Raw genomic sequence first — 128,619 nt, 5'->3', positions numbered from 1 at the left:
ACTAGTAAGTATTCATCAATTATTTCCATTTCCAGGAAAATTGAATAAATATACTTTTTCTTATTTTTCCAATTAAACACAACTAATATTGAAAACAGAAAAGCAATATAGAAAGTTAATAAAATTAAAAGGTATCTGTGAAAAGATAAAACTGACAAATGTCTAGCAAGGCTAACAAAGAAAAAAAAGGATATAAATTATCAATATCAGGAATAAAACAGAAGTTAACAGTACAGACCCTGCAGACATCAAAAGATAATAAGGAGATATTATAAACAACTAAAAACAAATTTGGCAACATAGATGAAATGGACAAATTCCTTAAAAATCATAAACTATCACAACTTGTCCAATATCAAATAATTTGTATACCCTGTACTAAGGAAATAGAATTTGTTATTTAAAAATTCCCAAAAAAGATACTTCCAAGTCCAGATAGTTTCACTAAAGAAATCTACCAAACTTTTAAGAAATAATTAACCATGGTTCTACACAATCTTTTCCAGAAAATAGAAGAGCATATTTCCCAATTTGCTTATCTATTATCACTATAAATATAAATGGATTAAGTTGTCTAGTCTAGAGATAGAGTAGCTAGTGGGAAAAAATGGGATACAAATTTATATCTACAAGAGACTCACTTTGACTTTAAGGATATAGCTTTAGCTACATAGTTTGAAGTGAGGGATGAAGAAAGATATTCCCTGCAAATGGTAACCAAAAAAAAGCATGGGTAGATATATTTATATCAGACAAAATAGACTTTAAGTTAAAAATTGTCAAAGGAGACAAAGGTCAGTAGATAGTGATAAAGGGTCAATCCATCAAGAGGATATAAAAATTGTAAATATATATGCTTCCAAAATTGGTTTATAACAAAAGGCCATAAACTGGGAGGCTTGTAAACAACAGAAATTTCCCACAGTTCTGGAGGCTGAAAGAGCTCAGGGATTAAGCATGGTTCAGATGAGAGCTCTCTTCCCGGTAGCAGACTCCTAAATTCTTGTTTCATTATCACAGAGTGGAAAGAGAGTGAATTATCCCTCTGGATTCTTCTTAGAAGAGCACTAATGCCACTCATGAGGACTACCCATCTTCATGACTTAATTACCTCCCAAAGATGCCACCTCCTGGTTTCACCACATTGGGGATTAGATTTCAACACATCCTGAAGGGGTATCAACATTCAGTCCACAATAGTGATTGTATGTGGGACCCCATATATAGATTAGACATTCTGTGAGTCCTTAAGTGGTTCAATCTAATCAATTTGCCGACAACTTGCCAACAAGTACCTGCCTGATTTCCTCAAAGCATGGTACCTTCTTGGGATTCACCACTGGTTTTTGTTACTAGTAGGCTAGATATTCAGCAGGAAAAGTAGCTTTCAGCTTGATGACAAAATGCATGATCTGGGGCCTATGGTTAGCCTCCATCTCTGTCACCATGATTTCTCTGTTCATGAGCCCATTGCACAAGCCCTGGAGTCGTCAATGACAGAGGCTAGCTGACATCAATTAGCTGACTCATGCTGTCCACTTGGTTACTTAGTGCTTCTTCTGAAATGGATGCTTTTGATGGATATTAACATTTCTTGCAAAGATCAGATCTTCACAAATTATGCCCACTCTTATGGGTAGATTCTCCAGTCTCTCACCCAGACCCCCTTATCCTTGATGTTCATTGGGCCACTTCTCTCTCACACTCAAAGTGGATGACCTTGTGCATCACCTGAAACTTAGACTCCTGAGAAGTTTTCCACTCACCAGTGGCTTTTAGAGTCACCCATAAGTGAAGCTGTATGGCAGGAAGTCATTTCTGTCTTGAATTCACATATCAACTCAACCCAATAATGACCTATGTGCAGGCATTTTCCTCCTCTACCTGACAGAGAACCTCCCCTGTGAGGTTGTATGTGTGAACTGAATGAGGGGTAAGGATGCAATAGTGGGAAGGAGCTTAGGTGTCACTTGTTCATGGAATTTTCTACACTCTCTGGAGCTGCTTAAGCCCAGTCTTGGATCTGCCACTTCCATTTCACAATGAATTATTTCTACACCACTCTCACTTTCATCTATTCGTACCCATCTCTTAATGTTTGGTTCTGGCTGAAAACTTAATTGATATTCCATGGTTAGACACTCTACCATAGTTAGTATCTACCAGACCTAAATAGCATACCAGGCGCTCTTTTTTTAGTGACTCTTTCTCTGTTGTTAATGGCATGGGCTTGATCCAGTGACTCTCAAATTGGAGATCATCAGACTCCACTTTCTTTCTTTCTGTATTATATATATCTCTACTACCATGGAATCTGCTGAGTTCTTAAAAACTGGAACAGACCCACCAAGAATAATGCTTCTTACTTACTGGTAGAAGTGCAAGATACAGTAACTTGTCCTCTACTTTGAGTGAGCTGTCCTAGCTTTTCCTAGGCCATTGGACCCCTAAATCTTTCACATATTTGGCAGGCCCTGAATCTTTGTAGGGTTTATCTCTTGCTCTCTGGAGTTCTTGTGCCTAATAACAGCCTCCAATGCCCTTGCCACTTCTGGTTTTAAAAATTCCCAATATTTATTACATGATATTATCAATATAGTGGACCGATGTGATGTTCTGTTTAAATGATTCACTGTCAAATAAAGGAGGAAAATGCCTCAACTTCTGACTATTTTGTGACACAGCAGCAGAATTCATATAGATCTGGGGCAAGACCAGAAACGTGTATGGTCATCCATCACATGTAAACGTGAATTGCCTCTGATCCTCCTTCATGATGGATATTGAAAAGAATACATTTACCTAGCCAAAGCCCATGTACATGAGACTGTACTCTGCTCTAGTAAAGATACCACACCCAACATAGTATCTACAGTTGGGGTTATATTTTGGTTAAGTTCGCAATAATCCACTTTAATTTGTCATGATCCATCTCGTTTTGTCAGGAATCAGACTGGTAAATTGGTATGAGTTGGGACCACTACTCTTGTTATCTTAAGTCTTTTAGGATGACATTAATCTCTGCCATTCCCCTTGGGTGTGATACTTGTTTTTATTTACTATCTTTCCTAAAGGAGGTAGCTTCATGGACTTTTATTTGGCGTCTCTTAGTACAACAACTATTATTGGCCAAAGAACCAACATGAGCATTCTCCCAGCCACTAAGTATTGCCATTCCAATTATACATTCAGAAACCAAAGGATATGGGCCACTTGACTTGTATATGCTCCTACCCTACTCTAACACAATGCCATAATATTTGGTGGTGGTTCCTGTGAATCAGCAACAAGTTAGACCCTGTATCTAATTTCCCTTGAAAATATATGTGCTATCTATTGTTGGCTTCCCATATACCTGAAAACTATTTCCTATTAGCAATCTTTGAAGATGCTTATGGCCAGCACCAGTCCCAGGCCACCACTCTGACCTTGCTGCCTATTAGAGTAATTCTTACTGCTACCTTGCTGATAACTGTTAAGTGCTGCCATCTGGCCTTGACTAGTCACTTGTCATGGCCACCCTGGTTAGGGATGGGGAACAGAACCTCCTGGCCTCTCTCACTTAGCTGAAGGCAGTTTTTCTGGAAATGAGGGATGCTCTTGGCTACAAAACCTCATAGCAACTGGGGAATGAAAGCTCTGGCCAGGTAAAGGGCTCTGGGCTGGCATCCACAGTGTCCACAGTGATAGCCTTTGGCACTAGGATAACTAACTAAACATCCTGACACCCTGTTTGCCTGGGAATTCTGTCCCTTCTCTACACATCCTCCTCTGGACGGAACTGCCAAGACATACTGAGTATAGACTTCAGCTGGACAAGTGTTTATGACTTCCTAAAAAAATGTGACTAGAAAAACCAATCAGCATTATGGAGTTACCTATAGATACATTTGTTTGTTTGTTTGTTTGTTTGTTTGTTTAAGAGAAAAGATAAATATAATGTTCAGATTTACAAAAGCCAGGATGTCTGAAATTCTATACTTATCAGTACATTGGAACATCAACCTGCACCTACAAGAGTCTCTTTATCCTGTGACTTGGCCACACCCTTGGTCAGTCCCATAGGGCACAGGGCAGCTAGCTCACAAACCTAAGCATATGAAACCTAAATTATCCTTTGCTTTATGATACTTGATCCTTGAAAGTAACTTTGTAAGGCTTTGTCTTTAAATGCAGGTATTATTAAAACCTGATCTGATTATTATGATACTGTACCTGTTACACTTATGTACATGTGCTTCTAAAAGCTAAGACTTCATTTTCTCCAAAAGATGGAATTACCTTCTTACGGTGAACATATTTTGCTGAAAACAAATTAAAGTCACAAAGTAGAACAAAGAACTTTCATGCTTGTGGTTAAGACTTGGAAATCCTAGACTTCCTTGGAGAAATTGATGGTTCAAGGGAGACAACGCAGGATATTTGAAATGGAGGTTTGCGGCAGGCAGAACAATGCCCTGATCACTGGAAACTGTGTATAGGTCACAAAAGGGAATTAAGGGACAGGGGGAATTAAGGTTGCAAATTGAATTAAGGTTGCTAATCAGCTGACATAAAAACAGTGTCCTGGATTAATCAAATGGACCCAGTGTAATCACCAGGGTCCTTGAAAGAAGGTGTAGCTAGAAAGAAGGGTGCACAGAGGTACAATATTGTTGACTTTGAAGACAGAGGAAAGGAAATAAGAAGCAAAGAATATGGGTGCTCTGGAGAGGGAAGGAAATGTATTCTCCCATGGAGCCTCCAGGAGAAATGTATTCTCCTCCTGGAGCAATCTCAAATATCATATTTTATTAGACTGAAGAAAAGATTATATGTAAAACTAACAATCCTGCCAACACCTTGATTTTAGCCCAAGAAAGCCATTATCAGACTTCCGACCTCCAGAACTGTAAGAAAACACATTCTTTGAAGCTGCTAAATTTGCAGTAATTTGTTACAGCAGCAACAGAAAACTAATACAAGGTTGTTGTAGAAATCAGGAATACACTGTACCTATACCTTTTGCAGATCCGTTTGGTCTAGGATCATTTTTCCTGCTTCTGTGTGGGAGCCCAGACATAATGGGTAGTGGCTGGATGGAGGAAAAAAGAGGGTAGGGTTCAACATGTGAAGTGATAACTGAAAGAGAGAGAAAAAATTACTCCTTATTTGTTTGTGTAGACAGCAATCAAGGATTTGTGAATCAAGTTCAAATGTAGGCTAATTTCCTCCCATCAGTGATCCAAAATAAAAGCAATTTATTATGCTATTTCAATATTCTCTTTGTTCATTTTTCACAAAGAAACAGCTTATGCATTTTAAGTAACATATGCGCCACAGGTCTTAATTTTTGTGATCTGCAATTTTTTTTCAAATTCTCTAAACAAAATGTGGGTGCCTCGTAATGATAAGGGGAATGTAACGTGCAAGTCACATTTTGTGGACCAACAATTTTGAAAAATATACCTTTTCACTAACAAGCCTGTAAACTGAGGACCTCTGGAGAAGAGCAGATCAGTTATTACTGAAATAGGCTTCCCAACATAATTAAATGCTGCATTTAGAAATAAAAACATCGAGCCTAGATCCGTTATTCTTACAATGGCCACCAGAGGGCACCACAACCTTTGCCGAAGCTAAAAACCCAGCCGTCAAACCCTTCCTAGTCAAGTTTGTTCTTGGAGGAAGCAACACCGCAGGGCAGAAAACGAACACCAGTAGTAAATTTCCATTTTTTTCCATGTGATTTTACTACATATATTTTCTCTTGTTTTTATTTATATCTTACAAGTCAATCTCAAACACACAAAGCCGAAGCAACGAGCCATGCCTCTTTTTCCAGTTCGAAGAGGACAGGTGACCGAGAATGAAAGCACAATGAAATCGAAGAGATCGTGTCCACATTGTCGTCTTGCCCCGAACACCATGCAGTGCTAAAAATCACATCCCCATCATGCAAGGACATTGACGTCTGTGATGATTACAGATCCTGGTGTGTATTATGGGATGCTTAATGTCTCCACCGAGCATGCTTCCCCTTTGGACTCAACACAAAGAAATATCAATACAGAGCCGTTCTGTCTCACGAGAAGAGAGATGGAAGAACGTTTGCAAATGTAGAATCATTTTTTCATGTTTTCTGTGGTCTGTGGTAGTATGGGAAAGGGGAAAAATACGCAGAGGAAGCAAAGAAACTGCTTCCTGTCTCGCAACGAGGAAGAACATGGAGCTGTTTGATATCCTGCTCACAGAGAGGGGTGGCTTCCTTCGAAGGTTAGAATTATTCCTCCTCCCTCACCCATTTCATATGGGTTGTTAAAACCTAGTTTCAGGGGCTTTCCCTTTTAATTACACATTACAAAACCCTAGCAGGGCGGTCACCTGACATTTCTAGGACTCGATTTCTCTTGTGAGGTAAGCACACAAAAAAACTGGAAGGAAAATAAAATGGAAAATCTCAAATATCGTCTTTTATTAGACTGAAGAAGAGGCATATACTAAAACTAACCAAAAGTTACTGGTTAGTTTTATTATATTGGCTTGTTTTGGATAGGCATCCTCTGTACCTAAATTACACGCTTAAATCTACTGTGTGGCTCTATATCAAAATATTATCTTTCAAGGAGAGCATCTTGAAAGAGGTGTGTGTCCATGCATTTAAATATGGCTGGAATTTGTCTCGTACCTCTCCTCAAAAGACTTAAAGTGTATTTTTTTTTCCTATCTGTTTCAGCTTTGTGGTATTGTTTGTCATTTCAAGTCTATCTGAGGAAGCTACCATAATTGCAGGAGAAGAAATCGGGAGACGAAGGTGGAGAATCTTACTCCTCTCCCCGAGGCTCCATCTCTGAAGTCTCCTGACACGCTTTTAAAAGAAAATAGATGAACTCCATTTCTTTAACTACCTCTTTCATTCAAGGATCTCATAGTACCTAACAAGCAGTCTAATTTCCAGAAGGCAGGAAAGGAAGCACAGAGTGACTAGGTCACACCACAATCCAGTCAGCCCAGAAGCCAGTGGCTGCGGAAGGGACAGCTGCCCTTCAGCCCTGAGGAAGAGACTGGGCTCAAGGAAAAGAGGCCCCCTCGGGTTTCCCGTGGCTGACTTCACAAAAGCCCCCACAGGTGTGCCCGTTCCAGTGCACATACATAAACCCCCACGTCATGGGAGTGGGGTCCAACAATAACTGTGCGAGAGAAAGGGAGAGAAAGGGAGTTTAGGGAAGCTAATATCCTTCCCGGCAAAAGAGGAGGAACGATAATCCACCATCATCCCCACAAAGACCACTGGGGAGTGAACTGGGGGGGGGGAGCCTGAACACACAGATTGGCAAACTACAAAGTGCTACATAAATGTAAGGCTTGGGTTTCACATTGAAATCTGACTGCAAACACAATTGTTCTTAGGCTTCATAGAGTCTTTGCAGTAGTATACGTGATGATTCATCCTGGGTCTTTGATGCTACACTGAGAGTGTGTCAGAACTAAGAATTATTAAAAGCAGTATATGCCCACCAAGGGTGGGACCACTCAGTTCGGTGTGTGCTGCAATGTGCCAGCCATGGAGGTACCCTACCAGGCATAGTCTGGGTCTACAGGCTCACCGAAGAGAGGAGGGGTCGTCCCTGCAGCCCCAAAGAGGAGTCCCATCTGGATCCTAATCCACAGCAGGTGCCACAGGGCTGGACCTGATTTTGCTCAGATCCTCTGCTTCCGGAGCAGCCGTGGTTCTGGGTCATTCCACAGCCCTCAGACCTTATGTCTACAGGAGTGGTGGGGAAAGAGGTCACCCCTTAAGCCCCATGAAGCTACCCAAAATCCATTTCCGAGATGCCCCAATTCCCAGGAATAAACTGGAAGTAATCCAGTTTTCCCAATATCCTTTGCCCAGAAAAATGGCAGGGTTATTCCTAAACCGAGTGGAATGGAAGATCTCACCCACTCTGCCTGTCACTTCCTACTGCCTCCCACCCCACTTCCTCTCAGGGGCCACAGCTCATGCTGGCACCTCACAGAGGCAGCCCCCTACTTCCTAACACAGGGTAATGCAGAGTGGAAGCATTTACAGAGGGGGAAACACTGACAAGCAGGCAAGCGTGGTCTAGAAGAGGGGGTCCAAGACTAGGCAGTTTGGTCTGAGCCTCCGGGGAGATTCTGTGGAGTAAGTGCTTTCACAAAGCACTTACTCCACGGAAAACTCCACTCACAAAAAACTCACAGAAAACTCCACTCACAAAAAATGCTTCTGGACTGATGCCTTTTACAAAATACCTGAAAGGTTCAATTCAGTAATCTCATGGACCCATTTTGCCTTCAAGTTTGAGCGCTCCTAAAGGACTTTGCACTAACGGGTGAGTTATGTGTGTCTTACTGAGAAGCCAAAGCAGAGCACTGACGTGTACTGACAAGCCCTGGCCAATAACTTCTGAAACACTTCAATTTAAAGACGATTTTGAAGTTTCTAAGTTGGTCTCTCAAGCCGAGGGAAAGAAGGTAGAGAACTTTGCCCAACAATTATCTCCTCCATTAGCACTTCTTCCCTCAACGTTTCCTTGACATCGTGAATCCTAAACAATGAACCTTCTAATAGCTGCTACCTGTAGAAATAGTCAATGATAACTTCCAGAGTAACGAGATGAAAGCACCGACCTCTCAAAGCAGAAGTTTCGGGGTCCCATCTGAGGACCTACATGGTTCCTTCTCTCCAGCAGCAAAGCCAAGAGTAAATTCACTGGAAGCCAAGCCCCTGCTTCTGTGTAGCCTGTGTCCTTCCCCCAGCACATCCCACTAGGAGCAGGTTGGCTAGGCATCCCCTCTGATTTTACAGAAACACTGACAGTACTCTGACTCGTTTCCTGTTGTTTTTCTTTCTTAATACTAAGGTTGTTTTTGTTTACAAAGTATTAACACTTCTGAGTAAAGCTTGGGGAAACCTTCAAGGACTCTTTCCGTTTGGTCTGCAAGTAAAATTCAGTGGGTTATTTCCATTTGAATGTCAAGCCACACATTGACTCTCTAAAACACGCCCATGTTGGGCTGACAGTTAGCTAGGGATAAGGGCAAAATGGGTTTTTGGTGGGTTGTGGTTATTCGTAAGATGAAAAATATTCTTGGTGATTAATAAGGGAAGATTTTCATATTCTCTAATAAAATGACTTCTCTTTAACAGCAAACCCCAAAATTTCTATTAGACCTTAGGCAAAAGACTATATTAGTTGTGTTTCATTTGGTTTAGGGTTTGTGGGCATAAATGGCATAAAGCTTAAAAAGTCTATTTACTACAAGAAATAACCTAATGTAAAAGTCCTTTTCTGGCTAAGAGAGTGACAGAATTCTGAGCACTCTGGGTTGAGAAAGAGAGGCAGAGAGAGAGAGAGAGAGAGAGAAGCCAGAAAATGAATAATTATTAATACATGCCTCCACATTTATCCCACAAGATAGCCTGAGCATTCCTCATACATTATAGTGCAACATAATAATTCCAGTGATCAACAGTATTCCTATTTTCTCAAGCAAAAAAGTATATACTTGGAGAATATATATTGAGCAAAACATATAATTACTTTATCATCTTTTAAAACACTAGTAATTTGAACTTCTATAAATATACTTAAATAACAAACATATTATAGATAGCTATTCACATAGGACACCAGGTGACACAAACATACAAAAATAAAACAATCATATTTTAAGTCTTTTGTTGTTTTTGTTGGGTGTTTTTGGAGTAAAGAAATCAAACCCATCCAGACACCAGAATTATCTTGTCCATCTTGATCTGGGGAGGCAGGATATAAGTTGACACTGTGTCTAGACACCACTCTCCGAGACAAAACCAGCAAGCATTCCTTGGTGGACTTATTTCTATCTCCTGCAGTGGTTCAGAAAAGCTAGGAGGAAGTAGAGGTCTCTACACACAATGAGATAGATTTCTTTAGCTGTTTTATAGAAAGGAAACTTTAATCAGATCCCCCTTGCCCCACCCCTGAGTCAAGTGTAGAAACATCAAACTGTACTTTGAGAGGGTGTTCAGTAGAACATGCCTCCCCCTTGGGCTCTCCCACACACCAATCACCACGAAGTATTTCTCAGCTTGTAGAAAAGGCACCACTACTCCAGCGAGATTTGGGTTCCAAAAAACCACATTTGTCCCATTCCAGTTTCTGCTGTAAAATACATTCCTCCACTCCAAGAAATGATTTGAAGAATTAAACTACCCAAGCCAGGGGAATATGTACATTCTTCTTTTTTGGAAAACAGAACATTTCTATGAATAATTATCCCTGGTAAAATGTGATCTTTGTCCATGGAACACCGTAGTTCTCTTGAGAGCAAGGAACATACACTTCCCACTTCCCACTTAAAGCTTAGCATAACGGAAAGCTCCAAGCAGGAACACGAAGTTTGTTCAACTGGACTCCAATCCCTCCAGTCTCGATGAAAGTACTCCAACTGGAACGAGGAGTCCTGCTGCCGTCAGAGTGGGTCCTCACCTCACTTGCTTCTTTAGAGAAGGAGCCAATGCTTGAGGAACTGGTTTCAGTTTTCCTTTGATGGAAAGCTCTTGCAACCTCTTGAAGAGTCGCTTGGGGGTAAGATATCAGGGGAGAGAACGCTGGCTGGTTCTCAAATAGAATTTTCAACACAGGCAGAGGAAGGTGGTTCCTCAAGTCCCTCGGGGGTGCCTTCATGGGCAGACGTAGGGGCCCGCTGCTGCTGATAGATATCCTGGATCAGCAGGGTGTTCATCACCTTCCACTCCCTGTATTTCCTGGCTGTCAGCTTTGGATCATCCAGCAACTGGTTAATCATGGCCAGGTCATGTTCTTTACACTGCCCCAGTAGGTGAAAAAAAAAAAAAAAAAGTCAGAGGAGGGTGTGAGATATAGTGAGTATCTTAATTTCGATAAACCCTCTTTAGCCCTTTTACAAGTACACATATATATTCATCATAAAATTATCAAAGTGTTTTACACACTAATATTCTAATCCCTAACCAAGCCTAAGAGACATGGCAGGACAACCATTTGCATGTATATGCCAAAAAGAAGTTACGTGTCCTAAGCAAAGGCTGCTGGAAGAACTAGACGTATAGACAGGATTTTCCATGTGGCTCTTCCCTGACCAATCCTTATTCCACACCTCAGTAATATTTCTATCCCAGAATGAGCCTTATTCCTTCTGAAACTTATAATTGTATTGTATCATCATTTCATTGACCTACCCAAACTTCACTAAGTAAAATTGGGACATAGTACTATCCCTAAGACATCGGATAATATATTTTTATTTTTATTAAATTGTCCTCTTTTTTAATAACTCACACACATGTATTTAATTAATATATACCGAATAAATATATAGGCTTTTTATTCAAAGAAAAGACTACTAACCTTCCATCAAAACAGCATGTGTTCCAATTATGCTAATAGAGCAAAACAAATCTATTCACGTTATTTTACCCTGTGTCCTCCAAAATCAATAACACACATCTCTGAAACGCCTGCCTCAGGTGAGGGGAATGTTCTGTAGTCAAGGGATGGGTTAAAAATGAGGTATAACAGCTTCCACGTTCAAAAAAGATCATTCAATCCTGATAATTTAATCTCAAATCTATTCTTGTTTCCTCCATTGCTTTGACCATAATCCTAACTTGGGGTACAAAGTGCAGTTCCTCCCACTTGATGTGACCCTGCCTCCAATCCTCCCTTTAAATCCACCCTTCTCATGGCAGTGCAGGGACTCTACCTCAAATTCGGGGTCCTCGTAATGGCTCCCCTTCATGTCCAAGGTTCTGTGGACTTGAGCTCACCTGTTGATCCTTCTCACTTCCTGCTCCAACAGTGGTGGTATGCATTCTGCCACATAATGTCAGTTCACACTCCATGATGCTGCACCACAGGGCCTTCCTTACCTTTCTTCTGGAAAAGTCTACTTTCTAGAGTTGCTTTCACATGGAACACTTGCCAATCTTTCTTTACCAGATTTTACTATACCTCATAAATCTATACTCACTTCAGGCATCATGTTCTCCAGAAAATCTCTGAACTTCTAAATTGGACTGAGAAGCTTTTTTTATGCTCTCATGCCTTCCAATACTTAGAACTTGCCATGTTATACTTCGATGTGCATGGATCTGTCATGCCCCCCATTCTAAAGCATTTTAAGGAAGGTGACAGAAAGCATTTTATTCATCCCCGTATTCCTTGCACCTAACATAACACCGAGTGCCAGGGAGATATCCAATACATGTTTATTATTGAGCCAATCTTTTGGTCTATCCCCAGGCCAGCATGTGTGTAGCTAAAAATTCACAATTAGACTCACTGGTGGCAGTTCAAATTCATGACCACTGCCATTAAGTGGCTTTTACTACTATCCAGTAGTCATATTTTCCTACTCCTTTTCTCTCCCAATCTCCCAAATTACTATATCAAAACTTTTCATCTCTACTCAAACCTCCTCCTTCATTCTCCCTTAGAGCAGATGACTTTGCTCTCTATTTTTTTTTTTTTTTTTGAGGAAATGTAAACAATCAGAAGAACATTTCTCCCAAGTTTCCATTGCCTACTACCTACATCAATACAGGTACATCTCAGCCTTCCTTCCTGTTCTGTTGGATGAAATCTCTGTGCTCCTAGCAAAGGCCAATCTCTCCATTTGTGCATTATCACCCACTCTTGCATCCTCAAGAAATTCACTCCCACAATTATCCCTTCTTTCCTGTGACTCATTAATTTCCCAACTTCAGTTGATCATAATACATGCTGTTACCTCTCCCATCTTTGAAGCCCTCTTTCAACCCCACATCTCTGCTCGAGGGAATGCCCCACTCTTCTCTTTGTCTTCAATATTCCTCCCCCCACCACCGTGCCCATTCTCTCTCAGAGACCCACTCCCATCAGGATTCAACCAAAACTGCTCTTGTTGGGGTCTTCAGTGACCTCCATGTTGCTAAAACAATAACTATTTACCTCCAATTTATTTATCAACAACATCTAAAACTATTGACTACTCCTTCTTGAACACTTTCATCATGCCATTTCTGTGACACATTTTCTTGATTTTTCTCCTCCTAAAATGGCCACTTATTCTTACTCTCCATTGTTGATTCCTCCTTCTGGCCCAATCTCTGAGATTCTGAGAGCTCCAGAACCCAGACTTTAGCCTCTTCTTTCTTCTATGTGTAACTGCGTTCTTGCTAAGCCCATGTAATCTCAGGTTTCCCATTCTCCCTATATACTGAGGGTCACGAATTTATCTGGCAAAGCTAATCTCTCCTCTGAACTTCATGATTGTTTGTCTAAACTTCCTCTTCAGCAACTCCACCTGGACACATACCAGACATCTCAAATACAACATGTCCAAATCTAAGCTCCTATTGGGGTGCCTGTGTGGTTCCAGTCAGTGAAGTGATCGACTCTTGGTTTTGGCTCAGGTCATGATCTCAGGGTTGTGGGATCAAGCCCTGTGTGGGGCTCCCTGCTCAGTGCAGGGCCTGCTCCAGATTCTCTCTCCCTCTCTATCTGCCCCACCTCCCACATGTGCAAGCGTTCACTTTACCTCTCTTAAAAAAAAACAAAAAAAAATAAAATCTTTAAAACTAAGCTCCTATTATTCTCTATATGCCCCACCCATCCCAAGTTTCAATACACACTGAAACCTGTTTCTATCACGGCCTTTTGCAAAGCACCTAATGGCAACTCCACCTTTCCTGTAGCTCAGGCCAAATACTGCAGTCATCCTGCTCTCACTGCCAATCCACCAACAAATCCCAAGTTCTCCCTTCAAAATATGTCAAACTATGGCACCCTTCTCTTCCTAACCTTCCAAAGGCTTCCTATATCACTGGGTAGAAGCTAAAGTATTGGCAATGGCAATAAGGCACCATATGTTATAATCTTTCATCACCCTTCTGACCACCTCCCGATGCCCCATTCTCCTGCAACACTTCAGCCACGATCTCCTCGCTCTTCCTCAAACCTAGTAAGCATATTCCCATCCCAAAACACTTGCATTTTTGTTCTTTCTGCCTGTAGCCTTCTGCCTTGGATCTCATCAAGACTTACTCCTTTTCCTTTCTCAGATTTTACTCCAATTCTACTTTTCAAAGAGCCTTTTCATGCCTATCCTAATTAAAAATCAATCCATCAGCATTCCTCATCCTCCTTTTCTCTATCAAATCTATCATCACTTAGCATCCATAAAATTCATTTAGTTAGTTAATTTCTTCTAGTACCCAAATGTAAGCTTCTTAATGGCAGGCATTTTTGCCTGATATGCTCACTGCTTTACTAAACAAACCTTTGCTAAATATTTGTTGTAAAAAAATGAATATATGTTGGGTTGCCTGGGTGGCTCCATCATTAGGTGTCTGCCTTTAGCTCAGGTCATGATCCCAGGGTCCTGAGATGGAGCCCCGTTCCCTGCTCAGGGAGGAGTCCGCTTCCCTCTCTCTCTCTGCCTGTAGCTTCCCCTACTTGTGCTCTCTCTGTGTCAGACAAATAAATAAAATATTCTAAAAATGAATGTATTAAATAAAATGTGAGTGAATAATTGTCCATTTGTTTTTCAATCTTTTTTATATCACGAACCCTACTTAAAACCTTGAAGAAATCCTTTTTGTAAGCAAGCAAAAAAAGGTTATATGTATGTGTGTGTTTTATGCACATATTATTTATTATACATTTTATATTTAGATATATTTATATATCTATACATAGATAGATATTTATATCTATACATTTGCATATGGTTTGGGGATTCTAGAATTGGTAACATTTCTTCTACCCAAATGAAGGATTCGGTCTTAAACGATTGCAAACACTGGCATTAAAAAATGTATTATTTGTTCTTTACAATTACCTTTAACTTATGTTTTACTTGAGGCATTTTATTACATTTTCTTCTCTCTTTTTCTACTTATTTTTTTTACTACATATATATAGTAATCTGAGTGGTAAGATTTACAATTTTGAATCAAGAGAGCAAGAATGTGGTGATAGATGGAGGTTAAAATATATATTTGGATTTCAGGAAGGAAAGAAAAATTGCATAGGGGGAAAGTAACCAAAGAGTGACAATAAGCAGGCTGACCAAGAACAGGAAGCAGAGAGAAGGCAGGCTAAGTAAGTGGGTAACTAGAAAAGATTGCTTCTAGAAAATCAAGCAAGGCCAAGAGAATTTTCTTTCTTCCCTCTGAGTTCTCACATCTGCACTTCAAATTACCATCTTTTCCTCAAAAAATGAACTTTCATCCTTTAATACCACCATACTGTTATTTACAGGAAGTTGTTTAAGGAGTTTTACTTTGTTCTTGGAAACTTCGACATCTGGGATGAAATAGGTGATGGGGATAAAGAGGACAGTTATCATGATGAGCCCTGAGGAATGTATGGAATTGTTGAATCACTATATTATACATGCGAAAGTGATATAAGACCGTATGTTAACTATATTGGAATGAAAATCAAAAACTTAATCAAAATTATTAAAGGGGCACCTGGGTAGCTCAGTCAGTGAAGGATCTGCCTCCAACTTGGGTCATGATCTCAGGGTCCTGGGATCGAGCCCTGCTTCTCCCTCTTCTCCCCCTTTACCCTTCTCCTGACTTGTGCTTTCTGCTCTCTGTCTGTGTCTCTCTCTCTCAAATAAATAAATCTTTTCAAAAAATTATTAAAAATTACAATTTATTCCACACAAAAAAATTTTGACACCTGCTTCAGAGACAGATCCTAACATGTTGCTAAAAGAATTAAATAAGATATTTGCAGATAAACAAAATTTGAAGAACTAGTTTTCTTAAGGCAAAATGAATTCACCACCCCTCTAAATCTGATCAAAGGTTTTAAGAAACGGTCTCTTCAACTTTGGGCTAACACTTCTCATATGACTTTCAGCCCTAAACAATTCAAATTTCTTACCAGTTTGGCTCAAGTCTGTGTTAAGTTCTTTCACGGATGAAAGAAGTAACTGTAGACAAGACTAGAAAGGAAGGAAGTTAATGAAACAACAGCAGGCTCTATAATGCTAACCAGCAAAGCGTGCCAGTCAGCAGCATGGTGCACTGCCCCTGCCTCTCCCCTGCAGTACAGCAGGCTCACCAGACGCTTTGAACTACATTTACAACATCCTTCTTGCCTTTTGGTAGGCAAGGCTGGGCAGGGCCTCCAGGAAATACCGTGAGAGAGACAATGTTCTACTTTCCTTTTTCACTCCAAGTAGTCAGTACACACATGACCTGACATAGACCTAAGCATTGGAAATGGGTTCTACCACAGAAATTGGGGAAAGGAAGGTTGGTTCCTCTTTCGACACAGACTAGAGTAGCCCTGAAAGCAAGTTTCAGTTGGATCCATTAATTCTTCATTTTATCATTTTTTTAAAAGATTTTACCTATTTATTTGACAGAGAAAGAGAGAGAGGGTGACAGAGCAAGCCCAGGCAGGGGGAGAAGCAGGGGAGCTGAGCAACGAGCCCGATGTCGGGCTCTATCCCAGGACACCAGGACCATGACCTGAGCTGAAGGCAGACACTTAATCGACTGAGGCACCCGGCAACCCTAATTATTCACTAAAAAAAAAAAAGACATGCTTAGCCAAAAGTCAAAGGATGTTGAATTATCAGAAATTCCTAAAGATCTGCATTTAGGGTATGACATGATGGTTTGCTCAACTTCCTAGAATTTCCACAAAGAGACTTTGTTCCAATGTAATCCCAGTGAAAGGGTTTTCTTTATTTATGAAATGTGCCTATCATGAATATAAACACTATTGCTAAAACAGTTTCATTATTTCTGCATGAAACTGTTATCTTGCTCACACTGTAGTTTTGAAGTATTTTTTAAAATAGACATTTATATCACAATGTAATATACATAGACAAAAACACACATATAGAAATCTTTGTGCTTAATGAATTAAGACAAGATGGATACATCTGTGTAACCCCAGTGAGGCTAGAGGGGACCCTACCCAGCACCTCAGAAGCTGTTCTGTGGCCCTACTCCTAGGAATATCTTCCCTCCTCCTTAAAGGCAACGACTATCCTGACTGCTCTGAATTTTAAAGATAATTATGATCAAATTTGATTCAATTGCAGGTAGTTAAAATAATTCTTATAGCCTTCTGACATGAAGAAACAAACATGTACCAAATTATCTTTCTCCAGTGAATAGGTTGATGAGCTTTTTTTCTTTAATCGAAGAAGGTCAATTTCCACATCAGTGTGTCTTCCTATCTCCTGATGAGGTTCATGGGACCACATAACATTGATTATGTTTCACCAGCCCCAACATTACCATTTTGTGAGGTCTAAGGGATCTGTGGAAAGGGCTTCATTCCAGGAATGCACAGAGACAGCAGCAGATCTTCAGATAGGTGTGGTTGATAGCCCCCAAGATGGTCCCTGGTGCTTCCTGCTTCCCAGCATTCCCACCCTCATATAATTCTCCTCCTTGAACATGGGTTGACCCAGTGTCTTGCTCCTAATGCATAGAATACTGTAAATCTAATGTAGTGTCACTGCTGAGACAGACCAGAACCATCTTGCTCAGTCACTGTTGCTGTCTTACTCACTCTGAGGAAAGCCAACTTCCACTGGAGAAACTACCATATATCCACAGGGCAAGGAAATGGGTGAACAATTGCGACCTCAGTCCAGCAACCTGCAAGGAATTGAATCCTGCCAGTATGTGACGGAGCCTGGAAACACAACTCCCCAGTGGAGCGATGAATGTGGCTCCAGCTGATACCAGGATTGCAGGATTGTGGGAGACCACCCAGTCAAGCCACATTGAGAGATTCCTGCCCCGCAAAAATGGTGAACCAACAAGGGTTCATTGTTTGTAGTTGCTAATTTGGAGGGTATTTTTTTACCTCACAATAGATAACTAATACACAGGGAGAAAATTAAAAAGCTGCTGAATTCATAAATTCCATGGCCATAGTACATGAAGAGCAAGAGGTCACAGAGAACCAAATTCTTTGTACAAATCTGGCCTCGCAGTGGCCAGGGGAGGGCATGGTCCTGTGACAGTCTAGAGTTTTGTGTTGCTATTCTGTGGAAAGTTAAGCCATAGTCTTTCTTCTTCTAGAAATGGCCTGAACTGTCCAACCTTTCCTTAGCCTATTCCTTGTTTCTCCCAACATGGGCTGCAACCTCCCCTGATATACATTTCTCTAGGCCAGTTCCTCCTCCATGAAAGAACTTCCTTCTCACCCTGATATTCTTCGTCTCTTACTCATGGGCCAGTTGTCAGCATTTCCATGACTTTGTTCCTAGTGGCCTCAGATAGGCAGCCATATCCCTCCTCCAGGCTACCAAATCACCCAAGTTTGTATCAGCTATACCTATGAACACATTGCATTCTGTTCTCCTTTCTGTTTCCACCATCTGGTGGGGTGCATTCAATGCTCCCAGTGTCTAAGAATAGAATCTGGGACATAGTAAAATTCAGGAAATATTTGTCTAATGAAAAATGTATTCACTTACATCAGTTATCACAAATAAGATAGTAAAATCCCAACATACTATGGTATATTACATTGAATGACCAAACGTATTTATAAACTTCATACATATCATGGGATATAATATATTTGGACTTGAAAGGAATGCAACTGATGTCTTTCGTCATTAAGCATTGGAGAATTTCTCTGCACTTAGATTTTCTTTATATAATTAAAATACTCCTCTGCCTTTTCTCTTTCAGACTCATTTTTTGCAGCCTTTTTGGGTGCTTAGCTATTCCACCAACTAACAGCGGCATCTGACCAAGAATCACCCAGCCATTTCTTTGCAGCCTTGTCCTTTTGATTGCTGGTATTTCTTCCTAGAAATAAACTCAAATTCTTGATGCAAAAGGACATGTACAAATCAAATCAAACTGCAGAATCTATCAAAGCTATTCAGAATCTATAAATCTTCTGCCAATTTGGGACTATTTTACAAAGTATCCTGACCTCTTCCTCTTCATGCTATAGTCTACATGTGAAAGCAAGATGTTTTTGTTATGAAGAACCATTTTAGTTCAGGAGGCGCTGAAAATAACTTCAGTATGTTTTGTACCCTGTCCCCCATTCCCACTGTGAAAACATCTGTTGGCCTATTACAATCTACCATATATTTCCCATTGACCATCTTTCATGGCGTGTTTTGGCTCCAAAGCCTAAGGCTGAGAATCAAGAAGTCTTGGCTCGATCTGAAATCTAGAGATTTTCTTCTGGATGTAGTAGGAGAAGAAAGACACTCCTTAATGAATCAGGTGAAATTCCAAGATCTTATTTAATATTATTGTTTATTCTCACAAACTATTTTAAGCCCTCATTAACATTTATGGTGGTAGGTAAAGGGTCTAGGAGTTTAGCATTTGAACTTTTAGACCAAAGTGAATGCAAAAATCAAGGCCTAATGTAGGTAGAGCAATGGGTGCTACTATGTGAATGTTCTAGTGCTTTAAGGATGCCAAAGGTCATCTGACCCTACAGAGGATTGTATTTGCTTTTACTGCCCTCCCCTCTACTCATACAAATACTCTGGTGAACATGACTCTCTACAGAACCAGCCTTGCCCTATATCCACAGAGTTCATCCACAATCAGAATTTTTTTTTTTTTTTTTTACCTTCAATGTGCTATTCAAGGTTCGGATTTTGTGAAGTTTCTCATTTATGGATGGATTCTTACATCGCTTAACAAAGGACTTTCTCAACTCCTTTTTGGTTGAAGGTCGACGGTCCCCAAGGGGAGAGAGACTGGCTTGTTCTAACGATTTGTAGAGTTTCTCCATCTCATCATCTTCAGACAACTTTGTTTCTTCTATTAAAATAAAAAAAAATAAATAAATCCAGTTAAAATCAAGTTGAGAACATTAGATTCTGTGATCCTAACACAAGGCCCTGCTGACACCTTGATCTCACACTTCTGACTTCCAGAACTGTGAGACAATAATTTTTTGTTGTCAAAGCTACTCAGTTTATGGTACTTTGTTAGGACAGGGCCATATTCCCTTTGAAGGCACAATGGAAGGATCTTTTCCAGGACTCTCTTCTATATTTTGGTAGTTCCTTTCCTTGTGGCAGCAAAACTAATCTTCATGGAGTGTTTTCCTTGTGTGTATATCTCTGTGTCCAAATTTCCCTTTTTTATAAAGATACAAGTTGTATTGGATTAGGGGCTCACCCTCCTGACATCTCCTAACTAACTACATCTGCAACAACCTCATTTATAATAAGGTAACATTCTAAGGTACTTCAGAACTAGGATTTCATGAGAATTTTAGAAGGGCACAATTGAACCCATAATAGTCCACCATCTAGCTCCCTCCAAATTCATGTCCTTCTCATATGTAAAATGCATTCACCCCATCCCAACATCTCCAAGAATCCTAACCCACTGCAACATCAATTCCAAATCCAAAATCTAATCCAAATACTGTCTAAATGTGGTATTGGTGAGACTCAGAGAATGATTCATCGTATGGCAAAATTCCTCTCCATCTGTGAATCTGTGAAACAAGTTAGCTGCTTCTAAAACATAGTGGTGAGACAAGAAAACCCTAGCAAACTAACACATAACCTAAAGCTTGAGAACCATTGTCCCTGATGAGTTTTTAATGTCCTTCATAGAACTGCCCTTTGAAAGAAGGAATCTCCATCTGATCTTTGTGGCTTTGAGCAAATAATAATCACTCCTCATCCTGCCACATACTTCCACCCCCACTTCTTAACCACAACTTGCTAGCCTCAGCCCAAATGCTTCCAGTGAAGTGACACCACACAGGATCCAGAAGGGACCACATGAACGAGGCTAAGCTAATGGCAGTTCCACCATGCTGGCCATAGTCATTGACTCAGGGATGAGCATGTGTCTCAGGTCAGGCCAACTGGGGCCAGGAAGACTCAGTTCTGAGAATTTGTTTGGGGTTCCAGAGAACCAATCTCTTTTTTCTTCTGAACAGTGATGATATGAGCTAGAAACTTCCAGGGATCACCCCAAGAATCATAAGAATGGAGCCAATCAACAGGATACAGCTGAAACATGGAACTTGGTGATTCTGTCGGGGCCCTTGCAGTTAATGGGAGCAAAAATGTTGCCTTTGTTAAATTACTCTCAGTGTAGATCTCAGTCACATACAACTGAAAGGACCCCAAATGATATAGGTTACCTAAAGAAAAGCCTTCATCTCTTGATATCACTTTAATATCCCACTAAGAACTTCCGTCCTTTATTCCTTCATTCCCTGAAAATAAATTTAAGAAAGATACATAGCAAGATTTCTTTTCCACCATGTACTTTTTAGTGTCTATGTGCTTCACATCTTATCCTGAGAACAAGCTTGATAGAGAACCATCTAAAAAGTATGGCATTAAGAAGAACTGAAAAAAGGGGCCTCTTCAAAGAAGAGGGTAAAGCATACAATATTAACAGAAGGCTTCAAAATCAAGCAAACATGACTTACTTTACAGTTTACACTTCGAAGAATAGAAATCTTTAAGCAATAATTAAATTTTCCTCATCTACTGTCAGAAAGCTACCATAGGTGTTCCCAATATTTTTTCATAAAATAGAGGGCAAAGATATTGAACTAACTTTACAACTAACTTAAAATACTGGTCAGCAAACCTCTTTTCTCTCTACCAAAGCAGACTCCCAAAAGGGGGAGATGTTCAAAATTGCATTTGAATACAATTAGAACTTTTGGTTCACACTTACACACATCAAAAGTGAGTTTTTCCACAATAAGCACATGAAAAGATGCTTAACATCATTAGTCATTAGATAAATACAAATCAAAACCACAATGAGATACTACTTTGTACCCACCAGGATGGCTAAAATTATAAAGACAGACAATAATAAAAGTAGACAGAGATATGGAGAAATTGGAATGCTTGTGCATTGCTTGTAAGAATGTAAAGTGAAGCTGTTAAAAATATCAGAAATTATCTTTCTCCCCCATACACATTCCTTTCCCTGACTTAAATGGGAACATTAATCATAAGAATATGGGTGTGGGGGGGGGTATGTGTGTGTGGTTATCTATTTGTGTGTGGTGTCTCTGTGCGTAATGTATACGGTCTTATTTGTAATGCATCGTGTATGTAGTGCATGTGTGGTGTGTGCGTGTGTGGTATGGTGTATGCATGTGATATAGATGTGTGGTGTGTATGTGTGTATGTGGTGTGGTGTGTATGCATTGTGTGTGCATATGATACGCATGTGTGATGTGTGTGTGGTATGTATATGTGGTGCATGTGCATGTGTGTAACTGTGTGTATGCATGTGTGTGTGTGTGTTGCATGTGCAACTTGACTTTCCAGTCCCCCAAGAAATAGTGGAACTTTAAAATTAACACACAGATAAAGTGGACCTGTGGAATTACTGAAAGTTAATGCAGAATCCACCAAAAATATGACCAAATAATATTCAAAAAACACTCTCTATTTGAATTCATTTAGAAACTGGAGATAACGGAAAGGAGCACGTATGCTCAGATAAGTTTAAAACTATTGAGGAAATGGGGGAAACCTGAAAGGTAAACGTTCTTGCTGTGTTCTTTCCTCTAACTATCCACCCTTTCTCGGGGTAAACCTGAAACTGAAAGACTATACATAAATCTGACCTCTAATAATGGGATGCCAGAATTGCCCATAAACATAAGGACAATAAAATAATAAATGGTAATGTTGGGAGTCAAGAAAATATCCCTATCGGCTTTTTTGTGTCATAATCTGAGGGACGTACAATATATCGTTAAATACTCAGGAGACATGCCTCTGATCCAACCATGTCCATGACCCACCTAGGAGCTTTGTATTGTTTTTCCTGCTGCTAATGGCTGGTGCTTAGGTCTTCACAGAGCCATAAAATGAACATCCAATAATAATGGAAGAAGATGATAAACAGAATTCATAGGACAACAAAAGACCCAAAGGGTATAAGCACACAGCAACATTCAACTTACACCTGACCCCAGAGCACAGGTGAGAGTCTTCCCAATCCCTCCAGAGAGGGTAGTGCTGGTATGTTAACCACGTGCCTTTATGGAGCTTCTGCATAAAGTAATGTTTTAAAATCTCCCTTTGTGTTTTTATGTAAATATTTTTCTACATTATAATATCATATTAGGTTATTTATCGTATTTTACCAGATTGTAGAAGGAGCAGGAAGAAGATTGCCAACAAAGACCGCTGGTCTGTCTCATGCTAGAAAGTGTAGCCAAGTCCATCATTTCCACCTCCCTTGTCTTCTGCAGCACAAGAAATGAATTCTGTCCGACAATCAAGTGTTTCCCATGCATTAGCTGGTCTTCCTTTCAAGAGTCTATCTCAGTATTCTTGGATAAAATAACAGGACTTTCATTCCCTCTACCACATAAGGCACTTTACAAACTACCTCAACTAGCTGCCAAGGCTTTGCCAAGGAAGATGAAAACTATTTTTATTTCATAAAGGAGAAAAAAATGGAGATTCTTGAAAAACAGCAAGGGATCTTTCCAAAATGTAAATCAGTGATGGAATTAGGAACAGAAGTTCAATTCCACACTGTGCAGGCTTATGCGTTTCTAGACCAGTCTTCTCAAACTTTAATAGGCGAACGACTACCCAGGGCTCCTGTTACAATGCAGAATCCCAGACTGGCCGAGTCTGGGATTACTCCGAGCTTCTAAACTATTAACAAGCTCCTGGGTGATACCGAAACTGCTAGCCCACGGACTATGGTTTGCATAACAAGGCTAGACTATCCGATTTGTCATGCAATACCAGCTGCAACTCACTGGAAGAGAGAGGGACTGGAGTTAAAAAACATAGGGACTCATCCAGAAGGAAGCACCTATGTTCTCTGTGACCCTTTACACCTGTTAGGCTAGCTCAGAAGGTCTCAGGGGTCCAACTAGCAAACTTTCTCTAAACGTAGGTCAATGTAATACAGAGATTGACTCAAGAAAGAAACTGAATTTTTTTTAAATAGGATCTTTCTTGGTGACTTTAGCAAAAGAGGCAAAGCAACATTCTAACTAATGGTTAGAAGTTCACTCCTTTCCAAGATTATGCCAGATGAATGTGCTGCCCCCTTGCCGTCCTCCCACGTAACCCACCCTATTGTCTGCCTCTGACAGAGCAGGCATGCTCCTGTAGGCCCAGAATTTGGCTGTCGAGAACACTGTATGCAGATTCTCTCTTTAAACGCAGTATTTTCAACTTTGCCTCCCCCACTATCTTATTTTTGGTGTTTCCTTGTGCTTTCTAGAATGTGGTTTTTATTTTCTATTTAGAACATAAGTGCGGAAGGAAATTCGCATACCATATTTCATATCAGAATTTGAAAGGAACCCTTTTTGAGACTGAAAAAGTCTACATGTTATCCCAAGGAAGACAAGGTTAGCTCCCAGCCTTGAAATACTTGGAAAGGTTTATGTAGAAAAGAGTATTCCCTGCTTCATGTGGGATGTTCAAAGCTTTTGAGAAGGGAAAAGACCATGGAAGGCACTGATCACAATAGGATAACTACGTAGCCATTTCGACATTATGTGCAGCCATTAAAACTTTGCAAATATTATTTAATAGAAGACCTGATGCCAAGAGATTCAAAAACTTTTACAGGCTTCCTCTAGTTAGTGATTCTGACAACTCTCCAACATGGCAAAAGATAGAATCATACGGACAGACAAGTTTGAATTATGTAACTAAGATAAATCTGGATAAATCATTTTAACAGTAAGGATACTACTGATCAAGAACATTACCATGGTAGAATTTTGAGAGACTGTCGGGTTTTGCTGCTGGTGGAGACAACCATCAGGTATTGAGTTTTTAGTATGTAAAAGCTACCATATTGACTACTGTACCAACATGACTTCACTATCTTTCTAACAACCCTGTGAAAAAAGTGTTATTAGCCCTGATAGAAGGAAGAGACTGTTGAAACATTAAAAACTTGACCAAACCCACAAAGAGAGACATAAGCAATGACTCAAAACCCACAGTCTTAAACACTATGCTGTACCATAAATATATTTGATGAACTGTCTTTTGAATAAAGCCCAATGAAGAAAGATTTCAAATCAGGCAACAGACAGCCATTGAGATGATAGCCACTTGGACCAAACAGACCAAAGCTCAGATCCATGCTCCCACTATTCTGTCTTCCAAAGGAAAAATCCCCACCCAGAGCCTTTGTTTCTGAGGTGGCCAGGATTTACACAGCAAACTCTGTTCTCACAGGGCCATAGGGCACCTGAGCAGGAAATTTATAACCTGGTCAGCAACCTAGGAGTCAGGCTGGACAATCGGATTCTCTGCTTGGTGTTTGAACTGGGCACCTGGGGATAATCTAGTTCTAATCAGGAGTAGAAAATGAGTCGTGGTCATGGTAGACTGGGCTCTGTGTAAAACAAAGGCAGAAGAGCTTAGAAATGGAGAATAGAATGTTGGAAGAATACTAGTTAGGAAAGAGAGGGTTAAAACAACAAAACAAAACAAAAAGATGGCAGGTAAAATAAATTCTATTAGAGAGAAATCAGATTGTGAAGAACAGCGCATCCAAGTATAAAGCCAGTACTTGTATTTGTACTCATTTAAGTCTGAGAGGAGAGTACTTTCACTTTGATTTCCCCCATTTTTTGGTATTAGATTTACCGTCTCCACCAGAGTCATATACCTTTCTTCTCCTGGATATTTGATGTTTCTATTAAGGAAGCTGACTCAATACTCTTCTACCATATTATTGCTTTTATTGATAAGAAGAAACCTAGTCTATTGGGCAATCTTAAATGTTGTTTATTATTATTATTATTATTGCATCTTATGGCAGTGATTTTTAGAAATAATCTTAGGTTGAGTCCGTGGTCCAAGTATCTGATAAGCAGCTCTACATTCTTAAAACAAATATTCCATTTGTTTTTAAAATGTATTTGTCCAATCATAGGAGCGCCTAGGATTAGGTGAAATAGTTAATGTAGACATAAAATTTCTATATCTGCTCACATCCTAAGAAAACAAAAAAACATTGACAAGTATACAAAAAAGGCATTTCCTTGTTTTTGTTTTGGTTTTTTTTAATATACTTGCAAGGTAGAGGATGAATGGGAGTTTAAAAGGGGGAAAATAGCTGGAAAATTGCCTAAATTCAAGGATCCAAATCCAATGTACTGTAGATAAATATGTCAACATTGGTTCCATAAACTGCTGAGTCCACCTACCACGTGGGTCCGTCATGGAGACAAAGGAGCACAAAATCGAAAAATGGAAGACGCAGGAGGAGGAAAGGGATGGAAGGAGCAGTGGGGCAAGAGAAAGGAAGAAGTTAACCTATTTTAATTTCACTAAGCAGAAAAGGAAGGTTTGGAGCAGATCAACGTTCTTAACTTTTTCAGATGGCACTCTCTTTTCCTTACCTCGATGATTATCATCTGGTGTGATCTATAATTACTTGTATAACATCCTTCTTTTTGCCTTATTGGAAACCCACAGTGTACATATTTAGAGTTATGTATTTAATTATGGTGTTAAATCCCTACTAGCAAACCTTTTCCCAGGAAATGATACCAGTCCCTAAGAGTTGCAATTATATTTAGTAACATAAGAGACTGAATATGCTGGAAAACTTATAACTCATCCTTGACTCCTCTCTTCCCCTTGCACATTTGATCCATTCATTTACTCAGTTTATCCATCAAATACTCTTGGAATGTTCACCGTGTGCTAAGGCAGTGTATTTTAGAGACTAGGGATAGACTAAATAGGCCAGAATCTTTCATGATTTTTATGCTCTTACATTTTATGTGTACGATATATCCTAAATGTACATATTTTTCTGCCCCCTGCCCCACTTCACTGCTATCAACTTAATCCAGACCATCATTTCACTGTTGACATATCTCAACAACTACATACATCGTCTACTACAGCTTCCTAATACCCATTTTCCATATAGCGAAGTAACCTTTTTAAAACACAAAGCACACCATAACAATCCCAAGCTTTCAAAATCATTCCATTGCACTTAGAACAAAACCCAAACACCTTACAGGACCCAATAGTTGCCACACAAGCCAGCCACTACCCACTTCTCCAATCCCTTCCTGTACTTCCCCTACCACTCTATTCTAGCCACACTGGATTTCTTTTGGTTTCCTGAACCGCGAAACTTATGCTAGTGCTAGAGCCCTTGCATCTTATTTTCTCTCTGTGTGGGGCACTTTGCCAGCTATTGTTTTCCTATGTAAGCTGCTTTGTGCCGTTTGGCTCTCAGATCACCTTTTTAGGGAGGTGCTGCCCAACCAGTCATTTAAATCAAGGTCCTTCCTCCAACCCCCGACTATTCTATATAACTGCCTTATTTCCCATATAGAACTTATTCACTACCAGAAATCATCCTGTTTTTATATTTACCTAATTGTCTCCCTACCCGCCATAATAAACATATATTCCAAATAATAAATTCTATGCAAGAAGGTTGTTGTCTCCGTTATTATTCACACACACATCTCCAAATGCCAACTGTGTCAGGAAGATAGTAGATTCTCAATAAATATTTGTTAAACATTCATTATTTGATCAAAATGTTCATTCCTGATCTCATTCTTATCCCCTCCACCTATCCTTCTACCAAATAAGCATAATGAGCTAATTTTGGAATTGGATTATCAAAAACTCACTAAGTCAATTATACTTATTAAATTCCAAATATCTAGATAAGCCAAAAGTAGAAATATATATTATTTAGCTAGTTAAGAAAAAAAGAGGACAAAAATTACTAATACCAGAAATGAAAGAGAGGGACATCATTACAGATCCCACTAGACACCAAAAGGATAATGAAGAAACATTATGAACAACCCTATGCCCACAAATTTGATAACCTAGCAGAAATGGACCAGTCCCTTGACAGACACAATCTGTCATAACTAACATGAGAAAAAAATAGATAAATGAATAAGCCTATCTCTATTTTAAAAATTGAAACGTTAATAACCTTTCAAAACAGAAAACACTAGGCCCAGATGGATTCATTGGTGAATTCTGCCAAACATTTAAGGAAGAAATTATACCAATTCTCTACAATTTCTTTGAGAAGACAGAAGCAGAGAAAACACTTCCTTACTCATTCTATGAAGCAGAATTACTCTACTACCAAAATCTACATTACAAGAAAGGAAAACTATAGAACAACATGTCTCATGAATGTAGGTATAAAAGTCTTCAACAAAATACTAGCAAATTGAATCCAACAATGTATAAAAAGAATTATGTACACAAGCAAGTGGGATTTATCTCAGGCATGTGAGGCTGATTTAATGTCCAAAAATTAATTAATGTAACCCATCACATCAACAAATTGAAGAAGAAAAGAAAATCACATGATCCTATCTATAGATACAGAAAAAGCACTTGAAAAATCTACAACCCATTTATGATGAAAATGCTCAGTAAATAGGAATAGAAGAGAACTTTCTCAACTTGATACAAAAGATCTACAAAAACCTAGAGCCAACTTCATAAATCATGAGTAACTTGAAGCTTTCTCACTAAAATCAGTAACAATCCAAGGATGTCACCCCTCACCACCCCTTTTCAACACTGTACTGAAAATTCTAGCTAATGAAACAAAAAATGGAAATAAAATGTTTAAAGATTGGGAAGGAAAAAACAAATCCATCTTTGCAAATTACTTATATGAGATTCTGAAAAGGCAAAACTAGGAAGATAGTAAAAGGTCAGCGATTGTCAATGGGGTAAAGGGGAGGGTAGGCTGAATAGGTTGGGTACAGAGGATTTTTATGGCCGTGAAAATATGATACCATAATGATGGATACATGTCATTATGCATTTGTTCTAATCCACAGAATACACAACTAAGCGGGAACCCTAATGTAAACTATGAACTTTGGCTGATAATGATGTGTCAGCGTAGGTCAATCAGTTGTAATAATATCCTACTCTGGTGGAAGGAGTGTTATTAATGGAGGAGACTATGCATGTATAGGGATGGAAACAGATGGGAAAACTCTGTACCTTCTGCTCAATTTTGCTCTGAACCTAAAATTGTTTCAAGAAAGATAAAAGTCTACTAAAAAATTATTTTTCAATCTTATGCTTACTATAGTTGTATAGTTTTAAGAAAATAGAACCTTATTTGCTTTGGTTTTAATTAGGACAGCATAACATTGTAGGGAGAGAAACTAGAACTTAACTTAATAGTGCAGGAATAGACCTCAAAGGCTTAAGACATTACCCTGATGAAAAGAGTCTCCCTGGAAAACCGACCTTTGAATTGTCCTTTCTAGCTGCAAATTCAGACATGGTGCTGGTATCTTCACAGGATGATTAGAGAAACAACTCCAGAGTAGCCAAAAAGGGCCAGAAATATAATTATAGGATAAAAAAAAAAAAAAAAGGAATCTGACACCATGAGATTAGAAGCATTTCAAAGAAATACACAGGAATCTTCTCAGAGCAAATAGTGTAAACTGTAGGAGACTGTTCTCGAGAAAACATGTGGATCAGGGGAATTCATCTTTAGTTTTGTGTAACCATATTGCTAAAAGAGACTGCCATAGCCATTGTTGTTTTCTAAGAAACCTATAATCTTTCTCTATAAAGATCATGGTTCCTTAAATTATGTCACTGACCTTCTGTCATTGATCTTTTGTGAATTCCATGCAGACAGCTGAAAAGGTATTCACTTTGAAATATTTTTAAATAGTGTGTGTGTGTGTGTGTGTGTGTGTGTGTGTGTGTGTGTAAGTTTTTATTTTAATTCCAGTTAACAAAAATACGAATGCTTCATGAATTTGTGTGCCATCCCTGTGGAGGGACCATGCTAATCTTCTCTGTATCATTTCAATTTTACTGTGTGTGCTGCTAAAGTGAGCACTCACTGAAATTTTTAAGAACTCTTCTAAAACTAGGTTTGGTTACAGAAGAAATTAAAAGTTAGATTACTCTTAAAACTTTTTGTTTGCAAATGGTCAACAGTGAAAGTACTATATAACACAAACTCCAAGTATCAGTCAAGGAGGTATGCAGAACCTGCACATATTTACTAGGAAAAAGATATGAAAATGAATCAACTAGGCAATTAACTTAAGGAGCTAGCAAAGGTCCCACAAAATAATTCTAAATAAAATGAAAGATTTCATAAAGATAAAGCAGAATTGTATTAACCAGATAATAAAGATAATGTGCAACCAATAATGCCAAAGACTATTTTTTAGAGTAAAAAAGCAAATAAACTTCAGGCAAATTCTGATCACACAAGTTAAAAAAAGAAAAAGAAAGGATAAGCTAAAATGGTCATTATATAAAGGTAAGAAAATCTATCTAGAAACAATTAAAACAACTTCCAACCATAACATAGGGTGACTAGTATGAGGCAAATATGAAAAAGAAGCCTCCTCTCTTCACATCAGCAATAATAATTATAAAATATAATGGAATTAAAAGATTCCATTCACAAATGCAAGAAAAATTATAGAAGGTCTAAGAACAAACTTAATAAGATACAAGCTATACTTATAAGAAGAAAACAGTACTTTAAAAATCGTAAAATGAGTGGAATGGGGAAATATACCATGTTCATAGATGAAATTATTCAATGCTTTAAAGATAGCAGTTCTCACCAAATTAATCTAAACAAATTCAAGAAAATTTTTTTCAAAATCCCAATGTGATTTTTAAAATTAAGCTTGAAAATCAAATTGAAATCTTACCTGAAGAGAGTGCTAAAGACAGTAATGTTCTACTGAATAATAAAGCATGCTATAAAGGTAGACTCTAACTACTATACTGACAAAATTGAAGTTAAAACATCAGTGAAAGACTATAAAGATTGCAGAGATAAGCCTAAATATATATGAATTTTGAAACTCTTAAAGTGGCAATACAAGTCTTTGGGGAAAGGATCTGTTTAATCACATCAGGCAATCAATAGTCACTAAAAAATAACTTAGGGGCTTCTGGGTGGCTCAGTGGCTTAAAGCCTCTGCCTTCAGCTCAGGTCATGATCCCAGCGTCCTGGGATTGAGACTTTTGGACTCTCTGCTCAGCGGGGAGCCTGCTCCCCCGCACCGCCCTGCCTGCCTCTCCACCTACTTGTGATCTGTCAAGTCAATAAATAAAATCTTTAAATAAATAAATAAATAAATAAATAAGTGAGATGCTTATAATCATAAATAAGATGAACTAGTTACATGACACAAATTTGCAGGTAACCTAACAGCATTATTTCATGACATCGTCTAGGGATCGTTAGACACGGGGCATGGAGCAGACAAAGCAGGTGGTAGATCATCTATGCTTGAGAGCAGCACCGTTGAGGTCAACAATTATAGATTCAGGATTTTCCCAATAGTAAATATTTACTTCTATTTTGAGATCCCCTCTCAAATTATAGTTCGAAAAATAAGATCACTGGGAAATCTTCTAGGGACTAAATTAAGTAATAGAGATACAAAGACCAAGATCAGTCCTCATCCTGATAGGTGAGCTACCGAAGCCCTCCAGTCTCTACTTTATTCCTCTATCCACTGCCACCCCAGCTACTACAAAAGTTTCCTAACTCTTCTAATTTCCTGTCCCCTTACATGTTTCTACCCCACATTCTAGAGCGACATAATTTTTCTAAAGTATGGTATCTCAGGTATTAGTCCAGCCTGACTCTTGCTGGCTTTTCATGACTTTATAATAAATTGTGATCAATAATTTAAAAAGTATATCATCAATTATATGAGTACCTTGATTAAAAATAGTCATCCATTTTCTAATGAAATAAAACTAACCACTAGCCCAGCATTCAACGTTATCCAAATTTCTTTTCCAACCCTCCTTCCCATGGCTCCCCTCTCTGTAGGCAGATCTTCCCACTTGGATCACAGATTATTTAGACGTGATTTTCCATATTTTGAATTCCTGCTCTCCTTTAAATCCCTTGAATACCTTCTATCTCTCTGTGGCACTCACTTTACTCTGCTTTCTTTTGTTAAATGAGTCTTATTCCTCCCGCTCTCCCCGTTAAGATGTTAAATTTTTTTAGTCCAGAAGTTGTGTCTTGTTCATCTGTGTCTTCCTGTTAGGACCAAGTGCATGAGGACATGTTAGGTACTCAAAAAAATAAGATAAAATTGAATGGACTTCCATATTCAACTTTTTTTTTTTAATCTTCTTGCTTCCTAAAGAGGCATGCTGCATAAGTCCTACAACAGCAGCTGAGTTAGCTAGCTAAAATAATATGGCATTCATCCTGTTTGCACTCAGATTACGTGCAATTTTTGGTAATATTTGCTGACTCTTAAAATCTGGCTCATTTATGTCACATTCTTAAGATATGATGCATATTCCAGTATGCTTGTTTCTTCATTAACAACTCTTTTTATTCAACATGATTCCCAGATTGATTCTGAGTGGACTTGTACTTGAGCATTTATTAACATAGAGTTGTCGTCTCATTAGTGGTTTTTTAGCTTTCTAGCATCCAGGGTATGGTCACTCCATTCATGGTGTAAGTATAATCAAAATTGTCTCTACATTGTCAGCATAATGTAAATAGAGACATACATGGGAGTCATTATCACATAAGCATAAGTAAGAGACCAAATAACTTCTCACAGAAGAAGGAAAGAATATAGGACAAAATTGAGCAGAGGTGAATATTGTACTAACCCCATCACCTCTTTTCCCACTATGCTTTGAGGAAAAATTCAGTGAAGAATCAAGAGAGCTATGGAACTCTGGAACTCCCAATGTAGAAAGGCAATAGGATGCAATTAACATCCTGCATTTTTTTATTAGCTTACACCGCAGGGAAGAAATGTCTAAAAGGCTATTTAAATTCAGTATAAAATTCTAGCAACCACAATTTTAATTGCATAACTGCAAAACATTTTTCTCCTTGTCGAAATAAAAAGAAGGCTGTAACGCATGTTCCCTACTTGTTTCAGGACTGTTATTAACCTTTAAGAATCTTTTCTAGGAGAAAAGCTTCTTTCTCTAGCAAATGCGTCTTGAGACTGGGACTTAACCTAAAATCCTAACTCCTGTCTTGGACCATGTCGACACTTCAATCCCTGTCATAAAAACACCTTGAACAATATTTCAGACACAGGAATGTCAGAGTTTTTCTTTTTTTAATTGGCAGCTAAAAACTAATTTTTAGCAGTCACAGAAATGAAAAGCTACCTTGTTCCCCAGCACACCAATATACACATGTAAAAGAATGCATAATATGCAGTCTGATTACTCAAGAACAAACCATAGCAAACGCAAGAAAAGACCAGGTTGCTGTTTCCATAGCAATGACTTTATGTGGTTTAACTCTTCTGGGAATTTAACCAAATCCCCAGCAGCAAGAGAAAATCACCAGCAAAAATTTTGTGACATATGGCAACTGCCAACACATCAGTGAGGGAAAAATACTTTTATTTTCTCTTTCTTTCTACTGAAAGGAATACCTTCATGTCAAGCTGTTGGAAAAAGCACAGAGATTTTGTTGGTCACCCTGCACTTAACTCAAAATTTTAAAATACGAGGTTTCTTCTTCCTTAGACTGAAAGAGATGTTGGTCCCCAGCCAGCTCTGCAACTCATGCATCCCAAGAGTGACATGTGGACACGGACAAGAGGTACATACATAGTCCCGCGACTCGCAGCTTATTCATCCTAAAGAAAACTCAGTCTGCAGGGTCATCCCTCGAGAAAGAATGCAAATGGGAATTTATTTTCTGTTTTGCTTTTAAAGCCAACCTTATCCTGGGGCGATGTGTGTGTGTGTGTGTGTGTGTGTGTGTGTGTGTCTGTGTGTGTGCACATGACAATTTTTAGTTCTACCTATGGCCCAATGATTAAAGTAAGAGTTTTTCACAAGCAAATAATAGATGTGGTACTTTTCATGATTTTCTTTAGTTCAAGCAGCGCTGTATCTCGAAGACTTTGCCAAGTATCAAGTTAGAGGCCGAGCAGTTCAAGATACTTAAGTGCTCTCTTCATTATGTCTTTATAAGAACAAAGACAGTGGGGCGCCTGGGTGGCTCAGTCGTTGAGCATCTGACACTTTGGTTCTGGCTCAGGTCATGAACTCAAGAGTGGTGAGATGGATCCCTGAATCAAGCCTCAGCTTGCACTCCTCAGACAGAGTGGAGACGTGCAGAGGGAAGAGCAAGTCCTCCCTCTCCCTCTGCCCCTCTCCTGCCTGTGCTCTCTCTCTCTCTGTCCCTCTCTTTTTCACTCTAAAATAAATACATTAATTAATTAATTAATTTAAAAAATCTTTTTGAAAGAAGACTAAAGATTGTGGTCAATATGCAATTAATACCCAATGAAAATGATTGTCTCAGAATGAGGAAACACCTCCAGGGACAAGGAATATATTACTTTCCAAGAAACCCGTTCAGTTTTGAACCATTTTCAACATTAAAAGAAGTTTCTTAGGCCTTTTTGCTTGAGGTTCTATCCTCACGATCTGCATTAGTTTTGTACTTCCAAAGAGACAGAGATTACGCCCAACATTTCTTCGTGGGACAGCACCTCTCAAACCTGAGGCCAGCTCACGTCTGCTGTGTTCCATCCGTCAGAGCCCACCCATGACCCCTGTACGCCTCACTGGTGCTCTTTCCACTCTGCCCCCTGATCCACCCCCTTCACTTCTAGACAAGGGTTATTTCGCCAGTGACTTTTCACACTCCACTTTTTTAAACGTAAAATAGATCACTGGCCTAAATTAGAGGTATTAATCACAAATGTCATAGCTGCCAGGCAAGTAACTCAACTGGGTGAAGCATCTTCAGGTAAGGACACAAGGAGTGGTAACAATTGTGGTGACTTAGAGAATGAGTTCCCAGCCTGAGCATTCAGATTTGAATATTTCAAAATACTGAATACACACACACAACTGGGACTACAGTCGTGATCCTTGGATTAAATTACCCTGAGACCAAATGTTAAATTAATAAGGTATATCTGAAAATTTGAGGACTTAAATAAATTTTCCCTGATTATGCTAGGGGAGAGGGGAGAGTGGTCATCTGTGTCTTCGGGCCATTCTGAAAAGACAGCATGAGAATTTCACCGGTCAACTTTCTTTCAAAAGTACACTGAAAAAATACAACCAAACTCAGCATTATCTTGTTGCCCAGTATCTTACATCAGGCAAGTATGTTTTTACACCCTAGTAAATAAGGTACAAACCATCCGAAAAGACACATCATGACTGAAAACTAATAATAAAAAAAGTTCCACTGAACAAAAGATAAAGACCAATTATCACAGAGTATTAAGAAAGTACACATTATTAATTTCTATACTCCATGAACTGTTTCCTTTGCTATAAGACTTAAAATATTTCATTTTGTATTTTTTTTTCCAGAAGCATAAACCATGCTCTTCTTTGTGTTTGAAAGTTCTAGTGCTGCCTTCCAAAGTACATACAAATTGTCTGTCTCCCTGTTAACCACACTGACACCTTCAGGAGTCAAATAACGAGGAGCCAGACCTTTTCTGTGGTTGTGGCCCAGAGTAGGTGGTTGCTCTCCATTTATTTGGAACCACAAGATACCAATCTACAAAACCCTGATCTAATCACCATAAGCTCCAAGGCATAGGACATGGGACCAAAAATGAGTCAAGTTTTTCCTCAGATTGGTAGAAAATCACATGTCTAATAACTGTAAGCATGTGGCCAGAGACACTTCTGTGGGTAATGAATGGCCCTGAAGCTAGAGCCTTCCACCTACAAACTCCTTACAGAAGCAGCCCTTGGCCTTAGCCCCACCTGATTGCTTAATTATTGAATCATCATCCATGACTTTCAACATTCTTCTTATTACAAATTAGAGCTCTATATCCACCCACAAATATTCATTCTCTAGCAAAGAGTAAACAACTTCTTGGTTTACCTCTGTCCACCATCTTGGATCCAGTGGGCTTGTCTGGGACAATCAGATGGTCCAGGTTGCTATTCAGTGACGACGTGTCATCACTAGACAAAGAGTTCAAAAATCCACTTTCTGATGTGGCAAAGCTGTTTTCCAGAGCCCTGCAACTGTTTGCCTCTGAGGGTGCAGATGAGTGAACCTGCACAGCCAATGTTATAGACTGTCCCTCATCGTCGGCCGTGGCGGAACTATTCACCATGTCGATCCAGGACTGTCTCTCTCTAGATAAGGAAGCCAAACTGCTGTTTGTCTTTATTGTACTTTCCGAGGAAGAGGAAGAGCAAGATTTGGGTGAAGAGGAAGATGCGTGCTGTGCAGCCTGTTTCACAAATAAAACCAAAAAGAATAAAATAAATCATGATTAAACTGGCATTCTTTATTTTCCATTTTTAACAGAGGTATTCCAGTGTTTCAGAAAAAAATTATTAGTAACAAATTGTTTTAAAAACCATTCACAAGTTTTGGGTTTTCACTTTTTTTTTTTCATCTGTTTTACCAAATGTAACTCAGAATAATTGCTTTTTGTTCTTGTATTTAACCCTTTTTTTTCCAAACAGCTGAAGACACCATATTTAACTTTTTATCTCTATGATAGGGAAATAGCTGCACTGGCCCTGCATAAGACCTTAATTCTTATACTTCATGTGAGGATTATTAGTACGATCCCTTTTTATTCTGTCTGAGTTAAATTTGCTATGAGGGGAAAATTACAATTCTTAAACTTGTTCATTACTTAATTTGAAGATTCTTTAACAGATCACAGCAAAGTTTATTATAAAACGGTTACAAGGACTTGGTAAAATACACTGACAGAGAACTGGTCTGTTTCTATTCTGTATTTCCAGTATTTGCCACAAGGAATGCAGTTAAGATTACATTTAAATTTAAACTTCATTCTACTTCTTATGGATCTACAACTGCAAGTTTAATTGACATGCCGGGGGCTCCATTGTGTACCATAATGTCTTATTAAAAAAGATACCAAAGAAACCTAAACTAGTCTTAAAAAAGAATCAGAAGAAAATTGCGTGATATTTATATTCCTATGGCAAGAACTATGACTCCATTGCCCAAAACCAATTTGTATAACTTTGAATTCTTTGTTTAAGGATCTGAAACATCTCCATAACATGATTTACCCTATTCTTCAATGCTCCCTGGAAATGTAAAAGGTCCCTTTGGGAGATTCTTTGAAATACTGAAGGATACTTTGAGCAAAAAGTAGACTGTAATTGATCACTGAATTCCCACTGATTGAGCAAAAACCTTTCAGAAAGGTAATTAAGAGAGAAAAAACAAAAGCTGAAGCCAGACAGGAAGCAACATATTAACTGAGTGGAAACCATGGATGTAGACAAAGTCCATACATTTACATTCTCCAATATCATATATATATTCTTTAGCACATACCCAGCAATAGCTTATAACTACATAGGTAAAATCATGTTAGCTCATTAGTTCTTTAATAATTTAAAACCTTTAATAAATGTTCACCAAAAAAGATAAGAACCCACTGCAAACTCTTAATTCACTAAAGAGAAACCAGCAATTGCACCTAGACTGTGAGAAGTAGGCTGATGTTACAGGGATCTTCTGAAGGCAGCTCCTAACATACAACACAAGAATGAATAAGAGTCCTTGGCAAAATGTTCTTCTGCTTATGGAGAAAACATCAGTGAAACATCACCAATCGCCTTCTCTTGGAAAGGACTTCGTTTATTTGAGATTTTATCCTAGTTTCGTTTTGATGGTAAAATAATACATCTTCTTTTGGAAAATGGTGATAGTAGATGTTAGTTTTTGTCTTTTTAAAGTTTTTTTTTAATATCCTATGAAGTAAAATAAATAGCTGGCAACTATATATTGTTCCATCATTTTTCATTTTCTTTGTCAATAAAATCCAAAAATCAAGATGACAGAGACAACAGTGTTCTCTGGGTCATCATATATCTCCAATGGCAGATGAGACAGAGAAGACATTTTATAGTTGAGATTCATCAATTTCAAGCATTCAACATTCCAAAGTGGTAGAAAAGAAATGGTTAGTGGGAAGAAGCCAAAGAGCAAACTAGGATTTTTCTCCCCGAAACCTCAGAATCATTGCAACTAACTCAGAATGGTTGATTTCCATCTAGTATGTTCCCAAGAATTTTTTAGGTTCTAAACTCTGAGTTCTGATGGGAAAAGCCTGTATTTACCCAATGTATGCTCAGTTAGCTAAATACTAGACATGCATTGTCAAATAATCAGTAAATCCACTTTTTAGAAGCACAACATTAAAATATCCAGTTAATATACTATTCATCACATGCACCTTATTAATAATACATTTGTACAGACATGAAAACTTTCCATTCAGGAATGTGTCAATGAGTTTGCAAATCAATTGCCTTAAATCATTCACATCATTTAACAACTAAGAGATTAAAGATCTATAATCCACTAAATAAAACCTTTGTTATCTAGAAGAGATAATGCACAGACCCCAAGCTGTCCAAATAAATGCCAAGACTTGTTTACTCATTAGAATGATCTAGAAAATAAATATTAACAAAAATACCATTCAGACCTAGTCCCAACACATTCCCTCATTGTGAGCTATTTTAGTAAAACTTGGCTTTGGTGGGGCCAGCATCCTTTTTCTGAAAAGAGACCAAGTGCAAGCTTTCCCTGTTGCTCCTGTTGATATTACTGTAATTTGATTAGCAAAATGGGCTATTTGAGCAAAATCCTGTGCACATAACTGCTGTAGCACTTTTTCCATAAACCTTTTGGGACCTCAAAACTGCTTAATGGACCAAGGAAAGACATGTTCATAGAGCATCAGAAATTTCTGTGAAGCATATTCCTTTTGGAGGTACTACTCAAACACAACTCAAATGTTTCAATCCATCATCTCTTCTCTTGCACCATGTAACATGTGGAAATTTGATTTTTAAATGGAAAAAAGAAGAGTGAGCAAGGAAAAAACAAGGAAGAACTAGAGAGACAGAAAGAGAAAATAAGAAAATAGATGTTGTGTATCAGTCCAGAGGGAGTTTTTATTAGAAGAGAGATTAACAAAATAGGAATCAAAGTGATCTTGGAAAGCCGTCACAATGGAAACGTGTTTTATAGATAATATGGTGCTAAATCACAGGTCATTATTTCTACCACGTGTAGCTAACAACAGCCACAGTCAAACAGAGAACATTTAGCTCAGTGCCTTCTAGGACCCATCCATGTAACATACTCACAAAACTTCTCACTGCAAATCTAATGAAGGCAGGAAGAAGTGACAGTCTCTCATGTACTAACATAAGCCCATCCTTCAGTATCAGTTCAAGGACTGCCTCCTCCAAGAAGACTTCAGTGGGCTCAAGACCAGGTGGGTAGCTCTGTATGGTACTCCCAGGCTTCCTTCTATCATACCAGGTGGAATGTCACTTTATTTGTCAACTAATTCTATAATTGCTGATGGACTTGCTCATTTTTTTTTTTTGGTAAGATACTTGAGAACAGGCTGTTCTTAACTATTATTTTTGCCTATTTTTTACATCTGCGCCTGACGTATAGTTGGTAACAAATTAATGTCAATACAAAATGGTCTAGAAGGAAAACAGCCTGGAGTAGTTCAGTCTCTTATGGAGGGACAGCCCAAAATTCTCTGTAGAATTGCTACAAATGATTTATCCTAACCCCAGGATCTAGAAGTGGCTGTCACTGGTTATAATACAAATACTCCCACAAAATATTCTCATGATCTCAAACAAAATTATTATTTTATCTATTAGAGGTTAATAATTGCACAGCGGTTCATTTCAGAATATTTGAGTTTTAAATATTTTACTTTTTAATGATAATATTTAAAGACATATTAAAGATCTAAGTTTTAATGAAGCGATTATATGATTAAGTTAAAAAATCAATATTGCTTTTTCCCATTTTCTTCATGGATTTGCATGTCATCCTTGCACAGGGGCCATACTAATTTTCTCGCTATCGTTCTAATTTTCGTATATGCATTGTCAAAGTGAACACTCTTTTTCCCATTTAATGTATATTTTTTATTTAAATTCCAGTTAATTAACATGCAGTGTAATAGTAGTTTCAGGGTGTAGAATTTAGTGATTCAACACTTACTTAAGATATTTGTATTTATCAAAGAAGCTTAGCTCAAATGTTGATTAGCTCTAAAATCTTTTTCTTTGAATTGTTTAAAAACACATATTTGACATAGGGAAAACAGTTTAAGATAACCACCAACATTCTATAATTAGGATGAAGCAAGTCAGCATATAAATGTTAAGCAACATTAGTCAAAGTATATTTTTTAAAAAAAAGAAAATACAGGAATAACTTAAGATGAAACATAATAAAACCAAGTGAGAAAAAAAAGGAACATATCCATATTGCTTTCCCTCTCTTTTACTGACCACATTAATAACAACAAACCAGTCAATTGCTGCTAAACCCTAGGAAGTACTGTCTGTATTTCTGCCATATGCTAGTAGAAGCATTCTTCTAAAAACACAAAAACCTTGTAGAGCACACACCCCCATCTGACCCCCCATCTGATAAGGTGGCAAAGGACCTGCTCCTCTCTTGAATCCCTTTCATCCAAGTGACCTTAAAGAAACCACCTTACCTCTAAGTCTTATTCCTTTGACTTTTTCTTGCCACCATTACCCACCCACTCCCTACCCTAGTCCATCCTCCAAAAAATAACAGAGTGCTTCTTTTTCTTTTTAAGATTTTATTAAAATATTTATTTATTTGAGAGAGAGAGAGAGAGAAAGAAAGAGCGTACAAGCATGAGCAAGGGGGTGGGGCAAAAGGAGAAGGAGACTCCCCACTGAGCAGGGAAGCTGATGTGGGAGTCTATCCTAGGATCCTGAGATCATGACCTGAGCCAAAGGCAGATGCTTAACTGACTGAGCCACCCAGGCGCCCCTAGAGTATTTCTAAAACATAAAATAGATCACAATATTCCCCTGCTGAAAATCCGCTAATAACTGACCATCACAAGCACAAAAATAGCCACAGCCTTCATTATAGCTGACAAGGTCTAGATGGAGCCCCCTCTGCCCCGCCAGCTACATCTCCTCCCACCACCCTCTCCTTTCCAGTCACAGAAGCCTTCTTCCCATTCCTTGAGCACAGGCTTCTTCTGCTTGAAACATTCTCTCCGTGGATTTCTGGGTAGCTGCTTCCTTCTCACCATTTTGGTGTCATTTCAAGTATCAGCAGGCTCTTCAGCCTCACAGCCAGAAAGAATATCCCCCCACGCTCAACCCCAGCCATCCCTAGCTGTTACCCCTGTATATCTTCTACACAGCATTTGTCAGCACTTGGGAGTATTTGTTTGAATTACAAATTTGTTGTGCCTCTTCCTCAACTCAGACTCAGCCTGCTATGGGGGGAAGATACTGTCCATTTCAATTCAGCATTCCTCTATCGGCAACAGTACCTGGCACACGGTCGATATGCGCGCGCGCTTGCGCGCACACACACACACACACACACACACACACACAATGTCTTAGCTGCCCACCTCGCTGACTCAGATTTATCAAGAGGAGCAAACAGGATAACATGAAAGAATCTTCTTAATCAAAGGTAAATTTAAGCTTGCAAAGGGTATTTGTGATAACTTATTTCTCCTTGGCTTCCTTGTTTGTAAAATGCAGAACTTTTGTCAAAGTCAAATGAAATCATCTTCCTCCAACCCATGTGACAGTACTAGACGAGTGTAAAGTAGTGACGTTCTAATTCATACGGGGAAATAACGGGAGCACGAGAAATCGTCAGAGAACGTGGATGAAGTTACAATCACCCACTTGCCCATTTATCAGTCCATTAAATAAATATTTATTTCATTTCAAATTGTGGTAGGCACAATCATAAATGTTGTGGGTAAGGAAAAAGATATTGGATACTGCCTCTGACTTTAAGAATTTAATAATTAGAGGGCTGTCTGGGTGGTTGACTCTTTTTTTTTTTTTTTTAAAGAGTTTATTTATTTATTTGTCAGAGAGAGTGAGCACAGGCAGACAGAGTGGCAGGCAGAGGCAGAGGGAGAAGCAGGCTCCCTGCTGAGCAAGGAGCCCGATGTGGGACTCGATCCCAGGACACTGGGATCATGACCTGAGCTGAAGGCAGCCGCCTAACCAACTGAGCCACCCAGGCGTCCCAACGGTGGTCGACTCTTGATTTCAGCTCAGGTCATGACCTCAGGGTCCTGGGATCGAGACCCACATTGGGCTCCACACTCAGATGGCAATCTGCTTGAGACTCTCTCTCCCTCTCCCTCTGCCTTTCCCTTTCCTTGCATGTGTGCTTTCTCTCCAAAATAAGTGAATAAATCTTTAAAAAATATAATTTAATAATTAGAGAAATAATACTATTTCTGCCTTTTTTTTTTATTAGCACCCACTCCCCCTCTCTAGACCAGGCCTGTCTTGTTCACTGCTGTGCGCCTACCACTCCGGGCAGGGTCCAGTACGCTATAGGAGTTTAATAACATCTGAAGAATGAAGCACAGTCCATTGTTAGCTCATTCTTATCTTATAGCAGCTCCAGGAAGGGAAGTGACTGCCAGAGATGATGCTTGTGCCCTTACAAAGGCCTCCCAGCACTTCCATGTTATAGATAAGGCATCTGAGTCCAGAGAAGTGACAAAGCTTGTCCAGGGTCCCTGGCTCATAAGCAGTGGGTCCGGGCTGGCTCCAAAGATTGAGCTTTAAAAAATGTTTATATTGTTGTCAGTATGCCCTTTGTTCTTGCTTTTACCATTTCATATATTTAGGGACTCATTCCCCATCTGGACAAATAGAGCTTTTTTTTTTTTTTTTTTCCTAGAGCGACATAGTCCGTTCTCTGGCCGTGTTGCATTTCGTTAGCTGGTCCCCTTTTGATGGGCACCTGGGTGGTTTCCCAACATCCTTCTGCCTTTTTCAGCACCTGAGTTTAATCTATAGGGTAAGTTTCTAGAAGTGGAATAGTTGACACAAACATGTGAGTGCCTTAAATTTTTTACAGACAGTCAAATGGCCAAAATGGAGGCACCAACTTAACTTACAATAAGGGGAGACCCCGTTTCCCCACATTCCTCAGCAACCAACAAAGCTAGCAGACTTTTTACTTTTGCCTGATAAATAGGAGGGGAAAACCAGAGCCAGGGCTAGCTTTCAAACCACAGCTCCAACCCCGTGGTTTGGCGCCCAGGGCTAACTCTCTGTGGGTGACACCTTCCCCTCCCCCAAAACAAGTGAGCCAAGAGTTCCTCAGCCTTCTGAGTCAGAGCCCCGTGTGGAGACAGTCTCCCTGCCAGCTGTCTGCTCGGGGCAAGTCCACACAGCCCAGCTATACCACAAGGCAAATGATAACAACTTGAAAAAGGTCCCCCCTGCCTTCCCAACCCCATAAAAATAGGAACATACAGAGTTCAGAAGAGGGCAGAATTATCATGATTTAGAGGACGAGGAAGCTCTAGTGAAGTAAGTCACATCTGAACTGGCGGTAATGGAACTGGGCTGGGAGCACTTGGCTCCTACCAGTGGAGAAACTTTACCAATGCAAGTGCAAGAGTAGAAAAGTCTAGAAAGCTCTGCGGAGACAGCAGGCAGTATACTGGGCTGCCGATAGAGGAGAAATCAGCAACAGGACTGTAAGGAGAGCTTGAAGTAAACCCAAGGGCCTCAAATACCGCACTAACAAGTCAAGAATTAATTTGATAAGCACAAGGAGTCCCGGGACGGTCTTGTGCAGGTGAGTCCGTACCATCAGAACCACACTTCGGGAAGACAGATCTGGACGTGGTTTTTTTTAAGAAAGAGAGATTAGAGACAAAGAAAGAGAAATGCCTGCTATTTCTAGAACTCCGGCAAGACCGATTGTAGGTCCCGTGGGAATGGAAGGCATGAGGGGTTGGGGGCGGCTCCATGGCTTGTGATGGACTGCCAGAGGGGTCTGAAATGAACTGCTGAAGCAGGGGGCAAAGTCGTAAAGGCTCATTTTAGAAGTTCTGAAAGCAGGTGCACCTGGGTGGCTCAGATAAGTAAGCCTTGATTTTGGTTTGGGTTGTGATCTCAGGGTTGTAAGATCAAGTCCTGCATTGGGATCCGTGCTCAGCAGGGGATCTGCTTCTCTCCCTCTCTCCCTGTTTCTCCCCCCACTAGGGCACTCATTCTCTCTCTGTCTCTCTCTTTCTCTCTCTCAAATAAATAAATCTTTTAAAAAAAGAAGAAGAAGAAGAAGTAGTCTTGAAATCAATTAAATGTTCAACCATGGAGCTTGTGATAACTCTTATAAAGATGAATTTTCTTTCTACCTTCACCTGGCTTGTATTTGTAGCCACTGATAAATTTTTCATACAACTGTCTCAGTAGTGAGCATTTCTAGTATATGGTACCTGATTCAAAAGATCGAGTGACATTTAGTAAACAGCTGTGTGAGATTCATTCTCCCAAAATTAGTTTGGATTTCTAAAACTGATTTTACCCATTTCTGTGTTTCATTTTTTTACTTCCTTCTCTGCCGCTGGCCAAGGGGCAATGGTCAGCCCCAGTGTTTATTTTTATTTACAGCTTCTTCGGTTTGCTTTGGTGATTTTTTTTCACCATTTAGATATAAGAGGAATTATACTTCTAAAAAGCACCAAAATAAGAGGACGACCATGCTAAGATAATATGCAGGCACTCTTTGAAGCTGGTGTTATAAATATTTACCTTCGCAGTTTCTCTCCTATCTGATCTACCCACTGGGTGGTCCACCTTCCAACCAAATTCAAAAATCTGCCCATTCCATTTTTCAATTATGCCCTGACCCCAGTCTCTAACACTAGATCACTGCAACCCTCCCTTGATTTCTTTGCTTCTATCCTATCGCCACCTCCCAGGGTCTTTCCCATAAAGTAGACTGAGTGGTCCTTTTAAGATGGAAACTGATCACATCACTCCTCTGCTCAAAACTCCCAAAGGCTCCCTAAGTCACTCAAACCATTAAAGTCCTTAAGGGGCCCTGGAGCCCTGGATGATACGGCCACCACTACCCTCCAACCTCAATTCCTGCTATTCTCATCTTAACTCACCCTGCTTCAGCCACACTGGCCTCCCCACCCTGCTCCCTACCCACCAAGGAGATCTTGGCTCTTAAGTCTTCCCTTTGCTTAGAGAACTCCTTCCCGAACATCTGCCTAACTGACTCTCACACTCCCTTCCAAGAGTTCTGCTCAGACCTCAGCTCTCGCTTGGGCTCTCCTGGTACTCTGTTCAGGACCACAATCCCACCTCCCGCACCTTATCTCCCCATACTCACCGTACTCTATTTCTACTACATAGCAGATAATGTACTTAGAATGGTGATTATTAATTATCAGTCTCTCTCAACTCAAAGCTTGACTCTGTGAAGAAATAAATTGTTGTCTTTATTTACTCATGTGTCCCAAATATTTAGAATAGTGGCTCTCAACAAAATTTGTTAAATGAATGAATAAGCATACATACATCAAATTACCAGACAATGCTTGTCATAATTAAACTTAGAGACAAAACATGTGTAACCAATTTTTATTGATGGCTAAGCTCTTAAATCACTTTGTAACTTATTACTGAGTTTGAAATGTGAATGAAGTCAGTTCCTTTTTTGCTCTTTTGTGGGTTTCAAGGAATCATGGATTTCAAGGAATCATGGATACTGATTTCTACAGAGAACCTTCCCAAGTGAAATATACAGGGTCCCAACTACGTTAAGCCTTTTTAGTAAGCCTGTCAAAGGTCCCCATTTCTAATTGCTCTGTGAATCAGTGGATGTCCTTTAAACTCTCCATCCTGTGAAGTCTTCTCAAGAAGAAGCCTCTTGTTCACTCAGAGAAGACCCTCATAATAAAGACCCTCATAAAAAATAATAAAGACTGTTCTTTATTCTCTTGAAGCAGGTAGTGCCAGCCATTAGAAGCAGAGGTCCAAACTGGTCTACTGTTGACATCTTACAGTTTGCAGCAATTAGAATGACTGGACACTGAATTACATTTTTAATTCAAGATTCTAATTTTGGGGAGATAATTTCCCAGAATAACATTATTTTAGGGGCGCCTGGGCGGCTCAGTGGGTTAAAGCCTCTGCCTTCAGCTCAGGTCATGATCCCAGGGTTCTGGGATCGAGCCCCACATCGGGCTCTCTGCTCAAGGAGGGAGCCTGCTTCCGCCTCTCTCTCTGCCTGCCTCTCTGCCTGCTTGGGATCTCTGTCTGTCAAATAAATAAATAAAATCTTTAAAAAAAAAAACAAACATTATTTTATATTTTTGAATCATCATTCCAAAATGAAAGCTCACTACCCAAAATATTTTTTTTAATGCAAGAACTTAGAGAAAAAAATTTTTCACCTAGGCTTATATAGCTCAGTCATGGCTAGCTTATGCCAGATTGAGCCAAAACAGTAAGTTGATTCATTCTCTGGAAAAAACGTTACCATGAGTTTTTCAATTTTCATTTGTTTCAATAAAAAGCTTAAATGTTATTTTAACCAAGTGTCTTGCATGTCTGTTTTTCAGAAACAAGAGGAAACAAAAACAAATCTGCCTGGAAAATATGTGAACAGGAGGAACATATTCTGTTTCCAAGGAAAATAAAATCTAACTGTTCAACATTTATCTATTTCCAATATATTTCTTTAGAAAAAAAAATTGTTAGCCTTAGTGGCCTTCCAGAAAAATGCTCAACTTAGAATTTTAAAAAAATAACATTTGGTTAATGACTCAGAAAATCCTAAAGAATCCTCCTACTTCAATGACCTAACTTACCGGTCTCATATACATTCCTTCCTTTGTTTGTTTTGAAACAAGCATTCCCTGAGCTTCTACTGTAACATCAGGTAAGACTCACATTGTGTAATTCAATTGAACTATGATCCCTCATCTAAAAAGACAAGTTGGTTGCTTTTACTTTCGGGAGAGTTCTAGATGCCTGACAATGCTCTCAGTAAGCTGTGATACTAGTTGCCACTAGAACACTAAAAATCACAGTATCTTAGAACTAAACTGAATCATATTAAGTGTCATGAGGGACAGACAGTAGGAAGGAGAGAGAATTTCAGGAAGAGAAGGATGGAGGACTGACCAAATCATTGTGTGTCACAGGTTAAAATAGGAAAGACAGACAGAGAAGAAGAAATGACAAACATAGAGATGGAGACAGAGAGACAGAGCTAGAAAGAGAGAGAGGAAAGAGAGACAGAGACAAAGAGAGACAGAAACAGAAAAACTAAACAAAAATAAATGCTTCTCTATTAAACCAAGGTGTGTCTATTTAGTCTTTCCTAAATTCAGAAGCTGATTTTAAAAGAGGAGAAAGACTACATTAAGGGCACGTTATGAATATATTAAAATGGGACATATTGGAAGTCTAGTTCAAAAACCAGTCTAAATTTTACCATATTCAAAGTTTAATTTTGCTTAATTTAATAGACTAGTCCTATTGCATAGAGATTTTGACAAACACACTCAGTCAACAAATAATTATTTCTGGTTTGGGTTGCTAGCCAAGTAAACTAGAAAAGGGACCACAGTTCTCCACTGACAGTAGGTGACAACAGTAGAGGTCATCATTTAAATGTTATTTAATATCCTAAATCCAGAAACTGGCAAAAACACAAAGATGTAAACTTCATCACACAAAATAAAAAATTCTGACAGAAGAGGTCGGTAAGTGAAGGAGCTGCTGTAACCTATCAGAATTTCCCATTACTTGGGTCCAAGGATGGACAAACACCGTAGCAGGGGTGGAAAGAACATGTACAATAGAACGAGACACACCAGGGTTCCCTTCTGAGGCACCCCATTCACTGCATGCGTAGCCAGACCATTCTACCTCTGAACTTCTGTTTCCTAAATCACGAGATGAGGACAGCCATATCCACCTTCCCATGACCTAACAATAGGAAATAATGTTTAAAATCAGAAACAAAGGTAACCACAACAGAAGTAATGGATGAACCTGCCACACTAAAATCAAGAAGAACTGTCTACAAAAAGAAATCATGAAACCATCCAAAAAAGTAAAAGCCATGAAACAGAAAAGGAGATGTACCTTACTTTTAACTGACAAAGAGCTAATGGATAGGATAATAAAGAAACTTTATAAACACAAAATAATAATAGTAAGACAGCTAAAATATGCTAAATATTTCAGACACTAGACAAAATAAAATTCAAATGGCCAATAAATACGAAGAGATGTTCATTAATAATCAGTGAAATTCAGATTAAATAATACTGCTTTTCAGGGTTATTGGGGGCAGTGGTAAATGGTTATTGATTTAAAGCACCTACATAAGTCCTGGCACACGGAAGGTAGAAGAACCATATATAAACTTCCCCAGATAAACTTTGCTTGGATCCTTCTAGGAACTATCACTATAAAGTCAACAAGCATCGAAATACAGAGCAACACAATAGCACACGTTACGGTCAGCGCTGTGAATTGTGTACGATTGATGAATCCCACACCTGTACCCCTGAAACAAATAATACATTATATGTTAATATAAAAAACTCTAAAACTGAAAAATAAATAAGTAAATAAATAAATAATAAATACAAAGCAACATGCCTCAGTCTTAACATCCATTAATAACCTGAACTTACGATGGATGTTTCCAAACCTGAGAATTAAACATGGACTTTTCTCAAAATTATTCTACCCACAGATTGAATGCATTAACCCCATTCCTGGCTTCCTGTTGCCTTTTGGATTCTAATTTTCTCTTCATCTATGGCCTTCATCCCCTTTATGTTCATTTTGCATTGTTATAATGTCTGCACCCAGGAAAGGCACTTTCAGCTCTTTCCGAAGACCTGTAGGGTATAAGTAAAGATTATAAAACAAATCTCTGCCTGCAAGCACTGGCCTAGAAGCCCTGTGCCTTACCATAAGTCCTGTCAGCAAGATACATCTGTGGGTCACACACAAGTCCTGTCAGCAAGATACATCTGTGGGTCACACACAAATAAACTAATTTTTTCATACCAGGGTGTTGCTATAGAGAAGAATCAAATTCTGAGAACTGCACTTGCTCCTTGGCAGGTACCTTAATTTAGCCCATTCTAAAAATTTATTGGTCAAAGTACATTCTATTCCATTGGAAGGAATGACACCCACGCACTTGATCATGACCAATAGACTAATGAGGTCAGTACGTACCAAAGGAGAGAAAGTCTCTGCAGAGTAAGGAGGGGGTGGTGTCTCCACAGCTATTTCAGGGTCCTCCTGTTCACTCTCACTGTAGCATTCTATACAAAAATGAAAATGTTTTATGTTTCAACACTGTCATCACTCATTCCATAATGCATGAGCAGAGGTTTTGCTCCATCTGGCTATAGCAATTCCAATCCGATTCAGAAAGGACTCATCTATGGAGCTACCTGGGGCAAGGAGATTACATAAGAGGGGAGAAAATGAATAACCAGATTAGGGTTTCCGCCCTCACTGGTGTCTAATACGTAGGAAGAGGACTAGCCATAGCTCAGGGAAAATAAAATAATTCCTCAAAAGAGGTGTGAGTCATATACTAAGGGGTCATAAAATCAGGAGTGATTCATTTTGATCATAGGAGCCATAAGGAGCCGAACATGGCAGCATACGTAGACCATCAACAGTGCGCACAGAGTAATATGAGTACCAGTTTGAGGGTGTTGTCTGAGCCAACTGTATGGAGACCCCTAACAGATGTGGCAAAAAAAAAAAAAAGAAAAGAAAAGAAATGAAGCTGAAAGTTTGCTTGAGGCCATATCACAGAAGGCCTTAAATACCAGGGTAGGGAGAAGATTTTTGTGTCATGATTTTTTTCCTCACAATCTATAACCGCATTTCAAATATACAATGGTTATTGATGTTGTGGCAAAGAGGACCAAGGAGATGGTCAGGACACTGATTTCACACTCTTGCACTGTAGTTCTTTATTCTTTTAAATCACGTTACCACTTTTCCATTTCTCAAATTCAGCTTTACAATTTTTGCTATCCAAAGATATAACACCCCACATTCCAATTCCCAAGTTTTATATGGCCTGAGCACTTCATAAATAGTATTAACTTTGTGATCCTGGCACCGAAAGCCTCCTTCTTCTCAATATTCAGGAGTAATTGCATCATTAAGAAGATTTTGACTCCTGTAGCTTTGAACCCAGAGAACTACAGACTGAGCTAAAAATATGGCCTGTGTCCTAATCTGACATTCAGTTTCCTAGCACAGACATAGAGTAATTAGCCTCAGCATACACCTGGTGGAAATATTAAAATATATCAGAGAGGAAATAGTGGGATGAAAGTTATCTGTCTAGATCATGACGAGATCATGTCTCTGAGTAAGAATTCAGTGAGTGGGGCAATAAAACATTTGCACTGGCAGTTGTTCGAGATGTCAATGAAGTCTACAGCTGCTAATGTGTGGGTGAAGTGTAAAAAGCATTCTTAGCCAGCATGGGAAGCTCTATTCCATGTCGGTGAGTCTGTGTGAATATGTCTGCTTCTACATATTTTCAGATAATTTTAAATGCCAAAGTATGTTTCATTAGGACAAGACTATGCATAGAACTTGACATTGTATTTCCATCCATCTCATCCTAATATTCTTGCGGAATTTTCAGAAATTTCAAATAGAACATACCTTCATCCTTCCTAACGGATTCATGATGGACTACAGCGAACCCAAGCTTGTTTAACCACCTAAAATTCAAATAGAAAATAAATGCTTAGCCAAAGAGATTGGTCATCTCCTATCCACCTTCCCCCTAGACCCAGAAGGAAGGTCTTGTGCCAGACTTTAAAATGCAGTTATCATAATTCTAGAGTCAGTCTAAACATTTCCAGAAAAGCATGAGTATGTGGTATCGAAACCTAAAACCACTTGTTTCACAGTATTTTCCTTTCTCGGGATTTTCTTTCTAAGACAAGAAACAAGGTGGTCCATTATCCAGCTTGCTAAGGTGGGCAACTACATTAAATATTCTAAATATATGAACAAATATATCTTTTGTAGTTGTGCATTTCAAATTTTTAGCAACCATCAGAACTTCTATCACTGAATTTAGTAATCTGACCATTAAAGTCCCATCTCTATAATTCTTAAAATGTAATTTTATTTCACAAAAAATAAAGAAAAGATGATCCGTTTTTAAGGTAGGATTTTTATATTAATCAGTAAAAGATCTCAGAGTTTGGCAGGTATTCCTAAGCTATGGAAATTTTTAATTCCTTGAAGAGTTTTCTTAGGTAAAAAATGACAATGTCCTTATCATACCAATTTACCATTTTATTGGCAACGATTTTCAGCTAAACATCAATAACAATAAAAAAAAATCTAAACAAACCTTAAGGAACTCAAACTTGGCTCATGACCTCAGGCCATTGGAGTTCCTTCTCAAGGGGTTAGTCAGGAACATATTTTATGACACAAATTTGTAAAAGACACAAAATGCATCTATTTCATATGTTCCTAGCTATATAACCTTCTATTTAAAGAGAAAATATTGTTTTGGGGTGGTAATACTCTGATTTATTTTCCACTTCTTTCAAGTTTTTTATATTTTTAAAAAGTATTCCATATTATGTGTTCACTTTTTTTTCTTTTTTTGAGAAACCAGCACATTCAGTAGCGGCCTAAGTCAACCAATACCAATAAAATAAGAAGAGTGCTATGTACTTATTGACTCACTTATGCTCTCCATTTCTTCTAGTCCTGTACTGCCTTGTGAATTAGCCAGCACACTGCTCCCCTACCACTGCAAAATTGTCGCATATTCCCAAGTCTTCAATCGTCAACAAATTAGGCATCCTTCCCCAACCCTCAACCTGCCATGGTCTTGCCATATTTATTTTTTAGTAACAGGAAATACATAAATTTCATTTTTAAAAACAAATAGGGCTTTCTGCAAGAAAGTAAATGAGCTTCAGCCTTATTTAAGAATCCCCTCAGGTGTGCCTATGTGGCTCAATCCACTGAGCATCCTACTCTTGATTTCTGCTCAGGTTATGATCTTCAAGGTCATAGGATTGAGCCCTGCATGGGGCTCTGTGCTCAGTGAGGGTCTGCTCCTCTCTCTCTCTCTGTCACTTGCCCTCTGCCCTTCCCCTGTTTTCACACTTTCTCTAAATAAATAAGTGGTTTTAGGTTTCAATACCACAAACTTACATGTTGTTTCTAGAAATGTTTAGACCAACTATAGAGTTACAACAATTGCATAATAAACAAACAAACAAACAATATCTTTTTTTTAAGGCATTTTAAGAAGCCCCTTCAGCATCTGACAACTATGAGCTCTTTAATAGCCACTTAAAACCAGACTAACACATAAGCCCAGGCACCACCATAGGAACCAGAAATTGTTCATCAAGACCTGATAGAATAATAAACAACCAACCAAAACAAAACAAAACGAAAAAGCGGGAAATCACAGAAAAAGATACAAATGGCTAGTAAAAAAACAGAAAAAAATTGCCAACCTCCATAGTACTTTGGGAAATGCACATACAAGCACAGGAAAATATTCACCACTAGATTGGCAAAACTTTAAAAAACCACTGATTTCTAGAATTTAGGAGGAAATATTCTCATCCTTTGTTCAGATGAACATCAAAATTGATATCTCCAGTTTTAAGCAGGCAATTTGATGATACTAATCAAAATTTAAATATCCACCCCCTAATTATAAATGTCTATCCTACAAATGACAAATAAATGTGGAAGGATGTTAATCCAACAAGACTTGCAATGGCAAAAAGAAAAAACACTGAGACGATATAACCATCCATTAACAGGAAAATGGATAAAGTATAGCACTAATTTCTTCAGTACAACAAATGTTATTATGAAGCTAATAAAAAGACTGGGATAGAAAGTCTTCTGATGGCCTGGAAAAATCTAACATACTAGTAAGTAAAAAAAGCAAGTACAGAACAATATGACTGGCATAATTCAATGTACTTTTAAAACTATGTATTTGCATATGTGCGTGAGTTGGTATGCAAAGTTAAGTATCAGGAAGGATGTATGTCAGTCATACTGTTAAAAGTAGTTAATCCTGGGGTGCCTGGGTGGGTCAGATGGTTAAGCATCTGCCTTTGTCTCAGATCAGGATCCCAGGGTCCTGAAATAGAGCCCTGTGGCTGGCTCCCTGCTCAGTGGGGAGTGTACTTCTCCCTTTTTCTCTGCCTCTCCCCCTGCTTGTGCTTTCTCTCTCTCTCTCTCTCTCTCTCCCTCTCTCAAATAAATAAATAAATGAAATCTTTAAATTAAAAGAAAAAAAAAGTTAATCCTGAAGAAAGAAGTTGAACTGGAGGGTGAAGTTGGGGGTATGGAAAGGTTTTCATTTTACATACTAATGTATTAAAAGATTTTTTACAAAAATATGTTTTGTGTGTCATTTAACTAGAAGAAACATTTTAATGTACAGTTTCAAAAACTGATCCGGCAAAGCACAGTGAATTTGGTGGTTCACTTTTAAAATATCAAAATAAACTATTCTTAGTTTATGTCTGGTTTCATGACTGTATACAGACCCTTCCCCCCCCTCAAAAAAAAGCACCTAAAAATAAAATAGACCAATTTTTTAACATATCAAGACAAAAAATACTTTTGAAGTGAGAATGCCTGAAACAAACAAACAAAAAAAGACATTTCTAAGTTCCTTCCAGAACACAGAAATACAGAAATGTTGCAAATTGAAAGAGTATGGACAATAAAGAAATCATTCTTCCAAGCTCTTACCTAACTCTCATATTCTTTTAATTGCCACCATTGGTTACTTGCTGTGGAAAACATGATTGTTTAGAATCTTGTTTGACTGTTTCCTTTCCGGAATCCACTGGCTTAAAGGACCTCTTTGCTAAGAACTTTTTTTAAAAAAACATCGAGATAGTAGAAAAATTTCTATTCGTGCTTAAATAGATGGATGCACAAAAAAAACTTATATTTACATAAAAGAAGATGACAGATGTTTCCTGGGAGTTTGTTGTATATTAACTCGATGTGTTGGAGGAGCCCAAGTGTTAAGAAATTGATATACAAAACAGGAAGGTTCTTCCCACAAACACCGTCTGAGAAAGGCAGCTACCAACCAGTCTTTGTTTAGAAACCAACTCTTCCATTACCCTTAATTACTTACCCCTGTACTTGTAAATTGAGGGTCCCTGCAGAACACACAGCATTTCTATTAAACGTAATTACCTTTCCCTACATTGTCCCTGAGAGAAATGTCACCACCCAAAAATGCAGTTTCCCAAGGAAGCAAACTTCTAAAACAGGAGGCATCTCTCCACAGGCCACTCCCTCCTTCCTCAGATTCTCTGCATCTCACCGAGAAATACCCAGCCACATTATATACTGTCTTAAACTGGCCACCGCAGTAAGAAAGGGAGCTCTTCAGGTGCCCCTCAGAACAAATCTTTGAATGTCATCTGCATCATCTTGTGGGAGAAGAGAGACGTTAACTTGGAGGCCCAAAGGGATTGACCTTGATGCCGATTACACCACCCAAGCACGCCAGGAAGGACCACTAGGGACTAAGCAGTAATTTGGACCCTCACTATGACAGGGCTCCAAGTACTTCTGGGTAAGCCTTTAAGCCTTTCACACACCACCGACATCCCTACCGCTGGCTCATCGACGGGATTCCGTTACCAATACAAATAAAGAGAGGAGTAAAGAACTTAGTGACGTCTTTTGGCTTCTTTGGGGGCATCTGCTCTTCTTTTTCTCAGACTCTTGAGAAAGCCAAGGGGAGAAAGCTAACACCAGAAGGAGAGTAGAAACAACTTCTCTCTTCATTTAAGTAAATAAAAGTCTTGTTTGGAAGACCCAGTTTGACTGTTCCTTGTCTTGTCATTTAACATGGGGTTTCCCAACGGTCTGTAGAGCCATTCTGCCCTCATCTGAAGGTTGTGACGGGTGCTTAGGAAAGAGGTTGAGAATGTGTCTAGCTAGATGAGGCTGCTGAGGGGCTGTCCCGTGAGAAGGGTGTGTGTGTGTGTGTGTGTGTGTGTGTGTGTGTGTGTGTCTGCAACTTACATATGTTTATTGAAAAGGAGCTTTTTTCTTTAGGTTTCTAGAGCAAGAGGATAAAGAGAAATTAGAGAAGACTGATAAGGAAATCATTATGTATAACTAAACAAAATAGATTAAATTATAAGCTCTCTGAATGAATTATGTATATATTTTTAATTCTATTGCCCAAGTTCTGCCACAGTGGGGCACCCTAGTAGGTATTCCACAGACACATTTTTATCAGTTATGTGAAAGTGATGAGGAACACTGAGGAATCTGAGAATAAGGCCTCAGTTCAATAGAAGGCCCTCTGATGCCTTGAGTGCCTCAAGTATATATGGCCTCATTCAATTAACAGCCGTTGTGATCACACTATAATCTAAATCAGCAGGGGACGGAGTGGGGCAGGTATATGCATTTATTCCACTTCTTTAAACAGAAAAAAAAACAAAAAACAGGAAATGGAGTTAGGGATATAAAATTTTATGTGAGATGTACTCTGAGCAAGGACGTTTTGCAAAATTTTTTAGGACAGAACATGGATTAGTGATAAACATGGGGACCATCATGATAATTACACAGCACATAAGAAATTTTACAGATTTTTTTCACATAGAATTCTAAAAGCTGTGAGATTGGTCACAGTACTTTCAGGCTTTTCTCCCTGTGATGCTGATTCTCACTGTAACATTTTCTTATAATGACTTCTGTCCTTTCCTCCTCAACGTTGTAGTTCCCTCAGAAGAATCTTATTACTTCTCCCTAAAATAGTCATTTTGATATATGTAGTTCTCCAAAATGCTTCCAAATGGTGGAGAAGAAAGCAAGAGCACTTCAAGTGCTAAGGAGGTTGACCCTTAAAGCAACGGAAATAAATAAAACAAGAAATAGGATGAAAACATGCTTAAAACTCAAACACCTGACCAAAGTAATCTGTTCCCGAAAAAATTAGATTTAGCAATTTTCTCTACTTACACACTCATTTCCTGTGCATTCTCAGCCGCAAAATAAAAGGTCTTGATCTGTGGATGGCTGATCTTAAAAGCACTTGAAGGGGAAAAACACAGCACATTAAGAATTAGAAATTAATGTTGTTGTCAATGGATTTGAAATAAATCAAATGTAAGTGTGGTACTTCATCTGCTTTCTCTGTAGATTTACAAAAAATAGTTTAGTTACATTCAATATCCATTGCCTAATCTCTATTTCATGTAGAGAGCAGAGAGAGAGCAGAGAATTAATTCATCATGTTGAGGCATCCAGAATAGGACTGAGTCTTGGCTAGTTGATAGTTTCTATTTTAAACATATGGGCATATGCTTGTATTTTCATTTGCTCACTGCTTTGCTAGAAAGAGACAATAAATTAAAATTTACAATCCCAGAGGTGTCCCTTAAATGCTCAGATCAATAAAGCAAAATATTTATTCAAATTCAACCAAACACATACAAGAATGTTATGTGTAGGAACATAATCAAGTATAGACCTTCCACACTGTGACAACACATCAAAAACTTTATCTAAGCCGCCCTCTATGAGTAAAGGAAAAAATATATTTATATTTATTTTCTTTTAAGAAAACTATAAAACACTGAAGATTAGCAAACAATGAAGTGTTCCCCCTATAGCATTAGATCGGAAGTCCTGCAGTACAGGTCAGCGTTTTGGTAAATAACCAGTTTGGTCAAAACCACGAAAAGTAACACAACCTTATGTACCTCTGGATATGTGCAGCAACACTAGAGGGACAGAGACTTAAAGCTAATACCATTTTATTCGTTTTCTTAGAAAAAGCTAGTCCGTTGCCACTACTGGTAACACGGGTCAGTAGGGAAATAAATGCCTTTCTGATAAAACAGGAAATATGTAAAAAGTAGAAAAAGAACCACAAGAAAAAGGGTAAGAGGGCACATTTGCAAAATGTGACTGGATGCTACCGCGGTCAGAACCGGTGAACGGGAATACAGTTGGCTGATCTAGAGCAGTTCTGTGAGTTCTAGGCAAGATCAGACTCTCTGGGCTGTTCCCTTCTCAAGGACCAGAAACTGGTGTCTGTTTTTGGTTCCTGTATGTTCTCCAATCTTTTGGACTTAAATTATATCAGGGTATAATCCCAAAGTCTAAGATAACTCAGAGAAGGCTATTTCCAGGATGACAATGTTATGAACTAAAAAGGAGAAACAGGTCTTGCTAGTATAGCTGTAGCTCTGGAAAGTCTTATTGAACTAGTCACTCTCTTCACCAGCAAAATATCTTGACATCTGATCTCCTAGCCAATCCCGGATGGGAGCTTGTTTTTCGTTCCGTCTCAGACACGGTTGTTAAAAACACGCCGTGCCAAGGCTCCATGGGGTTTTAAGATCCATCTGTTCCACAAAATGAAATTCCAGAAAACAAGAGGTTAAAAGCTTACACTGTTGTTTAGGATGCCAACCCATAAAATTCAAGAATCTCGGACATTTGGGTGTTATCTCCACTAACTTCCAAATCACCACATCACTCAAGAAACTAAAATTATGAAGGGATTTTATTCTGGCTCAGGGTTTTGTGGAAAACGATAGACAACTTACTGCTTTTTCTTGCATTCAGATGCTCTCTCCACAGTGAAATCGGGCAGGTTGACAAATCCATCAGCCTTCTCTGCCTGAGAAAAATACATACAACAGATATGAATAAATGAGTCAATCCTAGCAGTAACTTTATAGAGATGATATACATTGAATAGAGATTGTATAATGAAATGAAATAGAATCAAAAGATACCTCCCTGGATCAGCATTGGACTTATCCAGATACATATTTTGTGAAAGAAATTAATATTCTCCCGCTCAGTCATCCAGAATCGTTCCATGAGAAGTAACATGACACAGTTTAGTGATGGCCAAGGTAGGGCATGCCTAAAACTTAGCCCACCCCCTTTCTGCCTCCCTGGAAAATTCCAGCGCTAACCCATCAGAGCTCCACTCCCTGCTGAATTAGTAGGCATCCTCAGCATCATCCTCATCTCCAATAAGCCAGTTCTCATACTCCAGTAAGCTACAAGCGCAGAAGGTAGAATGTGATTAGCATCCTAGCATATGGCAGACAGAGGCCAGATTTTGGAGTTAACACATCAAGGTTCATGTCATATCTAACAACTTACTGGTTGTTAGAAGGCTTAAATGAGCTCAATAAATAAAACACTTAATGGATACTCAACAAACAATAGTTCTTCTCCCAAATCTGTAGGTAGTTCTGCAGGGATTAAACTACAGAGCCATATCTTGGAAAATCTCAGTTCCGTAATCAATTCCTAGGAGGCCTTTCTACAAAGGAAAGAATGCAGAAAAAAAAATTGACTCTCTTGGACACCACATGAATATTCCTTCAAACAACAAAAATTCTATAGGAAATGTAATTATCTTTCTACCTCTCTGAGGATTTATTAATCTTTGTGGATAAAAAAACAACTGAAACACAAGAAGATTGGATTGCTTATCACAGAGAGACCCCAAATCTTCTTCCGTCTATACTGGTGTCTCCGAGTAGAGAAACAGAGTCCACAAGATGAATCATAAATCCATCAGGGGCTAAGTGGAGATGAGTAAAAAAATTGATTTTGAAAATACAATCTTGGGACACCCAGGTGGCTCAGCCATTTAAGCATCTGTCTTCCACTCAGGTCATGATCTCGAGGACCTGGAATCGAGTTCTGCATCTGGTTCTTTGCTCAAAGGAGAGCCTGTTTCTCCCTCTCCCTCTGCCTGCTGCTCCCCCTGCTTGTGTTCTCTCTCTCTCTCTCTCTGACAAGTAAATAAAATCTTTTTTAAAAAATACAATCGTAATTTTAGCTAGCTATTAGCTGAGTGTCACGGGTCCTCTTACTTTGCTTAATTATTCTGCAACTCTTTCCCTTATCCCCAACCAGAGTGCAAGTCCTACTCTTTCTTCAGAAAAATCAAACTGAAGCGTTCAAACTTATGCCTGTTCCATCTTCCCTCTCTTATGTGAGTTCATCTATCCAAACTCTCCATTTGAAATACTGTCTTCGTATAAGGCTCCAAACTCAATTCTAAAGGGAACTTCCTTCTTAAAAAATGATATATATATATTTTTTCATTTAACTCAACTATTTGTTGACAAACAGGTTACTCATCATTTCCCCGATCTTATCTCAAAAAGAATGTAAAGCACTTAAAGAACATAGACTGCGTCAATCAACTTTTTCTATAACACACAATGCTTCCTGTGGGTTCTTATCAGCATTTATAAAAGGATAGTTTTGAAAAACTGTTAGGCTCCGGCAATTCTACTCCTAGATATACACCCAGAAGAAGTGAAAGCAGGTACTCAAATAAATATATGACTATGCATGTCCACAGAAATATTACTCACAATAGCCAAAAGATAGAAACAGTCCCATCAACAGGGGAATAGATAAACAAATTGTAGTACATCCATATAATGGAAGATTCAGCCATAAAACCAAATGAAGCGCTGATACATGCTACAGTATAATTGAACCTCAATAGCATTATGCAAAGTGAAAGAAGCCACCCACAAAACATCACACCTTATATGATTCCATTTATGTGAACTCTCCAGAATAGGTAAATCCAGAGACAAAACACAGATGAGTGGTTGCCAGGGGTTGGGGAAAGTGGAGAATAGGGAGAAACTGTTTAATGGGTATGGGTTTTTCCTTTTGGTGGGTTGAAAATGTTTAGAACTAGACAGAGGTGGTGGTTGCACAACATGGTGAGTGTACCAAATGCCACTGGATTGTTCACATTAAAAAATGGATAATCTTGGGGCGCCTAGGTGGCTCAGTCAGTTGAATGTCTGACTCTTGATTTCAGCTCAGGTCATGATCTCAGGGTTGTGAGATCGAGCCCTGAGTCAGGCTCTGTGCCAGGCGTGGATTATCTCTCTCAGGGTGCCTGGGTGGCTCAGTGTGTTAAAATCTCTGCCTTCAGCTCAGGTCATGATCCCAGGCTCCCGGCCCTGCATCGGGCTCTCTGCTCAGCAGGGAGCCTGCTTCCTCCTCTCTCTCTCTCTCTCCGCCTGCCTCTCCGTCTACTTGTGATCTGTCTGTCAAATAAATAAATAAAATCTTTTAAAAAAAAAAAAGATTATCTCTCTCTTCTTCTGTCCCTCCCTCCACTCCCTCTTAAAAAAAAAAGGATAATCTTATAAGAATTTCACCTCAATTAAAAAACATAACCTATGTTAGGCTGAACTATTTTTATGTAAATTTCTATAATTTTGTTAGAAAGAAAACAACTTATATCCACTATTTGCTTCTATTTCCTCCCCTCATTCATTGCTATGACCACTGTTCCACAGAAGCTGTAGTTACATGAACCCCAATGAGTTTCATGTTGCTAAGTCGCATCAACCTTTTTTGGTCCTCACTTAACTGAACTCTAGTAACCGATAGTAAAACTCAAGGTCTACGTCTAGACATACCTCATTTCTTGCCTTTCTGACATATCCCTGTTGCTCCCTTTCTCCTCCAACTACTCCTTGCTTGCTTTCACGAAGTCCTCTTCTCTTGCCTTTTTCTTAAATGTCAGTGTTCCCCAGACTTCCAAACACAAACCTAATCTCTTCTCATTCCAATACTTTGTCAGGGACCATATGCATAATCATGGCTGCATGTGTCACCACAGTTACACACATATTCAAAATCAATACCTCAAACTGGGATTTAATCCTGAGCTCCTGCCCCAGAGATCCAACTGCCTGGCGTACCTGTTCACATGAGAATTCCATAGGTTCCCTCCTACAGACTGAATATTTCTATCTGCCAACCTCAAATTCCTATTCTGAAGCCCTAAGCCCCAGTGTGATGGTATTTGGAGGTGGGGCGTTTGGGAAGTAACTAGTTTTATATAAAGTTGTGTGGGTGAATCTCCCATAATCAGATCAGTGCCCTTATAAAAAGAGGAAAAGACCAGAGTCCCCCACCTCTCTCTCTCCACCAAGTAACATTACAGCAAAAAAAGCAGCCATCTGCAATCCAGAAAGAAGGCTCTCACCACACACAGAGTCTTTCAGCACCTTGACTTCGACTTCTCAGCCTTCTGATCTATGAGGAATCAATGACTATTGTTTAAGCCACCAGGTGAAGACATTTTGTCATAGCTGTACAAAGGAAGACACTCCCCAAGAGTCATAAATCCAACACCAAACTTACTATTTTGTTCCACAAAACGCCTGCTCCCCTTTTTTCTGTGCTCTCTACGTCGTTGAATGATATCACTTTCAATCCTGTTGTCAAAAAAGGAAATGTGGCAGACGTCTCTGACTCTTCCATCCCCTTCTCAGCGCACACACAAGTCATCGCGGAGATGTATTACCGCTGCCTCTGTCCCAGGATTCCTTCCATGCACCACCTAGCACCTCCTTCAGCTTACCACTGATTCTCACCTCACTTGCTGTGAAGTCTGGCAAGCCATTTTCAACCTTCCTCTAATTTTGTCCTTCCCTCCAATATGATGTCCAAATCACAGTCACAGCAAATCGTGACTCCTTGAACACACTTCATGTCACTTCTCTCATTAAAATCCTGCACAGTTCCCAGTGGCCCTTGGACCATGTCTGAGTGCCTCAGCAGAGCAAGAAGACCCTTCGTGATCAAGGCCTGCTTAATTACACACTTTCATCTCCTCACTCAACCAAAAATATACAAAAATTTCAAACAAAGAAAAAAACTATACTTCCATTTGAGCTGAATTAGAATTGACACCAAATTTACGGCATTATCATTCTGTAGGCAATTTATTTTCAGAACAAAAGGCCCATCGTAGATGACAACAATATAAAATCAATCAGCAAAAACTGAAATATAAATAAATTACAAATCTCCATTGGGGTGGATTTTTTTTTCTGTACAACTGAAATGGCTGAGAGTCCTTCAACTAAGAACCAAAATGAATTTGAGTAAAAGATACCTTAGTTTTTCCTCAGTAAACTTTTCCTTCATTAAGAAAGGCATCTTTTCATTGTACTAAAGACATTCAAGCTGTATTCAAAATCACAGATAACTGTGTCAAATTTGCCTTTGCTTATTTGACTTGCAAAAATGCCTTAAAAATGACAATCACATTGGGAAAATCCTAAAGGAATGACAGTTTTCTCCTCTTCCTCCTCCTTCTTCTCCTCCTACCCCCTCACATCCCTCATTCCTTGTTATATTAACCAAAATAACTTTTCTCAAATGTATCCTTCCTCCTCAGTAATTCCTAACTTTCTGAAAAGTTACTTGAAAGTTCTGCATCAGTACCTGAAATTTACCCTCTGTATCCTAATGTAATAAAAATCTTGTTCTTTCGGGGGGCCTGGGTGACTTGGTCAGTTAAATGTCCAGCACTTGATTTCATCTCAAGTCATGATCTGAGGATCATGACAGCAAACCTCACCTCGGGCTCCATGCTCAGCTGGGAATCTGCTGGGATTCTCTTTCTTCCTTTCCCTCTGTCCCTTGCCTCCCCCCATTCTTGTGCTCATCTGTCTCTCTCTCTCTCTCTCTCTCTCTCTCTCTCTCAAATATATAAATAAATTCTTCAAAAAAATCTTTCTTGTTTTCTTGCCAGATGTAACCAACCATCCTTTGGCCATCGTGCGACCTTGTCTTACCAAGTCTAGCTTAAATTCTGAAGTGAGACAATGCTATTCCATGTCTGGTATGACGGTCAACAATCTCAGAGATATTCTTCCTCACACACGAGTCCATCCACCTCCGCCAGCAACTTTGATTTGATCTCAGTGGGATCCCATCTTTAGTTGCTGTATTAGACAGCATCAAGTACACATTTTTATCAAAGCTGTTAGAGATACACATTCGTTTATTCAACAAATATTTATTATGCACCCTATTTCTAACACACACTCTGTCAGATATGTGAGGTCTATCAGTGGACGAAATAGACAGAGATCTCTACCTTTGAGGGGGAAACAGACAATAGCTCAACATATAAACACATTTATCAACATAAATTACATAGCCCATGGTGGACCGTAATTACTATGGGAAAAAGATAAAGATGATCAGAGTAAAGGGGTTCTGACTATAAGCAGGGCAGTTTGCCCTTGTGCTCTAAGACTTATAAAACCCTTCCAAATTTACTCCCCTAGATATAACTCCACAAATCAACTTAGGTGTGACCTTCTCCAAAACTTTCCCCTGTTCCTCTAAGCCTAAAATAAATGTCCTCCTCTTTGTGCCCAGAGGCAGGCTATGATTCTATACTTATCTCCCTGTATTGAATTATCTGACTATTCCTCTGTTTTTCCAATACACTGTGAGCTCTTTGAAGGAAATGATTTTGTCAGTTATTGTTATATCATTAATACTTGGGACAGTGTAGGCGCTCAATACATGTGAAGCAAAGAAAGGAGTTTTATGCATGAATGAATGACAGGAACATTGTCTTTTTCCTCCGACAATAAAGAAAGTGCTAAAACGAGATGCAGAAGCCACTTTGGAAAACTGGCAATTTCTAAAAAACATAAACATATTATTACCATACAACCCCGCAATTCCACTCCCAGGTATCTACACAAGAGAAACGAAAGCTTATGCCCACACAAAGATGTGCATGCAAATATTTGTAACAGCATTATTCATAATAACCCAAAACTGGAAACAATTTAAATATCCATCAACGGGTAAATAGTGTGGTCTACTCATACAATGGAATATTGTCTAGTGAACTATCGACGCTTGGTAAAAGATGCATGAACCTTGAAAACATGTTGCTGACTGAAAGCCAGAAATAAGAAACCACATATTACTGTAGGATTCCTTTATGTGAATGTAGAGAGAAGGCAAATAGTGGGGTTGACTGGAGTCAGGGTTGGAAATGAAAATTAACTGTAAATGGGCATGAAGGGTTTTATTGATGTCGTGAAAATTATTTAAAACTGATTCACTATGATAGCTTCATCACTCAGTAAATTTACCAAAAACTATTGAATTGTAAATTTTAATAGGGCGAATCTTATGATCTGTCAAATATATTTCAATGAAACTGTTTTTAAAAATACAAGATGCAAGGAAAGTTTGGGGAATAGAAAACCATAGTGAATTCCCTTCTCTTTGGGTATCAGTAAAACTTGAAAGAAGGTAAATATGAGGTCTCAGATGTTTCCATTGGTGACTCAACATGATTTGTTCAAACTTTAAACAAAATTGGTTTACTATTTCCCATATTCTATAACTTAAGCTAAATTATGGCTTCAGTTTTGGACTATAGGAATTTTAGAGACAAAGATATTTTATATAGAATTTGCCACACTTTGGACATATTTTTGGAAATTAATTGAAATGGGGCATCAAATTTTAATATTTAAATGCAAACATCAGTATCCATTGCCATTGATAATGTTTGACTCTTTCACACTACAAATACTTTTCAAAATAGACAAAATCACCTCATAAGTATCTACAGATATCAGAAAGGTAGAAGGATAGACCTAGAAAAATAAGAGTGATATATATATATGTATGTACACATATATATGTATTCCAGAGTAAGTAGGTTAAAGAAGACCAAATCAGAAACAAAGGAAGTGTGATATAGGAAACTGTTATATGTTTCACGGTTAAAAATAAAAAGTATAATTATCTCTCTATTCTCGATGGAATCATAGTTCCCTGATTCTAAGAAACCTGATTTTTTACACTTCAGTAAATCTGAAATCAAAAGGTACCTTAGAATCTATATGTATTTTTAGTGCTTCATTTCCCCCCAAAACCTGATATTAAATAAATTGTGGGTCTTTAAATGAATAGAATCTAAAATTGAAGGGGAAAAAATAGTTTAGAAAAAGAACTGTTTCTTTGTAAGATGTTTTTGTGTTTACATTTGAATATGTATTTAATATTCTTGTAATGACTTAAAATAAACATAGGTGAGGTTATCCAGTGAATATCAGAATCAGAAGAAGCTGCAAAACTTCATTTTCTCCGAATAAACCCATGGTTTGCTCAGTTCTGCCCTGAAGCCCCTAGCATGCTGGAAACAAGCAAAATCTAAGCTCTAAGCGGAGCCATACTTTCTCATGTTACCCTGAACAGTTGTTCCCAACTCTCAGGGTACACGCAGACTGATGACCACCATAGAAATCTGGATTATAGTCTCTAAAATGCAAGCCAATGTGGAAGAAAAGAAAAGAGGACCCACAGTCAATTATGAAAGCTCTAGTTCTACAGAGGAACAGTCATTCTCATACGCGGCTGGTGGTGGTGCAGAACGGAGCCCAATGGAAGGACATTGGTCAGTAACTGGCAAAACAGCATTACCCTCCGACCCAGAAATACAACTTCCAGGATCTGTCCTAAATAAATATGTGTAGTGACATGTGCATGGTAATGTTGTTTGCAATAACAAAAGAATCCAAATGTGTATCATCAGGAGACTGTTGAATACATTGTGGCATCCATGGGCAATGAATAGGTATATTCGTGTGTGTGTGTGTGTGTGTGTGTGTGTGTGTGTGTGTGTAGTAACCTCCCAGACACAGTAAGAGAAAAAGTAAGGTACAGGACAGTAGATATAGTATGTGAAGTATATTTGTAGAAGGAAACCATGCAGGAAATGCAAACACAAAAGGAGGGAGAAGAGAGGGTAGAGAATAGGAACGAGAGCAAGACTTATCTGGTTGTAATTTATTGCATAGTTTTGACTTTGGAATTAGGTAGATGATTTATATTTTTTGAGTTTTTTTTTTTAATGAAGCAAGTCCTAAAAACAAATGAACCTAACTGAATCTAAACATGGTGATGCCCCCCCACCCACAAATTATCTTAACTACTCCAAGAAATCTTAAGAGCCCAGAATTTTGACTATACATAGTTGTTGGAACATAGGCTGAGGACTTTTAGTAGAGACACTGCTATTTTTTTAGATAGTTTTAAGTAGTTTCTTCTGACATTCCCCACACACACGTAAAAGAACTGCACAGAACCCAAAGGCTCCCTCAGTCTCTGCCTATGTTAGAGGCCACCACGCTGCTCTGTTCTGATAAGCAGCTCATCTCCCTCTTCCTTCCAGAAAAGGAAACGCATGCACGTTCTGAACTGTTACCTGGACCTACAGGCCGAGAGCTGAGCTTATTAGCACCGGGCTGTGACAAGCACTGCAAGGGAAGCAAGAAAAAATGTTTGCCTTTGTATTGTCTTCCTCTCTTCTAGACATGGCAAGCAGGCCTGACAGTGACGAGGCCTGAAATCCTGTTAAGAAACATGACAAACTTGAAAAATATCTAATAAGAGCTCACATTTACTGAGTGCTGACAAACGCCCTTGAGGTACTACCGTCAGAGCCAGCAGAGGGAAATGACCACATCTGGATGCCGGAATTCATGAAACTGATCGGTTTTTAATCTCGCCACCAAACTAGGTGAGCATCATAAATGGGAAAGTTACGGGGTTATTGTTAAAGAAACAGTACTCAGACCAGAACCCAGAAATAGTTAACTAATTCTAAACAGGAGATTGAACAGTCTCAAGCAGGAGCTAAAATAGAAGAGAATCTACAGTCGATGAACACACGAAGAAGAATCCCAGATTTAGAATTGGAATATTTCAAGGAAAGCCGCTGACAGTCTGATCTTAATCAGAGCATGTGATCTGTCAGGTCAGGGTCCACACAGCGAGAAAGCAGATATAGCCAGGTAGAGGCTAACTAGAGTTAAGACGGAGGCAGAGTGATTAAAAAAAAAAAAAAAAATTTAAGATTCTATTGCCATTAATTCCCAGGCATCAATGATAAGAATGGGGAAAAGGAATAGAAAGAAAAGACAAAGAACGATCCAGAAAGAAAAAGATGAAGTAAAATAAGTTTTTATTCTGTCCATAGTCAGCGGACCCTCTGAATAACTGTCTCTATGTCTTAGCTCTCCCTTGTCTTCTTTGCGTCGGATCAATCACTGTAAAAAATATTTTAGGGGCTCCTGGGTGGCTCTGCTGGTTAAGCATGTGACTCTTGATTTTAGCTCAGGTCATGATCTCAGGGTCCTGGAATTCAGCCCTGCCTCAAGCCCCACAGCACAGAGTCTGCTCGGGATTCTCTGTCTCCCACTCCCTCTGCTCCTGCCCTCACTCATTCTATAAATAAATAAATAAATAAATATCCTTTAAAAAAATATTTTAAATTCTTTGGACAGCCATAATGCTAGCAAGTTCATTATATCCTTCATACATTACCTAGGTTATGTTTTTGTTAAAATATTATTGCATTTGAGTTTATCTAACATTACCCTATGAATATGAGGAGATTCTGATCCAAAGATATTCTTCTTACAAATGCCTAGAAGTAGATATTGCACACAGAAAACGTTAGGTAGACGTGTTTAACTAAGAAACTGCAAGGCCCGATTTCCTACAGAACCCACACATTCCCAGCCTGAATTATAGAAGCGGACTGTAGCTTTGCCGGGGATCATCGTGATGGGTCTGATGATGCTCTGAGGAGGAGAGACAGTCCTCGGAAGGAAGCAGACCACAGACCACTGGTAGCAGATGCTGCGGGTAAGCCAGCCACCTGCCCCCCTCCTTACCGCCAGATCAGGTTGACCAGACTTTCCACGGACACTCTGGCATCTGTATGTGGGAGGGCTTCTCGGCTGCCAGAATCCACCTCTCCACCAGTGCGGGGGTGCCCGGGAAGCACTGGCCTCATGATGAGCCCTCCAGCTATGATTAATGGGACTCTGTGTTTAAACACCGCAAGCTCCCGGCCCCTTGGGGGGGAAAACTCGGAGATGCATGTTTTCTAAAGTCTCTCAGAGTTCCCCAGCAGAACTGGACTTCAGTTCCCTGGTCATAATTTGCCCACAAAGGAGAGTTTTACCGGCTAATTTTCCACCCTGCCCCACTTCCCCATTCCCTTTCCAAGTATTTCTAGTATTACTTCCCAAATATACTACTTATACCCAAATCCCCATCTCAGGGCCTGCTTCTGGGGAATCTAAAACAGGATGCCGTTTCTCTCGCAGAAGTGTTGCTACTCACAGTTCCTACGCATGAACAGCCCAACTCTTGGCGCCATAATCCCCCTTCATTATTTCTTCCTAAGTACCACCCAAGGCCATGACTACCTCTCTATAGTATTAGGTCACATTTCAGTGGTGAACAAGAAGTGACTGGCATCCTTCTGTGATTTGTGAATCAGCTCTCCTAGTTAACATTCTTTTTTTTTTTTTTTTTGCCAGTAAATGAGATTAGTTTTATTTTCCAAAATTTATTTGAATTTCATAACTTTCAATTTTCATGGCATGAACCTAAGGAAGGTATGTTATTAGCTATTTCTTTTTTTTTTAATTAAATTTTTTATTTATTTACCATATTCTTCCATTCTCTTCTTATGGAATCATAGTTTAAAAGAGATTAAGTTACTAGTAAACTTTCTGGTAGTCTGACTGGTGAAGATAGTCATTGTCTTCTGAAATATCATTTTAAAAACATTGAAGATGGAAACTTCACCATATAAAAGAGTCTTGTATTATTGTTCTCTGTAATATAAAATGCTGAGCACACAGGCCCTTCATGATCTGACTCTGTCCACATCATCTCTTACTTTTCAGAATTCTTAAAGCCCTAGAAATAATTTCCACCTACACAGGACTGGTGTCTTAGAAAGAAAGAAAGAGAGGAAAGGAAGAAGGAAAGAATAAAAAAAAAAAAAAAGAAGGGAGGAAAAAATGGGAAAAGATATTTCTCCAAACAGGATGTACACATGGCCAAAAAGAGTATGAAAAGATGGTCAAGGTTAATAATCACTAGGGAAATGCAAATCAAAACTACAATGAGGGGGCACCTGGGTGGCTCAGTGGGTTAAGCCTCTGCCTTCGGCTCAGGTCATGACCTCAGGGTCCTGGGATCAAGCCCCGCATCGCATCGGGCTCTCTGCTCAGCAGGGAGCTTGCTTCCCTTCCTCTCTCTCGGCCTGCCTCTCTGCCTGCTTGTGATCTCTCTCTCTGTGAAATAAATAAATAAAATCTTTAAAAAAAAAAAACTACAATGAGATAATATTTAACACAATAAAAAATAATTTTTTTTAAAGAATGGTTACTATAAAAAATATATAAAAAGGGTAAAACAGGGGGTGCCTGGGCGACTCAGTTAAGTATCCGACTCTTGATTTTGGTTCAGGTCATGATCTCAGGATTGTGAGATCAGACTCCACACTCAGTGCAGTGTCTGCTTGAGATTCTCTTCTGTCCTTCTCCCTCTGCCCTTCCCCCTCACATGCTGTCTCTCAAATACATAAGTAAACCTTTAAAGAGTAAAAAAAAAAAAAAAAATTAAAACCAAAAAAATAAATAACAGAAAGTAGCAATTGCTGTTGAGGATGTGGAGAAATTGGAACCCTTGTACAGTACTGGAGAAGAGTGTACAATAGTGCAGCCTCTATAGCAAACAGTATGTCGGTTCCTTAAAAAATAAACGATAGAACTGCCCTATGATCCAGCAATCCCACTCCTGGGAACATAACCAAAAAAAAAAACAAAAAACAAAAAAAAACTGAAAGCAAGGTTTCAAACAGATATTTGTACACTAATGTCTATAAGCAGCTGAAAGGTGGACACAACCCAAAGTGTCCATCAACAGACACGAATGGATAAACAAAGCGTGGTATGCACATACAATGGAATTCCAGCCTTAGAAAGAAAGGAAAATCTGAGCCAAGCCACAACATGCAGAGCCTTGCAGACATTAATTACGCTGAGTGAAATAAACCAGTCACAGGAGGGCAAACACTGTGTGATTCCACTCATAGAAGGTACTGGAGTAATCAGATGCACAGAGAAAGGAGAATGGTGCTTGTAAGGGATGGAGGAAAGGACAGAAGGGGAATTACTGTTTCCTGAATACAGAGTTTTAGTTTTGTAAGATGAGGAGAATTCTGGAGACGGTTGTACACTAACGTGAATATACTCCTTGCCAGTGAACTATATCCACAGAAGTGTTTAATGGGAAATTTCCTGTTATGTGTATTTCACTACAAGTCTTCAAAAACAAGAAATAAATTTAAAACCTTTTTCAAAGATACTACTGCAAAACTTGTTATTTTTCAGTAAAGGAAATGCATTTACCACGATAATCTTCAGAAGACTGAGGGTATGAGAATCATGGTTAACGTGCTGTTAATGAGCACCGTCTCTTTCGCAGGTAAGAGCCAGAAAAGGAAAAAGGTGCAGAGAGAACAGGTGGTTTGCTTAAAGTGTTATTAACCAGCTGCAGCACCAGGGTAGAACCTGTCCTCCTGACTCTACATCCACGGACATCTCCGACAATAGCATGTTATTTCCTGTGTCTTTTTTGAAGACGTTGTTTCAAACATGTTCTCCTAAATTCTGACTCCTTTAAAAAATGTTCAGTATTTTATGGGCGTCTGGGTGGCTCAGTCGGTTAAGTCTCTGCCTGTGGCTAGGTCACGATCTCAGGGTCCTGGGATTGAGCCCCAGGCTGGGCTCCCTGCTCAGCGGGGAGTTTGCTTCTCCTTCTCCCTCTGGCCCTCCCCTCTGCTCCTGCTCTCTCTCTCAAATAAATAAATAAAATCTTTAAAAATATATAGTCAATTTTTTTTTAATTTCCACTGCATAGATTCCTTTTGAAATGTTCCTGAAACGTGCTCTAAGGGGGACCAAACACAGCAGCACAATGACAGATGAGCTCATCAGTAAGCTATTCTGTAGAAGCAGCTGGGTCCTTGGCCCTTAAAAAAGTTTGCTCCATAGGGATGATAAATCTGCAAATAATGACTTCTCGGGAAAATCCTCAGCTGTAACCAAAAGTTCAGCTCATCCCATGGGCCACGTATCACGCTATTGCTTGGGAAAAGCACACAAGCCTCACCACAAAATCATGTATTACCTGAATTCTTCCTCCAGGTTAGGAACCACTGAGCTGAAAAATCCCCCAGGCCTTCTAGTTCATGCCTCTGTTTTATAGCTTAAAAGCAACTTTTACACAGAGTTAGTAGAGCATTTTTTAGAATCTCCAGCACAAGATAGGCCATTCTTGACAGAAGAAACCATTTCCGGTGTCTAAAAACCCTTAGCCCAATTCTTTTGCAACCCTAAATCATGGTATCATGCAAACACATTTCACCTAAGCATATATAAAATTGTCTTTCTTTGTGTATTCCTTTTATTTTTTTTATATCTTTTCCAGTGCATTTGATCTTCTCAGAGTTGCTCTGAATTATGTAAAGATATTGTGCTTGGTCAAAGTGTACTTGTAAGAAAACGGATCCATAGAGAGTTACATCACTGACCTAGGAGTACCTCACTTTGTAAGAAACCACAAGACTAAAAGCCAGGTGATGTTTTGCCTTATACCACGTGGTGAAATCCACCTTCCTGCTGCTTGCTTAAAAGAATTTACGAGTCATAGACACATACACATATCAATATATTTATACAGATATTAATATTTATACGCATACTAAAGGCTACATAAACATACATATACATGTAAGTTAAAAATATGGATCGCTTATTTTTAAGTTAGTCTATGTGTGCTTATGTATTCCATCACCTGATGGCTATTTTAAGAAGTTTTAGAATAAGACGTATTTCTGATTTTAAAACTTATGGATTGGTAAATAAACTACTGTATAACTATATGTATTACAGCTATTGGAAGTGATGTGGATATATATATATATATATATATATAGACATGAACATATATTGATAATATATTGATTAGCAAGAAAATTGTTATAATATTATACATAGTGCCATTTTATTTTTGGAAAACTTAGAAAAAGATTGAAAACTTAGAAAAATATTAGAAACATATACACCAAAATGTTTAAGTGATCACCTGAAAGTGGTAAGATTGTGATTCATTTAAATGAATAAGCTATCTTAATTCATTTATTTCTTTCTGTTTCCCTCCTTATCTCTCTTTTATTTTGCTTAATTTTATTTTCTATTTTTTCTAAATGAACACATATTATTCTATAGGATTTTTAAGCACTTTCGAAATTAATTTAAATTTCCAACAAGCAAGAAGATGGATTGTATCAAAAACAGAGCAAGTAAAACAGAGAGAAGGTGTGGAGATGTGTGCCGAAGTCCTACGAGGGACAGTGCCGCGTCCCCTGAACGGGCATATCAGCCAGTGCTGTGAGCTAAGGGGATGGTCCTCCCCTACAACCCATCCTACACCATTAAGTCTGGTATCCTCTTCCAAACTGGCAGTGCCCAATCATATCACTGCTTCCTGAGAACAAGACAAAAGAAACAAAGGATTTCACAGTCTTGGTGTTTCACAATTGATTATGTAAAGTTAGGAAAGATTTTCAAGGAGCATCATATTGCCAACACAAGTCATTGTTCCCACATCATATGAGTTGAGCAACAAGAACTTGTTAATAACAGCCTGCCTCAAGTATAGACTGAGCTGATCCTAGAGCTTTAATGGAAGACCATTATTCTAGAAATCCATTCTGGGACCTATGAAGGAAAATGAATGTTAGCACACAACAATAGACAGCATCAGAGACAATAAATAAATTAAACCAAAGTCCCCTTTAAAGATCTTTCCCACATGCCTGAGTTTTTTTTTTAAGATTTTATTTATTTGTTTGACAGACAGAGATCACAAGTAGGCAGAGAGGCAGGCAGAGAGAGGGGAAGGCAGACTCCCCACTGAGCAGAGAGCCCGATGCGGGGCTCTATCCCAGGACCATGGGATCATGACCTGAGCCAAAGGCAGAAGCTTTAACCCACTGAGCCACCCAGGCACCCCATACCTGAAATTTTAACAAGGGAAGTAACAGAATTCAAAATGTCCTCAATTATTCTTACATTCAGATTTTCGAGTGGTACGTAAACAATCCTCACCCATGAGTCGTCACCCTGAGGTAAACTGCTCACTTACAGCGGCTAAAACATCTTACATTGCCCTATGTCAGTATTACACCTTCCAGTTTCCACTTTGGGGCACTCTAGAAACTCTAGGAACATATACTGGCAAAGAGTTCATCAATTTTACACAATTAGTCTGAACTGCCTTCTCTGAAGAAACATTTTTTAAATATTGGAATTTTGTTCAGGAAACGCTCAGAATTTGGTTGTTGACTAACAATAAATGAAGCTCAAATAAATTAGAGTCTCGTTATTAATAAAGTATCTCATTTTGGTATAATTAACCTAAGTTTTTGGTATAAAAACATAAGATGCTCAATAATGCTTTGATTCATTGCTTTATATAACTAATTGATGATTAAGCAATACAATAAGTAATTCACTCAAAAAATACCGGTCCCCGCTCTGTGCCCACCAGTTCTAGGCTCTAGTGACACAGTTTGAACGAGAAAGGTAAAGAATATACCCTCAGCTGCTTACACTGTAATTGGTGAAAGAGCAAAAAAAGAATATAATAAGCTCTGATTGAAGTATTCATAAAATTCCTCAGAAATTTTTTCCAATCTATGGTAAGCTCATGCAGACATTTTTCCAGAATCTATGCTAATAGGTGATTGCTAATGAAAGGTGCAGAAGACTTCAGTGTGATTTTCCAAGGGAAAATGAACTCATTCTTTATTTTTCTTATCTGAAAGAAAGACACTTCACATTCACTGAAACTTCCAGAGGAGTTGTCTCACAGAAAGAGAAACTCTGGTTTTTCAAGTATCATTTTCTGCAAAAGTAAATTCTACCTAATCTAAAAACTGATTAGATCTTTGCTATAGAGATTCTCATAAAACTGACTCCAAGAAAAATCCCTTCCTCCAAAATTCACATGCAGTGCACATGCAGTTAAAGACCAAAACACATGATACAGACCCAATTGCTTGCCCTCACAGGCATGTGAAACCATTCAGATGGTGAGAGAGGAAGCAGGTCACTGTTGGGCAGGCAGACTGGAGTCTCAAAAACTGAAAAGTCTGCATAATACGTATTAAACAAGTATTAACCTCAAACCTCCTCAGTTCTCATGAGAGAAAAAGTTGGTCGATTCACCTCTTCTAGGTGAAGTCTGGGAGCCCCAAGCCCCTTGAGTTGTTGATGCAATAGAACAAATGAAATCAATTAACAGTTACTGGACTACAAACAATACAGGGTTCTGGTAATTTTATACAAAGAATGTACAAAACTAAAAGAAACAGTAAAAGACCAAAACAGTAAAAGACAATGAGCCTAAAGGAAATTCACATTATTAACCATCTTCTTCCTCCCTCAGTTTTTATATTATTTTCTCAATCTCCCAGGCTCCAAAACTTGAAATCATTCTTATTTTAGCCTCAAATGTTTTGTGTCTTATATCCAAGCACTCAACAGACTTTGCCATTTCTTACTGTTAAACATGTCCCACATTTTTACTGTGTCTACTACAGTCCAGGAGTTCCCATCTCAGTGCCTGCATTTTGTCATATCTAACTGACCTTCCGGAAGCTTCTTTATTCTCCATACATCTCGTTTACTATTGCTAGGTTAATATTTTCACTGCTAATTTCATTAGATCATTTTCAGACTCAAGAACCTACAGTGGCTCCCTACTATCTACTGGACAAAATCCACATTCCTGCATGGTGCATTTGATGCCCTCATGTACTGGCCCTGCCTCACCTCTCAGGGGGGACACCAAGCAGCCCAGGGAAGAGCCTGGCCTTGGTATTGGCAGATCATGTTTTTTAATCTCAGCTCTGCCATTTACTGCTTATGGGACTTTGAGCAAGTTACTTAAATTCCCTAAGCTTCAGTAAACTCCCTTGAAAAATGGGAATAATAATATCTGTCTTGCTAGGTTATGGGAATTCAGTATAATGCTCAACACAGTGGGTTGGCACTGCTCATTTACATTTTCATTCCTTTGTTCACATAGTCTCCCAACTGGAATGCCCAACCCCTTACTCTTCTTCCCTGGAGGGGAAAAAAAGAAAAAAAAAAAAAATGCTGTCTTCCAAGGCAGATCATTAGAGAACCTTCCCCCTGAAAATTTTCTATATTCACTGCAATGCACAGAAATAATGTTTTCAGATTGGTAAAAACTGTGTTTACCTCATAAAGGAAATCACGCAGCTTGGAAAACGATTTTTTCTTTAAAAAAAAAAGGAAAAACATACCTTTTAGATAGGACAAAAAGAGAAAGAGAGAGAGAGAGAGAGAGAGAAACTTCCAGAGATTTAAAAAAAAAAAAAAATCACTGTGGCAGAACTCCCTCACATTTGGCCCAGACTATTTCTCCTAACCCTAGAATTTACAGAATTCATCTGTACTGCTCAATTCAGAGCATTTTTTTTTACCAATCTTTCTTTGATTATGTCATTTATATAGCTCTTTCTTCTCTACTAGTCTAGAAGCTCTTAATAGAAGAAATGTAGACTCTTGTTTTTTATTCCTATAATTGCATTTACAACTCTTAGCCAGAATTATTCTTAAGACCTCAATAATACCGGTAGAAGGATATGTAGGTGGGTGGTAGATGGGTGAGTAGGAGGACGGATGATAACGTTTTCATGTTAGGTTCACTTAAAAAGAAAATGTTTTAAATCTACTCTCTGTAACTAATATTAAACTATGCTTTGTTAATTAAAGCCTAAATTATTTAGGCAATGCATCCAAGTCGTATGCCAGCGTAATGTATATGTCCCCTTGATGTATTTTAACAGTCCACACACACTCTGGATTAAGCAAGAAAAGACATCACTGAGATGAGTAAAGGCTCGCTGAATAGAAACATTTCAGAACCTCACTAATTTTAAATAGGTTATATAATATGCATTTACTTTATAATCTGTCTGGGTATAAATAAAGTCCAAAATACCTTTCCCAGGAAACTAAGCAGGATTTTAATTAAGAATTCTCAGAAAAGAAAAATAAGTTACAGCAAAAATGGGAAAATCTAAAACCTTAAAAAAGTAAGACAGTTTTAATAACTAAGTAATAACATCTTAAGGACTTATTTTGTCACTAATTTGTAGTGACACACCTGAAAGAAAACAGTAACTCGGAATTTTGCTTCTCCTTCGCCAAAGAGAAGTTGGTCCCAAACTTCTCCAGCTGTGCCTGATACCCAGGTGAAGTGCTAGTGTGCAGGGCGTTCCCTGGGACACCTGCCATCTCTCCTTCTACGTTTCCGCCCCCAGTCTGATGATCCTGATCAAGAGACCCTTGTTTACAACCAGGGCACATGGTTAGAAAAAACCTTTAAAAAAATACATAGCCCCTCATAAAATGTCCCCAAATGGGAGCAGATGTATGGGACCTACTTAGGACCATGGAGCCCTCCTAGTGTATCTCAAATTGCACCTTTTCCTGTATATTTATTTTCAAGATTACAGGTGGAAATCTCTTTACTGGAAAATCACTTTCCATCAAAAACAGTCTTTATCTACCCCATTGCTCACATTTCCCAGGGGGAATGTAAATGCTGATGATTCCTAACCCTTACATAGTTTATGAAATCAACAAATATTAACTGAGTGCCTAGTAAGTGTCAGACACTGCACTAATGATATACGTGTGGTCCTGCCCTACAGAGAATAACCATTATGGACATCAGTAAGCCTAAAAACATGTACAAAAGAGAAAGAGGAGCATAAAACTGAGAAAAGTATATGCTGCTACAGGAACAGGCAGAGCCGCTCTGATTTAGGTCAGAGGATAGAGTAAGACCACGTAGAACAAAGGCTACTTAAGTTAAAATTTGATAAGGCCAGCGGGATTCTGCGGGAAAAAGAAAGACTTTGGGGCATGGAGATAGACAATTTTCTGAGCAGAGCAACAGCGCGTGCACAGAGGCTTAAAGGGAGTGTCAGCCTATGTGATGCTAACAAGGGATTTTTTTTTTTTTTTTAATTCTGTAGTTGAAGGTTGGGTGGTGAAGGGGCAGGGGGCAAAATAAGAAAGATACAGTACAGGAGACTCTCCCAAGTGAGGGAAGAAATTTATACTTTATCCCAGGGGAAAGGGAAAACAATTGTGCAATTGCAAATGCAGGATTGTGAACGGTCTGCATTTTTATGGCTATACAACTTAACTATGGTTTTGTAAGACCTGCCACACATTCTTGTGTGCTGTAGCACTTTCTGAGCATGTAATACAGGGTGTGAAAATGGCAGATGAGTGTCTGGACCTGACCTTTCTCAAGGAAATCCGGGTGGGGCTGTCTGAGGCAGCAAAGCGTCATGAAGGAAGAAGGTACACCATGCATCCATCACTAGGTAGCGGTACAACAGAGAGGCACCCCGGATGCGGAGGGCGGCACCTCTCCTCAGGTAGGTGTCAGAGACCAATAGAGACAAGCAAAGGGGTCCTACGAGATCACCATACTTTCATCTGAGAATGGCCCTAGCTTCCACCTCTAGAGCTGCTCCCAGAACCCTATTGTGTCATTTATCCCAGTGTCTGCATGGGGTCCGGCTGGCCAATGGTAACAAGCCTGGCTGCAGAGTCAAAGGAGGTCAAGGTGGTCTGTTTTCCCCCCTTACTACCTGTGTCTCTTGGGAGCTATGCACACAATCTTCCTGCATCTCAGCCTTCCCAACTTGGCTACAGTTACTACCTCGGAGGGTGTTTCTGAGACGAAAGATCATGTGTGAAAGGTACCTAGAATATCCCTTGGCATGAGAGCAGGCATTCAATAAAAGGTGGTTCTTGCTGGGAGGCTATTGGCTCCATTACCTCCCAGCATCAGGCCACGGAAGAAAGAATAAGGAACAGGGAAGGGAGAATAATGAGAAGTTTGCTCATTAGGTGTAGGTGACTGGGGAGCTACTTTGTTGAATCTGAATTCCTTGGGTGGCAGAAAGTAAATAAATGTTCTTAGCTTGAGGATATGTGTTTGGCTCTTATTTCACAGTTGACATTCACACAGATACCAGGAATATGACTATTAATTAAGTGTTCATTGAGTAGCCTTTTTTTCCCCCATAACAAACATATAATTAAGATGTCAGGGTATGCATGCACACCCACTCTTGTGGGTGTGTGTGTATGTGTGTGTGTAAAGAAAGAGAATTCTTCTATAACAGAGTCATAGAATTAAGGAGTTGGAAGGCCCTTCTGTTACATACCACTAGTTTATTAGGATAATTCCAAGGCCAGATAACAGTAAACTCATTCTCTCCTCAATGTTGCTAATCTAACTCTATTTAAATACATGATTTGTTAACCAAATATTGCTTTATATATTTGAGTGAAGGCGAGTGAGGACTAGGTGCTTAAGTGTGTCTGGCATTCTTTCCTTTTCCTCTTTTCCAATCTCGTCTCAGCCCACACTTCTGTTCCCTCTGAAAGCAGGAGTTTCCTAACACCCCAAATAGGTAACTGTCCTCTAAGTTCCTCTGTAAGAAAGCTTTAGACAAATGAGACAATGAAGCCACATCGGCCAAATCTGTACCCATGTGTGAATCAAAGGGAGCTTCCTTTAAATTCTATGAAGACAGACAGCACTCAGAACATATTTGTTGAATAATTTGTTTGAGAAAATTAATGCCATACTTATATCTGAGTTTGTTACTTACCATGGACGTGCCATGTTCCATCAATACCTAATCCTTCCAACAGCCTCTGGAAATTCCCAGAGGGTATTAGAAGGTATATCAGTAAGTCCTCCTGTTTTATAAAAGATGCAGATTATCGCTGGCCACAACTACCCAAAAGCAAAAGTCCAAAATGGTACGAAACAAGAGGAAGAAATTTATATTGACCTTAATTCCTCTGAGGAAATCATCTGTGCTCCTTTAAGAACAATTCCTGAAGATAGAAAGTGAGATCCCAGCCCCACGTTGCCTTAAACTGGGTAAAACTACTCCACATTAGACAAGAGAGGATGGATGTATCCAGAGGAGACGAAAGGAGAGAAGGGACATAGTAAGACACCGCATACCCTGCAAGGTGGTTCTTTCTTGCAGCCCTCCCAAATCTTTAATAAAGTTGTTAAAGCTCAAAGGAGCCTCGAAAAAATACATTTTTATGGAACTCAAAAGACCATGTTTTGCACAGGGTGAAACGAAAGCAATAAGCTTAAGAACAGGGCTGGAGAGGGGTTGTAGAGAGAGAAGCGTGGGAGTGGGCGGGAGAAGGCTTATTCCAGAACACTAGAGTTGGATTTGGGTTCAGTTTTACCAAACCTTTACAGGACAGGCACATGGGTAACATAAATTTCTTATTAATGGTCAATGAATGTAAATTTGTCTACTAAAAATCTTACCCACAAACTATACACAGAACTTATATTATGTTCGTGATGTTACGTGATCTAAAGCTCTGTTGCTTGAGTGATAGGCATCCACAAGCCATTTTAGATGTATGGTGTCATAAAAAAAAAAAAAATGTTCTGGCTTATGGGCAGTCCCTAAGTAAATTCCCCTTAACTGATGAAAGGACATCCATTGCTGATCTTCACTAGACCCGAAAAGAAACTCCAGCTCTCCTGAGATCAGCAATTGGCTATTGGGGGTTAGTGGAGAAAATTCCTATATGAAAAGTCCCTATTCATTCCATATTCAACAACATCATTGTCCTTAAAATGTTTCCAGCCAGGAAAGATCAGCAAACCTTCTAACAATAACTTTATTTCCAGTCCTTCCCAACAGAAAACTAGCCTGTGAAGCAGACCACAGAAGGGTACTGCTAATTAAGGATAAATTAGGCAACTTTCTTGAAGCGTTGTCTGATCATCCCCCTTGAATGCCATCACTTAGCGTGCCAAGGAACAAGAGCCAACAGTCAGCAACACAGGGCAGGTTAGTGAGTCCAAAACCAACTCACTCAATAAAGAAGGGCAGAGGAAAACATAGTAAAGAAGGAGAAATGAAAATACGTTCTATGGACTTAATCAATTTACATCCTTAATATGTCTTAAAGCTCATGCCCTTTTTTCATAGAAATCTTAATAACACAAAGTTTCCATATAAAGTGCTGCCCATGTAAATCCTGAAATGAGTACAATTTTGTCATGGAATAGTAACATTAATAGACACTGAAAACCTCCTTCAGGGAGGATATAAATTTGGACATCCCTCTCCAACAAAAGATGAGTCAAGCAGGATGATTTTTCTCCTGCATAAAATACAGGAGAATAACCTACATATCTCTTGAATCAGGAACGGTTTCTAGAACTTATTTGTTTGTTAGGTCTGTTCCAAGTCCCAGAAATAAAAAATGAACTTCCCCATAGGGATCGCCTGCTCCTCAGTGGTCTTTAATCCACCCTTGTCAAAGCGGCTGAAAAGGAGAGGAAGACAGTAGACTCACCATTTGATTGCTGTACCAGTATAGCGATGTTCCCTTCAGCACTACCCAGAACTTTTTCCATTTGTTGCTCAGGAAAGTTCCTTTTTCCTTTTTCTTATACAGCCACCCTTGGCAGTCAGCATGTCCCAGGTCTTTACAGGATATCCTCCTCCGACTCATCGTGAAAAACCCTGCAACAATTATATGAAGAGGTAGGTAACATATTATCCTGGTTTATGTGACAGAGTGAAAGGTAACTGTTAATTGTTTACCTCTTGGGAATTGGATTTTTTACCAAGACGCATGCAAAGTAAATGCAAAAAAATAAAAATAAAAATAAAAAGACTAATTTCTTTATTTTATTTTTAATCATTCGTTTGGTGCTTAGAAGGTACAAGATAGGACCAAAGAAACAGTGAGACTAGAATGCAAGTGTTAGTCTAAGAATATTATTCAACAAGAATAAGTTGAAAAAATTAAAATCGTGATGCTGGCAGGCACATCATTGCCCTAACACAGCTCCTTTCAAAATAATAGCAGTCATTATGCAATAGATGGAGAAGGGTTAATGCCCACCTAAACACAGCCACGTCCCGACTCAGTGCCAGCCTTTCTAAGCTTTATTGACATACCACGAGGGATTAATCCAAATGAACAGCATGCCGTCATTTCTTAAAATCGATCCAAAAATAACCAAAAATTTAATCTGCCATCCACCTTCTGATATTAGCATTAAGACAGACAAAAATCTGACCCCAAAGAAAGCATCGGACAGAAAACCCACACTCACGCACACAAAAAGGGGATAAAGAAACAAAAGAGATCTAATTACCTTGAGTTTTCTTTCTCTGCTTCTGACGCAAGGGAACCTGCTGATAATGCAGGAAGGAAAGAAAAGAGGAAATTTCTGATTGTGTTGTAACATTTGTAAAGAGAGAAGGAGGGAGGGGGTGGCAGTGTTTATGAGCAGGATGGAAGCTAAAAAAAAACTCCAAGCAGAGCTAAAGGGGAGCTACTCGCTGAGGCACAAAATGTGCTAATTAGAATCGGTAGACGTTGAGCTGAACCTGAAGAAAGATACAAAGACCCGTAACTCGGCATCTATCACTGATGTTTCCTGTTTCCACCACAAGCAGCTTTCGAGCTATCACTTCAGTTAGGACAGGATGATGTGCACTGGAGTTCTTAAAAATAGTGAAATATTTCCCCTTTGAGTGTGTGTGTGTGTGTGTGTGTGTGTGTGTAGAAGAAGAAGAAAAAGAAGAAAACCAGATCCTGCTTCTTCTCCTTAATTTCTAAATAACACCCATTATTTCAATAAACTGGGAAGATAACTGTGATCTCACAATTACAGATTCACATCAGATTATTAAATCCAAAAAAAAATTATTAAATCCATGGCCCTGCCCCCACATGAGATGATACACAAACCCCATGAATTAAATATCCCAGAAAAAGAAATTCCACAGCCTCTTTTGGTGACATCTAAGCAACTCTCAACTCTACTTATCAGGAAATTCTTATCTACAGACAGATTTAAATTACTCATTCTGTCTTTAAGCATCTCTGGATATTTCTCACATGTCTCAGAGAAAATAAATTAATTTCAACTTCTATGTTATGCTAGCTCTTCAAATATTCAAATCAGACATAAGATAGCATATCTGAAGTACACATCTTTCACAATACACTTTAAACAATTTGTGTCAGATCAGACTATCAGCAAAAATAGATAACAACAACAAAAAAAATGCTTTCAAATGACCTCGTGTATGTGTGTGCATAGAGACATTTTAGATTAAAGAAGTTTCACTTTTTCTCCACAATATCTAAGCTGAATTTACTCAGATTTAAAAGATTTAACCTTATATGTTTAAAAGTAGAGAATTTGAAAACACTGTGCATAATTGCAGAGCTGCTCTCATAGTTGGCATGTAATCATAATACAACATTTTCTAATGTTACTGTAGAGGCACTTGGCTACTATATTCTACATAGTTAACTCTCGATCTACCAGCTATTGTAGATTGTTCTATATGTGTGAAGAGAGAATATGATATAGGGGTAATAGGATGGGATTTGTAAATCCAGAGGCCTGAAATCAACTCCTTGCTGTCATAATTAGTAGCTGTTATTATGCAGGGAAAAGTTGATTTACCACTAAGAACCCACTTCCTCATCTGCAAAAGCACGATATTTCTAATAATTCTAATCCTATGGGTGTCATAGATATTCAACAAGATCATATATGAAAATGCTCCAAAAACCAAAAAACATTGTATTATTACAGATATAAGCAAATATTTCATACTAATAAACAAAAGTTTCGGCATTTTTGGCATAAGTAGGACTTGTATTTCCTTCCCCAATGTTGATAAAGTTAATGTGCTTAAATTATATTTCCTGGGAAATCTCACACTGACTTTTTATTTTACAAATGTTAGAATAAAATTTTATCCCTGAAGTCATCAATAACCCATCCTTGCAAGACACAAGACATAACAAAGGCAGTAACTGCCCTAATTTTTAAGCAAGAATAGATTTATTAGTCATGACACGTGACTAAAATTTAAGCATAGGATGATGCCAAGGTCCTAGTCTCAGCTCCACTTCCCTGAATCTCTTCCACCCTGACCTGCATCTTGGTCTAAAATTCCCACCATTCCCTCAAGTGGTCTCCTGGGGTCTTTTTACTATGCAATTATCTGAGATCAGGGGAAATCAGTTAGTAGCTATTCAAAAATTTTAGCTCAAATACAGATATCATTTGGACAGTTAAAACTTAGGTGAGAGCCAGGACTAAAGGCAAAGAAGAGAGTAAATAAATTTAGATGTGGGAACAGAAGCATTCCCAAATGGTTCTGGCCCCAGAAGAACAAGGTGAATCACACTAGTCCATACAAAAATAGCAACTCTCAGAAGAACAAAAGAAAGGAAAGTGTCAAGAGGAGAATTGTAGAACCTGTGAAGGGAGGCAGTGCTCAGACCATCTTGCCTCACCGAGAACCAGTGAATTTCCTCCATCCGCCCCTTCTGAGCTCCGGTGGGATTGGGAGCACTCCAGATCCTGCATCCAAACTTAGGGCTGGCTCCAGAGAAAGCCCAAATGAAACTGTAGGTTTTGTCCCAATTTTGCCAAGACCAGCCCTCAGTGTTAGCTAGATTCTTGTGCCTAGGCTGGGTGAGAGTGGGCGCTCCAGGCAGAAGGACGGTGAGCACCTAACACCAAAAAAGGATTTTTAAGGAGGGTAAAGGAGTTTAGTCATTGAGTATACCCTCCTCTGATAATACTTCCCCTAAGACAAATTATTAGAAAATCTACATTAACTGTTCAAACTGTTTCCCCCGACCAGAAACAAAGTATATATTATAGAAATAACAAATCATCAGGAGTTTCAGTTTCACTTGGTGTATATGAACTTGAAACCTACCTTGGTTTACATGAGAGAATGAAAACAGTCTTGAGAACTTCAGTGAGTTTAAGATACATCTTACTCCTCACAACAGGAAGTGGAACCCACGAACTAGTCAGTTTCAAAAAGATCTTACGGTGTGGTTTTTTTCACTAGGTAAGTGAAAAAAAGCCAAGCAGCCAGTTGAGCCATTTATGAGATAGTTTTTCAAAAGAGGAATTATAATTCATTATCATAACAAGTATCCAGAGCCTGATAAAATCTTCCCATTGGGATGCTGTGGGTAAAAGTGAAGAATTACTCTAAATTCTGAATTTGCACTAACTTGGTTCTAAGATATGGGGGAAATTTTTCTTTTAAATATATATTTCTGGGGCACCTGGGTGGCTCAGTGGATTAAGCCTCTGCCTTTGGCTCGGGTTATGATTTTAGGGTCCTGGAATCCAACCCCACATCGGGCTCTCTCCTCAGCGGGGAGCCTGCTTCCCCCTCTCTCTCTGCCGTCCTATCTGACTACCTGTGATTTCTCTCTGTCAAATAAATAAATAAAATCTTTAAGAATAAATAAATAAAACATATATATATATATTTCTTTTCTACTGGAAAATACTTTTATTTTATAAAATGGTTACAAAAATTCATTTGTTTACTAATCATTTAAAAACACAGATAAACTGCAAAGGAACAAGTACAAAACATAAAAAGGGAGCTCCTTTGATGTTGAATGATGATGCTAACACCCAAGTTACAGGGTAATTAGTACAGTGACTTCTAATCTATATAGTAATTGGTAAATCTTGCAGGTACAATTTACCCCCATGATATACTAAAACCCAAAGTAAGATGGTTTCTCATTCCATGAAACTTCATGATGATCCTGGTCTTTAGCAAAACTATACAGTGATATGCTAGTTAATGGGCCCTGATGTGTAGCATTTACCAGTTTCCATGGTGTGAAGCCTCACATCATTGTCAATTTCAAACTACCAATACTTTAACCAAGCCACAAAATTTCTAAATATTTTACAGTCAAGTCAATTCCAGCTGACAGAGCTGTTAGGAATGTTTCTCCACAAATGGCTTTTTCCCACAAAGATCTTTTCTCCTTCCTGGAAAATTAAACTCAACTTTATAAAGGGAATTTTAAAGCTTTCAATTATTAAAATTTTACCTGAGAAAATTCATGAAAATCTCGTTTTTTTTTCAGAAGACTAAACACCTTAAATATTACTTAATAATTCATGTGAAATGAAAATCTCTAGTGAAAAATGGAGACAGATAATAGACATTCTAATAATAATAGACAGTAGTAGAAAACAATGACAGCTGGAAGATATATAATGTTTGCCATGTGCCTGCACTGCCCTGAATCTTTTTGCAAATACCAGGATTGAATCTTCACAATTATTGTGGTTTAGGTGCTATTCTTATCCCCATCTTAAAGAAGAAGAAAATTGAAGAAATTGGATTCAGGATTTTACGCAAAGTCACAAAAGTAAATGGTAACATGAAGATATTTATTTCAAGAATAAAACTGGCAATGTGGTAGCCTCTTGTGATATTTCTGTGTTTGTTGTTGATGTTATATAAAGGAGTAGGACAGGAAAGCAAGGACTAGAGTATGAAGGAAAGGAATGAAAGCAGGGTGACTAGGAAGAAGGGGAGAAGAAGGGGGGAAGGAAATTGGGGAAAAGGAGCCAGGGAGTGAGCAGGGGTTGGAAGGGGAGGGTGAGGAAGAGGAAAAGCGAGAATGTAGAAAGTGAGGGAGAGTGGAATGCCAGGGAAAATCCTGGAGTTTCTAGCTGAAATAACTGAATAAATGACAGCAATATAGACAGCATAGTTTTAAATATACACGCTCAGTAGTAAACATCAAAAGTGATGTACATCTGAGGTATCCAAGTGGAAATGCTCTGTATGTATTGTACTTAAGGGTCTGGGATCTGGAGAAAATCTGGAATGAAGATATAAAATTGGGAATCATCCATGCATAGAGAGTAGAAAACTTGAGCTGGGATGAGATCAGTCATGTGTGTAGAATGACAAAGAATTGAAGTCAGAATCTGAAGGAAGCCCAAATTGTTACACTGAGCAGAAGAGCCAATGAAAAGACGAAGAAAATCAGAGAGGGGATGTTACAGGAGTGAGCAAGAGTTTCAAAAGAAAGGTGAGTTCAAACCATCAAATGCTGCTGGTACAAAAGAGAAAGATCCACTCTCAGATATATACTGAAGCCCAAAGAAACACAAGCCTAGAGGCACAGCGGAAGTCACAGACAGCAGTTAATTGCAACACGGTGGTGGTAGAGCACAACTGTAGGAAGTTGAACGTGTGTGGGTATGTGAGTGGATAAACAGTGTCACTCTCATTTACTGCTGTGCTCTATCAGAACTAGAGTTGCATGGAAAAAATCTCAGAAACACTATATGGAAAATTAAGTGTCTATATTAATGCTATTGTTTGTAGTATTGTTAAACATTTCTTATAAGTACTAAAATTGCATAAGAATGATAAACACCACAATGTAACCTGGGGTGAATGACACAGAAATAGTAAAAAGAAGGCATCAGTAGGAAAACACAACTGTATTTATGTTTTATTACTTTAAAAATAATATCAAGGGGTGCATGGGTGGTTCAGTGGGTCAAGTGTCTGACTCTCAATTTCAGTTCACGTCATGATCTCAGGGTCATGGGATCAAGCCTGCATTGAGATCCAAGCTCTGTGGGGAGTCTGCTTGAGATTCCCTCTCTCCGTCTCGCTCTGACCTTCCCCCTTTTCCCTTTCTTTCTCAAATAAACAAATAACTCCTTAAAATTTTTTAAAAATAGTTCAGAACAGCAATGTCCACAACAGCCAAACTATGGAAGGAGCTGAGATGTCCTTCAGTAGATGAGTGGATAAAGAAGATGTGGTTCGTATATACAATGGAGTATTACTCAGCCATCAGAAAGGATGAATACCCACCATTTGCATCAACATGGGTGGAACTGGAGGGGATTATGCTAAGTGAAATAAGTCAAGCAGACAAAGACATTTATCATATGTTCACTCATATATAGAACATAAGGAATAGCACGGAGGACCACAGGGGAAGGGAAGGAAAACTGAATGAGAAGAAATTAGAGGAGACAAACCACAAGGGACTCTGGACTCTGGGAAACAAACTGAGGGTTAAAGAATGGAAGGGTGTAGGGGGGGATGGGGTAACCAGGATATGGGTATTAAGGAGGGCACCTGTGGTGATGATCACTGGATGTTATACACAACTAATGAATCGTTGAACACTACATCAAAAACTATCGATGTACTATATGTTGGCTAACTGAACATAATAATAAAAAATAAATAAATAAATAATAAAAATAAAATCAAAAATTAAGAAAGAAAAAAAGGAAGAAATGTGTACTCAGTGAGTTAGAATATGAATATAGTTGATGCTTCTTTAACTTTTTATATGCCTAAATTGCTTTCAAGAAGGCTACTTACAATCTCCTGCAATATATACAATGTTCAGTTCTCTGCAACCTCAAGTGTATTTTGGTAACTTATTTCAGAATTTCAGAAATCTTTTTACTTCTTTTTTTTTTAACTATTCCATTAAGTTCTGCCCCTGATTTATTATCCCTATTTCTTCAAATTGCTTTTTATTTACTCTGTTATTCTTTTTCTGATTCCTGCAGAAAATATTTACCTCATTTATTATTATTCTTTGTTTTTAGTAATACACTTAGAGCTATAATTTTACATCCAAATTCTACCGATACCTCTGTTTTTCAATTCTAAGTAATTTCTTTCCATCCAGTGAGATATTCTAGAATGTACTTGTAAATTTCCTAACATATGAGAACTTTTTAATAATTTTTTTTCTTTTTGAGTTCTAACTTCATTGTTTTTTGTTCAGGAAGCATAATCTTTATGACATCAATTTCTTAAAATGTTAAGTGTTAGCATTTATTTGTGACTTACTACATAGTCAAATTTTGTAAGCATTCTTTGTAAATCTCAAAGTTGCTAATTTTGTTCCCTAAGTATTTCCTATCTCTATGCAAGTTTTGTCACTGGAGCTATAACTTTGTTAGTATTTCTATTCCTTTATTTTCAATCTTTCTGTGTGGCACTTTTGTGTGTATGGTTTTTTATTTGTTTATTCTTGCTATTTCTTTTCTTTTCTTAATTTTGCTGTTTCTTTTATAAGCAATCTATAACTAGATTTTTATTTTTAAAAATATGATTACATGTGTCTCTTGATAGGTGTTTAATCTACTAACATTTACTGTAACTTCATCTTGTATTTTCAGTTTACATTTATTTTTTCCCTTTCTTTCATTTCCTTACATGCTATTCCACTGATACTCAGTTTAGTATTTCTAAATTCATGGTGAATAGAATGTGTAATCCAGCACATTTTTAATTCCTGCTTCAGTGTCTTCTCTCTTGGCATGATAGTCTAGATTTTTATTTTTCTGTTAAAATGTTATAATTATCATCATTACTCATCAATGGACGATTAAATTTAGTGACAACTTATCAATTTCTGTAATCATCTGTGTATCCTTTATCAAATGTCTATCTGTTGGATTTACTTTTCTTTTTATTAGGGTACCTCCTTTAACAGTCCTTTTATTTTTATTTTTTCCCTAGCTTTATTGAGGTATGATTGGTATGCAAAAAACACACATAATTAATGTACGTGTACAATCTGGTGAGCTTGGACATACATACGCACTCATGTTAGAGTTCAAATGTATCTATCACCTCTAAAAGCCATATCTCCCCCTTTGGTAAGAAAACAACATGAGATCTACCCATCTAAAAATTTTTTGGGTGTACAATACCTTATTTTAACAGTCCTTTTAATGGGGATTTGAAGGTAGCATATTCTTAATCTTTATGTAAATAGTAATGTCTTTATTTTGTCTGCAAAATCGAATGACAGTTTAGCTGAGTATAAAACCATTTTCATCTGACACTTTGAAGATTCTGATCATCTGTTTTCTCTCATTCACTATATTGATGAAATCATTGCTATGAGTCTGTCAGTCTTTGTACGTGACCTATCTTTTCACTCTTTTAATACACATTTATCATCCTTGGTATTCTGTAGTCCCACCCTCCCTTCTCTTCACTGTACCCATGGCTCCCTCTTTATCAGTTTGGAGATTACCCCTACTGGGTGCAGAATCATTCCTACAGTCATGTTCTGAGGTGAACATAAAGTATCTTGCATATCCAGTCACAGACCTAGCTGGTGACTAGTTTCGGCTCCTGATTTTGAAGTTGTGTCCCTGTCTCCTCCCTCCCTAACCTTTAGGGGGCTAATTGCATAACCCCATGCACTGGTTTGACAAATGTTTTCATCTTTAACCCCTTTCACAATTGGGGGAACTCCCATTTACTTGTCACCAAGAAGTGACTATGACTCCCCTCATATTTAGTGGAGCATTTTTTTTACCCCCTTAATCTGGGCCAGGAGGCAAACTACTTCCTGTCTCCAGACAAGGTACCCATTAGGCCCATAGCTTCAGTCTTGTTAGCTGCTTTTCATTTCTGATTCACAGAGATAAATTATTGTATTGTTGAACCAATCTGTGCTTTTTTTGGTTTTCCATGTTTCTCTTTGTCTAGCATTGCTTTGTTTCCAACAGAATGGGATATCAAGGTGTGAACTCACAGGACCACTATTGGATGGAGGTCAGTCATTCGTTATTAAGAGTCTATCTTGAAATCACAGTTCAAATGACAAGAAATTCCCTTTCCATAGTAGCCTTAATATACCAACAAGACATCCATTCATTTCCTTTTCTGGCACTTTAAACTTTATTCTATTTTGTAGAAATGTCAGTACTTTGACAACTCCATACTTTTGAATACTTTATTCCCTACTCCACTTTTCATCTGGTTAAGGCTTTCTCATCTTTTCTGACCCAATTCAAACGCCACCTCCACCATGAGGCCTCCCCTGACTTAGCAGTTAGCTCCTATAAGAATCTTATGTTCATGCAGTGATCTTTATTTGTAGTCATTGTAATAACTGATTCACATCTCCCAAAAATATTCATGATAGGTGCTGTTTCTATCTTCCATTCCACAAATGAGAAACCTCATCTTGGTATAGTTAAGTAACATCTCCTTAGATCAAATTTAACTAGTAGCAGAGCCAGGCCAGTTGGCTACTAAGTCTACTGTTTAACTCTATGTTACTTTGCTTATTTATTCTGTTTCCTATATTTCACAACACTTTCCTGATGCTCTGAAGTGGATATTATAATTTTTCTGCGTGCATATCTGTGTGGTACATACATGATGGTAACCCTACCCACTCGATGGTCCAACCCAGAACCTGTGAGTAAGCTCAGACAGGCCCTTTCTCTTAGTTCACACATTTACTCAGTTACTATCCCTGTTAATGTTGTTTCTTAAAGTTTTCAGATCTTTCATCAGCTCTGTAGTTGAATGGCTGCAACTCTGAAGATTCAATGACTGGTCAAGACTTTAAAGTAGAATTGATGTTCTTGAACATGTCCTGACTTCAAAATCTAGCACTTAGCCCTATGTCTGGCACACAGGGAGCACTCAATAAATGTTTACCAAAAGATTAACTATGTTTTAGGTCAATTTTTACTTCATATGATGCCTGACTAGTAGTCTTGGCACAAGTGGAGATTGAACAAATATCCAGAAAGCCATCGACTGCTTGACTACTCAGAGCTGAAAATACCACCACTAAATAACACCAGCAGAGTTTAGCAGCGTAAGATTGCTCCAATACCTTCCTCACCCCCAAAGCCCCACATGCACAGAGAAAAGCTTCTGGGATTGATTGACACTCAATTCGAACTCACCTGAAGTGTTGACCCTTGCTATTTCCTTCTAGGTAAAACAAACTTGTGTTGACCAGATCTCTACTTTTATCTAAAATACCATTTCCTCAAAAACTATCGCAGCTTTCTCCAGCATCCTGTTTTAACCATATCCCCCAAATACTAAGAATCTAAAACCAAAGAAATAAGAATGCGTGGGGTGGAGGAGGGGGACTTGTGAGAGGGACAAAATTTTCCAGTGGCAGCTAACAAGACCCTACCCAGGAGTCTATTCCCCAGACAGCTGTCAGGCACTGCTCTGCTGGAAGTCCTACTTGGAACAGCAAATGTGTTAAACAGCCTCCGAGCTCTGATCTGTATGTCAGGCTTATGCACAACAGCATTGGCAAAGCCATTTTAACACAGCATTATGTTCATGTAGCCTAAAAAAACAAGCTGCCAAAATGTGAGCTCTTTTTAGTTGATCAAAAATGTGAAAAATAAATTCCTCACTTCAACCCTGAATTATCCCCACATCCCTGAGACATACACCACAGGCATAGAGTTGGAGGAGCCGGCAGCTCCCCATGGGGGCTGGAATCATTTCCAGGTGGTTCACCCCACACGGTGCACAACAACCAGGCAAGACACGATGTGTACGTAATGAATGCACAGCTTTCTTATGAAGGAAACTCAACACTAGTTTGCTGTTAGACCAGCCATCCCACAGACGGCAGTCCAGGCAATAGCAGATAACACAGCCATTGCACCGGGAGTAAATGTCCCTTCACGTTCAATGAGCCTGTCCTCATCAAGCACAAAAACGGAGCACACTTACCACGATTTATATGCAGAGACTTTTGTTTCAGGAAGGTTTTCCCTTGACATTTGATTTAATTTTAATTTGCATTAACATATATTTATTATCAATTATTAAATATTTGTTAACATTTAATAAATTAATTTTATTTAAAATAATTCTTGAGAAATCACTGTCATCAAGTTTTTATCACAGATAAATCTGATCATTCCCATGAAAGCCATCTCTGAAAGAATTCTCAGTAGCTTTAGGTAAAAGAATGTCGTATGACAGTAAAAGAGGCAGTCTGTCACATTCCCTCTGAGCCTCGTCATCTTTAAGTTAAGGCTGTTTTCCTTTCTTAACTATAACGTTGTTACCAAGATCTGAGAACAGAGAACTTTCTTAATTAAGCCTTTAGGATTCATACATACTAGTTGTTATTTGTTTATGTGTTTATTCATCTATTTCTTTATTTTAGTGAGAAACTAATCATTAAAGAAAACTAAGCAATACTGATTTAGGGTAGGGGCACCTGGGTGGCTCAGTGGGTTAAAGCCTCTGCCTTCGGCTCGGGTCATGATCCCAGGGTCCTGGGATGGAGCCCTGCATCGGGCTCTCTGCTCAGTGGGGAGCCTGCTTCCCTTCCTCTCTCTCTGCCTACTTCTCTGCCTACTTGTGATCTCTGTCTGTCAAATAAATAAATAAAATCTTTAAAAAAAATACTAACTTAGGGTATAATACTTTCTTATCACCATACTGTGATGTATGGAAAGCCTTATAAATATCAAGGACTGCACAGGATTCTTAGAGATGTTTAGGGATTGTACCAAATCTAATCACGATGTCGAAGATTTCCCAACAAGCTATGACCTAGATCCTAAAGATGATTATGCTAATTCTTTCTTTCAGGCCACAGTTGGGTAAATTATGGCTTTTGTTTATTCAACCACCAGTTATTGCACAATTACTTGGTGCCCAGGACCGGAGATTCAGTGGCTAGCAAGCTCTCACACAGCTTCCAGTCAAAGGCAGAAAAGAGGGAATCGAACAAGGATAATGAGGTCCACACGGAAGTGCTATTACCCAGAACTGGGGACTCAGGGGAGGTACCCCACACGCTGATAAAAACAAAGCCAGAAAGATGAAGACCTGAGCATAGGAGGGTCTAATACAGAGATGCAGGAGTGAGCGGGAAGGCACGGACCCCGGAGTGCTGGAACATAGCCACGTTCAGAGTAGTGAAGTTACGTCACGCAGGGCCTTGTAAATTATGTTTGAAACTCTAAGGTTTATCCAAAAGCCAATGGGAAGCCGCTAAACAGATGTCAGCAGGCAAGTGGCACAATCAGATCTGTGTGTAAGAAAGTTCACTCTGGCTGTCGCACGGCGGGTCGGAGGGAGCAGGTGCAAAGGCAAGAAGCCAGCGGGCAGAGGAAAGAGCAAGTGTCACGTCTGCGAAGGTGGGGAAAGAGGAAGAAGGTAAAACCGACAGAACTGGGTGAGTTAATACCTTTGGTTCTATGTGAAGCTTTTGCTCTGAAAATTCTGCTATTTCCTTCAGAGGAAAGAAAAGACTGCTATCAGATAACGAACAACTCAGCTTAATGCAAAAAATAATGTTCTTCTACCACACACATAATAAAATTTCAAATGCTTAGAATTTCGTGTCTTGAGCAGTTTTACTAGTACCATTTACCGTAGCAACCTCAATAACTAGCAGGTGAGAATTAAAAAAAAGTGTCTTTGAAGTATTGCCCTCCCCTTGCACATGGTAAGTTCCTCATCAGAAGCAGCAAGCGGAGTGCTCAGCACACAGAGCGCAATCAATGGTAGGTGAGTGGAAATGAAGTGTAATTCGGGATGTGATTAGGTCAAACGTGTCGAGCCTCCTGGAACTACCCAGCATAAAAATAGGTCTCCTGTGCTACATTTTATTTGGAGAACAAATGACAGCAGAAAATTGAACTAATTTTCTGAATGGAAATATAAAGTAGGGTAACCACGGAAAAGCAGCTAGAAGAAATGCTTCCGAGAGATGTTTAGCTATACCACCTAGACACTGATGACTATGGGATCAAAATAACAGGTAAATGGGCACACGAGGAAAACTGAGCTGATGGAGTTGGGTGGGGAGGACGGCTCAGGAAATGAAAAAGACCCATAGATAGCCTGAGTTTCCACCAGTAAGGACAGAACCCACCTGCACCCAGGTCCAAGGAAAGCAGGTTACATATTACAGCAGTACTGGCTCTGGGTTTGAAATTATATGGGTGGTATGTTAGTCCTTCGGTTATCACATCTACAGTCTGTTCCAATAGCTAGGTTTTACTTGCCTTAAGATGTGGAGATTTGAACTTATTTCAAATAATATTTCCATTTCCAGGTCCTACATAGTATAATGGTTTATACATGATAGAGTCAGGAGAGGTAAACATTGAACATTAAATGAATGTTTGAGTGAATGAATGAATGAATGAATGAATTCATTAAAGTGCTTAGGTGCTCTCTTATTATCTTAGTTTTCATTTCTTCTTTTTTTTTTTTTTTTAGTTTTCATTTCTTCTTAAACATATATGATGGTGGGGCGCCTGGGTGGTTCAGTGGTTTAAGCCTCTGCCTTCGGCTCAGGTCATGATCTCAGGGTCCTGGGATCGAGCCCCGCATCGGGCTCTCTGCTCAGCAGGAGCCTGCTTCCCCCTCTCTCTGTCTGCCTTTCTGCCTAGCTCTGATTTCTCTCTGTCAAATAAATAAAATTAAAAAAACAAAAAACACACCTATAAAAAACAACAACAACAACAAAAAACATATATGATGAACTCCTTCCAGTTGGAACACTACATTCTTTCAGTAGGATAAGCAAACAGAATAAAAATTAAACCCTCCATTACTTTTCTCAACCATTCTAATGCTCCCTTTCCATTTCTTTGCTTCATATAACATATACACATGTACTTACAGTCACACACATTTTTTAAAAATTTTTTTATAAATTTTCAGGAATGTCAACTTTAGTGTTCCTAACTGACAAATCTGTGATGCCCACCTTCTTTTGCCCTTGACCACAGGACCCTCCTTTAACATCCGGTGCTATGCCTTCATGTCAAACCCTGGCCAAAGCTCCCACTGCAGCTGCATTTATGCTCTTTGTTGTTCCTTTTCTTTATCTTCATCACGATTATTCACATTTCCATGATCAAACAACACCTACCCATTTGTGTCCAAGGGATCACATTTTCTTCTTCTGCAATTTTTAGATGGCAAATTTCCCAGGGTACATAACTGACTATAATTTGTGTTTTCATTTTTAGTTTTCTGCAGTCCTGTCTCCCAAAGTTTCTACCATTTTCATCACTAACAAGCTTTTCCTCCTCATTTAAAATTAACATCAGAATCAAAGGGCTCTCATTGTTTTCTCTATTTCTGGGATGTAAAATTGTTAACGAAGCAGAGAATTAATCAGCTTCCCTGCTTTTTAGTAAGCTGCCCTTCCAGGAGCCATCCAGTTCAATTTCTCCATCACTATTCCTACAACCTGCCTTAATATCCATTTCCTAATTTGCATCCGGAAACCATGGCCATGTCCCCTATTTGGCAGGAAGTACCTACTATATTCTTTACTATAGTCTTTCAACACCCCACTTCTGATTCTGCTTTTGGCTCTACTCTAAAAACTTTATCCTGTGCATCCATCATGAGGTCATTAGATTTGCCAAAAGATGCACATCATACAGTCCCACACTACCTCACACCCCCTCTTATTAGAAATATGTTATCTATATCAACTTTTTATTTTTCCTGACACCACAAGAGTCCTTGTCAAATAAAGGTAATATACTTCCTCAATCGACTTACCTAAATAGGCAAATTTATAGCTGTAAAATTATTTTTTTGAAAAAAAACTTACCATTTCAGTGTAATAATTGGCAGAATGTTTCCCATAGAGGTTGCATGAGAGTTTGCACTAATACCACAGTTGACCTCAAACACGGAGATACACTATGTACCCTATGTTAAAATCACAGTTACGTTTCTGATCTTTAAAAGCAAATAGCTAGCATTCTTAAATACTTGGTGATCATAAGAAACCTTGAAACCTCACCAAAGGATCATTTAATTCCAATGTGGCTAAGGAAATGGAGGGCAATAAATAGCTACACAAACTTAAGATCAACTTGTTTATTTTTCTTACTCATTCCTCAAAGTGACAATGAATATTTAAGTCCACAGTGTCTCAAAGGGTACTTACAAGAGCATTGCCATCAGTTGCCATGTATGCTGTCAAATTGTTAGAAACAAAAGCTAGAAGAGAGAAAATGTTTTTAAGTTAAATGTGGAATTAAAGCATTCATAAAAACATATATCTCTTTGACGGGGAGAAAAGCATTTCTATTTTGATTGATGAATTTCACAATAAAAGCAATTCATTAAATGGCCTTTTAACACAGAATTCAATAAGACAATATCTAAAACTGAGTTCATAATATAAGCCAGAATTCGTCTGTACATTGGCTAGTATCCTTTAGGTCTACAGCAAGACATGGACATTATCTCCATACTTAATATTGTATTCTATATAAATAAATATCTTGGAAAAACAAAACTATTTTCCTCTTTGTGTTGAACAACACAGTGTAAGATATGGAAATATTTAATCCATTATTATTTTTCTGATGGTATTAACTGAACAATTTCAAAAATGTAACTAATCCCCATGCCTCAGAAGTCCCAACTTTAGTATGAAGATGAGCCCCTTTTGATGTATTGCACTTTGTAGTGGATTACCTGAAAGACAAGATGTTCTGTGGTTTCAAGAAAAGCAGATGAAAGTAAAAACTCATATTTTCAGAATCTAACAAGCAAAAAAACTTGTTAAACATCCACCAGCCACTGAAAGTCTTCCCAGTGCAGAGAAACTTTCAATCTCTTTCAGTGACACGAGACATAGATCCATGATCTGTGTGAATTTATTCCTTATACCAATGCTTCCCAAATCTCAAAGAATGGCTCCCCCATTTTTATGTCAAAAACATCATATCCACATTATATAGGTATGAATTAAACACTTATTTATAAAATGCCAAAGAGAAAAACCACAATAAAAAATGATTGATAAATTAATTGCTTATTTTTATTTATTTAAAAGAATAGACTAGGGATGCCTGGGTTGTTCAGTTGCTTATGTCTGCCTTCAGCTCGGGTCATGATCGCAAAGTCCCAGGATCCAGCCTCATATTGGGCTTCCTGCTCAGGGGGGAGTCTGCTTCTCCCTCTGCCCTTCACCCCACTCTCACTCTCTCTCACTCTCTCTCTCAAATAAATAAGTAAATCCTTATTAATTAATTAATTAACAGACTAAAGCCTAAGTAAAAATCAAATCACAAGCTGGTGAAAATATCTGCAATATATACTTAATATGTAAGAATCAATTTTAAAATGGGCTGAAGACAAGAATAGATGCTTTTCCAAAGAAGACATACAGATGGCATGAAAAGTTGCTCAACATCACTGATCATCAGGGAAATGCAAATCAAAACTACAATGAGACTTCACCTCACACTTGTCATAATGGCTAAAATCAACAACACAAGAAACAAAAGGCATTGGCAAGCATGTGGAGAAAGGAGAACCCTGCACTTTTGGTAGAAATGCAAACTGCTGTAGCCACTCTGGAAAACAGTACAGAATTTCCTCAAAAAATTAGAAATAGAACTACCCTATTTACCCAAAGAATACAAAAATACTAATTCAAAGGGACACATGCACCCCAATGTTATACAGCATTATCTACAATAGCCAAATTATGGAAACAGCCCAAATGCCCATGAATGGATAAGGAAGATGTGGTGTAAACAACGGAATATTACTCAGCCATCAAAGAGAATGGCATCTTGCCGTTTGCAACAACATGGATGTAACTAGAGTGTATTACCATAAGCAAAATAACTCAGAGAATGACAAATACCATATGATTCCACTCATTTGTGGAATTTAAGCAACAAAACAAACAAGCAAAGGAGAAAAAAAAAAAAAAAAACAGACACAGAGGTATAGCAAGCAACAGACTCTTAACTATAGAAACCAAACTGGTGGTCACCAGAGGAGAGGTGAGTGTGGAGATAGGTGAAATAGGTGATGGGGATTGTGGAGTGCACTTGTGGTGAGCACTGAATGGTGTATGGAAGTGTTGAATTACTATCTTGTACACCTGAAACCAATATGACACCATACATTAACTACCTGGAGGTAAAATTAAACCTTTAAAAAAATCGTAATAGAAAGAGTTCTTAGACACCAATAAGAAAATAATAGGCAAACTAATAGAAAAACAAGTGAAAATTTTCAAAAAATAAAAATACAAATGACTAATGTGTAACCTCATTAGCAATAAAATAAGTACAAAATAAAGCAACATGATTCCATTTTTAATCTTCAAGATTAACACACACACAAAAGTCGCATGATAGAAGCCACATTTAGTGGAGGTGTGCTGAAAAGAATGTGTTGTTGTTGGAACGTCAAATTCTTACAGCCTAGCGGAAGGGTGATTTTTCCAAGATGATGATGATGACATTCAGTGACCATCAACGCTTCCTGAGTCTTTACTATCTGCTATCAACTATACTACACACTACCGTACCAAACGTGCAGAGTTTTAGAATATATCCTTAATGAAAAAGTAAGTAAAAACATGTGCAGGGTGATCCCATTCACTTTTTATCATGAAAATATAGGTTTACAGATGTAGTGAAAATAAGGGCCATCTGTACCCCAATGTTCATAGCAGTCGCCAAACTGTGGAAAGAGCCAAGATGCCCTTCAACAGATGAATGGATAATATACACTATGGAGTATTATGCCTCCATCAGAAAGGATGAATACCCAACTTTTGTATCAACATGGATGGGACTGGAAGAGATTGTGCTGAGTGAAATAAGTCAAGCAGAGAAAGTCAATTATCATATGGTTTCACTTACTTGTAGAGCCTAAGGAAAAACACAGAGGACATTGGGAGATGGAGAGGAGAAGTGAGTTGGGGGAAATCAGAGGGGGAGACAAACCATGAGAGACTGTGGACTCTGTGAAACAAACTGAGGGTTTTGGAGGGGAGAGGAGTGGGGGGTTGGGTGAGCCTGGTGGTGGGTATTAAGGAGGGCACGTATTGCATGGAGCATTGGGTGTGGTGCATAAACAATGATTTTTGGAACACTGAAAAAAAAATTAAATTAAATTAAAAATATATATAGGTTTATATACATACTTCCCGTACATCAGTGCATTAGAGGAAAATGTCTAAAGATATTTACAGCAAAATGTGTAATCATCTATGAGAATTGGAATAACCAATAATGTATTGTTTGTTCCCATATGTATTTCCTACAATAAGTATTTATTATTAAAATAAAAAATAAAGGGGCACCTGGGTGGCTCAGTGGCTTAAAGCCTCTGCCTTCAGCCCAGGTCATGATCCCAGGGTCCTGGGATCGAGTCCCACATCGGGCTCTCTGTTCAGCGGGGGCCTGCTTCCTCCTCTCTCTGTCTGCCTCTCTGCCTACTGGTGATCTCTGTCTGTCAAATAAATAAATAAAATCTTAATAAATAAATAAATAAATAAATAAATAAATAAAATAAAATAAAATAAAAAATAAAGTAAAAATCTTAAAAATAAAAATAAAATAAAATAAATATTTTAAAATAAAAATAGCATTCTAATAAAATGCTATAAATATTTTATTGACTTGTTATAGCAATATATTTTTAATATCTATTGATTGAGCAAATACATAATAAGCAAAAGATGGTTTGAATTCAACAGCACTTTCAGGTAAAGAAGCTTGTAAACTTTTAAAAGTTAAGAGCAAAGCTCTGGATTGGTCTGAACTAGATTTAAATCTCATTAGCAATTTACTATGTAATCTTGGGCATGTAAGAAATATTTTGGGACCTCAGGACTCTCATCTGTGAAATGGACATAGTAATAGTATTTCTATCTTAGATTCAGAGATTCAGAGAAAAATAAAATTAGAAAATATCTTTATAATACTCAGAGCAGTACCCAACATATAATAAATATTCAATAAATTAGTTTATTGTCATAAAACATTTATTTCTTTAGCACTAACTTATTAAAGTAAAGGTCAGCTATATATACCCTTTAAATATGATATAAAGCATTGCTGTGTAATTTTCCTGACTCAAAGGGCTAATCAGCCCCTTCCCTAGAACAATAGAATAGCTACATCTATTGTATTTATTAAGCCATTACTACATCCTCTGCCAATTGATGATTTTCATGTATTGCGCCATATGATTATTAGAACTACCTAAGAATAATCCCCTATTATTACTCCCACGTCTTAGGTGAGACAACATAGGCAACATAGAGGAAGAAGTGAGTAAATGGATATTTCTAAATTCAAGCCCAGACTTGACAGTCCGTTCTCTTAACAGCACCGTACTATCCTCACTCCCCCAAAGTCTCCCACAGGACATCGTTCCTAAAGGCCATGGTATTCTATGTACCATGATGCTGTAGACAGGTGTCCCTGGTTGGACTATGAGAATGTCAAAGGTAGAGGCCAAGACCCAGTCTTCTCCATGCCCCAGGGTCTATCCGAGTAAACCACACAGCTTAGGCAAGAGTTACCAAAATGATTTTTCTTAATTAACAGATCAGTCCATCAGAAAATTATTATTTCAGTGGAATTCTGAATCCCTTTGCTCAGCCAGATTTCTAACAGTAAAATAAGTAGAAATGACAGATTTTCATCTCTAATTTTCCAGTAAGCATTGGGGTTTGTTGACAACACACTGCTCTAGTCACCCATATCAAGCCTTCCTTTGGTCGTATGGAATATTTCCCTTGTACATATTGTATCTCTTAACCCCTAACAATCTCTTAGGTGTATTAAATTGTCTACACCCATTGCAACCACTGTTGTCAAAGGCACCTCCCTCTTGGACCATTGCAGAAACATCCCAGCTGATGTCCTGGTTTGCTTTCTTGACCAGAGCAATGTTTTTCAATGCCCATTAAACTATTCATCTTTTTCCTTAAATCTCTACAATTGCCAGTGAGTCTTGAGATAAAGACTAATATCATGAAAATCTATTAAGGAAGGCTCTGCCTGGCCTCTGCCTCCTCTCTAGCCCCACCTTGGATCATTTCTATGTCTCTTTCTTTCCTGACTCATGGGCTTTCTTTTTTATTTAATTTAATTTAATTTAATTTAGTTTAATTTAATTTAATGTTTCTACATGGATCTTTGTGCATGCTCTTCAACAGCCTGCACCCAAGATGGTATATCAGTACCATCTAATTCAGCCCTTAAACCAAATGTCATCTAGTCAAGAAAGCTTTCCACACACAGTTCTTATGAGAGATCAGTCCCCTTTGGCAAGCTCTCACAGCATGTTGTCTTTTATTCATAGAAGTTCTCATAATTGTACTGAATTATTAATGTTACAATTAGTTCTTTCATCCTGACTCCCCAGTAGAGTAAAAGTTACCTGAAGGCAGGTGCGGTGTCTTCTCTTGTTCACTCATTTACTACTGTATCCCCAGTCTTTGTTTACCAGGTAGTTCAACAGACACTTGTTGAGAAAGGAATTAAAAATACAAGCTAGTAAAAACACTAAACTATAGACGAGTTTCGATAAACAAAACCTATGAATTCCAAATGTTTTGTTTAGGGGGATAGTGCTGTCAGGAATATGCCTCTAGAATTCTCCTTCCCAATGTGCAGGATATGGAAATGAGACTGTTGATGTCAGCCTTCTCTGAGTCAAAGAGCAAATGCATAGAAACGATATGCAATCAGTGGTGTGGGCAGGGAAGAATAAGGGAATGCGGATACATAGGCCTGGATGTGCTATTGTAGAGGCTCTATGTGAGTGTTTACTTAATAATTTTAGAGTTTCAGTACTTTATTTCTTGAAGTAGTGAACATACATGAAATTGAAAATTTCACCAAAATAATTCGAAGATAATTTGGGGCAGAAGGATCATCAAAACAATTTAGTTCAACTCTTGCCTCTCCTCTTCCATAAAAAGCCCATAGTCATAATCTAAAAGAATTAAGAAGTGAAATGGTGGTTATGGAGACTAATGTAAATATGTTTACTTATTGCTTAGATAATGAAAACCAGCTTGGCTAACCATGTTACAGCACACATGTTATCTATATGTTGATAAGCTAACCATGTAGTTCCAAGATTTTGATAAATATATTTATAAGGCACACACAGTGAAAGCAATTAATGAAAAAATAATAATGACACTGACGAAGGTGTCTTGATAATAATTTTGCCTTATTCCCAACCCTGAGAATATCAGTTTAAGTAAGGTGCCCATAAGTAAAAAGAGTTAAAGGAAGGAGTAGTTACCTGATATGTCTTGATAAAGGATTTTTTATAAAGGATTTCTGTATAATTCCCAAGAATTAAAAATGTATAAGAACCTAATGACAAGGCAAAAATAACTTTCATAAATCAAGAAGTTTCTAATTCTTTGCTTTCAACAAAATTAAAGAAAAATTTTTTTGATTGTTAATTATTAAAAGCAGTTGTGATAGATCACATGGGGTATTTGGCATATACTTGGAAGGGGTTCAAAAGTGCTTCATTTCCAACTATTTATGTGAAAAACAGTTTTAAGTCTTCACATACATGGAAAGCAACAAAAGAATTAAAACTTGTTCTGAATTCTTTCATTCCAGCAATAAATATTATTCACCTATAAGTAGTTCCATAATTAGGGGAAAAGCCTCATCTATATCTCATTAAATGATACATTCTCAATAAAAATATGTACCTCTTGCACTAATCATTATTTGTCAAAATAGCATACTCATGTTGTTTGTCAAATTGCATACTAATAATAACTATAATGATAACTCACTCCAAATGAAATCTTATATGGCTTAAAGAATTGTGTCACACAAAAAAATTAAATCAATTTCAGTTTAAGTATGTATTTTTTGCTGAAATAAAATAAACTCATCAATGAAAGTTTTTAAAGCAAATAAATCTATCTATATCTGTATCTATATCTATATATAATATATATAAAAAATTGGATAAAAACCCATGGAGTAGTAGAATGAAAATATGAGTTCCACAGGGGAAGAAAACAGAGTAATGTAAAATTAAAATTCCAAAGACGACTTTTTAAAATATATATATATATGTGACATACCAAATCTCTGTGCTATTTCTATCACATAGGTTATATTTAAAAAGAAATATAACCTTTTTACTATCAAGATTTATCATATGTCAGAAATGGCATCTTTTACAATTATTTAAACAAACATACAATAAAAACTCTAGGTGACAATGTAAGGTGTTGGGGGGTACATAGGGCTTCCAAATTACTTTCTGGGTAGACAACCAAAATAACATCAAAACTACTACCCACGCAGGGATTAGGGTCAAACATTTCACTCTGCCACTTGTTAAATGTGGAAACTTATTAAAAGCGCTTAATTTGCCTGCATAATAGACACCACATATGTTAAACAGAAATAATAACCAGCTCGGGGATTTTGTGAGAATTAAATGAAATATCGTATGAGAAACCTGCAAGACCGGGTGCGTGTTCACCAAGTGGTAGCAATTATCTTGAATGGGAGCAATTACCTGGAAATGGCTTTGTTATAGAAAACTATTCTTCCTGATGGAATTAGCACACAACTATAGGATGTGAGCAAGTGTGATAACAGGTTTCATCAAATAAAATAGCTTTTACTCTTCAAGGTTGATTAAACTCCCTAACCTACTCTCCTAGAGACATTTCCGGTGCCTTGTTTCAGAGTTTAAGGATTTAAAGGAATAATTTTCTCAGTCCCATTTGAGACGGTTATCTTCTTTAAAAAAAAACAACTCCTTAACACACCACCACATGAGACAGCCAAAACAATGAGGCTGCAAATACTGTTTTTAAGTGTGTGAAATGAAAACAAATGTATTCCTGATAAGCTCTGCAACTAAAAAGCGGAAACCCCATTTCATTACCAAATGGATAATAAAGCTAATTTCAAAGACAATAAGTCCCTTAATATGTACTGGTTGTTAGGGACTGAATACTTGTGTTCCCCACCCCCTCCCAAAATTCACAGGTTGAAATTTAATCCCCCTGTGATATTTTTGGAAGTGGGGCCTTTGGGAGGTCATGATTAGGTCATGACAGTGGAGTCCTCATAAATGAGATTAAGGCCCTTAAAAAAGACCAGAGAGCTAGCTGGCTCCCCTTCTACCGTGTGAAGAGGCAAGAGGATGGGCAGTCTGCAACCCAGAAGAGATCTCTTAAGAGACACCAACCATGATGGTCCCATGATATTGAACTCCCAGCCTTCAGAATTATGACAAATAAATTTGTGTCATTGACAAGGCACCCGGTTATGGTATTTTGGTATAGAAGCCCAAGCTGACTAGGACATCCGTGAAGAATCATTCTACTTTGTTTTAGGCGCAAACAAAATACAAGTTTATTCTAGTAATTTATTTTAGAAACTGTTTAGCAAATTAGTTAAGTTAGAAATATCGACTCTGGTCTTCTATCATTTTAAAACCAGAAAATAAACCAACACATCAGCATGCAACCAATGCTCTATTGATAAAGAAGGCAATTGCTAGTATAATTGGTACTTTTTTTTAAAGAACAGAGAAAGAAATTCACTAAAGGCAGTTATTGGTACTACTGTTCCCAAAGCAACTGCCTTGATTATTCCCCTCTAGACCTTATAATCTTTGGGATGATGCGACAAAATAAGCACCATGTCATAGACAATATGTCGGAAAGAGAATTCAGGCTAACAATTATCCAGGCAATAGCTAGGTTGGAGAAAGCCATGGATGACCAAACGGAATTGATTAGGGCAGAATTGAAAGCCACCAGGGATGATGTTCATAATGTTAGGGCAGAGCTGAAGGCCACCAGGGATGAGGTTCACAATGCTCTCAATGAGTTCCAATCTAATCTAAATTCTCTAAAAGCTACGGTAACTGAGACAGAAGATAGAATTAGTGATCTGGAGGACAAACAGATAGAGAGAAAGGATCAGGAGGAAGCCTGGAACAAACAGCTTAGAAGCCACGAAAACAGAATCAGGGAAATAAATGATGCCATGAAACGTTCCAACATCAGAATTATTGGAATCCCTGAAGGGGAGGAGAAAGAAAGAAGTCTAGAAGATATAGTGGAACAAGTTCTTCATGAAAATTTTCCCAATCTCGCGAATGGAACGAGTGTTCATGTACTAGAGGCAGAACGGTCTCCCCCCAAGATTATAAATTCCAAAAAAACATCCAGGCACCTCATAGCAAAATTGAGAAATCATAATTGTAGATACAATCTCTTGAAAGCCGCTAGGACAAAGAAGCTCCTTACGTACATAGGAAAGCCCATCAGAATAACGTCAGACCTGTCAATAGTTTTAAAGGTTTTTAAAAGAAGACAATTTAGATGAGCACTGGGCGTTATATGGAAGTGCTGAATCAGTATATTGTACACCTGAAACTAATATTACATTGTATGTTAACTACAAGGAATTTAAATAAAAACTTTTTTTAAAAAAAGACAATTTTTTGTGTGATTTAAAGATAGTTTTTCAGGTGGAATAAACTATGACCTAGATTTATTCTTTTTCTTTTGAACAGAGCAAGACAGCTCTGAACTAAAATTTTTTAAATCCACATTCTAATTCAAAACATGTTTATCCTTTAAAATTACAACACTGGCATTTGACAAGACGTTCTCAGAACAGCAAACAAATTTATAGAAAGTCCATGAACAGAGGCAAACAATGTGCATTATTCTTAATCCAGGAACTAGAGCTAAAGGGAAATAGAAAATGCTCTTCACTCTGGAGGCAGAAGGCTCAGACATCAAAAAGCCCATGATACGTGTGGTAACAAACTTAACTAGAAATGAGGACCGTAAGCAAGCATCTTCTGTTACATGGTAGTCCGTCAAAGCAATGCCATGGGAAGCAAGAGAGAAAATCCATCCTTGCTAATGTATAAAAGCAAATGACAGGAAATAATCCATTAGTTTAGCCAATTAGCAGGAGATCTCTTGTTAAGGCAGAGGAAGAGAGAAGGAAACAAAACACAAGATAACCCCCCTGTGAGCACATACACAGTGATGTGGGGGAGGAATGGTCTGGAATTGTTACTTGGTTCAAGAAACTCATGAGAGGAAAATGGCGTCATCAAATTATCTCGTTTTTTCTTTTCTTTTTTTAAGATTTACTTATTTATTCCAGTGGGGCAGGGGTCGAAGGAGAGGGAGAGAAACTCAAGCACTTTCCATGCTCACTTCAGAGCCCAACCTGGGCCTCCAGGGTGGACATCAGGACGCTGAGACCATGACCCTGAGATCACAACCTGAGTTGAGACCAAGAGTCACATGCTTAACCTGCTGCACCATCCAGATACCTCCATGTTTTCTTTTAAACTTAAGCTCTATTGTCATCCTGATTCCAATCTATTTCCTGCATGTTTTAAACATTTTATTCCTTCTTGCTCTATCATCTATTTTCTCTTTCTTATTGTTAACTTTTCCACTCATGTTGCTACATTTCTGCTCTCGCTCCACTTTGAGGATGAACTGACAGATGGTTTTCAGAGCCACGGCTTTTTTTAAACAGAAACTATGATGATTAAAATGACTTTATTTTCAACACCACTAAAATTCTGTGATACATCATCTAAAGAGACTGGCAGACCTCTCTCTCACTTGTCCTTCTTACATCCCCACAGGAGGCAACTCAGTCCTGACAATCAAGGCATAGACAGAAAAATCTACAAATCTAAGCAAGGAAAGCTTCTCTTTCAGCCAATCATGTCAATCTCTGCTCCCAAGGGACCATTTTTCCATGGTAACAAGCAAGTGGCAAACTGTAAGACATCCTGAGCAATCTGCCTCTTTTACCTCCTGGAAGAACCTGCAACAAATAAAAGTGGCTGTTGACCATGCCCCTTGGGGAGGCACGAAACTCCTTTGTGTCCCTGGACTATAGGGCTCTCTGGGTCTTCTCTGAGCTTCCAGAGCCCAAAACTTCAAAGATTATGGTCTGCACCCCAACATGCCTTTAGGGCTCAGGCAAGTGACAGAGACTTGCTGATCTCCCAGTGGGGCCATGGCAGATCATCCTGGGCCCATGGCTCCCAAATGAGGCACTTTCCCTTCCCCAGCTCATAGAGTTGACTGGATGCCGGAAGAGACTCATGTCTGTGGGGCTGATTGTGTTCCCATGATTATTTCAAATTCCATAATGCCAGCCCTGTAAGTGATTCCTCCCAGAGGCCTTCCAGAATTGGGCTAGCATGCTGACTTTGGCTATTCAAATTATTCTATAGGCAGGGGTCCCCCAAAACAGATTTGCACACCCCTCTAAACACACACAAACATACGCACTAGCAGCAGCCTTGTACAACACTGCAGATAAAACCTGCATGATACCTGCCTCCTCTCCTAGGCCAGTGACAGATCCCGGAAACTTCAAGAATCCAGTCATTCTAAGATTCAATCTTAGAATCAAATCTGTGTTTTGGTGATTTGTGATTGAAACCCAAGGAACCTCCTCAAAGGTTTATACTAGCACAAAGATGCTACATGAAGTAGGGGAAAGGTCACGATCCTATCATAAGGCCACAAGAAACACTGGGAGCCCCTAAAAAAAACTATTAATTATTAGGTCCACTACAGTCTGACTCAGGAGCATACCCCAATTCTCTACAATGGCAGCCCCTAAGTAACGACGCCTGATGCCTTCACTCCAGTTTGTGGGAGTAAGGGCAGATACAGTGCTGTAAGATGGACCAGGCAAAAATGGCAAGGGATGGCCCTTACTTTTCTGCAATTTGCACCCTTAAATTTCTCTACTCAATTATTCTTTATTCTACAAGAATAATAATCATATTTTCTCTCTAAGAAAGATAATAAATTTTTCTGCTTATAAAATCCAGACTATATGGGCACTGCTCTGGGGCAACCAATCACTCTAATTCAACTTTCCCAATTGACCTTCTACCGAACACTTTCCACCAAAGTTAATAAAGTATACCCTATGTAGTGCAGTGGTCTCTGCCATAGGACCATTGCTGGCCGGAAGAAAGCCAGAAAAAGAAAACATATTGCACAGCTATTTGCACCCATTGTTGTGGAGTTGAGCCAAAATTCCTTTTTTTGTCTGGCTAGCTCTTTCACTGGGAAATATCACTTTAAGGAGCCTTATTATTTTGCACAGGTAGTGTCCCAAGCCTTGTCAGACAGGAGAGGTAGACACCATTAAGAGCTAAACTGCTGTGCATAATAATGGGAAGGCTTCCTTTATTAAGAATAGGGTGACTGGAGTGACAGTCCCAAGATGGTGACAAAAGTTGTTTCTTATTTTGCTCCCCCTCACAAGAAGAACAAGTAACATCTATTCAAGAATAAGACATTACTGGCTGAGTCCTAGGGCACAAGGGTGAGGCTGAAGCAGCCCCCTGCACCTCAAAGACCAAGATGATGCCTTAGAAGGATAAGAGAAGAGGCTACATGTTGACTACATTGCCGCTCCCCCAGGACAGGGCCACACCTTTTGCAGAGGTCCCCCTGAGCCTCTAGTTCCTCCAGTGGCAAAAGAGAACCCAAAGGGACAATCAACCTCCCCCAGCATGATCAGTCTCTTTGTAGGAGCCTCTACCCTTAAAGTGCACTGTAAGGATTAGAGAGGAATCTGTAAGGCCCAGCCACCAAAAATCTAACTACAATGGAGAAGTTGGGAGGGGCTTGCAACAACCAGCACACAGATCTTGGCAGACCAAGTTCATGCCTACAGTGCCCAAGTAGTAATCCCAGTCTTTGTTCACCTACAGAACAATGCCAAGTAGTAATCCCAGCTTTGTTCACCAATAGAACCAAGTTGGGACTGCACTCTGACAGAGAACTCTGGTGATGCAGATCTGTCTGTTTGGGATCCTAAAACAAGTTTTGCCAGCCCCAGAACTGTTTTGCTGAGTCAGAGCCCCACCTGCTGTGGAGAGTGCCTTCTAGGCCCATGTTATGAAAAGGGCTGGGATGACAAGTCCTAGAAGCTGTGCAGCCCAGTGGCACCGGAGCCAAGAGGCAGGTGAAGAGAGCTGATCTCCTCCAGAACAAAGCCTGTACCAGGTGGGGAGGCTTTCCATGCTCTGTGTGGGTAGGGGGATTCATTCTTAGCCAAGGCTGCCAGTAGCTCCTGGTCCCACCCAGCCAGACAGCCTATTTGGGAAGTTGAGGAAGCCTGGAATGGTTCTTTCCCTACCACCTAGGCAAGGCAGCTGACACAAGGACTCACCAGCTGTGGAGAGTGTCTTCTGGCCCCATCAAACCAGAAGGGCTGGTGAAAACAACTGGAAGCTATGCAGCCCAGGGGTGCTGGAGTCGAGATTAGGGCACACAGAGCCAGCAGTTTGCAGAGCAAAGCCGGTGACCCTGTTTGGCCAGAGAACTTGGGGTGCAGGTCAACTTGAGTTAAGATAACAAAGTGGCTTTAGAGCTGCTTCCACTACACCTGGGCAGGGAATCTAATTCATAGCCCTACTCCTCACTGAAGACAGCCATCAGCCTGTCTGACAAGAATTTAACCAGAGCACACACAAAGCTGCACAGGACATTCAACAGCCCTACATACAGTGCCACTGGAAGAGAGAGCACAGCTGGTGCCTTCCTTTATCTACAGAGCAGAACTGGTGAAGTCACCTGACCAGGGAATTCAGTGTATCCTCAGGCCTGATGCAAGTCCCCAAACAACAAGCCATATAGTCCTGGACCCTACCCTACTGTCATCCAGGACTGGGAAGCTAATTTATAGCCTCGGCTATTATTAAATATAGTACCCAGTCCCAACCATCTAGTCAGCTTGACCAAAAAATTCAGCTAACTGTAGGACCTAGCCTATAGCCTCACTTGTTTAAGGAACCAAGCCCATACTGTTTTCAACCAGTAGCACACCCCCCATCTCCAACACCAGAGTTCGAACAGTTGCCTCACTCAAAAATAGACAATAGTTGGTCTCACCTGCCCAAAGACATTACCAGAAGACACACCTAGAAACCCAAACTGAGCTAACTGCTGAAAAACTGCCTCTACCAAAGCAAACCTGTTAAGGTTGGGAAAGGAACCCCATTACTCAAATGCACAAATACCAACATAAAGAAATAAGAATCACACACACACACACACACACACACATCAGGTAAGTGTGACACCACCAAAAGAGACCGATAAATCTCTAATAACTGGCCCTAAAGAAATGGATATCACTAAATCCTACACCTGGAACTAATGTTACACTGTAAGTTAACTAACTGGAATTTAAATAAAAACTCGAAGAAAAAAAAATAATGGATATCTATGAACTGCAAGACAAAGAATTCAGAATAATCCTCTTTGGAAAGTTTAGTGAACTATAAGAAAACACAGATAGACAAGTAAACAAAATTAAGAAAACAATGCATGAACAAAATGAGAAGTTTGAAGGAAATACCAACCATAAAAAAAGAAATTCTCAAGTTGAAAAATATAATAATTGAACTGAAGAATTTGATAGAGTTTCCAAAGTAGACACAGCAATGCAGAAGAAAGAATCAGTGACCTGCACGATAGGACATTAGAAATTATCCAATCAGAAGAGCAAAAATAAAAAATGAAGAAAATCTATGGGAATTATAGAACACAACAACAACAAAAAAAAGTATTTGCATTAAGGAATTCCAGAAAAAGAAGAGAAAGAGAAAAGGATAGAAAGTATATTTAAAGAAATAATGGTGAAAACCTTTCTGAACCTGATGAAAAAAAGTAGACATCTGGATCCATGAGTCCCAAGGGATCCCAAATAGGTTGGACCCAATTAACACTACACTAAGACACATTATAATTAAATTGTCAAAAGTCAAAGACAACGAATTTGAGAGACAGCAAGAGAAAAGGGAGAAGTTATATACAAGGGAACCCCCATGGAATGGGATGACATACTCAAAATATTGAAAGAAACTAACTATCAACCAAGAATTCTATACCTTGTGAACCTGTCCTTCAGAACAAAGAGGGATAAAGACTTCCCGGACAAACAAAAACTGAGGGACTTCATTACAACCAACCTGCCTTACAAGAAATGCTAAAGGGAGTTCTTTGAGTAGGAGAGAAAGAACACTAATTAAAAGTATAAAAATAGAAAAAGGTAGTATAAATTTCATTGGTAACAGTACACATATAGTCATAGTTAGATTTTGCAGTATGGTAATAATGGTGCCTAACTCACAACTCTGGTTTAAAATTTTGAAAAATGAATGTAGTGAAATAACCACAAATATAATAATCTATTATTAGTTACACAATCTAACATGTAAATTCTAACAGCAATAAGCTAAATGTGAGGGGGATAAGAAATAAAAATGTAAAGTATACAAATTCTATTGAAGTTAATTCATTACCAAATTAAAGTGTTATAAGTTTAAGATATTTTATGTAAGCCTCATGCTAACTACAAGGGGAAATTTTGTAATAATCCTGCAAAAAGACATGATAAAGATGTCAAAGCATATGGATACCACAAGACATCAAAGCACACACAAAAGGACAGTAGAATAAGAAACAAGGAACAATGGATCTAGCAAATAACCAGAAAACAATTAACAAAATTGAAATAATAAATCTTTACCAATCAATAATTATTTTAGATGCAAAAGGATTAAAGCCTTCCATCAAAAGACATAGAATGGCTGAATATGTAAAATAACAAGATCCAACAATATGCTGCATCCAAGATACTCACTTTAGCCTTAAAGACACACCTAGACTGAGACCAAAGATGGAAAAAAACATTTCAAGTAAATAGTAACCAAAAAAAAAAAGCAAGGAAAGCTATACTTATATCAGACAAAATAGACTTTAAACTAAAAATAGGTAAAAGAGACAAAGAAGGTCATTATATAATGATTAAGGGGTCCACACATCAACACATCATAGTAATCGTAAATTCGTATCTGCCCAGCATCAGAGCACCTAAACATATAAAACAAAGCCAGCAGAACTAAAAGGAGAAATAAACAGTAACGCAATAATAGTTGGGGACTTTAATACCCCACTCTCAACAGTGTATGAGTCATGCAGACAGAGAATCAATAAGGAAACAGCAGATTGGAACACCACTAATGGGTATAACAGATATATAGAGAACATTCTATTTAACAACAGCAGAATACACATTCTTCTCAAGCACACATAAAAGAGAAAAACAATGGAAAATATTAACCAAACTTAGAGTTGATTCTTTGAAAAGATAAAATTGACAAACCCTTAGCTAGACTAAGCAAGAAAAAAAGGAGAAAAGACTCAAATCAACAAAACAATAAATTAAAAAGGAGACATTTCAACTGACACCACAGATATTCTAAGGATAGTAAGAGAATATTATGAAGAGGCTATTGGCCAATAAACCAGACAACCTAGAAGAAATGGAAAATTTTTTAAATACTACTTACCAAGACTGAATCAGGAAGAAATAGAAAATCTGAATGGAACAGTTAGTTACCAGTAAGGATATTTGAATCAGTAATAAAAAAAAAATGTCCCAACAAAGAAAAACCCAGGACCAGATGGCTTCACTTGTGACTTTGACCAAACACTTCAAGAATCAACACTAATCCTTCTCAAACTCTTCCAAAAATTGAAAGAGGAGGGAAGACTCTCAAAATAATTTCACAAGGCTAGGATTATCCTGATACCAAGCCAGAAAAGGACACAACTAGAAAAGAAACAAACCAATATCCCTGATGAATTTGGATGCAAAAATTCTCGATAAAATACTGCAAAACAAATTTAGCAATACATTAAAAGGATCATTCACCATGATCAAGTGAGATTTATCCCTAGGATGCAAGGATAGTTCAAATCAATAGTGTCCCAATCAATGTAATGCATCACATTAATAAAAGGATCATATCTCAATTCACACAGAAAAAGTAAACAAAATTCAGCATCCATTCAAAATAAATACTCAACAAATTATGCATAGAAGGCACATTATTCTATATAATAAAGGCCATATATGGCAAGCCCACAGCTAACATGATGCTCAAAGGTGAAAAGATGGAAGTTTTTCCTCTAAGATCAAGAATGACACAAGGGTGCTCTCTCTCACCACTTCTATTCAACATGGTATTGGAAGTCCCATCTAGAGCTATCAGTCAGAAAGAAAAAAAAAAAGAAATAAAATGTATCAGAATTGGAAAAAACAGTAAAACTGTCTCTATTTGTGGACAACAAACTTTTACATAAAGAAAAATCCTAAAGACTCAACCCCCAAAAAACTGTTAGATTTAATCAACGAATTTAGTAAAGTTGCAGGATACAAAACTGATATAAAACTGATGCAAAAAAAAAAAAATCAGAACTGTTTCTTTTTTTTTTTTTTAGATTTTAATTTATTTATTTGACAGAGAGAGATCACGAGTAGGCAGAGAGGCAGGCAGAGAGAGAAAGGGAAGCAGTCTCCCCACTGAGCAGAGAACCCAACGCTGGGCTCAATCAGGACCCTGGGATCATGACCTGAGCTGAAGGCAGAGGCTTTAACCCACTGAGCCACCCAGGCGCCCCCAGAAGTGTTTCTATATACTACAACAAAGTTTCTGGAAAAGGAATAAATTAATCCCATTTACAATAAAATACTTAGGAATAAATTTAAAGAGGTGAAAGATCTCTAAACTGAAAACTACAAGATGCTGAAAAAAAGAAATTGAAGATACAAATAAGCAGAACGGTATTCTGTGTTCACAGCCTGGAAGAATTAATATTGTCAAAATGTCAGTACTACCAAAGCCATCTATAGATTGAAGGCAATCCCTATCAGAATTCCAGTGGCATTTTTTTACAGTAGAAAGAACACCCCTAAAATTTATATGGAAACACAAAAGACCCCAACAAGCCAAAGAAATCTTCAGAAGGAGCAAAGCAGGAGGTATCACACTCCCTAACTTCAAGCTGTGCTATAAAGCTGTACTCATCAAAACAGGATAGTGATGACACAAAAAGAGACAAATAGACCACCAGAATTGAACTAAGAGACCAGAGATAAACCCAAGCATATATGGCTAACCAATATTTGACCAGAGAGCCAAGGATACTCAGTGGAGAAAAGACAGTCTCTTCAATAAATGTTGCTCGATAATTGGATATTCAAAAGTAAAAGAATGAAACTGAACCCATACATTAGAAGGTGGAAGAGGAACAGTAGAGGACCTTCCAAATTGAGGAAGAACTTTGAGACCAAAAAACAAAGTAAGCCACTCCATACAGTTTGCACACTTTTTTTCGGGGTAGCTTACTGACTCGCAGATAGACGAACTGGGTACCACGCAGGTATTCTCCAGAAAGTGTGGACATTGGTCCACAGCTTTTATAGAGTGAAGGCCATTATGGTGAGGTCAAAGGGCAGTTATCTAAAGTGGTGCCAGAGAGAAGCTCAAGACAGGCCTTCCTGCCATATGTTAACCTCCAAGGGGTCTGGAACACACAACCCTAAGGGGATCATGGTGCAGACATGAACAAGGAGGGCCAACGACGGAGTCAGTTTTGTCAGTGTTGTCAGTATTGTCAGCGCTGCTACTCCCCATCTTTCACCCCCACAGAATTAACTTGAAATAGGTTAAAGACCTAGATGTAATACCTAAAATCATGAAACTCCTAGAAGAAAATATAAGGAACAAAGTCCTGACATGGGTCTTAGTAATGATTTCTTGGATATGACACCTAAAATACAAGCAACAAAATAAAAAATAAACAAGTGGGACCAAATCAAACTAAGAAGCTTTTGCACAACAAAGAACCCATCAACAAAGTAAAAAGACAAACCTATGGAACGGGAAAAAGTATTTCCAAACCATGTATTTGATAAAGGCTTAATATCCAAAACATATGAAGAACTTCTACAACTCGAGGGCAAAAAACAAATAATCCAATCAAAAAATGGGCAAAGGACCTCAGCAGACATGTCTCCAAAGAAGATATATGAAAGGTCAATGTGTACATGAAAAGATAGATGCTCAACTGGTCGTTAGGAAAATCAGTCATTAAAACCACAATGAGCTGGGGCACCTGGGTGGCTCAGTGGGTTAAAGCCTCTGCCTTCGGCTCAGGTCATGATCCCAGGGTTCTGGGATCCCAGGCTCAATGCAGTGGGGAGACTGCATCAGGTTCTCGCCTCAGCAGGGAGCCTGCTTCCTCCTCTCTCTCTCTTCCTGCCTCTCTGCCTACTTATGATCTCTGTCTGTTGAATAAATAAATAAAATCTTAAAAAAAACCCACAATGAGCTATCACTTCATGTCAGTTAGAATAGCCATCCATCATCAAAAAGATGAGAGATGACAAATGTTGGTGAGGATGTGGAGAAAAGGGAACGCTTGTACACTGTTGGTAGAAATGTAAATTGGTGCAGCCACTAAGGAAAACGGTATGGAGGATCCTCAAAAAATTAAAACTAGGGGCGCCTGGGTGGCTCAGTGGGTTAAAGCCTCTGCCTTCGGCTCTGGTCATGATCCCAGGGTCCTGGGATCGAGCCCACATCAGGCTCTCTGCTCAGCGGGGAGCCTGCTTCCCTTCCTCTCTCTCTGCCTGCCTCTCTGCCAACTTGTGATCTCTGTCTCTCAAATAAATAAATAAAATCTTTAAAAAAAATTAAAAATAGAATTACCATGTGTTCTAGCAATTCCACTTCTGAGTATTTATATGAAGGAAATCAAAACACTAACTTGAAAAGATATTGGCACCCTTATGTTCATAGTATTATTCACAATAATCAAGACACAGAAACAACCTAAATGTCCATAAATAGATGGATGGATAAAGAAGTTTGGGTGCATATAGATATGCAATGAAGCATTATTCAGCCATAAAAAAAAAAAAAAAAAGGAAATCCTGCTATTTGGAACAACATGGATGGACCTTGAAAGTGTTACACAAAGTAAAATAAGTCAGAGACAGAAAGACAAGATTTTACTTATATATGAATCTAAAAAAAAAAACAGGCAATCGTATAGAAAAAGAGATGAGACCTGTGGTTACCAGAAGCAGGGATTGGGGGAGGGGGAATTGGAGGACAGTGGTCAAAAAGTACAAACTTCCTGTTGTAAGATAAATAAGGTACACCATGATGACTAGCTAACACCGTTGTATGACATACGGGAAAGTTGTTAAAAGTAAATTCTAATAGTTCTCATCACAAGGAAATTTTTTTCCTTTATTCTTTTATTCTTTTTTTTTACTGTATTTATATAAGATGGATGTTTACTGAAGCAATTTGAGTAATCAATTTGTAATATATGTAAATCAAACTGTTATGCTTGTCAGAGAATACAGTCAATAATACTGTAATAAGATTGTATGGTGACGGACGGTAACTAGGCATCATGGTGATCATTTCATCATGTATATAAGTATTAAATTATTATCTGGTACACCTGAAACTAATACTTTATACGTCAACCATATTTCAGTAAAAAACCAAAACCCATCATGCTGTATACCTTGAACTTATACAGTGATGTTGTCATTTATTTTCCAGGAAAAAAAAAAACTGGAAAAAAAAATTTTTAAGAATAGGATGACTTCTCTTAGAGGCTCATACCATGATATTCGGCAGAATTATTGCAAACTGTTTTTAGTCTGCATGTCAAGTCTGTAAAGTAACATCACCTATACTTTTACAAAGAAACTAACATACACATTATACAAGCAGAATCTGAACTCAGGTCTTCAGAGCCCAGGCTCAGGGCCCTTTGAATTTTAGCAGTGTTGTCTCTTATAATAACCTTTGACTTTTCAGCTTCTCCTTAACAACATGCTTAATTTTTCTGCAAACAGTCAATCTCATGACATTACTGCAGGATGAAAGAGAGTGTGTAAATGGTTTACCAAATCTGGACAATTCAGAGGGGGCTTATGTGACTCAGAGTAATTGATACCTTGTACTCAAAGGGCCATGGGAGACCACAGATGAGCTGTTACTGGGTAATTTTGAAGGATCTGATCAGGAAGGACTAGATCTCCTAGAAAGAGACACTGGAGAGCCAAACACAGCTTGTTTGGGAATTGAGTATCCTTGCCAAGACTTCGTGCAGAAATAACCTCTTGGTCATCATCCTAAATGGGCAGGCTCTTCTATCCTATCAGCCTGCCAACCACCCTGGTATAAGTACCAGAATTTTGCATCTGCTGACAATCCTGAGTTAACGTTCGCAAAACTTCTAACGCAAGAGTGAGAGAGAGATATAGCCAAGACACATCTATTTATCCTTTCTGAAGAATCGTGAAAGTCATCCCTAAATACCCTCAAATTGAAACATTTGTTGACACAATTCACGTTGACAATTTCATCTAAGAAGTGCTTAGCTTTCTCTGGCTGGAATCATAACACGTATGCGAAGAGACACCTAGCGGCCCAACGGGTAAGTACACTATTTTAGCTAGAGACCAAACACTGAAACATTATTGGACTCCCTATTTTAGCATTCTTTTGATTTGGATAGGGCATTTTTTTTTTAACTACTAGAGTTCTAAACGGAGAAATTTAAATTTTATAAAAGAATATTTTGTGTTTCTTTCTAAAGGAAATGTTTGCTCCTCGATTTGTTTTGTAACGCATAAAGTCCTGGAAAGTCACACAAAAATTGGGGTAGACTGTAATTGGCCAGACACTTCAGTTCACCTTTTCCTGAACACATGTGTGATTATTTTTTCTGTTTCCATTCCTTTCTAGACTTTGTGTATGAGATTTTCCATTTGTCTTTGGGTTGTTTTATTCTTGCTTTTAATTCAGTCACGCCAAAGACTTTTTTTTTCCCAGCCAGCTTCCTGTGGTCCGCCCAGCCTTGTTACCTCACACTGCCTTTCTCACTCACACCTCACCTACACAGCCTCATACCCACCTCCTCATAGTCAATTCACATGTGCCCCTGTCACACTTCCACCACCCTAGATAACATCATAACATCATCTAACCTCAAAAGTAAAAGTCTGCCATCCCAAAAAATAAGGAATCATCTAGTTTTTTCTTTACCCCATAATACAGAAATTTGGTTATGCCGGCGTTTAGATTAGAAATCGTTTTTAGTTAGATATGTTTAATTGCAATTTATATGACCTCAGAGACTCAGGCTCATAGGATTTTTAGATCTGAAAGAAATGGGCTTATTCTGGGGGGACCCAGGACAATTTATGAAGTCTGATTACTCTGACATGGCCATGTCATAAAAACTCATGTGGATAGTCCCAGGAAGGTGATGCACCATGCGTAGAAGAAGCAGCCAAAAATGCCAAGGCTCTAGATGTGTAGATGAAAAGTGATCTAAGAAGTAGATTCTCCTCCCAACTGTTCCAGCTAAAACCAGGTGGATCAGAGATGAGCAGCAAACCTAGCCCTTCCCAAATCCTATCACGGGCAAAACAAAGAGGTCCTTACGCCACCATTTTTCAATAAGTAAAGTGGTCCTGATTTCCTCTGTCACATGTTTGATGATGAAATATTGAAACCTTTTTTCTTTAATATTAGGAATAAACCAAAGATGTTCACCATCATTCAACCACGTTGTATTAGAAGCGCTCTTTAAAAAATTTTAAGAATTATAATGATTAAATATAAGAAATCAAAACTGTCAGTACTTTCAGACAATATTACATGTGGAAAAGAACCTACACATGAATTATTAAAACTAAAGAGTGGACATAAAAGGGTTGTTAGATACAAGGCCAATATGTAAAAATCAATATCATTTCTATATACCAGCAACAAATAGCATGAAAATTAAATTTTTAAGAAAATGCATATTCAGCAACATCATTATATTTTACATACATTGGAATGAATCTAACAAAAGATGTGTACTACTTCTATGAAAAAAAATCTGTAAATCTACGAAACACTATTGAAAGAAATTAAAGAAAAGCTAAATAAATGGAAAGATATGTCACATTCATTAATTAGTTTACAATACTCGAGAGTGTAAAGATGACTGTGGTTAGTGTTTTTAATTTGCTGTTGATTTTACTATCTTATGGTCATAAGGATATTAGTCTACCTTTTCTTCTAGAACTTTCATTCTCCACCTTTCATATTAGATTGACAATTTACTTACAATTGATTTTTTTTAGGATTTATTTATTTTTAGGGAGGGGGTAGGGGAAGAGGGAGAGAGAGAATCTCAAGTAGACTTTGAGCTGAGCACAGAGCCTGACACAGAGCTTGATCTCATAACTCTGAGAGCATGACCTGAGCTGAAACCAAGAGTTGAACACAACCAGTTGGGCTACCCAGGTGCCCCTTTATGTACAATTGATTTTTGATCATAGCTTCAGATAAGAGTAGTTTCATTTTGTAAGTTAATAACCAACTGTTTGAGTATCATTTATTGAAAAGACATCCACTTCCCCACTGGCTCTAACCAGAAAGGAAAAGCAGTTGGAATACACTGAAATTAAGAATTTCCACTCACCCAAAGATAGCATTAGGGATTGTAAAAGCAAATAAATGAATGAGAAAAGACATGAGCAATACATATAACCTGTTCAACCCTACACCAGAATATGGGAAGGAGTCTTATAATCAATAAGAAACAAGCAAAAAAAAAAAAAAAAAAAAACCCCAAGAAAAAAATGGGGAACGACTTAAGAACCATTTTACAAAGGAGAGTATCAAATAACCCAGTACGTATGAGAAGGAGCTCTACTCCATTATAGGGAACAGGAAGGCAAAACTGCCACAATCATGAAATTTCGAAAGACTGACAATACCAGGTGTCAGCAACATTGCAAAGTCAATGAAAACACTCTCGAACGCTGCTGTTGGGAGTGTCAGTTGGGGCAACCACTCCGGAAGGCTGTTTAATGATATCTGCCAAAATGGATCCCATGCGGAGTCTGTGATCCATACATTTTCCTGTAGATGCACGTGTCAGATATGCATGCACCTGTACCATGAACACATGTGTAACAATGCTTCTAGCAGCTTTATTAGTAATAGCCAGAACGTTCAAAACAACCTAAACGTCCACCAACAGGAAAGCAGATACATTGTGGTATAGTCACACAGTGGAACACTACTTAGCAATAGAAAGGAAAAAACTACTTCTATTCACAGTCACATAATACTAAGAGAAAGAAACCAGACACAAAAGAATATAAACAGGCAAAATTAGGCCATAGGGTTTAGTAAAGTACCCTTGGGTCATAACACTATGAAGGAATACAAGGAAGTAATGAATTACCTCAAATGGCAGTTGAGGGGTTACCTTTAGGCAGATGGCAAGGATTTATTGGAACGGCACAAGAGGAGATTCTAGAGTTCTGACAGTATTTTTTTTTTATGATTTTATTTATTTATTTGAGAGAGAGGGAAAGAAAGTACAAGTATGAGGGAGGGGCAGAAGGAGAGGGAGAGGCAGACACCCCACTGAGCGAGGAGTCCAATGTAGAGCTCCATCCCAGGACCCTAAGATCTTGACCTGAGCCAAAGTCAGACACTTAACCAACTGAGCCACCCAGGAGCCCCAACAGTATTCTATTTCTTGACTCCTGTAGTCTAGAATTTATGCTTTATGATAAATCACTGAGATATTCAAATTTGTCTGTACATTCTTCTCTATTTATATTTTAACACAATGTATTTTATATTGCAAAATAAAAGTTATTTTAAAAACAAAGATCTAACAACATCTATCTAAAAGAAGAAAAACTGGGGCGCCTGGGTGGCTCAGTCGTTAAGCGTCTGCCTTTGGCTCAGGTTATGATCCCAGGGTCCTGGGATCAAGCCCCGTATCGTATCTTATAGGGCTCCCTGCATAGGGCTCCCTGCTTGGTGGGAAGCCTGCTTCTCCCTCTCCCACTCCCGCTGCTTGTGTTCACTCTCTCACTGTGTCTCTCTCTGTCAAATAATAAATAAAATCTTAAAAAAAAAAAGAAGAAAAACTGAAAACAAAAGGATATGGAAGGTTAAAAATAAAAAGATGGAAACAGATATCCAGGCAAACATAAAGGAAATGCAAGCTGTGGTGAAAATTTTAATATCTAAAAATATAAAATTTATACATATATATGTATATTTACCATGCATTGTTAAACATACATTTAACAGAGAAAGATGTTATAAGTCAATAAAAAAATCAAAGCCAGAAAATATAACCTTCATAAACAAATATATATTGCCTCAAAATACATCAAGCAACCACAATTCATAAAACTGGAAAAAGAATTAAATAAATCGGCAATTACAGTTGAGGATTATAGCACCCATCTCTCACAAAACAATGCAGACTATAAGTAAATGGAAATGCAGATGACGCAAATTAGTAAATTTCAGATACACAGAACTCTGTAATTAAGAAATACACACATTTCCAACATACATGATATATTATCAAAAATTGACAAAGTACTATACTACAACAGAAGTCTTGATAAATTGCACAGAATTGATTTAACACAGATTATGTTCTCTGACTATAATGTTTTAATTGTAGAAATTAATAGCGAAAAAATAGACATTTGTAATGTCTATATGTCTGGAAACAAAATCTCAGACTACTAAAAAAAACTGAATCCAGAAGGAAATCAAATGGAAAATATTTGGAATTTATCACCATTGAAAACACTACACATCAAAATCTTAGGGCACGCAACTGAAACATTTTTTGGAGGGAAATATAGACCTTAAATACATTTATTAGAATATAAGATGGAATGAAAACAAATAAGCTAAGAGCTCAACCCATGAAACTGGAAAAATAGCAAACTAGCAAACCAAGGAAGAAGTAGGAAAAATAAAGGCAGAAATAAATGAAATAGGAAAATAAGGGGAAGATTAATAAAACATAAAACTAGTTCTTTGGACAAAAATTAATAAAATAGAACTCCAGCAAGACTGACTAAGGGGGAAGGAGTGTTAGATACAAATAAAAACTTCTGAGTGACGGCTCTGAGCCTGCCAATGATTCAGCCTGAAATTAACTTCAAAAATTTCATTTTCAAGTATCATATGGTTTCACTTATTGGTGGAGCATAACAAATAATATAGAGGACAAGTGTAGATGGAGAGGAGAACGGAGTTGAGGGAAATTGGAAGGGGAGGTGAACCATGAGAGACTATGGACTCTGAAAAACAACCTGAGGGTTTTGAAGGGGCAGGGTGGAAGGGTGGGGGAACCAGGTGGTGGGTATTAGGGAGGGCACAGATTGCATGGAGCACTGGGTGTGGTGAAAAAACAATGAATACTGTTACGCTGAAAATAAATAAAAAATTTAAAAAAAAAATTTCATTTGGATGCAGGCAAATAGTTAAGAAGAAATCTAATATAGAAAGATTGCCTGATAACCCATTTTGCAATCTGCTCTCCTGAAAGAAGTAAAATATTCTTCGCCCAAATCTGGCTTATTCTTTCATATATTGGTCACTGGGAGTAAAAATCTAATTGCAGTTGGAAACAAATGATGTAGAAAAGCCAAAAAAAAAAAATTATTTTCGCCATAAGTTTTTTCCAGGCAGAATTACCTAATATTTCAAGATTATTGTAACATATAAGGACAATTATATACACTCAAAATTCAAAATCAAACAAAATAGAAAATCAAACAAAATAGAAAATTACTGTCCTGTTTCAGAATCTGCTCCTTTATTCCACCTACTCATTTTATCCCCTTTTTGCAGAGACCCCATTTCTCAATGTTCACCAGAACGATCTTTTAGGGGACATTTATTAATTTTTGTCTGATCAGCTCCTTTTTCTTCTCCCCACACCCCACTGAACTGTCGATCATATGGCCCCACATCCCCAAAACAGGAGCAAGCATATGGCTTAGGTTTGTCAACCATTCACTCATCTATCAAATATTTATTGACTAACCATGCAGTAGGCACAGTATTAGAGCCCGAAAAATATAACCCTGAACAGATAAAATCTCCTTGCCCTCGTGAGGTTTACATTTTATGGGAGTAGACAATTAACAAGATAAATAAGTAAAATAAATGGCATATGAGATGGACATAAATGAAGAAAAATAAAATAGGGATGAGTATTACAGAGGGCTGTCATTTTAAATGAGTGGATGGGAACAGTGTCACTAAATAGGTGACATTTGAGTAAAGACCAGGAAGAGGTAAACAAGCAATCAGTAGAAATCCAAGAGTGAGCTGTCAGGGTCAGAGAGCAGCCAAGGCAGAGCCCTGAACTGGGATTGAAAGTGTGTCTGGCATGTGTAAGGCACAGCAAGGAGGCCAGCATGGCAGAGGTTGACTGTGCAATGTGGGGAGAGAGGTAGGAAATGAGGCCAGAGAGATTACACGAGGCCAGCTCACGCGGATTGTGGGTGGTCTTTTGAGCTATTGCTGGAGACTTTGGCTTTTCTTGACGTGAAACAGGCAAGCTTTACAGAGTTTGATCTGACGCACATGTTAACAGCTCTGGCTCCAGCAGTGAGCAAAGACATAGACCCAGAGGCCAGTTAAGAGGCTACTGCAGTGAGCAGGAGAAGATATGAGAAGGCCCTGGACCACAGTGAGGGGAGAAGAGGTGGTAAGAAGTAAATTGATCAAAGTACTTAACACCTTGGCCACCATGGCCAGTTAAGCCAAGAGTAAATGAACAAAGGCTAGCCAGGAAATTCTCCCTAAAGCATTGGGGAAGAGTCTTGTCATTTTTTTCTGGGACTTGAGCCATGAGCACAGGGCAAGCCTGGAGTTAGCAGCGGCCATCTTGGTGAGTCGGTGGGGAGAACAGAAAACAAAACCAAAACAGTGGGAAGAGAGCCCTGGGGGAGAGGAAAAAAAAGAAATCTTCCTGTGCCACAAAATGCTGAACTAGAGATATTTAAGAAGGTGAAGAGCTGAATATGACTTGTGGAATTTCAGAATGTCAAAAGCATACAAAGAATCCTAAAAGTTTAGGGATGCCTGGGTGGCTGAGTTGGTTGTCTGCTTCAGCTCAGGTCATGATCCCAGGGTCCATCATCGGGTTCCTTGCTGACCAGGGAGCCTGCTTCTCCCTCTGCCTACCGTTCCCCCTGCCTACCGCTCCCCCTGCTTATGCTTTCTCTGACAAATAAATAAATAAAAATCTTTTTAAAAATTCCTAAAAGTTCACAGACAGGATAAAATGGTATTATATATAAAGAAACACAAATAAGAATAACATCAGATCTCTTATAGGCAACGTGGAATGTTAGAGAGTATTGGAGCAATGTTTCAAAGTTCTGAATCAAAATAAATGGGTACATAAAATTCCCTATCCAAGCGCACAATCAGTCATGAGGCCAAAATAAAGACACTCGCAGACATGTTTATTCTCCGTGTACCCAATATGAAAACAGTGCTTGATAAAACATTTCAATAAATAGAAAAGGAAATTTAAGGAGAAAAACATGAGATATAAGAAAGTCAAAACAAATCATGAGATTAAGATTCAGGAAAAGATGGCCATAAAATGGAAAAAATATAAAATAAATTAAGGACAATCCATCATTGGGTGTTACACGCACATAATAAATCATGAACGCTACATCAAAAACTTGTACCAACATAACATAATAATAAACAAATAAATAGATAAATAAATAAAAATAAAACTGATCTAAAGTATGGTTTCTTATTTCCAGTACAATATCCTTTGCACTGATTTTGCAATCAATCTTACTGCATCTGGAATTCCATTTAATTTCAAGTTACAGTCTTATAGAAAAAAAAGAAATAATAAAACACAACTAATAATACAAATGAAGCCTATAGATACATGGACATATGAAGACCATTTTTTCCGTAGACATTTTTTCCATGGTTGATTATACCTATGCCTTCACTGACTCCTTTTCAATAATCCTTGTTTATTTATTCCTACCTAAAATTAGCACATAGAAAAGTGAAATTAATTTAAAAACATGAAAATCTCTTACCTATATAGTAAAACATAAGGAATTATTAATGTGATGGATTTAGGTAGGAAAATCGTCTTGTAGAGATGCCTAATCCAAGACTTTCCAGCGAAGTTTATCAAAGAGGAAATTATTAGTCCTCTCCCCTCCTTCATGCCCCAGGAAGACCACCTGCCCCGGGGTTGTTGGGAGAGGCCATGTGACTAGTTCTGGCCCCTGGCTCTGGGTGGAAATGTGCGTCACGTCCAGTCTGGAGAAGAGTATGAGTCCTCCATATTCTCTCTTCCCAGTCATGGCAAACTCGGAAGCCACCTGTTGCCATGGTAGCTCCACAAGGAAGATGAGCTGCCATCAGCGTACACCTCTGAGAGACCTTGTGGAGAAGGGGGGCTTCCCCTTTTCATGTGAGCAGCAGTGAGCATACAGCATGAACAAGAAATAAAAGTTCCTTATGTGAAGCCACTGCGGTTTTAGGGTTCATTTGCTACCACAGCATAACGTAGCCTCCCCCGCTAAGAGCTCCCTGTGCCTTACGTATCATTTGCAAAAGTCTTTGCTAAATTTCCTTAAGTTATGTTTAAATTTTTCCTGTATAAACTGACATACCCAAGGTCATTAGAGCCTTTTTGAACACTTTATTTGGAAAGTGATTTTATTAGGAAAGACATTTATATTTCTATGGAGTATAACAAAACTAAGGAAAAATGAAGTGTCTGACCACCAGAATACTTTTGCTCCCTGACTGAGTTAATCTTCCTCCTCTGCTCACTGTGCATAAACAATAAATGCTTAAGCTTTTCTGAGAAATTGCCCCTCTAACTTGTGGAAATAACCTCAAAAGACTGAGATTTTCAGTTAATAACCTCTCAGTTTTAGAATTCGATTCTGTCCCTTAGAAAGCTATGTCTATATTTTTGAACCAAAATTTAAGAAAACACAAATATTATTTAACCAGAAAAATAACACCACAAATGTTAACCTGTTCTCTTGATACTTGAAAAGCTTGCAGATTCTGTTTCAAACCTAAATAAAAGTATTTTTTTTTTCAGCTAGCCTATTCTCTCTTTGTAACCCAGTTGTCCCCATTCCTGTTCACACTGGTGTATTTTGTGCAAAAAAAAAAAAAAAAAAAAAATTACGAGCCTTCAGAAAAAAACATATGTGGTCATCTTTTCCTTAACTGCTAGCACACAGGATTTTAACATAGAGTTTATTTTAAACTAAGCCAAGAAATCCTTGGAGTCCAAGTTGTTTTTCCATTAGAGGTATGAAACTTGGCCCCACATGTTTCTGTTCTGGAAAAAGTCCATTGACGCTCTGAATCACCTGGTAACATAAATTAACATGAGGTAGGTCTTAAAACATAACCCTCATAGGCACAGCAGGGAAAAACTGAATTGGAAAAACATAACCTTGTGTTCTAATTTTATTCACTTAAAACTTCACAATATTCATTGCCCAGTAGGAATATGTCAAAATGATTAGACAAGCATTCTGTACTTAAGAACTCTGTGAAGTGTTGGTGGGAATGTAAAATGGTACAACTGTTGTGGAAAAAATTTAAAATTTAAAATAGAATTAACATATGACCCATCAATTCCACGTCTAGGTATTTACCCACAAGTACTGAAAACAGGGTCTCAATGAAGCATTTATACGTCTATGTTCACAGCAACATTATTCATGAGAGCTAAAATGCGGAAGCAACACAAGTGTCTAGCAACAGATAAATGGTTAAGCAAAATGTGGTATATACACATACAATCGAATATTATTCAACCTTTTAAAAGAAGGAAATTCTGACCTGGGCTACAGCATGAATGCGCCTTGAGGGCATTATGCTAAGTGAAATAAGCCAGTCACAAAAAGAAAAATACTATAAATTCCACTTATAGGAAGTACTTACTAGTACTTCAAATTATAAAGACAAAAAGTATAGTGGTGGTTACCAGGGGCTGAGGGGAAGGGAGAATGGAGAGATATTGTTTAACGGGTGTAAAGTTTTAGCTCTACAAAATGAAAAGAGTTATGGGGATGGTTGCACATTAACATGAACGTATTTAATGCCGCTGAATGTGAATGTACTTAGTATTTAATAAAAATGGCTTACACGGTAAATTTTATGATGTGGGTATTTTACCACAATTTTAAAAAGTGAAGAAAAATTCTGTGAAGAACTCAAAATAATCATGGGGCCAGAAATGTAGGCACCTGTAAATAAGAACTAAATAAGGAGTGGCTGCTCTCATTACACACACTTAGGCCAAGAATCATGGCTTTAATGTATCAAAGTGACTCTAAAAGCAAACAAAGCTCCTTATTAATAGCTTAATGACAATGATGGTAAAGATGAAAATTGTTAATATACTTCTGCACTAAGTCGAAAGGTGTTTTATTATCCTAATAGCTGGTTTAAGAATTTCTCTTAGGTAAACATCTAACTTTGTTAGAAAAATACTATAATTAGCCCCTTTGTTGTGAAATCTGAGATCCAGAAGTGTTTGAATATATGCAGAAAGGCATGTGTGAGGCCATGAGAGGAAGATGAAAAATCAACCCCAGAAAATGGAAGGATAGAAGTGTCACCCACAATGTTGGGGTAAGTAGAAAACTGTGAAGATTCTGAGCTTTGTCTTCATGTTGGTTTCAAGGAGAACCAAGACAGCACCAAAATACTTGAGGAGATCAGTTCGAATACTCATAGAAATCATTGCCAGATGCACTCCACTCTTAAAGGTCATAAATTTGGGTGAGAAATGTCTGAGAATCTCTAAGAGCCACAGATGCTCTTGCTGATAACAATGTCATTCATCTATCTCTCTTAACTAACATTGACTGAGTACCCAACTGTACACTAAGTATTGTTCTAAGAGCTGTGGTCATCCTAACTCATTATATCCTTGCATCAGCTTTATGAGGTACTAGTACTAACTCTACTCACCAAGTGAGGAAAGTGAGCCACATAAATGTTAGATGACATGACCAAGGTCACATAGCTAGTAAGTGTCAGAGACAAGATCAAACCCAGACCATCTGAGTTCAGAGACTGTCATTTTCACCACCATACTGTCTCTGATTTTGTTCAGTGCAAGAATTTCTATAATGCTTAACAAAACTCAGATTTTCTAATTTGGTCATTGGCTAAGTGTCATCTTCCTTAAGAATTGTCAAGTTTTATATTACAAGAGACCACAGAGTTCATCTTACCTAGTCTTTCCACTAATGCAGGCTTCCCTCATAACATACATTTTTCTTTAAAAAATAAAAATTTTAAAAAATAACATAACTTTTTCTGACAACAAGCCAGACTCATGCTAGATACCTTTGATAACAAGGAGGCCCCTAATCTGAGGATCAGAAGTGTTTTACTAGAAAAAGTACTTGACAACTTTTAGAGACGGCAAAATTCACCATTTTTTGTCAATAACTTTTGTTAACCAGTTTGCAAACCATCAACAAAAACTGTAAATATGAAACGTTATCAGTTAAAATTCTTCAATGAAACATCAAATGTTATGGTGAATAAAGGGTTCTTTACCATAGAAGACAATGTGAGAGTATTATTGACTGAGTCACACAATCTGTCTCATGAATAAATGCATATCTTAAGTACACTCATGTTGAAACAATAGGATTTTACATGTTTGAAGACATCTAAACAGCAAATGTGTGGACTAAAACTAATTTTTTTTTTTTTTTGTCAGAGTTTGGACAACCACAACAATGGGTTTTAACAACTTTGAAAGGAAAAAGAGAGGGCAATGCCCACCAGAAAGAATGGTGGTAACTAATGTGTCATAGGTAGCAACACTTCAAAGACATTGCAATACAACTGGGAGTGGTAGAAAGTGCATATCAGAGGCAATAATGATTGTTATCATTATGGTTTGGCTCATAGAAAAATAATAGCACTTAATATACTAATATTTTCTGAAAAATCACCAGATTTTCAGTTGAATCCAGAGTCACACACTCAAAAAATATGTCCTTGATAGATAGCTATGAAAAGAATGCTTCCCTTAGGGCACCTGGTTGGCTCAGTCAGTTAAGTGCCCAATTTTTTATTTTACCTCAGGTCAGGGTTTAGGGTCTTGAGATCAAGCCCTACATAGGACTCTGTACTGGGCATGGAACCTGCTTAAGATTCTCTCTCTCCCTCTCCCTCTGTCCCTCTACTTCTGCTCAGGCTCTCTCTTTCTCTGTCTCTCTTGCTCTCTCTGTCTCTCTAAAAAAATAAAATAAAATAAAAAATGCTTCCCTTGCATTCCCTAGCAAGTTTAGAATTGTATTTTATCTTAAAAAAGAGTTAAACCAACAGAAGATAGATATCCCAGTCAGGAACTAAGACATATAATGATTCTTTTAAAGTTATTTTATAAGTATAAAATCAAAGGAATAATGAGAAGAATTACACACATATTCAAAGAATTCCAGTCTTGCCTAGATCCTTAGTGATGAACTTTAAAGGCACAAACACCTTAAGATTGTTTTACTTTTATATTATAATAATTAAATATAAATATTTTATTTGAATCAGTAGTAAATTTAGATCAG

The 128,619-nt window shown here is 38.3% G+C and overlaps 1 protein-coding gene across 1 annotated transcript; it reads right to left on the bottom strand.

Annotated features, from left to right (window-relative positions):
• Nucleotides 1-9,529: 9,529 nt before the first annotated feature.
• IPCEF1 (interaction protein for cytohesin exchange factors 1) lies at nucleotides 9,530-81,041 on the bottom strand. The gene is made up of 9 exons (XM_080806137.1): nucleotides 80,944-81,041; nucleotides 80,133-80,302; nucleotides 57,495-57,568; nucleotides 55,900-55,971; nucleotides 50,551-50,609; nucleotides 49,087-49,175; nucleotides 35,870-36,227; nucleotides 19,605-19,798; nucleotides 9,530-10,815 (listed from the first exon to the last, which is right to left on the bottom strand). Exons 2-9 carry the CDS (start codon nucleotides 80,289-80,291, stop codon nucleotides 10,609-10,611), a joined length of 1,212 nt encoding a protein of 403 aa, XP_080662263.1. The 5' UTR covers nucleotides 80,292-80,302; nucleotides 80,944-81,041; the 3' UTR covers nucleotides 9,530-10,608.
• Nucleotides 81,042-128,619: the final 47,578 nt, after the last annotated feature.

The sequence above is a fragment of the Martes martes genome (assembly GCF_963455335.1).
Source record: "Martes martes genome assembly, chromosome: 6".
Lineage (NCBI taxonomy): Eukaryota > Metazoa > Chordata > Mammalia > Carnivora > Mustelidae > Martes > Martes martes.
The sequence above is the reverse complement of the archived record's forward strand: the minus strand, read 5'-3'. Positions and strand labels throughout refer to the sequence as shown.

What these genes read in the sequence shown, in the direction of transcription:
- IPCEF1 (XM_080806137.1), bottom strand. Translation starts at nt 80,291, where the DNA reads ATGAGTCGGAGGAGGATATCCTGTAAAGACCTGGGACATGCTGACTGC. An exon ending in ATCCGTTAGGAAGGATGAAG is followed by an intron (nt 49,176 to 50,550) that starts GTATGTTCTATT and finishes ATTTTTGTATAG; the next exon opens with AATGCTACAGTGAGAGTGAA. An exon ending in CCTTGAATAGCACATTGAAG is followed by an intron (nt 10,816 to 19,604) that starts GTAAAAAAAAAA and finishes CTACTGGGGCAG; the next exon opens with TGTAAAGAACATGACCTGGC.